The sequence below is a fragment of the Lutra lutra genome, chromosome 9, assembly GCF_902655055.1.
Source record: "Lutra lutra chromosome 9, mLutLut1.2, whole genome shotgun sequence".
In the NCBI taxonomy this organism is placed as follows: Eukaryota; Metazoa; Chordata; class Mammalia; order Carnivora; family Mustelidae; genus Lutra; species Lutra lutra.
The window spans coordinates 132,876,953-133,017,979 of NC_062286.1; the positions used below are offsets into that span (position 1 = coordinate 132,876,953).

Below are 141,027 nucleotides of genomic sequence, written 5' to 3' on the forward strand. Positions count from 1 at the left end.
TGGGCCTCTTGCTGTGCCGAACAAACCAGAAGTTCAAAATCTAGGCTTTCAACCCACATGCTCCTAGATCCCCTGCGAGGTGTGGCCAAGAGCCCAGTGGATTTTGGGGTGTAGGGATGGTGGGGGGCAGGGTTGTGGGGGGCGTTTGCAGCCTCTTACTGGGACCTCTCTCAGGGGTCACTGTGACCACACCTGGCGAGGGGGTGCTCTTCTCCCTGACCCTACATTCCCACTGTGGGGTTTTCAGGAACTTGGGCCAGCAGGTGCCGCATGGAACCAAGTGCTCAGTCAGCAGAGCCCGTTGTGTGATTTACCTGAGCAGAACTTTGGCTGGGGGTGCAGAGACCCCTTCCCCCCGACAGCCCACAAGATTTGTCCCAGCTGGAGGCTGGGGTCGGACTCTCTTTTTTGTCAGCCGGAGTGTCAGGGGCCTCAGGCCAGTGGATCTGGTCCTGGGCTGGGGGTGACCAGGGGCTTGGCGTTTCTCTCCTAGGGCTGAACTCCCAGGGGTGACGGGGGCCACTCAGAGCTCCCAGTCACAGTCTGCGGCCAGGCTGGGGCACCAAGGCTCAGGGATGAGCAAACTGCTCAAGGTCACCCAGCATGCTGTCCTCTCTCAGCACCTTGGGGCCCCGGGGGAGGCTGGGGTCCAAGGGGCACCAGGAGCAGCAGGAGCCAGCGGACTTTCTCTGACAATCATGAAGGTCTCAATTTCTCCTTCCATAAAATGGGTTTGGTAAACAGTCCCTGCCTTATGGCTGGGGGAAGAGAGTTTTGTGATGTGCCCAGCACACAGAAGATGCTTGTCAGGATCTGACTGTTATCCTTAGTCCCTGGGTCACCTGAGCACCGCCCCAGACTCTGTCCCCTCAGGTGCCCAGAGGGAAAAGCTCTGGATGAAGCCAGTTTGGGTTCAGATCCCAGGCCTGGGGGGCCGCCCCATACTAGCAACTTCACTTCTCTGTCTCAAGGTCCTCATCTGTAAGATGGGGACACCAACAACATCACAGCACAATGGAAAAGAAAAGGGATACTGAGGGCTGGGGGTGGGATGTATTCAGTCCGTGCTGAATAAACGGACCTCGCCAGCCTGGCCGAGCGGCGACAAGCATCCTGGTGGGGTGGGGGTTAGGCAGTTAAGACCGTGGGACAGGTTGGAGGTCAACCTGGTCAGAGTGACTCTCACTTTGTGGCTCAGAGCTGTGTGATCTTGGGCTAGTCACTCAGCCACTGGGGCCTTGGTTTCATCCTGTTAACATCAGAAGACCCCAGGGCCATGCAGCAGAGGGCCGAGTGGGGCCTGGTCTAGTCCCAGCTATGCTGTGCCTGGTGCTGGGCTGTACCCATAAGGAGAGGTGCGGGATGCCAATGGCTCTGGGCCCCCCACCCTGGAAGGCTTATGCCTGCAGGAAGGGGACCTGTGCCTAGTTTGAAAGCACGAACAACTTTCCATCCAAGCTGCTCCTGGGAAGCTCACACTTGGGCCGTAAACTCCATTTCTATGCTGCCCACTGTGGCATCTGTCCCCCGCCCCAGCATCTGTCCCTACCCCAGGTCTTCACTCAGCTTTGGACACACCAGCCTCCTTGATCCCTCTGTCTGGAGTCGCAGGCCCTGTAGCGTACCCAGTGCTGAATGGCCTCCCCCTGCGTCCCCAGACTGACTCCTCCGAGTGCCGCCCCCCCCGCCCCCACGCCCCGGGACAGAAAAAGGCAACTCCGGCTTCCTGGGCTGGGGTCTCTGCTCCTCTCCCCTCCCCTCTGCACCCACGCCGTGGGCTCACTATCTGATCACTCTGCTTTCCTTGAGTCTAAAAGGCCATGGAAAAAGACTGGAGAGATGAACAATGTGAAAAGATGTGCGCCCTTGAGTCAGTGACGTGTGGTGTCCAGCATCCAAGCACTCCTCACCCAGTCCCCTGGGACTGCCTGTGGCAGCCCCATGCTCTCCTCCCACCTTCCCTACCCTGGTCCATCTCTGTCACCTCCCTGTCCCCTGCTTTCCAAGCTCACCCTCCACGGTCCATCCTCCGCATGCAGCTAGAGGGACTCCGTGAAAACCCAAGTTACATCCTATTCCTCCTTTGCAGTTTCTGGCTCCCTCAGAGAAAAAGACAAATCTTGACAAGGTCCTGCATGACGTGTCTCTTGTCACCAGACCTCATCCTCTCCCTGATCCCCTCCCTCCCTCTGCTCCAGCCACACCAGCCTCCTGGCTGTTTCTCTAACAAATCAGGCATGCTCCTGCCTCAGGGCCCTTGCACTGGCTGCTTCCTCTTCCCAGGATTTCTTCCCCCAGGTATCCACATAACTCACTCTCTCGTCTTCTTCAGGTTTTTGTTCAAATGCCACCTTCTCAAATAGCAGATCTTTCCTGCCCCAGCCAATCACCCCCATCCACCTACCCTGCTTAATGTTCCTCCACAGCACTTATCACCAACCAATATTCTACATAATTGAATTTTTACTTATTTGTTTCTTCCTACCCGGTTCCATGGTCCCCACCCCCAGAATGTCAGTTTCACGAAGACAAGTGTGTCCGGCCTGTTTTGTTCTCTGCTACATTCCCTGGGCCAGGGCAGAGCCTGGCACACTGTAGGTTTTCATTAAATACTTGTTGAATGAATAAATTTGGAGGACACGTCCCTGGGTTATCTGGGAAGCTTTAGGGAGATCTGCGATTGGGAATCCCCCTGTAAACTGTGGAGGGCAATATTCCCAAGACACTACGGCTGGGTCAGCATGTTCTCAGCTGGGGTTTGTGGGAAGGGGGCAGCTCAGGGTCCTGGTGTTTACAGTCAGATTCCCAGAGATGGGCCCCGATCAGAGGCCAAGGCAAGAAAGGGAGACAAGGGGACTCCTGGGTCTGGCTTTAGGCCTCTGACCACAGTGTCAAGTTTGTGGAGAGAAAGATCAGGAAGGCAGTGGGTTCAGTGTGGCAGGAAGTGGCCGGCCCAGTCTTCTGGCCTGAATTATCTGGGAAGAAAAATAATCACATTCCAAGGAACCCATGGCTTGGGCGCCGGAGCCACTTGTGGGGGTGGGGTGAGGAGGTGAGGGGTAGGGCTGGCCTGGGTAGGTGGTGGCCCTGCCTGAGGCTCAGAGAGGTCAAAGAGTCAGGTCAGGGTGACCCCAGATGGCTAGGATTTGGACTAGGCCACGGGAGGTGCCCCCAGATTGTGAATGGCTGGGACATGGCAGCCAGGGGGAGGGGAGACCAACTGCTGTAGGCTGGGGTGCAGCTGGGGGACCCTGCAGCAGGCTAAGCTGCCACTCCACACCAGGCAGTGTCCACTCCCATCCCCCGGATCCTGGTGGGAGCAACCGGGCCCATAGAGGGGGCTACTGCCCTTATAAGCCACCAATAGGGCCTGAAAAACCTGATGGCCCTTCCTAGGATGGTCCCAAGGTCTGGACCCAGGGAGAATGCCTGAAGTTGGTAATAATAGTAATGATAAGAGCTTGTATTGTGTTCCAGACACTTTCCTGTACTGTCTCATTTTACCCTCTCATCACCTCATGAGGAAGTCACCCCGTTGCCACTGCAAGTCCGTAAGGACCTGTGGGGTCTGCCTCCATCTCAGTCCTACCGCCCAGATCCTCACACACTCTCTTCCAGCCACTCTGGCTTCCTTGCTGTTCTGTCATCCCATCAAACTCATGCCAGCCTCAGGATCTTTGCACCTGCTGTTCCCTCTGCCAGTTCTTTCTCTAATCAGCACTCAGCTCAGGTGTCACCTCCTTAGAGGTCTTCTCTGACCACACATCTAAAGCAGTTCCCTGTCCTTCCTCCTATCACATGAGCTCACTGTACTATTTTTATTGACCCAGTTCAGTTGTTAAATTATCTTATATATTCATTATTTCCTTACTCTGTGTCTCCCATTTCCAGTATGACAGCAGTGTGAGGGCAAAGGACTTTTCCGGCCTCTCCTCTTCTGCATACCCAGTGTCTGGTGGAGAAGCAGCCCTGCCAGTATGCGCTGAACGAACAAGTGGACAGACATGGCTGCTCTCTGTGCGTCACTCATGACCGGCGTGCCAATGAGCCTACCTTTTTAGGAAAGGTCCCATTTCACCCAGGCTGGATTCCAACGAGGATGGGTGGGGAGTGCTTCTGTGGCCCCCAAATCACCGCCTTTCTCTGAGGACAGGGCGATGTTCCTGGAGCCTCCTGCCCACTCTGGCCCAGGGAAGTCCTATGTCAACTCAGCTGCTCCTCCCTACCTCGTGCCCCTTGACAAGTCCACATGGACTCTGAGCCAGTCTGTAGAGCATAGAAAAAGGGGCTCAGGCTATTGATGGGAGGATGTCTGGGGCTGTGGAGGGAGCCTGACAGCCAGAGGGAGAACTGGAATATCATTCCCAGCTGGGCCAGGGCATGTGTGGGAGAGGCCTAGGATCGAGCTGATGAAACCAGAGCAGGAGCCGCTGAACTGGGTCTGTTCATTCATTCCTTCATTCTTCATCGGGCATTGCCTCCCTATGCCCAGCACAGGGCCTACCATGGCAAATCCATGTCTACTTCTCCATCCGTTCAGGCACTGTGGACTTTTAAGGTGATGATGTGACATACATCTTCCTACCCCAGGGCCTTTGCTTTTGCTGTTTTCACCTGGAACTGTCTGCCCTTCCAGATTCTGGGCATGCCAGGCCCTTCACATACTTGGGAGTCATTTCCTCAGAGAGGCCCTTTCTGCCCAGTGCTGCTGCCCTTCTGTCCCCTCCATTTACTTGGATATGTACTTAATGCTTCGAAAATGACATTGTCTGTTGTCCGTCTCCCCCAATCAAACATCAGCTCCAGGAAGGCGGGGGATCTTTGTTTTGCTCCCTGCTGTGTCCCCAGTGGAGTGGTCAGCACAGACAAAGCACTTAGTAAATGCTTGTTGGATGAATGAATGAATGAACCAGTGAATGAAAGCTCTTCTGGAAAAGCTCAGGGATGGGGGTAGTGCCTAACCCAGAGGACTGGGGTGACCTGCAAACTGGGGCCTGGAGGGAGCCTGGGGGGGCAGGTGCAGAAACAGAGGGACATGGTGTTATCTCAAAATACCTTCCTCCAAGGCAGCATTAAAAGTTAGCTCAGAGGTGGCAACTGGTGATTAAAAGTACAAAGTGGGGGGGCACCTGGGTGGCTCCGTGGGTTAAAGCCTCTGCCTTCGGCTCAGGTCATGGTCCCAGGGTCCTGGGATCGAGCCCCACATCGGGCTCTCTGCTCCACAGAGAGCCTGCTTCCTCCTCTCTTTCTCTCTCTCTGCCTGCCTCTCTGCCTACTTGTGATCTCTGTCTGTCAAATAAATAATAAATAAATAAATAAATAAATAAATAAATAAATAAATAAATCTTATTTAAAAAAAAAGTAAAAAGGGGGGAATAAAGCCTTTAATCCATTGCCATCACAGAAATTGAGATATTTTACTAAATCTGGATGTCTGGGTTCTCTCTTGAAAAATCAAAAGATGTGGCCATCCTGAGCCCACACTCCGGGGTCGAGTAGGTCAGGTTTCCAGCTCACAGCAGCCCCTGACGGGCCCTTGAGGCTTTTGGGTTTGTGACCCCTGCAGCCAGAGGCTACAGGAGTGTAGCTGGCGAGCACTAGGGGTAGAGCTCCTCCAGGTACAGCGGAGGAGGTTGCACACCCTCTCCCCGGGTTTCCCGCAGAGCCCCTTCTGCCAAATGCGCAGAGCCCAGCTCAGAAGTGGTTCCTCCCTGCCACATCTGTCCCTGGGGCTGGACGGGGACCCGAGGTGTGGCCCGCAGAGCTCGGGGCGGCGGTCCGCGGCGCACGGGCGCCCTCTGCTGGCCACACCAGGAGTACAGGTCTGAGCCAGGACGGGGCACCAAGGGCCTGGAGACCTGGGAAATTTCTGTTCAGTAGCTAACTCACGTTTCCTGGGGGGGTTGCTGTGTGCTGAGGACTGTGAGAATCTCACTACACATAAAACTTCTGGTAAGCCTGTGGGGCGGATACAGAGAGGTTAAGGAGCCAGCCGAGGGCCACACAGCGGGCCGACAGATGAGCTGGGGCTGGCCCACCTGACTCCTGGCCCGGGACCTGCACTGGGGTCCAGTGAAGTAGATATCATGAAAATCTCACCTCTACCCTCTCATTTCCACCTGTTCACCATTTACAAGCTTCATCTGAAGCTGCCAAACTCAGCCGAGCCCTCCACCCACTCAGCCGCCCACCCTGCTGCCCAAATGTCATTTAGTGAGTTCATGGCAGAGGCGGCTGAGGCGTCACAGGCCACGAGACACACAACCCCCCCGCCCCGACCCATTGTCAGTGGCCTGGAGAGGAAGGCCCAGCTCTGGGGAGTCATTCACATGCTTACTTAATGCGCTCTAACTTCAGTGAGGGAAAGAGGAATAACCATCAAATCAGATGGTTAGAGATTAGTGACTGCCAGGCACAAAACACAGTGGGGTGATGTGGACAGAGAGGGATAGGGTCTGGGAAGGCCTCTCTGGAGAGGACACACAGGAGCTGCTGGCCCGGGCTGGGGAGCCAGCCACATGGAGAAGGGGGAGGGCACGCTAGGCTGGGTTTCTGTGTGGAGATGGGGGCACAGCTGAGAGCCCAGGACGCTGGCAGTGGCTTGGGCTGGGAAGGTAGTGGTGCATGTGAGAACTGGCTTCTGGAAGGAAGTTTCTTAGGGCACCCACTCCCTGGCTTGGGGTCTGTGCTTCTCCGAGCACCGCCAGGGGGCAGGGCACATCAGAACCCCGCCCCCGCCCGGCCCACACAGCCAGCCCCGGGTGGGGTCAGGAAGCTGGGCCGCTGGCCATGTGCCTGTCTTCATCCCTATTCACTTACAGGATGGGTGGACAGGCCTTGAGCAGGGACTGAAAAGGTCCCCAGCTGACCACAAGGGAAGGGTTTCCAATTTGACCTCCTCATACCACAGGGCCCTTGATGGCTGGTGAAGGGGGCCACCCATCAGCCAACCTGCCAAGTACACCAGACCCATTGGCTCATGCTTCAGATGACTGTCTCGGACAGTGAGAACTCCTTTATGTAAGACACTCTCAGAAATCAGTCGGAAAAAGGAACAAAGAGGACACGGGGTCCGGGGAGGAAAAAACAGGACTTTCCAGCTTGAGAAGACACAGCCTCACACATGCGAACATGCACATGAAACTACGGGACAGCCGCTCGGTTCCGAGATGGGAGGTGGGCGAGAACTGGCCCGTGCCAGGGAGCAGCCGGGGACCTCACGGTATGATCGGAGAGGCCCATATCGTTGATGGAAGGCGGGGTGAGTTGATACGTCGTTGGGAGACAGCTTGAAAATGACAGAAAGTGCCCCTGTCCGTGGATGGAGAATCCCACTCCCAGCACTGGGCTCCACAGATGCGCACCTGCACACACACACGTCTGTGTGCGCACGCAAACACACACACACACACACACACACACACACACCCATGCGTGTGCTAAAAACATCAGAGACACCCTTGTGTCCACCAGGGCCATGTCACCCGGGTGAGGGCACGCCGTGGATTGGGAGTTCAGAACTACACGGCTGTTTTCCCCGCTGCCGCCCCGTGGGGATCTTGAGAGGACCTGTTTGGAAGGAAACATCCAGGGGGAGAGCACGGGGGGAGAGCACGGGGGGGGGGGAGAGCACGGGGGGGGGGGGGGAGAGCGTAACCCAGTTACGCGAAACACAATGGTGGGGAGGAGCTACGGGGAGAGGACAAGGGAGCACGGGTCTGCACACGCGAACTGGACCTCAGAGGGACCCACAGACCAGGTGCTGGCCTGGAGAGGATGGGGTCAGACGCGGGAGAGAACCTCACTTCCTTTCTAGTCCCTGTTTGAAGTTCATTCTAGGCCCAGGTACTCTCTTTCGTTGAGATGGAAGTGGGAGTCTCCAGCTCAGGTGTGCGGAGTGTCCTTCACAGGGGATGCCATGTGCTGTCTGTCCTTTGCCACCAGCGCGGCCGCCTCCTCTGTCCTTATCACAACGGACAGTACACCGCTTTGCACCAACCGAACGCTTTCACACCTTAACACTTCTGGATTGGGACATTCCTTAGAAGCAGTAGGGTCTTCCAGAAAAAAAATAATTATTTGACAGAGAGCGACAGAAAGAGCGCGCGTGCGCGTGCACAAGGAGGATGAGCAGAGAGAGGGAGAAGCAGGCGCCCCACTGAGCAGGGAGCCGGATGTGGGACTTGATCCCAGGACCCTGGGACCATGACCTGAGCCAAAGGCCAACACTTAACGACTATGCCACCCAGGCACCCCAATCAGTGGGGTCTTACACTTATACCTGACAGCACTTTTTCTTGGTGGGACATAAAATAATGGTACATCTCAGTGGACTGCATTTGACACAGTGAAACCTGGGTCTGTTTCCTGTGGGTCCTGCAGCAACTCTGATTTCTTAGAACCTTTCACCTGTACCACAGGTGGTGCTGCCCCTGTTCCAAGGACCCATGGTATGTCTGGGGGGGGCGGGCAAAGGTCACCATGATCTCGGGAGGGCCAAGGTGGAGCTGGTGACAGAGCCGTAGGTATGCAGAGCTCCCCCGTGGCCTGCCAGCTGTCTCGGAATTTTGTACTAAACACGGAATAAAAAGGTCAGTCAACACACTAGTGCTGGGAGATTCCACATAAAAGTCTGAATTCACAGTTTGTCTTGCCAATCAAGGAGCTGCCATTCACGGAGCCCACATCCCTGGCACGTGTACCTGTCCCCACCCTCCTGCGAGCCATCAGGCACATACGTCAACTCCACCGTGTGGCCTGTGCCTTCTTGTTCACAGTGAGACATCTGGTGGCCGCAGTGAGGTTGGCTCTAGCACTAAGACCTTTCTCCTCCAAGGTCACCTCTAGCCAATGCGAGGAGGCTTGGACTACAAGCATAAGCAGGTCACCTCGTCATCCCAAGAAAGCCTTCAAGGTCCGTCCAGTGATGGTGTGCACAGCTCGGAACCGCGCAGTCCGCATAGCCCCGCCCGGCACAGGATGACCCGCAGGCTGGAAGACCCGCTTTCACAAGCTCCCGTCCTTAGGTTTCCTCCTCTGCTGAGTAAGGAAGGGGCAACCCCTAATGCTCTGTCCCAAGGGCTTCTGATGATGCAGTAACACAGAGCAGGCACGAGACAGGGAGGGAACGAGGCTGAGTGTCCCCTAGCTCCCTGGGGACCGGAAGGCAGCACAAAGGGCCAGAGGCCGAGCAGGGAGCCCGGATGACTGGGGTGGATGGAGCAGCAGCACTCGGAGTCCGCGCCATTTACTCGACACCATCACAACTAAAGGCACCAGGGCCCCAGCGCTGCCCCCAACCAGAAGGCTCCAGGAACTTTCCCAGCCTGGCCGAGTGGAAGCTCGAGCCCTGCCCTCATCCCACGATCGAGGTCCAAGGTCACAGGTAGTAGAGACCCACCACAGTCTGCTGCTGGTGTTATCAGGGGCGTGCTTCCTCTCAGATCACTCTGAAGACCTCCATGCACCCCCACACCCTGCAGGTCTACACGGTGAAGAACACAAGGGTCTTCCCTCAAGAGCAAAGACCTGGCAGGCGCTGGGGCCTGGAGGCGTGTGAGCGGAGGCCACCCGGAGAAGCAGCGTGCTCAGCCCCCCGGATAAGTGCTGCTTCTCTGCCCTAAGTTCAGGCCCAAAGTGCAGACCACCTATAAACCCACCAGCAACAGTGAGGGGCAAATCACATAGCTGGGGGGCATAACCACAGATCAGACTCTGTTATCACAAGACGGTTCTGGGCAAATTTCCACAAGCTCGGAGGTCAGTTCTCTGTCGCACACCAAGAAGCTGAGAAGTGCACACTCCAGCATTTCAGATGGCTCGTTCGTCTCTCTGGAGGTCACATGCACAAGAGGGCTGCCACCTTTAGATTCAGCCCTGAATTTGCCTTGGGGGTTTTCCAGCAGCATTTTGAAATAATTCTAGAACCTCCCCTTTCCTTTCCCTCCCTCAGGGAAGCTAGGACTGAGTGCGCGGAGAAGCCACAGCTGGAGGGCAGGAATTCACTCCGGAGGCCTCCTAGGGACCCACCTGACAGAATTTTGGACAGTGCCTTCTCCGAGTGGCCTGGTAGAAGTAATCTGGCTGTACCCGGGCACCAGGTTCTGACATCTGAGCTGGCCCCAACAGCCACAAAAGAATGGCCTGGCTCCTGCCACAGGACACCAAGGTCATGCCTGCTGGCCGTTGGGACCACAGCAGAAGTTCAAATCCTGGATAAAAACAGCCACAGACACACGTCCACCCCGTACACAGGAGGCAGTAGATAAACTGTCCACTGTCAGGCAAAAATTTTGTCTCAAACACCAAAATCCAAGGGAAAGTCCTATTTTTCCCTTCCCAATAGACTCCTAAATCCAGCTCTAAGTAGGCACTAGAGGGGACTTAGTAGCTGGAGTCTACAAAGCTACTTAAAGCAAAGACACCCCCCCACCCCGCCCCGCTTTGCGCCATCACCTCGCCGGATGGGGGTTGGCAAACTGTGGTGCACGGGCCAAACCTGGCCCACTGACTGTCTGTGCACAGCCCCTTGGTGAAGAACTATTTTTACAGAGGAACATTTACAGCAGATTTGATAAACCAGGAATACTAACTTTGAATTCCAGTAAGCAAAATGTTATCCTCTAAAGAAAGAATTCCATTCTTCTCAATGGTTGAGCTGTAACGTTAGAAAAGAACTATACTCAGTTACTAGATTTTTGAATTCCATCAATAAACAATTTTGTGGAAATCCATTTTCTCACTATATAAATATTTACACAGTACCTTCAGTTTTGCCTCTTGGCCCACAAAGCCCAAGTACTTACTGACTTAGGCCCTTGGAGGAAGGAGGTTTGCTGACCCCTGGTTTAGGACATCAATTTGAACCCCAGAGCATCGAAGACATCAAATTCTGTTCCTTAATTATATGCCAAGAGGAAGAAGGGCACAGCTTCTTAAATATTAACGCACACTTTTTTTTTTTTTATTATATTAAAATCAGGCAATGGTCTGACAATAAAAAGGCTGCGTATGGAATACTGTTATGTTCAACTTTACTTACAGGATGTTAAATCCTTAGAACTAAGGTATCCCCCAGAAAAAGATTAATGGAAACATCGATTGCTTTTCAGACTTGATAGTTGCTGCTTCAAAAGGTGGTTTTATATAAACACTAAATTTAAAAAAAAAAAAAAAAAACCTTTAGAACACAATGAATCGCTTTTATTTCGGTATGCATCCACATCTCAGCATTTAGTGGTCCTGAACAGAAAAGTGGAAAAATGCAGCAATTTGCCAGGAAGTCAAGCCCGCCAATTTTGGGGATCTGCTGTGCACACCGAGTTCTTTCTTAATCCCTGCTGAGGACCGTGAGAAGCAGCAGCACCAAAACCAAAGTATGCACCGAATTCAAGGTTCTTTTTTGTTCCAGTTGTCAGATTCCAAACTAGACCCCAGTGGATGGTAAGATGACCACATGAGAACCCTGTTTAAAACTTCTTCAATTTTTAAAAGCAAAAGCAATTACAGGAAAAGAAAACAATTCATTCAGAGGGATCGTGTGTGCTTACAAGTGTCTTCTGTGGCCTTTCTCCAAGTTTAACCACCAAGCACTTCGAGAGCTGGCAGGTCTGAGTACCCCTGGTGACTATTCTTTTCACTTTATCAAAACCTGAGCTAAAAAACCACATCAGCTGACGATGGCAGCAGAGGGTGGCAGGGCTGAGGACCCAGTATTCATTCCCAGGCTGGTGGAGAGTGAGTACATATGGTTCCAAAACTAAACGAGGGAAGTCAGAGACTCTTTTCCAACCTTACCTGATGGCTTCTGGCCAAAGCAAGGAAGTGTCGTGTCAAGTGTTGGGTGGTGATGGTGCAAAAAAGGTCTTGAGGAGGAGGAAGGAAAAAAGCAGCACCCCTCGATTAAGGTGGGGGAGAAGATATGGGGGAAGCCCTGAATTCCTCACCAAAGGCCAATTTCAGAGGGGAGCAGAGGGGGTTACAATCTATGCTTCGGCCAAGGGTGGTCACGGGAAGTGGAGAAAGGATGATGGCTTGGAGGGGGAGGGAATCATTTAAGACTTAAAAAAAAGAAACCAGGGGTGCAGCTGGAGCAGCCCCGCACACCTAGCAGTAGTCCCACAGGCTTGACGTCTACTCTAGCAAGCCGCCCCAGGCTGGAGGGGCTATTGCCGGGAGGGAGGGAGGGAGGGAGGCAGGGGGAGGAAAAGAGGAGAAGGCAGAGACCCCAGGCCATGAAATCAGCAGCAAGGTGATTGTGTGATGTGTCTTTTCACAGTTGAGTTAGATGTGCCCCACCGGTTAGGATGGGAATCAATTTAAATATACTTTCTTGATCCCAGAAGTTCAACTATGTGGACAGTGGTTACACTCGACAGGATGATTTGTTATAGCACAACTTATATATTTCAAATGGACAAAAAATTAGTATCGTTTACAGTATCTTAAGATAAATTGCCTTTGAATGGGAGCTTCCTTTCCAGTACTTTGAGGTCTACAAGACGTATCTAGAAAACGTACTACTGTGGAAAATGACTGCTTAAATCGAATGGGGGAGGGGGGAGGGCCTGTGGTTTCTCTTTTTGATTAATTGCTGTAACACTGTCCTTCAGGCGGCTGAGGGAGTTTCATGTTTTCTTTAGACATCATTAGGCGCCGGAGCTCTTGCAGGACAACTTTGATGCTATATGAATTCTGCCATTTTGCTAGCACTGATATGGCTCTTGGGTCCACCTACAAAAAGGCAAACAAAAAACTGTCAGGCTCTCAAACAAACGAATCACTATAGGCTGGAGTAAAGCGGCAGATAGGATTCAATGCATTTTTCAAGTTGAACACGTCCATCACCTAATGGTATCTGACGGGCAGAATGAGCTGCGCGATGCCCTCCCCCCAGGTCAGTTTGTGTTTCCCTGTTTGTGTCCCAAACCCTCACTGTTTGGGAGAAGGAAAACAATGGTTAAGTAAAGCCACCCTCAGAGAAAAGGGCCCTGACACTCGGCAAGAGTCCAACTGGTTCTAAACAGTGACCTGCTCTCCTGGACCGGCTGCTGCCACTGCTCAGGGCTGGCCCCTTCTCGACTCCACACCCAGGTGGTGGATACTACCGATGCACAGGGCAGTAAGGAGCAAAGGCAAGCGGTGGCCCAGATCCACACTCTCGTGACAAGGATCTGCCTCCGAGTCACACTCTCTCAAGTTAGTGCAGCAATTCCCAAAAGAAGTCTCCCAAAGCATGGGTCGAGTTCTGGGTTTAGGACTTTCGGTGGAACTCAGATGCAAGAAACAGTGAACACACAGCAACAAGGTTCATCTCTTTTTTCTTTCAAGTCTTCTCAATATCTCACAACAAAGGCTTAGCTCACGTGATGCTAATGTGTAAAACCCTTCAATGCTTGCTGATCCCCCCTCTGAATAAGACAGCAGGTCTCAAAGGCTCAAAGCCTTTGGCAAGAAACCTGTGGGGGAAAACTGACTAACATCACTCTTGATTTTGTAGTATTTACTGTTGCCATTACTGCCTTCTTCGGACAACTGAGACAGCTTTTCCATTTATGGTAGTCAAAATAAATTTAAAAAGCAAGGCCATTAAAGGGGAAAAACCAGCCTGTACCATAAATAAGGCTCAGGAAGTCCAAGTATGACCCTGGGCAGGACTCCGCACCTCTGTCCCTCAGGCCTCTCCTCCCCACCTCAGGAGGGCCCATCCTGAAGACAGAATGAGATCCTATCTCAAGCAAGCAGCAGGGGGTTGGCCGGGAGTGAGTGTGGCATAAAAGGATAATTTAAATACAGTTGGGGGACAGGCCCTCACCCCGAGTCTGCCTCTGTTCATACTGCAGTACATTTCAGTATCAAACAACCACAAAATACACAGGCTCAGGGCCACAGCGCCCCTGATGCTTAAGCACAAAGCATTTCTCAACCAGAAGGAACAAGCGTGGGCAGGAAAAACAACTTACCACTCCATTAGAACTATTAACTCCATTCATATTAATTTTTGTTACAAATCTTACAAAGGGGGGTGCTTCTGGGTATTTAGGTCCACATTCTATTTTAAGGCTGTATATTCGGTTTTCATAAATTGTCTGGAAAAAAAAGGTACAGAGACGTCAGGCAATTACAAACCATGAATTCAAAAAGGCAGATCTTTTGAAACCCCATTTCTCCCTGTCTGCAGAACTGGTGCATCTGCTTCCTTTGTACAGAGTCTACCCATTCGTTACCTGTGAAGTTAGCAGGAACTAGTTCCCACACTAGTGTCTATAAACTTGGGGGATACAAAGACGATTTAAAACTGTATCACTGAAGTTTCAAGTTTAAGTCCAATCAGGTGGACTTGTTTTTGCATTAATTTCTCTACTTTGCAGACCTGTCTTGTGCTCTGGGCAATGGTGTGTAAGGGGCCCTCCTTACTCTGGGAAGCCACACCAAACGTTTACTCACGCCAAGGTCATCCGCCAATGCATTAACTAGCGCCAAGTGCAAAGCACAGGCCAGGTGGCTCTTTAGAAGCACTTCAATGTGAAACACAGGCAGGGGGTGCGGGTGCACATGCGGGAGCCGCTTTCCCACCTCCTCATCACTCTGGGGCCGTGTGCTGCACCATCTCCCCCCGCAGGCTTTACATCCACCTGCGAGGCCACAGGCATGTCGTGGGTGAGGTGGGGAGCCACGGATGCCAGGCCCGCAGAGGAAAAGACCGTCCTTCAAACGCCAACCGTGGCTCTGTCGAGAAACACCAGGAAGTCCAAGCCCCCACGGCAATGAACCTTCTCCCTGTAACTTCCACCTGATGAGCAGCAAAATGCACTGTCACTAGCAGTGACTAGTTGTTCCGTCTGCCTAGAGCACCCTGCCCCCACCTGAACTACCACACATCCATTAAGACGCAGTTCAAACATCACGTGCTCACATGTCACCCAGTTCAGCCATCATACGGGACAGGTGAGTCCACTGCTTTCTGTCCTATACGAAGCGGCTATGTTATTAGTTACATGTCTAAGGACCACCCTGAAAGGTGAGGTGTCTGATTAGTTTGGCCCCCTCGAAGGCAGAGGCCGCGCACCCTCCAGTGGGTCCCGTTCTTGGGCACCAGTACTCCCACTTTCCTCAGTGCCTCCTGCACAAGTAAAGGCTCCCACGTAAACAGCGCCATCTAGCTGTCTTTGGGGGAATAAATTACAGAAGATGAGACTGAAATCCTAGAAAACATTACGTCTAAACGGTGGTCTATGGCTAAGAAAAAGACAGGAACATATTTTAAGATTCAGAAGGCATTCATCCTTCACATCCACAAACCTTTCACATCCACTTAACAGGGACTCCAAACTGTGACAAATCTAAACGCAGTTTGGATTTCCACCCACCCTCAACCTGCTCTTCCTCTCTTCTTCCTTTATAAATGGCACCACCACCTAGCAGTTAGTTAAAGCAAAACACAGGAGCCAGTCACAACCCCCTCTTCTCTTACCCCCCACCTTCTAATCAAAAGAAGGTCTCAGCTTCCACCTCCAAGAGCGATCCCACACCCACCCATGTCTCTCCACCACGCCCCTCCCCTCAGTCACCCCAGGTCGCTGCTCTCGCTGCCCCCCTACATCTGTCCTCCACTACAGCAGCCTGACTGATCTCTCAATACCAAGAACTTGGGCGCCTGGGTGGCTCAGTGGGTTAAGCCATTGCCTTCGGCTCGGGTCGTGATCTCAGGGTCCTGGGATCGAGTCCCACATTGGGCTCTCTGCTCAGCAGGGAGCCTGCTCCCCACCCCCCCCCGCCTGCCTCTCTGCCTACTTGTGATCTCTGTCAAATAAATAAATAAAATCTTTAAAAAAAAAAATACCAAGAACTTAACCCCTCCGATGGTGGCTAGTGACCCGAGAAGGAAGCCCACATCCTTGGATCAGACCCTGCGCAGCCCTGCCTTCCTCTCTTTTCATTCTTCCTCCTCTCCATCTAGCCCCCAACTTCTCTCTACCGTGGGGCCCTGACACCAGTTGCCGTTCTGTGTTCACCTCGCAGCTCTCTGGCTCAAGGACACCTTCTTCTCAGATGTCCTCCTGATCACCCACCTGAAGTCTCCTGTCAGACCTCCCCCGACAAACTGAGAACAAGGAGGGCAGAAGCCTCAACAGAATTGATTCTCAAATGTTCCTTGACTCACATATGGCTCTTCACTAGTTTATAAAATGAACAGTCTGTTGCGACTAAGGTGCTCCCTCAGAAGACCAAAATTCACTCAGTTAATACAAGAAGGAAGCGACAGGGATTTATGGAAAATATGATTAAAAAGTCTATCCTCAGCATCTAGCACAGTCTCCATCAGCAACTCTGCACTTGGCCATATCTGCTGACTGCATGAATCCCAAGTTCATCCCTGGACATCCATCTTACATTCATGCTCAATGGTTTTGTCACATAATTCAGACAGAACTTCTTATATAAAATAGTCCCTGGGGGTATGGGCTTGTGGTAAATATCAAAATCAGTAAGTCTTTTTAAAAATATTCGATATCACATTTTGGAGGTTCTGATGCAGCAATGAATTCACCTGCCGGGATGTTCTGTGGCTTATCGGTCTCGAAAAAATTTCACTCATCATTCTAAGTTACAAAACCATCAAAATGGTTAAGCATTAAGGTGAGCAGCTTGGTGACAGGATTCTGATTAGTACATATATTAAATCTTATTACTTTTGACACTATGAAGTCTAATTTTAAAATGTGCCTCTATGACTAAGTTCTTAGAAAGCAAAAAGGAAATACTAAATTTCTGACCACTGATGTTCAATTGACAAATTCACAGGAACATAGTAAGAAATGCCTCAAGTCAAGCAAACATAAAGATACCTTAAGGATCATTAAAAAGGACAAAGCAGGACTTTTGTAGAAAGTGGGAAAATGGTTCTGGTTTTTTGTTTTGTTTCGTTTACTAGTGTTCCAGAGACCTGCTAAAAAGGTTTCCCCGAAGAAAGGAATTGTGCCTGGAGAAGAACGGCCAGAACATTCTGTGGATGAGGGACACTGCTCAAGATTCATTATTTGATCATGAAACACTGTCCACTTTGTTGACACGGCTAGAGCTTCATGGGGCAGTCTGGCAGCGCCTATCAAAATGTGAAACAGGCATGCTTAAATCAGAAAGGCTATTTCGAGGAACTTCCTACAGCAGACTTGTACTTCTGCATAAAAATGTGAAGCATTAAAAAAAAAAAGCGTTGTTTGCAATAGCAAAAATAACTATAAACAATTTAAATGTCCACCTGCAAGGGACTGACTGAGCAAACATGGCACATTCATAAAACTGGATACTTCGTAGCCTTTTCAAAGGCTGAGGCCCAGATACACACAGGGAAAGACCGACAAAGACCGACAAGACATGGGTCTTGGTACAACCAGCCAGTTGCAGAATATGTACAACCTATAAGAGCAGAGAGACACCCCCTTCTAACTATGCGAGGCTATGTGAATGTGCACACACGATGTTTCATCCGCTGGACACTACAGGCCCGGAGCCTAACGATGACAAACACTTCCTGGGCCTAAAATATATACATGAGAGAATCCCAGCTGAATCATGATGAAAAACGTCAGATAAATTCTAATACAGACACTCTACAAAATACCTGACCAGTGTGCTTCAAAACTGTCAAAGGCAAGAAAAACCTGAAATTGTCACAGCCACAAAAAGCCCAGGATACGACAACAAAATATAATGTAGTATCCTGGATAGGATTCTGGAACAGAAAATAGACACAAGGTAAAAACTGAGAACATCTAAATCAGATACGGACTTTAGTTAATAGTAAGGCATTGATATGGGGCCACTGGTGACAAAGGTACTATCCCAATAGAAGATGCTAACAACACGGGAAACTGGGGGAGAGGTACACATGGAACTTTCCAGACTACCTTTCCATCTTTTCTAGAAATCTAAAAGTATTATGAAATAAACGTAGTTTTAAAATGTAGTATATGAGCAAAGGAAAAAAGGTACTGGTTGCAAAAACGAGAAAATCACAAACGCTCAGTATATAAAAAAGGTGACTCAGGTCAACCAGATGACCGCTCCTCAAGCGACATCTTCCACAGGGTGCGTAACTTAGGTGTGCTGTCCAAGGTTGGCACGTGCTGTGTGAGAAGGAGGGATGAGCCCCTTAAAAAGTGAGAAAGTCTATATGGCTCTGGATGAAGACGGAAGAAAATGCACGGGAAGAGCCATCCAGGAGGTGGACCCGATGCGGCTCACAGTCCACCTGGAGAGCGGGCATATGGCAGGCAGGGATAAGCCAGGACACGAGACACAGCACTAGGCATTTTAACAGCGAATTTAACATAGGGAATTGGTTAAACAGGTGTCACTGGGCTGAAAACACCCACTGCTGATGCCAGGGTGAAGGACCATTGCCAGAGTAGTGGGGAAAGAACAGGCAAACAAGCAGAAGCCAGTCCCTTCTCCTTGCTGCTCGGGCCCTCTGCTGTGTCCCTGACTGGAGGAACCTAATAGGGCACCAGCTGGCAAAGGAAAAATGTCGTTCACAGAGTCCTAGCCCTAGCACCCAACAGCAGAGCTGAGGAAGTTGGGTGTGGAGCTTAAGTGGGCTTCTGCAAAGCCCCCTCCGGTGACAAGACACAATTTTCCTCTGTACCGAGCCTCTCCCTCTTGCCACAGTCAGGGCATCCTGCTGAATGAGCTACCAGACCGGTCTTCAGGCAACATTAACTATTCATTTCTCCAAGTCAATGCTTGTGCCACTCAGAATGTTCTAGAACCTGACAACTAAATTGTCCAGTTAACCACCCAATCCTCATATAAAATTCAAAGGAGAAAGGAAGTACTTACTCCTTTCCATTTGCTTTCTGTTCCTGTCACGTCAGCCTGCATACGCCCCCTCATCTAGGCCATGAGAGCTGCTCTGGTTTCCAGCGTCTTTCAGTGTCCCCGACATTGTCACTGCCTCCTGGGACAGCTCCTCCCGGTGCTCGGCTCTGATGGCTGTGCCCCCCATGTCCTCCCAGCGCCAGGGCTAAGTCACTCTTTCCTGCAGTGTTATCTGTGGCCCCACAGTGCGCCTGCCTGCTTTTTTAGTCCAACACTAATTTGATCAACTTCCTATATTAAATTCTCTCTGTTGAAATACCTAGCATCGTTTCTCTTTTCCTAACACAAAGAGTTAAGGGGAACAGAGGGAACTTCTTACTTTACATACTCTATATTGTTTGAGACTTTTTATGAGGATATATTCAGGTACCAGACCTGCCACATAAAGCTGTTTAAAAAGAAAGATCAAGATGCACTGACATGGAAAGACATCCACCACCTGTGAAGTGAAAAAAATGAAGGTGCAAAACATTGTGTACGGCAAGGTCTCATTTTTATTGCAAAGGCTATGTGCTTATGTTTATGTCCCCAAAGCAAAAGCCAGGAGAAACACACTCATTCTGTGGGGAGTATAATGAAATGGGGGAAGGATCACTTTCCTTTTACCTCACACATTCCTGTAATTATGTTTTGTTCTTAAGCATGCGTACAGTATTTTTAGATAAGTATGTGTAAAAACACACCCAGGCTCTAACTCACACCTAAAAACATTATCTTGGACAACCCAGAGACACAAACAGTGTTTCTCAACCAAGGCAATTTCTGCCTCGGTTTCTCCCTTGAGGGGTGTGGGAATTAGGAAACATCTGGAGACATTAATGACTGTCACAGCTTGGGGAGGGAGGTGCTACTGGCATCTGGTGAGCAGGGACCAGGGGTCTTGCAAATCCCACAACGCACAGGATGGCCCCACAACAAAGAATGATCCAGCTCAAGATGTCAGTGGTGCCGAAGCGGAGAAACTGGTCTGTAACCTGGCTCTTCTTAGTACCTCTGTGGTCAGAGCAGAAATAATCCACGCTAAATGCTGCAGACAGCTGGATTTGCCTGGATTTTGCAAAGGGCACTTGGATGAGAAACTTACTTTTAGGTTTGGAGAACCTGCCTTCTTAAAAAAAAATTTTTTTTTCAAAAACTAACACACATATGGTAAAAAATAAGTTTCCTTTCCACCCTCGTCCCAGCCAGCTAGATCCCTTCTGAAGAAGGCAACTGTCGTCCCCAACTTCTTTCCTGTTGCCCCAAAAGTACTGTAAACACAAAGAAGCACGGGTGTATGTATGACCCTCTTCTGCCCCACCCCCCAAACTCCGGGGGCAGCATTTCCTACACTGCTTTGTACCTTTTTTCACTTAAATATCATGGAAATCATTCCATTTCAGCACACATTAAGCTGTCTCTTTTCAGCAGCAAAACAGTACACAGGATGGTCTCCTGAAAGACACTGACGTGGTTTCCGGTATTCCAAATGCACCAACAGGCATTTGGGCAACACATTAAAAAAAGCTGAGTAAATTCCGAGAATTGCTGGGTCACTTTTGGGATGGAGGATTTTCTTTTGAGTTATAGTTATACAAAAATCCAATAGGCAGATGAGTTACTAAGTCTTCTATTAGATATTTTAATAATTATGTTGCTATTCCAGAGGCCCAGCATATGCCTTGTAGGCTAGTCGTTAAGCGGACTGGTCACAGGAAGCACCTAGAAGCAGACAGTTCTTTTTACGACTTTGTTTTTAACCTTGGGGAGCCAGAGCAAGCGTAACCACAAGGGTGAAAAGCCAGTCAGCGGCAAGCACTGGTGAGGGTGTGGAGAAGCAGACACCCCCATGGACTGCTGGTGGAAATGGAAATGGTACAGGCGCTTGGGAAAACAGCCTGGCAGTTATTGAAAATGTTAAACATAAAGTTACCATATGATCCAGACGGTTCCACTCCTAGGTATACACCCAAGAGAAATGAAACCTTATGTCCACACAAAATCCTGCATACATATATTCACAGCAGCATTATTCATAATAGGCAAAAAAAAAAAAAAAAAAAAAAAAAAAGGAAAACAAATCCAAATGTCTATCAGCTAGTTTATGGATGAAGAAAATACGGTCCGTCTAATCAATGGAATACTATTCAGCCGTAGAAAGGAATGAACAACTGGTAAATGCTAAGACATGTATGAACCCTGAAAACAGTAAAAACTACCACAAAAGACCACATGTTGTGTGATTCCATTTATAGGAAATATCCAGAACAGACAGATTCATAGGGACAGAGAGTAAATGAGAGGTTGTCAAAGGTGAGGGAGTGGGATGAGGGACAGATTGGGAGTAACTGCCAATGGGGAAGGAGGTTTCTCTCTGAGGTAGTGAAAATGTTCTGAAATTAGTGACAGTTGCACAATTCTGAATATAATAAAATCCACTGAACGGTACACTTCACAAGTGCAATCTACAGTAAGTAAATTCTACAATACGTGAATTCCATCTCGGTGAAGCTACTACACACACACACACACACACACACACACACACACACAAAATACAACACATACATGTATGTGTGTGTATATATGCACATACATGTAAATATACAGAGTGTATAGAGAGCCCCTTGCATACTGTGGCCACTCACTAAAAGGGAGAGCCCTGAGGAAAGAGTTAAAATGAAACTCAGGGTAATCCAAGGTGTTGTAGGTAGAACAGAGTATTTTCAATGGAGTTTGGTGGTTCATTTGTCTAAGCGTATGGTTCAGTGGTATTTAGTATTCACAGCGTTGTACACTGCTTCGTTCTTAATTTGTTAGAACCTGAACATCGATCTGCTAATGAACACATCTACTGAACAACTACCCCATGCTGTGTCATTTCCAGGTGCGAGGGAGAGTCAAGGGAAGAGGGTTCTCATCCTCAAGCCACCTAACCCGTTCTTAGGCAGAGAAGAAAGGCAGTGAAGGAGGCCATCAGCAAACAGCGGGCTTTCAGGGACGGCAAGAAACGATCTCCATGAAGAAACACGCTTTCTAGATCGAGTTTTCCCCAGTATTTAATAGATCCAGAAATCCTGGTTTTCAGAGATTTTTTTTTTAAAGATAAAGAAATGAATAAAAATAGTAAATTGGATTTTTTTTAAAACCCAGAAAGTAAAACCACAGGGTCAAAGATGACTCAAGAAGTAACATTAAACAGCAAAGCCAGTCATTCACCGTGAGTGTTTATGACGGTCCACGATGAACAGTAGATTTTCCTAACAGTTAATGAGCATGACCTTCCTCCTTGTTTCAGACGGCGCCACATCCCTCTTGTCTACAGCCCGCGGAGCTGGTGCAGGGCCTGTGCACGCAGTGAAAAGAGTGCATGGCCGCCATCATCTTTAAGCACAAGCACACACAGGAGAGGTCCTGCTGCATTCAGGCAGAATCTCCCGTAGTCTGAAACAAGTGTCATATTATGGGAATCCATTTCCTTACTCCTACCTCATGTTACTACTTAACATTCTGGGTAATTCTATAATGGGAACAAATGAAAACTCAACGTCTAAACAGAAAAGAGATAATGCAGCATAAGGTTAAGAGCACAGGGTATGGAGTCTGAACCCCTTTGGGAATTACCAGGTACGTGACTTTGGGCAAGTGACTTGACTTCTCTGAGTCTGTCTCCTCACCTGTAAAATGTGATGTGACAACACAATAGTAATACTAATGCTACTAACAACAGGTTCTCGAACAATAGGTTCTTGTGACAATCAGTGACTTTTCTTGGGGGTTTTACTATGTACACTAAAAAGTTAGCTAGCACTATGAAGTCTGGGAACCCTCAGAGATCACGAAGCTCTAAAAGAGAGGTCCATCTTCTCCTCCCCGTTGTCTCTGTCTTCCATGCAAAGGCCTCTGGGTCTCATGGTGCCTGTAGGAGGCCCGGGCCAACCAGGCAGGCAGCAAAAGCCTTTGCTGAACAGCTGATGAGTTAGGATGCGGGCGCGCGGCAGACCGGGAAACTGTGAATGAAAACCACAGCCATGAAGGCTTTCCGAAGTTCATTTGGACACGGTCTTCAGAACGCTGGCTGTATCTGAAACCTGTTATTTGATAAGCCCACGAATTTGTTCTGAAGTGCACGTGAGGGTACGATGACCTCACAGCTCCCTGCCTCCACTGCCATGGAAATTCTCACTAGGAGTCTAAACAGGTTTTTGCTTACCATGTAGAGGGATTAAACAGCATCAGAGGAGGTTCAAATATATAAACTGAAACTGGTCAAAACAGAATAGCCACATTTCAGAAAATATACCATTGGTGAGTTTTTCCCGTGATAAGGCTAATATTTCTTAAAAGGAGGCACAGTGAATTTAAGACATTGACATTTATAGCCGTAGCTCGACGCTTACTCTTGGAGGCCCAATTATCATCCCTGTCCATCTTGTAAGTGTCATGTCTTCGTCATCTTCTAGACCCCAGCTAACTGTGCCATCTCCTACTCCTTTCTGGCCTTCTTCCAGTTCTTCCAACAGTCGAAAATTGCGAGGGACTTTTACTCCTAAAATAAATGGAAAGAAATTCAAGATACTAGCAACTCCAGGGGAACCTGTAAGCCTAGATCTAGCTGCTCGTTATTACTATGTGGAAATAAAGATACTGACATGCAAAAAAAACCTGGCTCAAAGCTGTCGTCCCGTAAACTTGCTTACAGAGCTTCCGGGACCGAGCAGCGCGCCCACGAGGAAGGGTTGTGGTTTTGTTTAAGGTGAAGTGACCACTAAGCCAAGCCTAGAAAGACCACGCCCCCTCCCCACCAGGTCCCGCAGCTTCGATAAACTTGACATCAAGAGCTTGTGTCAATATGTTGATCAATTTGGGTCCACAACAGATGGAAACCACCAACACCGGTATCATGAGTAGCAACCGCCTCAGAAGAGAAAAGGCTCCTGCTTTTGTTTCATTCTTATTACACGTTTTTGAGGCTAAGGGTGTGTGCATTTGTTGGAATGACGCTCAGACTACCTCAGGAGGAACAACCAGCCGCGACAGCCACATGAAATAAACACAGTATTCTCTTGATCAGCTACGAGTCAACTGAAGGCGCCAAGGGTAACATTTTCAATTATTCAAGCCGTGGTTTCTCTCTTATGAAAAAGCCCAAAGAGAGGAGTTGGTTCTCTGATTTACTTGTTTCTAAAAATTCCAAAGCCTGCCAAGTAGCTCGTGGAAGAAATCACACAAACACATCTCACAGGTTCAAGCTACTATACCTGAGTTCAGATTAAGGCTTGAGCCATTTCTGGGTGTTTTCCAGAACAGAACCGAGGCACTGGGGACAGAGAGGGGACAAAGCTGTGGAAGGGCAGGGAGAGCAACTCTCTTCTTGTGCTTGGGCTCCGAGCAACCCTCCCAGGAACGTTCTCCCAGCCAGTCCTGCGGGCCTCTCTCTCCCCTCTTCCACCTGCCTCCCTGGCATTTGAACTATAACCTCTGGGGGGAAAAAAACTCAAATTCAGACAAATTATACGCTCTCTTTTGCCTTGAATGCTGAGCCTCCGTCTGGCCAGACTCCCTGAGGTGAGCAGCACTTACCACGTAGCCGTGGAGAAAAACTCACTGGAGGGACTGCAGACTGGGAGGTGGTTCCCAGGATCTATCAGTGCTTCTCAAGGTGGGGCTCCTGCTATTATTCGTTCAACTGGAGTAAATACCAGAGCACCTGCTCTGTGTCGGGCACTTTTCTAGGCAACGGGGACTGACTAAGCAGTGAAAAAACAAAAATGCCTGCCCCCAATGGAGCTTACATGCTAGTGGGGACATATAATCACAGAACAGAAATACAGATCAGAGAGGATGACAGCTGGTGGAGTTCTGGAGCAGAGAGCAGTAGGGGGAGGAGCTCCATCTTTAAACGGGGAGATCAAGGAAAGCCTTACTGTGACCAGGTGTCCTGAGGTCCTGTCCCTAAACTGCGTGAAGGCGCATGACCTACGCAGAGCTGAGGGGAGAGGCTTCCAATGAAGAAACAGCAAGCGCTCAGACCCGCAGGTAAGACCTTGACTGGAATGTCACAGAACAGCAAGATCCCAATTCAGCTAGCAGCGGGTCAGTGAGAGGGAGGAGCAGGGGATGGGCAAGGACTCCAATTACTGATCTGAGAAGACAGTGGGGTTCCGAACAGAGGAGTGGTGGGATCTGACTTGCTTTTTAAAAATAGGATCTCTCTGACTGCTGTGTGCAGAGTGAGGTGAAGGGAGCTTCGGCCTACTGTAAAAATCCTGGCAAGAGAACATACTGGCTTGGGCTGGTGAAGGTGGTGAGAAGTAGTACAATTCCAGATATTCGAGAGGTACACACCGTTAAGACTTGCGGCCGGACTGCCTGAGAAGCACGAAAGCAGAGCAGTCAACTACTCTGGCTTCCCGGCTTTTGTCTGAGCAAGTGGAAGGGTAGAGTTGCCAGTGGTAGTTACATGAGAGGATTTTAGGTGGCGATAACTGAACACTTCACTTGACAGTTCTGTATTCATTTTTTTTTTAAAGATTTTAATTATTTGACAAAGAGAGACACAGTGACAGAGGGAACACAAGCAGGGGGAGTGGGAGACACAGAAGTAGGTTTCCTGCTGAGCAGGGAGCCCAATGTGGGGCTCGATCCCAGGACCCTGGGATCATGACCTGAACCGAAGGCAGAGGCTTTTTTTTTTTTTTAAGATTTTATTTATTTATTTGACAGACACAGACAAGTAGGCAGAGAGGCAGGAACAGAGAGAAAGGAAGGGAAGCAGAATCCCTGCTGAGCAGAGAGAGCCCTATGCGGGTCTTGATCCCAGGACCCTGATCATGACCTGAGCTGAAGGCAGAGGCTTTAACTCACTGAGCCACCCAGGTGCCCCTCTGTATTCATTTTTAAGAATAATTTAAGGTATCTACGGCCATACCACGCTGAACGCGCCCGATCTTATCTGATCTCAGAAGCTAAGCAAGGTCGGGCCTGGTTAGTACTTGGATGGGAAAATAATTTAAGGCCAAGTAATATTATACTAACTTCCCATGTACAATGATGGTATGGTAAAAAAAATTTCCTTTTAGCATAAATGTAAGCAAACGAGTCGGCTGACTGAAGGTAAGAGTAAATGACACGGACAGTACTTTAAAGGAAACAGAATAAACGGGAAAGCATACTTGAATGGCTCATTTGTAAAGCACTGGCATTTTTAATCTAAATAGTTAACTGGATTATTTGGCTATACTGGCTTGCGTTCCTCAGCAAACCCGAAACTAAAGGATGTTTGTGACGTTATAAGCAAAACACCAGACAATACAATGTCTTTTGTCCAGAGAGAGTTAACTCTGAATCTTTACTAATCCTAAGTAATTTGCCTGGGCAGCGGAGCAGGGAGGGGCATCACTGTGAGAGCTGTGGCTATTACCACTGTTTCATGTATAAGCCTGCACTAACGGAAATGAGTACCGAAGGAACATGATCATATGGAGAGGAAGATTGATAAATGTCAGATGGTGTAACATGTGAATTGTGTCCCTGAAGCCCTAACCGCTATTACCTCAGAATGTGACAGTATTTGGAAATAAGGCCTTTAAAGATGTGATTAAGTTAAAATGAGACCACTGGAGCACCTGGTTGGCTCAGAAGGTAGAGCATGTGACTCTTGATCTTGGGGTTGTGATTTCGAGCTCCATGTAGGAGGCGGAGTTTACTTAAACACACACACACACACACACACACACACATATGTATTTTTAAAATCTCTTAAAAATATATAAACAAAAGGGGCTCCTGAGTGGCTCAGTTGGTTGACTGTCTGACTCTTAATTTTGGCTTGGGTCATCTTGGGGTCCGGGGATCTAGCGCTATGTCGGGCTCCTCGCTGGGTAAGGAGCGTGTTTGGGATTCTCTCTCCCTCTGACCATCCCCCCCAAACCCAACCCCGTGCGTATACTTTCTAAAACAAAACAAAACAATACACACACATAAATGAAAACTAAAATGAGTCCATTAGGATGAGCCCTAATCCAATCTGAATGGTGTCCTTATAAGAGGAAATTTAGACAAAGAAACAACGGATGCAAGAGTGCACGGAGACAGAGTGTGTGAGGACACAGGAGGAGGGCAGTCCTCTGCAAGCGAAGGGAAGAAATAAACCTGCTGACACCTTGAGCTTGGACTTCTAGCCTCCAGAGCCATGAGCACATAAATTCCTGTTGTGTAAGCCACCAAGTGTGTGGTACTGTTACGGCAGCCCTAGGAAACTAATGCAGATGCTAGGTGACATTTTAAGCAGCTTAACAAAGTTGAAAAGGTTAGAGACCGAGAAGGTAACAGTGGTTATCTCTAGGTGCAAGAATTATGGGTGATTCCAACCCCTTTTCTATATTTTCTTTTTAAAATCATTTTATTTTTTTCAGCATGATAAGTGTACTCTTTAATCCCCATCCCCTATCTTTTCTGTATTTTCTGATTTCTTTTACCATGATCTCATTATGTGCAAAACAAAACACTCAGGAAATATGCCAACTATACTCTAGACAAGGTCCTATGTCTGGGCTTTCACATTGACTGTTCCCTCTGCCTGGGACACGCTTCCCCCAGATACCTATGAAGCTCCCTTACCTTCTCAGGCCCTCATTCATATGAATAGGAATCTGACTTAAAGGTTTTTTTTTTTTTTTTAAAGATTTTATTTATTTACTTGACAGAGAAAGAGAGATCACAAGTAGGCAGAGAGGCAGGCAGAGAGAGAGGAGGAAGCAGGCTCCCCGCTGAGCAGAGAGCTCAATGCGGAGCTCGATCCCAGGACCCCGAGATCACGACCTGAGCCGAAGGCAGAGGCTTAATCCACCGAGCCACCCAGGCGCCCCGACTTAATGGTTTTTTAAGTGACTAGTTTTAAGTAAGTGGTCCATATTTTTTAATATTATTAAAACCTGTTCAAGACAAATGCACAATGGCAAAGTACAACAGTTACCATAGCTGAGCCCTTTGAACAGAGGCTGTGTGTGCGACCTCTATTGCAAGCTGCTCTTTCTGGAAAGATGAAAAATGTGCCTTCTTGCGTCGGTTCTTTAAATCAGGCTGGACGAGCTCCTGCCGATAAGACTACGTCTCTCGTAAACTTAAGCAAAATGTTGAGGCTGGAAATATTACCTCTTCATTAACAAGCAGATCTGATACAGGAATCCTAATCCAAAGATCACAAGCTCATTGTATTAGTTTCAAATAGTAAATTCAAGTTATATTCTTCTGATGTTTGATTTCTACTTGTGAAATAGGGAAAAAATATTCTCTTATTTAATTCTGTACTTCCAACAGTCATTTCTACCGGATTAGACATTCAGTTAAAGCCCATGTACACAACTGAACCAAAGAAATAAAGGGTTCCACTTATCTTAGGTTCGCATTTGGAACAATTGCAGAGCACCACACAGGACAAAACAATGCACAGTTCTCGCAGTACTGACATTATAGGATCATTAAATTTGATTCAAGTTATAAAACAGGATTCAGAAACAGTTTAAGGGGTGCACGGGTGGTTCAGTTGGTTAAGCATCCAACTCGATCTCAGCTCAGGTCTGATCTCAGGGTCATGAGCTCAAGCCCAGTGTTGGCCCCCATGCTGGGCATGGAGCCTATTTAAAGAAAAAAAAAAAAGTTAAAAAAAATCAAAAACTTTGGAATGGCTAATTATCTATTAGGTTGTCAAAAAACATTCCAAGTGGGAGTTGGAACATACATATAAATATTACAATAATTGTACCATATACTGATGAATTACAATAAGCATTCACTCCATTTGAACAGCAGTTCTCAAGTTTTTCTGGTCTCAAGACCCCTTTATACTCTCTTAAAAATTACTGAAGACTTCAAAGAGCCTTTGTCTATGTGGGTTATAGCTATTGATACTTGCGAAATCAGAAGTCAAAACTGAACAAATCTTAAAAATATTTAATTCATTTAAAACTAACTACAACAGGGGCACCTGGGTGGCTCAGTGGGTTAAGCCTCTGCCTTCAGCTCAGGTCATGGTCTCAGGGTCCTGGGATCGAGCCCCAAATCGGGCTCTCTGCTCAGCAGGGAGCCTGTTTCCTTCCCTCTCTGTCTGCCTCTCTGCCTACTTATGATCTTTCTCTCTGTGTCAAATAAATAAATAAAATCTTAAAAAAAATAAAAACAAATAAATGTTTTAAAAAAATAAAACACGGGGCGCCTGGCTGGCTCAGTGGGTTAAAGCCTCTGCCTTCAGTTCAGGTCATGATCCCAGGGTCCTGGGATCGAGCTCCGCATCAGGCTCTCTGCTCAGCAGGGAGCCTGCTTCCCTTCCTCTCTCTCTGCCTGCCTCTCTGCCTACCTGTGATCTCTGTCAATTAAATAAATAAAAATATTAAAAATATATATATATAACACTACAACAAATCATCATGTATTCAGATAAATAACCTATCTTATGAGATAACTAGTTTCCAAAGAACAAAAGAAAATTAGTGAGAAGAGTAGGATAGCTTTACAAATTTTCTTTAATGTCTGGCTTAAAATAGGGAGTGTTAAGAACCGAGGTAAACTGGAGAATATATGTCCTATTCAAAGGGGACAGTCAGGGGTACCTGGGTGGCTCAGTGGGTTAAGCCTCTGCCTTCGGCTCAGGTCATGATCTCGGGGTCCTGGGATCGAGCCCCGCATCAGGCTCTCTGTTTGGCGAGAGAGCCTGCTTTCCCCTCTCTCTTTCTGCCTGCTTGTGATCTCTCTCTCTGTCAAATAAACAAAATCTTAAAAAATAAATAAATAATTAAATAAAGGCGACAGTCACTCCTTTGGTCTGACCAAGTATCTGTGGGTCAAGTTCTGCTTATGAACCATCACTATGTGTGGGGACACCTAATTGTTCTCAAGAATCTCTTTGATCCCTAACATCCTAGATTTAGTTCAGAGAGTTCTTAAAAACTTTTTTGTCAGAAGGGTAAGATTGATAACCACTATGCTAATCTGGCATGGGGTGGTTAAGTACTTTGTTAACCTTTATTTATCTAAATACTGAAGAATTTAAGTCCACAAACTCAACAGCTGGGAACTGTCACTCTGAATTCATTTTTACTAAGACATAAACTTTTTTTTTAAAGATTTTATTTATTTGAGAGAGAGAGAGAGAATGAGAGAGAGAGTGAGCATGAGAAGGGGGAGGGTCAGAGGGAGAAGCAGACTCCCTGCCAAGCAGGGAGCCTGATGCGGGACTCGATCCTAGGACTCCAGGATCATGACCTAAGCCAAAGGCAGTCGCTTAACCAACTGAGCCACCCAGGCGCCCCTAAGACATAAACTTTTATTTTCACTCAAAAACTGACTAAAAGCAGAGTTTGGAGAGTAAGAACAGCTAGCAGAAATCAGGAATTATAAAATTATGGAGTGGTGGGGCGCCTGGGTGGCTCAGTGGGTTAAGCCGCTGCCTTCGGCTCAGGTCGTGATCTCAGAGTCCTGGGATCGAGCCCCGCATCGGGCTCTCTGCTCAGCAGGGAGCCTGCTTCCTCCTCTCTCTCTGCCTGCCTCTCTGCCTGCTTGTGACCTCTCTGTCAAATAAATAAATAAAATCTTTAAAAAAAAAAATTATGGAGTGGTTCATTCAGTTTTTTTCTGATATTTACACAGGAGTGGCTAATGAGCACCTAGTTAAGTCGTTTACTGAACTCTATTTGGTAAGGCACTATTCTGGGGTTAACCATGTTTAATGTGTGTAAAACTGAGCTCACTCCACACTTCTGAGCAAAAAAATCCACACGTTTCAGGCCTGCAAATAAAGTTTGCTAGGAGGGGTGACTGCCTGGGCGACTAGTCAGTTAAGCGTCTGCCCTTGGCTCAGGTTGTGATCCCAAGATCCTGGGACTGAGCCCTAATTCAGGCTTCCTGCTCAGTGGGGAGCTGACTTCTCCCTCTCCCCTCCACTGTTCTCTCTCTCTCTCTCTCTCTCTCAAATAAATAGATAAGATCTTTAAAAGAAAAAAAAGTTTGCTAGGCTTTTTACCTGCTTGTCAACATTTTCCTATAAATTTGTCAGTAGCATAAATGTTTACAACTTCTTTCTGTGCAAAAATACCCAACGCTTATCCAATACCATGCTAGACCTTCGAGGGGCTGGGAAAGAAATAAAAACAGAAGTCTCACAGCTGAAGTATAAAGTCTCACTATGAAAACAAAATACACATGCAAAAAGGTATACCATACAACGCTCAGTAAAACAGAACAGTCTCAGAACTGGATGACAGAAATACAGCCTATCACAAGGCAATGAAAGGGTCCAGGACCCCTCTGAATTTGATGAAAGCTGGAGGTGGGGCCTTGCTACCAAGAGGGACCAGACTTTATCCCCAGGGTCACTATGCTCCAAGTAGGCCAAGAGATGAGGTGAATGTCCTGCATAATGCTCAGGGTGGGCAGGGACTGAGGAGAAGCCAGGTTAGGAGTATGCAACCAGCGACGTCTCAGGATGCAAAGCCAGAAGCATCTGCTTAGAGCAAATATTATGGCAGAACATCTTATCAAGGCGCCAGGCGGTGGGAAACTGAAGGAACGTTAAGAGGGGTGCCTGGCTTAGTTGGTTAAGTGTCTGCCTTCGGCTCAGGTCATGATCCCAGGATCCTGGGACTGAGCCCCACGTCAGGGTCCCTGCTCTGTGGGGAGCCTGCTTCTCCCTCTCCCCCTGCCTGAGGTTCCCTCGGCTTGTGTGCACTCCTGCTCTCTCTCTTTCAAAAAAAAAAAAAAAAAAAAAAAAAGGAATGAATGTTAAGAGACTTAAGGCAGCACATATCAATTTGCATGACTGTGGCAGTGGTTCCCATTCTTAGGATGTGAGAAAAAAACTGGGGTCTGTACACAGCAGGCTTAATATAAGTATTTGTTGAAAAACCCCAAATTGGAGGTAGGGGGAGAGGATAAAAAGGTATGCAAACTCCATTTTATAAAAAACATAAGCACAGGGGTGCCTGAGTGGCTCAATCAGTTAAGTGCCTGACTCGTGGAGCCTAAGATTCCCTCTCTCTCTCTTAATCTCTCTCTCTCACTCTGCCCTTCCCCCCCCCCAAAAAAACAGCACAAGGTCACCCATGCTTCTTTGTATGGAATAATGATCTTTACATGTCACAAACACACAGTCATGAGGACACCCACCTGGTCTACCATTCCATTATTTAAAGATTCTATTTTTAAATAATCTCTATACCCAACGTTAAGGCTTGAACTTGCAAACCCAAGATCAAGAGTTGCTCGCTGTACTGGCTGAGCCAGCCAGGTGCCCCATTATCATTCCAATTTTCAAATGCTCAGTCAGAGCAATGGCTAAGTTATCTCCCACATAAAACAATCAGAGTGCATGCTAGAGAAAATTCTATAATCTCTCCACAAAGGATTAAGAGCAAGACCTGGGAATCAAGTCCCAGCTCCACAGTCTCCTAGCAATCTAGCTGTGTGCCTCTACCAGCTACCTCGAGGCTCAGGGAAACAGGGATGCCATCACTCCCTGGCGCTACGGGTGTCAAGAAGAACTGGCGAGATGAAACCTAGAAAGCGCTGTGTGTAATTCCTGGCAGAGTAACTTTTCTATCGCATCACTTTCATTAGCACATTGTATCATCCATCATAAAATAAAACCCCCAACCCCTCGCCTGATCCCATAATCTCCCCAGCTACCATCTCATTTCTTTGTTCCTTCTTAGCAAAAAACCTCAAAGGGTTTTTTCTTGTCTGCCATTCTGCACCTTACCTGCACCTTTCTGTCTAGTCACTCACCAAAACTGCTCTGGTCAGGGGCACGAGCGGACCCTCTAGCAAAATCCTGGGGCAGATTTTCAGCCCCAATTCCCACTTCCTAGCGCTCCAGTGGCAATTTCAGGGGCTTCTCTGAGCCTCAGATTCTCTATCTCACTGACTCTTTCGTCTCACCTCTCTAACCTCCAAATACTGACTGCCTGGCCTCAGGGCATAGCCCCCAGACCTTCCCCTTTCTGTCTCTTCCATTCCCCCACCCCCAGGCTATTTTACCAAAACCAAGGAGGCCGGTAGTGACTTTACAATTTACATTTCTAATTAACTGCCTCCCTGACCTCTCAGTTTAGATGCCTACAACCTAAAACACTTCCAAACAGAACCCTGTATTCCTCAAAAAAAAAAAAACAAACCCAACAAAACAAAACAAAACAAAACAAAAACTCCCAAAACCACCCACTCCTCTATCTCAGTATATATGGCACAAACATTTACTGGATTGCTCTGGTCAAGTACCTTGGGGTCAAGATGAGAAATCTTTCCCTTACCCCCCCCATACTCAGTCCATTTCCAAATACATTCCAAATATGGTCATTTTTGCCATGTCCACTGTGATCCCTGTAGGCCGTGCCCCCCTCAGCGTCCTAACTGGTTGCCCAGCCTATTGGCCTATACCTACAGTCTCGTCTCCGCGGTGAGCTTTTTAAAGTAAGTTTGCTCCTGTCACTCACCCAACCCTCCACTGGCCCACCCAGCACACACTGGAGCAACACCCGCATCTCCAGCCTTTCCTGTCACCCACTCCCTTGCTCCTTGTCCTCCCTCGGCCATCCCCCCTTCTTTCAGTTCCCACATGAACTGGCAACCTCACTTTCTGCCTCCCCTGGGAATCTCTGGATGGCCGGTGGGGCGGTTCTCTTACTCCTCACTAAGGCTGGACTTCCCATTCCCTTATCTTGCTTTGCTTTTCTTCACCGCATTGCCTACCACCTGACATTTTTAATACGTTCATTTCTAATTATTAGTTGTCTATTGTCTCTCCCATCTGAACATAAATAAGCTCCATGAGAGGGAAACTCCGTTTCTTCTGTTCACTGCCAAAGCTTCAACCCCACGAGGAGTGCTTTGCCAGCCTCTGTGCTCAAGTGCTTGCCGACTGAATGAATGGGTGGCTGGGTGTCAGCGAGGGATCTTATTTCGGAATGAATAACACTCCATGTCACAGAATTCTAACTCTGGTTTATTTCTGAAAATACAGCATGGAAACATTCATAGCACTATTAAAAGAAAGCCATAGTGTTAGAAAGATTATGGAAGTATGGATTAAGTAGCTGAAGGAAAGTTATAAACTGAATTCTGAATGATCTTGGGAAGAAGCAGAAATCTTAATTTAGAAGCCAGGCAAAGTTCTTCTTGGAGCGCTCCTCCCCCACATCCCTTTACCCTCACGCAAATGTCTGTGCTGGACCTTTTCTTTTTTCTTTACATTTTATTTTCTTTCGTTTTTATTGTCTGACTCACTCTCAGAGCTTCTCGAGCTAGAGCTGTGACTCATTCAATCCTGCCTCCCCAGAATCTGGTGTGTTACCTGGCATACAATGGTGCTCAATAAATGTTTCCTGACAGGAGACACAGCACTAGCTCTTCCTTTCCTACTGTAAACTCTAACATGGTCTACTGTGGCCAAAACACTGAACACTGATACCACGTAACTGAGAAACCTCATGTCTTTTATTTTGAGATCATTAAAAACTGAAAACTAATTTTATTTTTTAGTCAAGTATGATAGAGACTTATAGGGAAATCTACATTTTTTTAAATGACAGAAAACTGTTTTTGTTTTTTTTATCCAAATCACACAAGCCAAAGGATTCTTCACTACAAGATGACCTTTGTTTCATGAACTATATATGAAAGCATGTTACTGATATTCTACACCGTTTAGAAACTATATACAAAGTTAATACATCAATATTTTCTACAAAGCAAGTGCATTTAACTCCACATGGTCTGACTACACCCTAGTGCTAGAACTTCAAGGGCTATCCAGGGACACAAATCCAAATACTGGTGGAGTTCCGGGGCACCTGGGGCTGGCTCAGTAGGAGGACTGTGTGACTCTTGACCTTGGGGTTACAAATATGAGCCTGACACCGGGTGCAGCGATTACTTAAAAATAAAATCTCTTAAAAAATATGTATTATTGGAGTTCAGAGATCCTATAGACCTCGTATCAGTTACAAGTTAGGACTTCATCCCATCCTGAATGGAAAGTATAAGCTTAAAATGATGATACATTAATTTTAACAAAAGATCTCCGTGAATATACTTAAAAATTAAATCCACACATGTCAAAGAACAGAAGCGTAATAGGTCAGAAAAACTTAAGAATACTCCTTGTATGTTTAGTTCCTATGGCACTTAAATCCACTGAATCAACCTCAATATTTGTGTGTGAATCTTACACCAAAGGCAGCTAGAGAAGCAGCTTCAAGGGACAATACAGAGGATGGAGAAACGAACTCTTGTTAATCTTGGTAAACTATTAAAAATTTAACGATGGAAATGTTAAGATAACTTCACCAAAGTGCTAAGATATCACAGTAGTCCAATATTTTTTAAAAGAAAATATTCGTCCTGTGTAATTTCAGAATTCTTTCCAGAAAGATTTTTCCTGGATCTGTGTCAGCATCAAGAGTCAGCCAGTTACTCTCCTGGCTAAGTATAAGCTGAAAAGTCAGCAGCTGCAGGATATTACAAAGAAAATATGACAACCAGGTTGAAAAAGCATGAATATTTGATAGGGTTTTACACCATGTCATAGTAAAACACTTAATGCAGTAATTGGAGACACAGCAACACAGTAAAGTATTTGTGGTACAAAATGGATGTGAAGCCCTTTAAAACACCTTTTGGGAAAGTCATAGCCACAAAGCAGCAGCTCCTATAGCACCCCATCCTGGAAAACCCTGGCCTGGCTGAGCCTCACAGGTTTTCTCCTGAAAAGAAAGTTGCAGTTAAAACTGGTCTGGTTGCCCATTTAAGGAAGACTGTGAACTAGGAGTCTGGTGCTACTCCTGTTTTGGAAAATAAGGAGGCCTGGACCGTGATGCACCAGCTTCAATGTTTCTGAAAAGTAGCTATAAAGTCAGGGGCAGGTAACTTTTATTCCTGAGCAACTGCCAAGGGCAGTCTGGCTGCATAGTTAGTGCCTGCCCAGAGAAGCAGAATTGTTCTCTCCTCTACACCAATCATCCTCCAAGTATGGTCCCCACACTTGCAGCCTACACATCCCCTGAGAACTTCCTAGAAATGTAAATTCGCATGCCCCATCCCAGAACACCACAACATACTACACAACTACAGATCCTGGAACCCTAAGGTTGAAACCCAGCGACTGAGCAAGCAATCCTAGAGATTCAGACACTAGTTTAAGAGCTGCTGATCTAGGGGAAGAGTGGCAATCTGTCTTTATAGCCCAGACAATGGGACAACAAAGAGCTGGTGACAAAATGTGAGATGCTGGGTTTCTCTGACACTAGGGTGACCAAGGACAAGGACCAGACTTTCTCTGACAGGGGCAGAGACAAAGAATAAGATGTGGGAACTGATATCAGGACAGTTAGGGAAGGAGAGGACAGAGTTAAGTCTAGCTAAAGTCCCTCTAGAAATACCAACTAGTCAGGACAAGAGCTTTCCTTATTGAAAGGCTGAAGAGTCACTCTTGCTTCTGCCTTATCAGATACATTGTTTCTCCAAATATGTCAAATTTATATATTTGGCTACATCAAGGTGAGACCTTGGATTAATTCACTGCAAAAGTCAACAGATATTTACAGAGCAGGTCAGGGACTGTGCTGGGTGCTACCACATAGTAGTGGAGAACAGGAAAAAATCCCGCCCTTGTGGAAAAGCACAGAAAATACGCAAGAGAGCAAATAAGAAAGCTTCAGATAAGGCGAGTGCTTTAGAAGAGAACAGAAAAGAGATGTGATAATGACTGAGAAGACTATATTGAATGGGGTGGTCAGGGATGTCCCTTCCGCAGTGCAGAGACCTGAAGAACAGGAGGCAGATCATTCCCAAAGGGGTTAGAGCAGGAGCAGAGGTGTGCGAGATACCACGTGAGGTCAGGGGGCAGGCCCCAGAGAAGAGAATGATCTGATTCAAAGTGCAAGGAGATTTGATTCTAAGGGCTTTCTGCAGTGGAGGGGCAGTTTCTGTTTTCAGTCTGCAAAACATCATTGTGCTTCCTCTAGAGAATGAACTGGAAGCTGGCTTCTGCAGTCTTTCAGAGCGATGGTTCTGGTCCGGCAGGAATGACACTAGTGGAGATGCAAAGGAGGATTTAGCATCTTTTGTTGGGTTTTACCTACCAGACTTGTGATGGTTGGATGTGAGGATGAGGAAAGGACCCTATCTAAGCACCTCGACTATCCACCTGTGAAAGAACTAATTGGCCAAGTCGGAAATGTCGACAGACCTGCCAGAGGCTGAAGGAAGGTGAGATGCCTGTCTGGAGAGAAGGCAGTGGTGGCTAGAAGAATGATAATGTGGCCAAGAGCACAAGCCCAGGGCAGAACTGTGCTGCACCCTAGCTCCACAAGTCACCGGGTCTGTGCCTCAGTTTCTCACCTTCACGGCAGGTACCTGTCTCCAAGCACTGCTGTGAGGGGCGGGATCACTGAATTTAGTTGAATACACTGACTAGCGCATAGTAGGCCCTAGAAGTACACTTTAAAAACAAGTCTGGGGGTGCCTGGGTGGCTCAGTCAGCTGGGTTTCCAACTCCTGATTTCAGCTCAGATAGTGATCTCTGGGATGTGAGATCAGGCCCACATCAGGCTCTGTGCTGGGCGTGGAAGCTGCTTAGGATTCTTTCTCTCCCTGTGCCCTTCTCCACCCTCTTAAAAAAAAAAAAAAAAAAAAAAAAAGTCTGACGAGCTGGCACGTAAATGAAGATAAGGCCCTACTCCGTAAATGACAGGAGGGGCCCCAAGCCTAGCGAGTACTGACTTCCTTACAAATGGACTTCACTATCACTAGACAGCAGGTTACCCAGAATGAGACAAACAGTGGCCAGGGCTGCTATAAAAAGGGTCCCTGTGACAGCTGGCAGACTCCTCTCATTAAAGCCCTTTGTCTCACCAAGATTAAACACTGCAATACCTACGAAGGACCGATCCCAAAAATCCATGCCTTTCCAGTTCTTTCCTAAGGCGCTGGAGCAGGCTGGAGAGGGAGCTGGAGCCAGACCCCCTGGGCTCTAGTCCGAGTGCCGCCACTCAACCACCCATCTCCCTCAGTGATACTGAGGGGACAAAATTGACTCTGGTTAGCTCACTGGGTTGTGGGGAGTTGGATGAGATGACGTAACAGGTCAGTCAAATTACCGGGAAACTTCACAGTGTTTACTTCACCAAATATACTGCTCTGTACTTCACTGGGGCCTTTCAGAATCAAACAGAGGATTCCTGACTTTACATTTTGTATTCCATTTTTATCAAAGTACTGTGGCTACAATTCAGGTGAGAGAGAAGGGGTGGGAGAAAGAGAATGCGGTGGAGTGAAAAGCATGGTTTGAAAGCTACCACGAAGGGGAAAATCAAAATCATCAAAATGAACCTTAGGAATCCCTGAAGAGGGCAACAGGTGGTACGAACCGACCCCCGTCCCCGGAGCTGGCGGCTCTAGCGGAGCACTGAACAGGAGGCAGCTCTCCGGCACAGAGGCCCACGTTGTACAAAAGGCAGCTGGCTACAATCAGCACAAGACACTCACATGGTGAGACACACAAGAACAAGACCAACTTCCCAGACTATAGGTTCTCATCACTGGTCTCCAGCTCTCTGGAACACCCTTGAATGGAATGGAAAACTGCTGAAACTCCACTGCAGCAGGTTCAATTTGCACGTGCAGAATGTGGACACGAGGCCACTCCAGTGAATGCAAATTTAAAGTCAGGCCCAGTCAGGGCGGCTTCTTATGGCACTCAGGTCTCTGGTTAACTGTCAGGGAAGCCTGTGGGGTGCTGGGAGAGGGGAGGGGCCTGGCAACCAAGGGCTTGAGGTCCTGCAATCCTGGCCAAGGCGGGAGGAAGTTACCCATCACAGCACCAGCATCCTGATGGATTCTCGTGGGCTTCTCCCAGTCCACTCTCTAGGGATCTAGTGCAGAGTTCATGCACTGCAGAACCAAGGGAGGTGGCAAGGTGTTGTACCCAAGTGTTGAAAGTAGTGACCATTTAAAAACAACAACAACAAAAAACCCCAACAACAACGAAGGCCAACCCTTTACAGGAATTCAGACTTCAGAGCTGTTTCCTGGCAACTAGTGGCACAGGTTAAGAAAGTGGTTTGCTCTAAACCTGACTAAGAAAGGCTTCAGGGTCCCTGACCAACCTGAAAAGACTTCTCAGGGTTAGAAAGCAGAGGCTTGAATATTCGTTTCGATTTAACCCAATTAAGGCCCTTCTGCTTCCATTCTAGGCACTCTGCACTCCTTTACTACACAGGGGCACAGGTCAGATCCACTCACGCCCCTCTTTTTCTCTCTTTCTTTTTTTTTAAGTAGCTTCATGCCCAACACGGGGCTCGCACTCACAACCCTGAGTTTGAGTGTGGCAGGCTCTACCAACTGAGCCAGCCAGGCACCCTGTCATTCCCCTGTCATTTTCAGACTCATTCATTCAGTAAATATTTAGAATGCCTACTTCATACCAGCGAACTTGATGGCTTCCCTTCACACTTAATAAAATCCAAAGCCGTATCTCCCCACCTCATCTCCTTAACAAGCCTCTCGTGCACAGTAAGGACTTTAATCTGTTCTTTCAACACAGTGAGCTTGGTCCTGCCACAGGCCTTTGCACTCACTGTCCCTACCTCCCCTGCCTATGATACACACTGCAAGTTTGGCTCCTTCCATCATTTACACCAGTTCAAATGCCATCTTCTCAGAGAAGCCTTCCCTGATCACCACTCCACACACTCTTTATCACATTACACAAATTTCTTCATAGCACTAATTTCTATCTGAAATTGGCTTAATGATTTACTCCTTTAATGGCTTTCTTACTGACTAGAATGTAAGCTCCTCAAGGACAGGGGCTATGTCCATCTTGTCCACTATTTGCCATGGGACAAAACAGGCCCTCAATAAATATCTGTTGAATAAACAAAGGACTTTCTGGAAACCCACTATTTAGAGAGCACCTTAAAGCCGGTTCTATGTTATCTAAACCATGCCAAGTGCTCTTGACACTAGACAGCAGCTGATGGTGTTTTATCTGACCACATTAGCATTTATGAAGCACTCATCCGTTGGCAGGGCTTCAAGAAGTTAGAATTAAGTAGCTGTTACAACAGATTGTAGGCAGCCAATCTCAAGTGACTGCAAATAGGGCTGAGTTGCAGTATGACCATAATGCTGGCTGCCACAGGCACACTGTACCCTCAGTTCACAGCAACCTGGCAGAGGTGCGATTATGGTGAGAAGTTTCCCACAGCAGTCTGGCCTGACTCAGCCTCTCTCCTCTGGGTATCTTAAAACATGAATTGACTCAGCACTATTCCGGCTAAAACCAAAATCTAGGAAAAGGATATGTGGTTTCCTCTATCCCTCATGGGGGACCCCACTGCTTGTGACAGGTCACTTTAGTCTGATCCCCTACAGCCAATTCTACTGCCACTCTAACAGACACGGCTGGCTCCCTGGGATATGGCAGGAGCAACATCCTGGAAAGATGGGACTCCCTTCACTCTGTTCCCTTTAGGTCACCAAGCCTCTCCCAACAGTGCTGATGGTGTGGCCTTAACCAGCCAGAGGATTTCAGCACCTAGGCTGGTGGCCCTGTTTGCTTCCTTCATCAGCGGTCACCCATCGTCACCCTATCTGTGAGGACCTCCTTGGCCAACATCACTGCAAGGCACCTCACGGTTCAGCCTCCTCGCCATAAGGAGGACACTCAGTCTTCCCCCAAAACTTGCACTTCCAGAATCTCTCTTGCCTTATTGGCCCCTCCGGGGGATCTCCCCCAGCCCATCTTTACCCCAGCCCCCTCAAGAAGGCCATCTAAGTTCATCCCCTGATGCCCATTTGTGGAATATTAACCCTTGAAACAGACCCTTCAGGATTTGATCCTCTGGCCCATCTTAGGAGTGCAGTAAGGAAATCAAGTTTCAAAAAAAAATATGCTGCTTCCCTTAACCTACGAGGAACTGGAAGAACTTCCCTCTCCCAAAGTATAGCTCCCTTATTCCCTCTTCCGCATCCTGGAGATGGGGGTTTGCTCAGCTTTCCTGCCCCAAAGTCATCCAGAGTTCTCATTTCATTTGTTCCTCTCCCCATGCCCATCCACTGGAGGGGGATCTTCTGAGCTGAACCCACACATCTTTTACCAATATCCGAAGGAATGCTAGGGAGTGACAATCTCCTTAAAACAGACACTTCTAGGCTATGCTTCCTTCATCCAACAGTGGAGATTTTTCTCCTCTAAAAGAAAAATCTCTGAAACAGGACTTTTTCCCCACTCTCACTTCTTAGAGCTTCTATCAGTTGACCCTACCGCTCCAGACACACACCGTCAGGGCTCCTAGCTCACCTGTTCTTCACCTAATATCGAAAGCTTCCACTACTACTCCACTCAGAGCTTGCCTCCTAAAACCCAACATGTTTATTCAAATAAAAGCCTGATAATGACGAGGTCATTTCCTCTTGGAATCTAAGAGATCGTTTTCTCCCTTCTCACTTATCCTGCAGAGATGCCCTTAATCCCTCTTCCCCAAAAAACAGCCACCCAAGACGCCCCCTTTCCAATCAGCATAGAGATTTCTTCAGCTAACCCCATCCCCCAAACTAACGCTGAAGCCGTCCCCTTAACCAATGGAGGATCCTCGGTCACCCCTTGAGATCCTGTTTTCTTCTCCCATCCATCCTAAGGGGTTCTCTGAAGTCCCCGCCAAACGGACATCCTGAGGCTCCCCCCTGGCTCGGACCTCTAGCATCCAGTAAAGGACTCTCATCCGTTTTGGGGACCCTTCTCATCCCCCTAAGAGACCACCTGAACTCCCCCGAGCAGCCAGCCTCGGTATCCCCAGGAGTGCCTCCAGACTCGCCTCTCGCTAGCTCCGGCCCCTCAGTAGTGCCTTGGGGCCCAGTCCTTCCTCACAACCCGGCCCTCACGCCGCCCGGGGGAGCCTGTGGGCCCCGCCGCGCCGCCCACAGGACCCTCCGGCCCCCGCCCGTGCTTCCGGCCACCGCCTGCTCCTCCTCCCCACTCAGGCCGCCCGGCTCGCCACCGCGGAGCCAAGCGGACAGAGGCAGCGCAGAGGCCCTGGTCCCGCTGCAAGGACCTTTGCGGGTCCTTGGTCCCTGGCCCAGGCCCGCGCCCCCTTGGCCAGCCGGGCCCGGCTCCCCAGCTCACCCGAGCCCGTGGTGGCTGCCATCTTGCGTCGCTGTCGCTCGAAGGCCGGCCCCTTCTTCACCCCCCCAACCCGTTCCCCTGGCCCTTCTGCGCAAGCGCGCGCGCGTGCGCACTTGCCGCCGCTGACGCCCGCTCTGCGGACCCCGCGACCCGTTGCCGGGAAGGTTTTTTTTCCTGCTTTTTCAGAGGAAGGAAACATGATTTGCGTGCGGGAGGGCCCAGCAATCTTCATGTCCCTCCAGGCTGGGATGCGAAGGAGATACTGAGGTGCTTGATGAGAAAGGCAGGGGTGATCAGACTTGGAAGGATGCTGTTGTGAAAGACACAGAAGAAAAGAAACATTAAAAAAATATCTCCTGTTTCGCTTCGGCCATTTTCCTATCTAGTTGGATCCTCCCAGTATCTCTACCAGGTAGGGATTAATGTGAAAAATGAAACTGAGATGGGGGGGGCGAGGTTCAGCGATTTATCTAAACTTAGCTGTTAAATGGCTGAGTCAGAATTTGAACCCACTCCAGATGCTTCCGAGCCAGAGAAGGTTTGTTCTGGGGCATTAAGATGCCAGGGAAAGCATTCACTCATTCATTCATTCATTCACTCATCAATCCATTTATTCATCCAAAGAAATACTAAGACCTACTGTATGCCACATGCTGTGCTAGGTCCTGGGAATGGATATATATACATCAATGAAGTCTGCTCTTACAGGCTTACATTATAGTTGGAGATAGAGAGCTAGTTAACAAAGAAGTAGGAAAGAATATGACTGTGATAGGATAGAGAGTAAACCAGGGAAGGGGCAACGTGGTGGTCAGGGAGGGCCTCCTAAAGTGGTCCCATTTCAAGAGAGACTGCATGATTAGGAGGTAGACGGAACAGCATGTGCAGAGGTCTTACAGACACATATTTGCAAATATATGTTAAATCCAAGAAGGGACTGCTCCTTTATCATAAATGGTCTAAGAAGCCCTGATACGGATGTAGAATCAAGCTGAGAGAGGTGAAGGGACTACCTCCAGGTCACATAGCTGAACACTGGCAGAGGAAGGATGGGGACTTTGAGTACAGAGGAAAAAGGAAATGGGAAGCCCTCATCCAGCACACCCAGTGCATCACCTTGTCTGACAGTAGCGCCTCCTAAGCATTTCTCAGCTCAATCTATTTCTCCCACTTAGGGTAGGCTGCTCTTGTCTCCTACTTGGGTGATCCCAGCAGCCTTTATTCTTGGCCCCATAGTCCATTCTCTCTATGGCAGCCAAAATTTGCTCAAAACAGCCTTCAGTCAAATCTTTCAGTGGCTCCCCATTTCCTTTCGATAAAATACAGACTCTCCAAGTTGCATGGCCATAGAATTAACATCCAACAAAGACAATGATCAGATTGAAAGGAGACCTTGTATAATCTTGCCAGAACAATGGGACTCTTCAGGGGAAACCACGGTGGACAGCCACCCTAACCAAAGGCCATGGACCTAGGGCCATGACCAGTGAGGCCACTGAGATATCTAGGGCTTTCCCTTAAGCCTCATTTAAGGAAACTTATTCTTAGGTCTCAGCTCTGCACCTGTATGATCCTGCAAGTGAATACTTTCCTAAAATTTGCACCCTGGGTGCCTCTTTCCCCTGTCCTTGGCATAGCCTGTACCTCTGGGACTTGCCTGTACCTCTCCTTTGCTGACCCTTTTCAAGTCCTCTGCAGTACATGCCCTCTCCCTCCTCAGGGCTTTTGCCTGCTATTCCCACTCTTCAGTTCTCAGATCCAGCATCACCCCCTCTGGGAAGCTTTCCCTGATTTCTCCAGATCCAATTTAGTTATAATTGACTCTCCAAGTGCCACATGTGTCTCCTTCCCAGCACTGGCACTAGGGAATCATCGGTAATCTGTGTATCACATGATTCAAGTTTTTCTTTGAAAAACACAGAAAATATTTGCCCTGGAATTTGGATCATTGTAAAGCATAGGGTGACAACTGGGAAGCATTTGGACTCCTAAAGTAAGACTCACCTCTGGAGTGAAATTTTCTGGATTCCAGGGCTCTTTCACCCTTCCCTTTGCTGTGTGACTTCAAGCAAGAGATTTGAATCTCTCTTGGCATCTGTACCCCCTCCTGAAAAGATGAGTGATAGTAGCCACCTCAAAGGGTTGCTGGAGAGATAAAACGCTTTGGTAAAACCCTTTAGCACAGAGGGAGGAGGGACACTAGAAACAGCTGATATTTACCAAACCCTCATATCCAGTTTTTAATCCTCACAACTGGATGCGGCAAATTCTAGGGATATCCCCATTGTAGAGATGAGTAAACAGACTCGGAGCTAACAGGAGGAGTAAGGATGAAAATGCAAGCCACTTATCCACGATGCTCGTAAACGTTTACTCGGATAGATTCCTTGGTTCTCGTAGGGAATTTCTGGAAAGCAAAATTGACAGTAGAGCGAATTCCGTGCGCAGGACCTGGCAGAAGGAACAGGGTAAGCCCGACGGCCGGGGGCATGCTGGGTATTGTAGTTCGGCTGCGTCGCGGAGCCTACCGGGAGTTGTGGTCCTCCGCGCCAACGCTCCCTCGGAGAGGCTCCACTCCTCTCTCGGAAGTCACAGCCGGTCCCCAGAGCCAGATTCCTCCGGTGTCTGCGCCCCATCTCCACCTTGCGCTGGAGCCGGTAGCTTCAGCTGCTGCGGCCAAGAGTCCGATTTATTGGATTGTTGGGAAGATTGAAATGTTAATGGAACTAAAGAATTTGCAAAAGGCCTTGACAGAGTGAGCGCTAAGTATTAGCTACTATTTTTCTTATTATTTATTTCTTATGATTTAATCCTCGGTGACCCCTGCAAAGTTAGCTTTTGTCATCTCTGTTTGTCAGATGAGGAAACTGAGGCTCGGAAACGTGAGAATGCTTTTCCAGGGTCACATAACAAGGAAGGAGTAAAAGGTTTGGAATTCAGTTCTCTTAACCCTGGGGCACCTGCCGTTTCCTCTGTGGAGCCTGGGAGGTTTGGAGCAAAGCGTGGGTGGGTTTGCATTTTTACAAAGTGCCTCCCGGCTGCCTGGAGAAGAGTGATTGGGCAGCAGCAAGATTGGAGGCGGGGAGTCCGGAGAGGGGGTGAGTTGCACGCTGTTGACGGCGTGCGCACGGCAGCTGGTTTTGTCGAGGAGGCCCAAGGGCCAGTTCCAGGTGTGAATCCGAGCCAGTCCCTGGCACGGCCATTTCTTTTTGCCAGGGATTGGTCCAAGGGTGTGCCTGTCACCTAGTTCTTTCTAGTCAATGAGTTGAAGAGGGGCCGTGTTTGGAAAGTTTCCCTCCCTTGAGAATAGCTGAGAAGAAAGCTTTTTTGGTCCCCATTCTTCTTTCCTAAGGAGGCTGTGATGGTTGGAGCTGTGGCAGTCCTGAGCCAGAAAACCTATACTTAGACTATAGGTGTCCACAGAAAGATGTCAGGGGGTAGGACCACCCATGATGTGGTTGAGCTGCTGAAGGAATCCTGCAGCTGTTTCCCTACAGTTTCTTCCTTCCTTTCTTCCTTTCTTTTCTTTTTTCTCTTCCTTTCCCTTTCTTCCCTCCCTTCCCTTCTCTTCCCTTTCTCCCTTCCCTTCCCTTCCCTCCCTTTCCCCCCAACATGAGGCTCAAACTCAAAACCACAAGACCAAAAGAGTCAATTGCTCTTCTATTGACCCAGCTAGGCACCCCAACTTACAGGTTTCTTAAGACATGAGATAAGTCTTTATTGCTTCAGCTGCTCTTAAAGGTGGGTTTTTGTTACCTACAGTCAAAAGCATACCTAGTAGCTGGCACAGTGCTCAGTGAAGAGCCACAGACACAGAATGTCCACAGTGTTCATTCAAAGACTCTTCTCAACAAGGTGGGAAAACATCTGGGCAGTTTGGGAATCTCTGTGATGTGCAACGCATAAGTAGTACATTCAAAATGTAAAAAAAAAAAAAAAAGCAATACGTTTTTTTATAAAACCAACAGTATTATTTTTTTTTTAGAGCAATACTCCTCAAACTTGACTGTGCACACAAATCACTAGGAATCTTGTTAAAATGCAGATTCTGATTGTGTGTTTGGGGATGAGGTTTGTGCTGAGATTTCTAACATGTACTTAGGGAATGCACAGATCACACTTTGAGTAGCAAGCTTGTCAGTAACATTGTATACATTTTATGTTTATATTTCCAATTTATAGGTAAGAACCCGCCCCCAACCTCCTGGTATAGCATTTATAATACAAAACTGGAGAAAGTAAAGGGGACAAATTGACAGAGGAAGAAAGGTCATGGGCATCCGGAAGACGGAGAGTCAAATGCCTGGGGAGGGGGTCTGTGGTTGATGGGATGTGGGAGACACGTTTGCTAATGGCATTTCGTGGCACATATATGGAATTATGTCCCTCTGGACTGTGTCTGAAGTGTAGCATTAAGATGTTTTATCTAACATTTGATGGAGTTGCTGAAGTCTACAGCCCAAAAGGGATGGGAGTGGGTAGGGTAGGGGGTCATGGTGCAACCCATTTATTCCTATCTTGATGGACATCTGAATTGTTTCTATTGACTTTCTTCCTATACACTTTATTTTGTACTGTCTGAATTTTGTATCATCTGTTACTTTTGTGGTCAGGGAAAAAATAAAGAAGAACCAGAGGTCTGAGGCGGCAGGGTGGGTGGAACTAAAGGCTGAGTTTCCCTAAATTATCAAGAGCCCTTGCAACTCATGGTGAGAAAAAACATAAACACTCCAAAAGAAAGATGTTAATTGGGGTGCCTGGATGGCTCATTGGGTTAAGCCTCTGCCTTCGGCTCAGGTCATGGTCTCAGGGTCCTGGGATCGAGTCCCACATTGGGCTCTCTGCTTGGCAGGGAGCCTGCTTCCCCCTCTCTCTGTGCCTGCCTCTTTGCCTACTTTGTGATCTCTCTCTCTCTCTCTGTCAAATATATAAATAAATAAAATCTTTTAAAAAAGATGTTAATCATAGCAAACACATAATATGTTCCAGGAACATAGGGTTTTGCATATATTAATTAATTTAATCTTCATAACTATCCTATATATTCAGTACCATCATTACTCCTTCTTGTAGATGAGGAAACAGAGACACAGAGAGGTTTAGTAACTTGGCCAAAGTCACAATCTTGTAAGTGGCAGAGCCGGGGTTTGAACCCCAAGCTCTTAACCACTACTACCCCGCTTCCCAAGCAAAAGAGGAAAAGGACATGTACAGAGTAAGGATATGAGATACTCGATCTCACTCAACCCATTGCATTTCAGTGATTCTAAGATGCACGTTTTTGCATTCAAACATCTCTGGAATCAGGATGCATCTTACAATCAATGATATCTTAGATTCAGTGAAATAGAGTAGGAGAAATGCAAATTAAAACCACCTATCTGATTGGCAAAGGACAAAACACTTGATAACACACTGTGCTGGCAGGGGTGTGGGGAACCTGGCACTCTCCAAAGTTGTGAGTTGGAAGGTAGTTTGGCCTTTGAGCTATCCAAACGGAACACAGACATCCTGGGCCCAACAGTTTGGTTCCTAGGACCTGACCCCTCAGGTCTACTGGCCCTCGTGAGCAAAGACTTAGGTTCTCCTGTGCAGTTCTTATTATCCAAGATTGAAAACAACTTCAGTGTCCAACAGAAGATGAGTTAAAACAGGAAAGTCCATTCTGAAGTTGGAATGCTACACAGCTGTCAAAAAGAGGAAGGAAGCAATCCATAGAACACTGTCTCCACAACACAGTAGAAAAAGGCAAGTGTGGAGCTGTGTGTGTAATATTCTACCTATCACGTGAAAGCAGGGGCGGGCGTGCCTCTCTGCCTGTCCGAGGGGTCCGAGGGGTCCAAGGGACTCCCAAGGGTCTTGTTGCAATAATGGCCTCTGGGGAGGGAAACTGAGGGCGTGGAGAACTCGAGTGGGAGCAATTTACTCTTCACTCTAGATGATGATGATGATGATGATGATTTGTAAAGGGCCAGATAGTATTTTAGGCTTTGACAGCCATTTGTCTCTCAACGTTGCCTCTGTATTAGATAATATGCAAATGAATGGGTGTAGCTATATTCCGGGAAAACTTGACCACACACTGAAGTTTTTAAACTATGTGTTAGGGGATACTCTTTTTCTTTTTTTTTTTAACCCCCTTTCCCCTCCAACCACTTAGAAAAAATGCTTACGGGGCCATAGAATGACAGGTGGAGCAGCTCTGGGTCCCTGGAGCTATCAGCCGACCCCTGCTCTAGATCCTTCTGTACTGATTCTTACTCTTTACCTTATGCAGGCATTACCTATTAAAAAATATTTGGGGGGCACCTGGGTGGCTCAGTGGGTTAAAGCCTCTGCCTTCAGCTCAGGTCATGATCCCAGGATCCTGGGATCGAGCCCCGCATCAGACTCTCTGTTCAGCAGGAAGCCTGATTCCTCCTCTCTCTCTCTGCCTGCCTCTCTGCCTACTTGTAATCTCTGTCTGTCAAATAAAATAAATAAAATCTTAAAAAAAAAAGTATTTGGGGCGCCTGGGCGGCTTAGTCGGTTTAGCATCCAACTCTTTTTTTTTTTTTTTTTTGGCTCAGGTCATGATTTCAGAGTCATGAGATCGAGCCCCATTGTTGGGCTCCGCGCTCAGTGCAGAATCTGCTTGAGATTCTCTCTCCCTCTGCCCCTCCACCTGCTCACCCTTTCTCTCAAATAAATAAAATCTTAAAAAAAAGTTTAGAGGGTAGAGATTTTTAGGTTTATCAAGGGGGTGGAGTTAAAGTTGGAGATAGGAGCCCTGCCCAGACCCCCTCTAGCAAGAAGCCAGCGCAGAGGGGAGTTGCATGACATTCCCAGGCCAGCTGGAAATACATGTTTGCCCCGCACTGCTTGCTACCTGCCTCGCTCCACCACCAGATAGCAGCACAAATCCACCGAAAAGCGGGCCCTCCCCGCACCGGCTGGGAAGCTGAGGGCAGAAGTCGGCCCATACACCTGTTTTATTTTGCCTACCATCTGTTTAAAAAATGGAGCCAGCCTTTTAAAAAAAAATCTGGATTTCTGGTTCCTCTTTAATCAGCTGATGTGAGCAGCAGCTGCTCTCTGGGCCGCAGGTCCCCAGGGCACCCAGTCCTCAGTGTCAGCTGCACTTTCCTGTCCTGCCTGTAGCTATTTTCTCGCCGGGGACACATTTCTCACTCGCCACCTGCCGCCTCACCTCCATCCCTCCGCTGGTGCTACAGGCCGGTGTTAAAGTAGAAGGGCTCCAGGGCAAATTAAGGCTCTGGTCCCAACCCTGCCACCTATCAGCTGTGCGACCTTGGCCTGTTCCGTGACCCCAGTGTCTCAGTGTCCACCTGTGCAAATGGAGTTCACCTCTCAGGTTCAATGCACAGAGCTCCGTGGAGTCTGGCATGTGGTAAGCGTTCAGTGGATAATATTTTCCCCTGCCCAGCCCTCATGCGCATTTGTCTGCAGTGCCCACCCCATTCTCACAAATGACCCCCGGGTCTTGCCAAACCTTAAGACACAACCACCTCCTCTCAGCTTTTCAGTTATAGGAGTTAATCAAATTTCTTTAGCTATTTTTACTTATTTTCTGTTACTTATGATTGAACTCTGATTCCCCTTCCTTTTGTGATCCCCTCGGACAGTAGCAAATTAAGTCTAGCGGTGGGCAAACTTTAAGGAAAATTAAGTTATGGGTCACATTTTAATAAAAGCTTTATGATCACTCTAAAGAGTATTTTATCATCTCTGTCCCCCGCCCCCGACTTTTTTGGCTAGTATTGCAGAAACTAGCCCAGACTAGATACTGATTGTAATGTCTTTATGTTCACTACTGAATCTCAGTGCCTAGCACACGGGAGGTGGCTTATAATGTCTTTTCAGTGGATAAATGAACAAGATACTCATTTGTCTAAAATGTCTAGTGTCTCCCAACTTCCTCAGCCTTGAGGCTCCACGTAATAAGTCCCTAATTTTCCAACCATATCTTCCACTTTCCCAGTATTCACTCCAGTCCGGCCCACTGTCTTTTAAAAACCTCAAACTTGTTCTTGCCTCAGGGCCTTTGCACTTGCCATCCAGTCTGCCGGCCTCTTCCCCCAGCTGGCTCCATCTTCTCCCACAGGTTTCAGGTTAAATGTCCCTCCTTGGAGAGACCCTCCTTGACCACCCTGCCAAAGCTACCCTACCCTGCTTTTCCAATATGATACATTATTTTTTATTTTCTTCACAAATCACCATCTGAATGTACATGTGCATTTATTTATGTTTATTGTCTCCTCGGGAGGTCAACTCCACCAGGGTTAAGTCCTTGCCTGTCTGTTGACTGCTGTGTGCCCCAGTGTCCAGGTCAGAGCCTGGCACATGCCAAGAACATCTGCTGAAGGAATTCACTAATAGGGATCTGCCTTCATCACTCTACCCTCATGATCTCCTGCAGGAAGAACATTCCTCATCCAGCCGTGGGTCCCCTCCAAAAGTGGAGCAGATGGCAACATTGATTCACTGTCTCAGGTGACAAAGCTCCCATTCTGAGCCCAAGATGGGAAGCGGGGAGCTAGGAATGGGATAGGGGTGGGGCCTTACCTTCTAGGATCCTTAACCACCCCCCTTCCCCACCAGCCAACCAGGAAACACGAGGCAGCCGAGGATAAGTAGACTCTTGCTGCTTTGTTATAAATATATTATGTACATCCAAAACATGACATTAAAATATTACTCCGTGTTACAGAAAAGATATTAAGGCTTTCTATTATTTACATTAAACAAGCAAGCACCTTTAAAAAAAAAAAAAAAACCAACCAAAACAAAAAAGCCCCTTACTTCCTTCTCGGACATCCCCCTAGCCAAAGGGGACTCTCTAGTCCCTTCCCAAAGACCAGGACCCTTCGCAGGGGCTGCGCTCTGTGAACACATCCTTTGATTAGAAATATCAGCTCTGGCTGGAATCCCATGGGCAGCTGGGGAGGGGACAGGGGGAGGAGGTCCAGGCTTGGGCAGGGGATTCCTGCCTCTACTGGCTGGCTGCCCTCAGACTCTTGCTGCACTTGGGCCATCCTTGGGTGGACAGGCCAGGCCGAAGGTGGTGCCTGGGGCAGCTCCTAGACCGCTGGGGCAAACAAGACAGAGAAGACAGTTCCATGGCCCCAGTGCCAGCCACGCTGAAGGGCCGCCCAGTGAGGCGGGGGGCCTGGAGGAGGGCAGGGAGTGGGTGAGCTTCCCCTCTACCCAAGGAAAGGCTGGCAGGGTGGAGCTCCTTTTTCTGCAGAGTCAGGCTTGGAGACAGAGCAGCTCAGGTGGCTGGGGAGGGGCCCAGGAAAGAAAATGAAAAAAAAAAAAAAAAAAAGGAAAAGAAAAATCAGTGGCTCAAGTATTCTGTGTCACAAGGGGTGGGCTGGGGGGTGCCCGGGCCCAGCCCAGGAGGCGTCCTCTCCATCTGGAGGGGTCAGCACGACGAGGCTGGAATTTGGCAGATGGCTTCGGTTTGGGGGGCTGGGGAAGGTTGGCAATTAAGGTGGCAGGCTCGGAGGAGCTATTTGATCTTCTGGGCCCATTTCATGTCGTCTGCCCGAGGCTTCTCACCGGTCAGGCCCTGGATGAGGTCCTCCAGGCGTCGCCAGAAGCCCATCTTTTCCAGAGGGTAGTTGAGCCAACCTGCAGTGGAAAGAGGGCACCGGGGGGTTGAATGGGAGAGCGGCAGTCGAGGAGAGGGAAGGAAAGGGCTGGCTTTGCTTGGGGCAGGAACACTGAGGAGTAGTCTGTATAGGGCAGGGGACAAGGGCTGACCAAGGAGTCTGGGGAAGGGGACCTCCCACTAATGGGCTTCGGGGCTGCTCAGACATGCCACTGTCCTCTCATTCACTTTCTTACCCTGTGCTTAGTATGTGCCAGGCACAGTGGCAGTGTTTCTTATCACTGGGCTCACCTGCCACCTCTTCCAGGAAGCCTTCCTTGACACATCACCCTCTTTTGTTTTATTATAGCTTTTATGATAACCTATAACCATTCTCCACCTTCTAATTCACCACCTTCCCGTGTTGTGTTGGTTTTTCTCTGCAACTCCCAACTAGAATGTCCTGCTCCACACGGCAGAACCCCCAGGTTTTCCCACTGGGGATCCCACTGGCGCAGAGTAGATGCTCCAGAAATACTGCTTACAATCCTACTTTCTATTACAGCACCCCCGCCGCCCCCAATCATGAGGTAGGTACTATTCATCCCATTTTCCAGATGTGAAGACTGGCTTGGAGTGGAGTCTCCTGAGTGGGTGGCCAAACCAGGAGGGATCCTAGGCCTGGCTGAGCAGTGACCTGATCTCCTCAACAGCCTAAATTCTAACCCCTCCCCCTGCCCTTAAAGAACATGACCTTCAGACATGCAAAAAAATATTTCTTGTGGTTCTCCACTCTGCCTCCAGAAAGGCAACACCCCCTACTCCCTGTGCAAACCAGGAGCTGTGCCTGATCCGGGCCCTCTGACGGACCAAGCACCTGGCGCCTGCCACAGTGCCATTCACAGCCCAGCGGGGGAAGGTGGCACATAAGGAGGGGGCTGTGGGCCCCATCCTGTGGGGGAGAAAAAGGACACCCAGTGAGGTCTGTGAGACTCATAAGAGCCAATGCCAGCCTGACTTGCTGTCAGATGCCGAGAGCAGCTCTGCCACACCTAAGTTGGACGCCAGCTGGCCCCGGCAAACTGGCTTCGTTTACCTTTGGTACCAGTCTGTGAACAACCAATGGCATGTGGGTCTCCTGACTGTTCCTCAGCCACACCAGGCATGCTCCTGCCTCAGGGCCTTTGCACGTGTTGTTCCCTTTGTCTGAACTGGTCTGTCCTGACTTGGCTGCCAGGTCCCTCTCACACTTGTTTTCGGATTCCTCACCTCCTTCTACGAACAGCTACTTCTGCTTCCTCACTCCATGACTCTCTGCCCTTCACCTTGCTCTGCCCCCCATGGGGGGGGGGCATTTCTCTTATCTAGACTCAGTCATCTCCCCTCTCCTCTGCCCCCGATGCCCTTCGCTCCAGCCACACGAACCACCTTGCCATTCCTCAAACCAACCAGGCATGTGCGTTCCTCCTTCAGGCACTTTGCACCTGCTGCTCCCTGTGGCTTGGCACGCTCTTCCTTCAGATCTGCACTGTTTTGTCCCCCAGCTCAAATGTCACCTTCTCAGGGAGGCCCTCACCGCCTTCTCTCAAGGGTGAAGGCCCCCATTTCCTTCTCCTACCCTTTGCTTTGTTCTGCTCCAGAGCAGTTGGCATGGTTAAATGTACTACTTACGTATGGTCTGGCATGTCCCCTACGAGAACGGGAACGCCACCAAGGCAGGGGTTTGTGCCCGTGTCTGTTTAGTGCTGTGTTCTAAGCCCAGGACAGTGTGGGGCACACGGTGGGTGCTCAGCAAGTATTTGCCGGCTGGCTGGCTGGAATCCCAGCCCACGAGGTGGGAGGGGGGAGTGGGGAAGGTTGGCTCCCTTGCACTGCCGTGTCCTCTGCACCTGGACTGCTTGGCACATAGTAGGTCTGTGGTGTTGTAAGAGCAAGTTCCTGCTGGACAAGGATTCCAGCACCTCACCTCCTCCTGTGACCTCTGCCCTAGTGACCCCGAGGATGGAGCCACAGCAGGGGTGGGGTGGGGATGGCCTATTCCAGGTCACCCCGCAGCCGCACCTGTGGTGATGCAGAAGTAGGTCTCGTGGGGGGAGACGTGGTGGATGCGGTGGTGTTTGCGTGGCAGGATGATGTGCCAGTCCTGCAGGAGGGTGACCCAGCGTGGCAGCCCAAAGTACGTGTGGGACCACTTGTGGATCTGGTTGGTGAAGGTGCCAAAGATGATCAGGCAGAAGACGAAGCACTCCCAGGGGTACTGCGGCTCCAGGGCTTCTGCAGGTTGGGGAGAAGGGGGTGCACACAGGGCCACAGGGTGGTCACAGGGCGGGGCCACCACCAGCCTGGCCCTCACCGCTTGCCCTGGGGCAGCCCCCTGGCCTCTCCCTGCCCCCCTGCCCCTGCAAATGGTCTCAGGCAAGTTCAGACTCCCCTCTGGGCCTCAGTCTTCTCTTCTGTTCAGTGGGCAGATAATGGAGTCAGTGGATGAAAAAATTACAGATGTGGGCTCTGGAGTCAGGCAGAGCCGGCTTCAGGTCTGTGCTCTGACATTTCTTGGCTATATGAGCTTGGGTCAGTGCCTCTGCCTCTTTGAGTCTCAACCTTGTCATCAGTAAAATGGGAGTAAGTCTTTGTCCAGGTTCCCTAGAAGCAGAGCCTGAGACAAGGGTTCACGTGCTCAGAATTTATATGAGGAGGAATGGGAGAGGCGTCCTCTGTTCAGAAAAACATCTGAGGGGGTAAGGGAAGCAGGGGGAGAGCTAAGCAGCGATGGGGTTAGGGGAGTCTTGTCTCCGCCTGATCCTGGGGGGCAGCTCTGGAGGGTTAATGGCTTCGTAGAGGTGGTCCCACCCGAGGTGAGAGGGCTGGTCTTCTGTAGGTTTTTCCTGTCACTTTAGGCTTAGGCTTTATTTATTTTTTATTTTTATTTTTTAAAGATTTTTGTTTTATTTTATTTTATTTTATTTGACAGAGGGAGAGATCACAAGTAGGCAGAGAGGCAGGCAGAGAGAGAGGAGGGGAAGCAGGCTCCCCACTGAGCAGAGAGCCCGATGCGGGGCTCAATTCCAGGACCCCGGGATCATGACCTGAGCTGAAGGCAGAGGCTTTAACTCACTGAGCCACCCAGGCGCCCCATAGGCTTAGGCTTTAGACTTATCCCAAGGGGAGAGGTGGGACCTGCTCTGGCAGTTCTCAGAAGGGACAGCTGGGAGCAGCCACCACTCATGGCAACTGGGGGATGGGCGCCTGCCTGTGTAAGAGGATATGGGCGAGCACTGCAGCGGCCACTGTACCACAAGAACTCCTCACATCTACCCACAGAGGGAGGGGCTGCTCCAAGGATCCACAAGGGGTCAAGTTGTTAGAATAAGACCTGGCACAGGGAAAGTACTTACCAACCCCCCCCCCCAGCCCACCTGACAGGTAACTGCCGCTCACTGAGGTGAAAATGACTTTCTTTCTTCCCCCAAACAGGCAGGGAGAGATCAGAACTCAGAACTTCCTGAGTTCACAGCCTGTATTCTCATGACTAAGCCAGGGCAGCCAAGCCAGTGGCCCTCAGGGCCTGGCAGGCCACGCCCAGGAGCAAGGTGGGCCAGGCGTCGGGCAGCAGGGGTCCATGGGGACCGTCTAAAGATGGCGGCCACGGCTCCTGCCCCATGAAGCCAAATGGGAACAAGGACCCAGGATGGCCAGAGCAGATTGTCCAAGAGAAGCTGAGAACACAGATTTTTATATACTCCAATTTTACAGGACGGTAACTAAAAGTGTTTTCTAAGGTTGCAAGGGGACTCTGGCCCCTCCGCTGGTTGGTGCACTCACCGGGGCTCTGGGTGCGGAACTTGTAGGCCATGTTCAGCAGGGGCAGCAGGGTCACCAGGCAGTTGTCGCCGTTTGTCTCGATGAAGTCGTGTCGGGTGATGGCTGTGGGGTCGATGTGATGCTCTCGGAAGGGTCGAATGAAAGCCTGGGATGAGGGTGGGGGCCAGAGACGGGACAGATGGGACCAGTTGGCCTGTGGCAGCCAGCCCCTCTCTACCACCTCCTGTGCACACCAGACTCAGGCTCGCCTCCTGGCCTTTGGGATGCCAGAACATTCCACTATGCTGCCGACGCGGAGCCCACCCGGCCTTCAGGGTCCAGGCCTCAACAGCTTTGGCAGAAGACAGTCCTAATGACTTGGCCGGGACCTCAGGATGGTACTGCCCCCTGAGGGCCTCAGTCTCCCCCTCAGGGGTGGGAGGGGTCGCAGACGATCTCCACCCTTCTTCCCCACTCTGATACAGTTGAGGACGCCTCTCACAGTGGCAGGCAGGCCTCCCTCTTTTTCTCCCCCACAGCCACACTCCTCATGGTAACCATCTCCCCATCTTCCTCTTGTATCGGTACATGCTGTTCCGATGGGGCTGACCAACCAACTAACCCCCTAGTTAAAAGTGAGCACGCGATCCTGGCCTGGCCAATCAGAGCATTTCTCTGCCACAGTGCAGGACAGGGATGGGCATGTGACCTCCGCTAGGCCAGTGGGAGGGAGCCATGGGACTTTGGCTCTAACTGTGGGAAAGGAGAGTTCTCCTTCCACCGACAGGGCCAAGCTGGTAGGATGAAGGAAAAGCCTAGGTGACAATGAAGCCAACAGAGAGTAAAGCGGAGGGAGCTGTGGAGAGAGAAAGAATCATGAGAACATGGTATGACTGGACTTCTGGGTCTGTCCTACTGGACCCAGCAACGCTTTACCTTGGTTCCACTCTACTGTTCAGCCAGCTTGTACTGGACTTTGTCACAACCAAAGGAACCTGACAGAAGGTTAAGTTCAATTAAACGAACAGTTAGGGACACCAGGGCTGGCAAAAGAGAACAAGACGTGGCCCCCAAATTCAGGGGGTTCAAAGCTTTCTGACTATCCCAGGCTTCATGCTTTTGCTTCCAGAAAATCCCAGGGGGTTTTCTAGTCTGTTCTCGTCCCAGAGGAGGGGCATGGGGTCAGACTAGAACGATGGTTTCTGTCTTTCAAACAGGGAAATGGGAGGCTCTGAGAGAGAGAGGCCTCACCCAAGGTCAGACAGCCCAACCCCCTGCTAGGTGGCAGGGCTGGGTCAACAGTACATACCTTCCCCACGATGGGCAGCTCCACAGAGCCCCAAGTGTCAGCTCCCCAGTGCACCAGGCCAGACAAGAAGTCAGCAATGAGAGCTCCTGCAACTGTGGACAAGAGGAGGGTGAGGTAGGGGTGGGGGACCCCAAGGGACAGTCCTGCCCTCCACCCCACAGTAAGGAGCCTCTTGTTCACTCGCCTGCTTGCTCACTCACTCATTTGTAATGGGGGGTGATGTCCCTTCACTACTTGGGTTGCTTTTTCCCTTCTGAATGGAGCCTTAGGTGTAATACTCTTGTCCCTTTACTTGCTCTGCCCAGGGGATATGTGGGGACTCAATCGCTTGGTGAGTCTGGAGGACATAAACTGGGCATGAGCAGATCAACTCAACTTTTGCCTGTTAGGAGCTGACTGCGCGCTTCTCTCTGGCCCACAGGCACTAGAGGGAAGCCTGCTCTGTTCCAGTGCTGCCAGTGACTAGACGGAAGTATCCTTCTGGGGTCTGCTGTCAGCAAACACCTCACGTGTAGACGGGAGCCACGCCTTCCTCCCCAACCTGGCTTTTATCACAATAAATGTCACGATTTGGTCTCTGGCAGCCTTTTCCTTGACTTTGTTCTCAATGTGTTCGGAACTGGACTGGGGTTCCCTCAAAGACCCCAAGACTGTTCACTCACTTGAGGGCTCAGTATAATACAGAGGTTAAGAGCTGTCAGATCTGGACTTAAATCCTAGCTGTCTCTCACTAGCTGTGTGACGTTGGGCATGATACTGAACCTCTCTGTGTCCTAGTTTCCTCTACGTGGATGGGAATGGTCATCACACAAAAAAAGCAGCTGTCATTTATTGAGCACTTTTGGTACCAGACACAAGCTCTTTGCATGCTTGATCTCAGTGGGTCCCCACAGTCTGTTCCAAGTTGGTACCATCCTCACGCTCTCCTTACAGAGGCGGAAACAGGAGGCCTGGAGAACAGAAGGGACTAGGCAGAGGCCACAAAGATGGCAAGTGGCACAGTGGGGCTCTTAACCTGCCTTGAGGTCCAAATCTACTTCCCCTGCACACGGGGGGAAACTGAGGCAGGTTGGCCCACTGCCTGTACAAGGGAGCACCCCAGTGCCGCCCCCCATTACTCTCCCTGCTCACTGCCATCTCAGCCCTCCTGGCTTATTCCCTCTCCCCCTGCACACCCTCACATGCCTCTGCATCTCTCTCTCTCTTTGCATTTGCTGTTCCCTCTGCTGGGAATGTTCCTTCCCCAGGTGTGGCGTGGCACACTCCTTCACTTCCTCCAGGGCTTTGTCAAACATCTGCTGGAGACACCTGATCTAAAATTATCACCACCCCCAGCTTCCAGCATCTCCTGTCTCCTTTCTTTCTCTCCAAGCACCTATCCTCTATTTGCTCATGGTCTCCCTCGCTCAAGAATGTCAACTCCACAAAGGCAGGGGTTTTAGACTTTAATTGTTTATGGCTTCGTCCGAGTTCCTGGCCCTTAGTAGGGGGTTCAGTAAACATTCCTGGAATGAATCAGTGCAAACCACTAACTACAGTGGTTGGCACACAGCAGCAGATCAATCATTCTTCAATCATTTTGTCTATCAAGCACCATTTGGTGAGGACCTACTGTGTGCTAAGCTCTAGAGCCAGGGACGCAGCAGACACTGAGCTCACTGTCCCCTGGAGCAGGGTGATAGGAGGGGGTGGGGGCAAGCTGTGAACCACGCAGGCCACGAATGCAGTTTCGAGTGGCAGTACAAACCCTTCCCCTCCTCCTCCCCAGGCTGGTTCTTCCTGTGAAATCTTCTGAGACACACCAGGAACCTTTTAGGGGTTCTCTGAGTTCTTCTGGGGTCCTTACCTCCTTGGTGACAGGGGACCAGGGCCTTGGGACACTGTGGAGGCTGCAGAAAAACCCCTAGGTGCCGTCTAGACTGGGCAGTCCTGCTCCTTGGTGACACCTGGGCTAGGGGAGTGGGGAAGGCTGGGGAGACTAAAGCCAAGGGCTTTTTTTTTTTTTCCTTTAAAATTTTATTTAGGGCTAGGGGCGCCTGGGTGGCTCAATTGTTAAGTGTCTGCCTTTGGCTCAGGTCATGATCCCAGAATCCTGGGATGGAGCCCTGCATCGGGCTCCCTGCTCAGCAGGAAGCCTGTTTCTCCCTCTCCCTCTCTCACTCCCCGTGCTTGTGTTCCCTCTCTTGCTGTCTCTCTCTGTCAAATAAATAAATAAAATCTTAAAAAAAAAAAAAAAAAGACTTTATTTAGGGCTGCCTGGGTAGCTCAGGCAGTTAAGTGACTGCCTTCAGCTCAGGTCATGATCCGAGGGTCTTGCTCCTTGCTCGGCGGGGAGTCTGCCTCCCCCTCTTCCTCTGTCTCTCCCACCCCCCCCCACTTGTGCTCTTTCTCTCTCTCAAATAAATAAAATCTTTATTTATTTTTTAATTTCATTCATTTATTTGAGAGTGAGCAGAGAGAGGACAAGTGGTGGCGGCGGGGGGAGGAGGAAGCAGGAGGAGAAGGAGAAGCAGACTCCCTGCTGAGCACAGAGCAGGACTCGTGGCTTGATTCTAGGACTCCGGGATCATGGTCTGAGCTAAAGGCAGTTGCTTCACCCACTGAGCCACCCAGGTGGCCCCAAGCAAAGGGCTTCTGCCTTTGCTGCTCCCCTATGTCATATTCCATCTCTCCCTGAAGATCCCCAGCGGGGGGAGGGGGGCTAGTCCTCCTTGGCTCGGGGCAAACATCACCCCAGACCCCTGGCTAAAGCCACCCTCCCAGGCAGGTGCTGGGTCACATCGCCCTGCTTTATCTGTCACGGCACATCCTTTTTTCCTGCTGAGCCGTATTCCGTAGTTGGGATGCGCCATGGGGCATTTTTAGCTACTGGACGTCTGGGTGGTTTCCAGGTGCAGCTGCTAGGAGTCGAGGCTGTGAACGTTCACACGCAAGCCTGTGGGCAGACATGTGCCTGCACTGCCTCGGGGGCCAAGATGCCAGCTACCTATTTGTTCTCACTCAACATTTATGGAGCACTTACAGGTGCCAGGCCCTGTGCCAGCACCTTAAATGCTTTATCTCTCTTAATCCCTAAACTGGACCAAGGCTAGTCCTAAGCCGGTTACACATCTTATCTCCTTAATCGTTGTAAGCATTTAATCCTTACAGATGACAAGAATGATAATAATGAAAATAAGAGAAAAACAATATTTATGATAGTGGCTACCACTTACAGAGCTCTCCCTGTGTGCCAGGCCCTGCGTCAAAGATGTTAAAAATGGGGGTGCCCGGGTGGCTCAGTGGGTCAATAAGCATCTGCCTTCGGCTCAGATCATGATCTCAGGGTCCTGGGATCGAGCCCCGCATCGGGCTCTCTGATTCTCCCTCTCCCTCTCCTCCTCCCCACTGCGTATATGCGCACTCTCTCATTCCCATAGAGGGACATCCTATGAGATCAGGGCTCCTCAAAACTGTCAAGGTCACCAAAAACGAGGAAAGCCTGAGAAACTGTCACAACCAAGAGGAACCTAAAGGAACATGAGAAATAAATGTGAGTGGGATCCTAGATGGGATCCTGGAACAGAAAAAGGCCACACTGGGTCGAAACTAAGGAAATCGGAATAAACGATGGACTTTAATTCATAATAAATGTATCCGTATTGGTATCTTAACTGTAACAAATGTACAGACACTAATGTAAAATATAAAATGTTAACAGTAAGGGCAACTGGGGGCAGGGTCTGTGTGGGAACTCTACGTACTCCCTGCTGATTTTCTGTAAATCTAAAACTTTTAGTAAATAAACTCTGTTTTTCAAAAACTGCATCGTCTTAGTTCACGTCCACAGCGATGGGGCCCAACCCATCCTGACTTTTCCAGACTCGGAGGGAAAGGGTGGTTGGGGCTGCAGGTGAGTAGCCAGGGACAATCGTGAGGGCAGTTCCCAATGATGCTGAGCCTTCACATCCCGGTCTGAGAAATGGGGACGTTAATAGCACTTACTTTCCTTAAGCATGATCAGTTGATGAACTGGGCTGATGCTGGTAAAGTCAGTCGCTGGGATATGGTTAACGCTCCCAGGAGTGGCCCTAGTTAGTAGCTTAGGTGTTACCCCCCTCCCCAGGCCTCAGTCTTGTCATCTGTCAAATGACCAGCACCTGGCCTTTGCAGGCCCAAGCAGGGAGGGATGTGTGCTTTGGACAGATGTCAGGAATTATTTTATTTTATTTTTAAAGATTAGTTATTTATTTATTTGACAGATAGAGATCACAGGTAGGCAGCGAGGCAGGCAGAGAGAGAGAGGAGGAAGCGGGTTCCCCGCCGAGCAGAGAGCCCGATGTGGGGCTCGATCCCAGGACCCTGGGACCATGACCTGAGCCGAAGGCAGAGGCTTTAACCCACTGAGCCACCCAGGTGCCCCAGATGTCAGGAATTATTTTTGGAGAGAAGCACACCCCATCTTGAGGCTCTGTGAGCCCCGGACCTGTGCAAGAGGCTGTTTCGAGAGCAGTGACTCCAGGACTCCTGGCCTGCTGCCTGAAGAGGCTGTGATGGGGGGCAGGGGTGGCTGAGGCAAACACACAGGGCGTCTTTGTCCCAGTGTAGGAGGCAGTAGCTGGAGCTGGCTCATTCTGGAGGCAGCTTGGGGCTGGTCAGCACCCCATGTGCAGGACACTGAATAGGGTACAGGACTCATTCTAGGCTACCCTGACCCACCAGGTGGGGCCTTCATGTGGCCACAGGTCGGCCAGCTGTGCCTTGTTAGTCCCCCCCAATTTCAAGGCCTGGCATGGAGACAGGGAGAGATGTGGTCACAATTGGTTAAGTGTCTGCCTTTGGCTCAGGTCATGATCCCCGCATCCGGGGATCCAGCCTGCATCAGCCTCCTTGCTCAGCAGGGAGCCTGCTTCTCCCTCTGCCTGCCACTCCCCTGCCCGCTCTCTCTCCTGCTGACAAATAAATAAAATCTTAAAAAAAAAGAAAAAAGGGGCGCCTGGGTGGCTCAGTAGGTTGGGCCTCTGCCTTCGGCTCGGGTCATGATCTCGGGGTCCTGGGATTGAGCCCCGCGTCGGGCTCTCTGCTCAGCGGGGAGCCTGCTTCCCTTCCCCTCTCTCTGTCTGCCTCTCTGCCTACTTGTGATCTCTGTCTGTCAAATAAATAAATAAAAATTAAAAAAAAAAAAAAAAGGAAAAAGCCATCAGCTGAAGGCAAGCTCCTCCATAGGGGCCTGGGCCAAATCCCGGCTTCACAAATCCCGGCTTCATCACCTTCATCACCTTTTCCCAGGTTTCAGCTTGACTCCTCACCTGACCTGAGGCCAGGTAAGCTCAGACTTCAACACCAGTCTTTGCATTCACTGTGTTCCCTTGCCTAGAACGCCCTCCCCTCTACTAGTCCGCCAGAAACTCCTACTCAGTCCTCAAGGGCCAGCTCTCTAGCGCCCACGCTCAGCAAACAGCTCAAGGCTCCCAGGGACGTTCATTTGTTCACGCTTCTGGGGAGAACAATACTGTCCTTGTCAAGGTCACCGATGGCCTCCATGTGGCCACATCCGGTGGTCCCCTCGCTGCCCGATCCTGCTGGTTTGCTCCGCGGCCGCTCCTAGTGGACCCCCAAGTCTTCTGGAGACGCACTCTCCTCCTGCCTTCTGTAACCCCGCCCACCCCCTTGGCTGGCTCTTCTTCCTCCCCACCAGCCTGGAGCCACCAGGGCCTTGGGCCTCTTCTCGGCCTGTACCAGCCCCTGCGGGCACTCCGCCAGCATCTGAGCTTCAGACACCTCTTCTACTGCGAGGACCCCCCAGATTTCTATCCCTGGCCACCTTCCTGGACTCCAGACTCAGATTTCCAGCTTTGTGCTCGGCACCTTGCCCAGGCTCTCAGGCGGGCAGCTCAAGCATCCCCCACCCCCCAGCTGCCTCTTCCCACCTTTGTTAATGGCCACCTCGTCCCTTCCATCCAAGCCTGAGAATTGCCATGGACAGGCCCTCCTCACCTCCACCACCGAGCTGACGGGGCACTCTGGCTGCTCGCCTCGCATAGCTTGCCGGAAATCTGATGGCTTTTCACCACCTCCACTGCCCTACCCAGTCTGGGCCACCATGCTCGCCTTCCTCCAGTCCTCCCGCCCCCATCCATCCTCCCTGCAGCTCATCAGTGGCCCCTCGTGGCTCACAGAACAAAACTCTGAGTCTAGACCACAGTCCTGCTGTCTACACCCCCCTCCTCCCACCTCTCTGAGCAGCCACCAACTACTTTTCCTCCGATCAGCCTTCTTCAGCCACATTGGCTTCCTGTCGGTTCCCTGGACACACACCAGCCTCTGGGCCTTTGCACCTGCTGTTCCCTGTGACCCCTCCCCCAGATATCTGTCTAATCTCTTCCCTCACCTCCTTCAGGTGTCCTAGCAAATGCCACTTTTCCAGAAAGGCCTTCCCTGCCTGTTCTCTTATCTTCGTTTTGCTTCCCAGCATTGCATCATTGGTCTGTGTTTATTAACTGGGCACCTTTACATGCTTCCGCCTCTCCTGGTTTCCGGGACCTGCCAGGGGCACTGGAGCCTCTGGGGAGATAGTGCTGGGCCAGAGGTAGGCTTTGCAGACTGGCATGGTGCCTGGCCTCCTGCGTGTTAACACACAAATCAGGGTGGCTACTTAAATCGATTAGGGACTGTGCAAACATCACTATCAGGAGATTGTCTGCTCTTATCACCCAGAGGCAAAGGTGTGGGATGGGGAAACTGGTGTCACCTGTGGTGACTGGACAGCCAGAGAGCTCCTGAGCCAGGGACTGGAAGCTCTGATCCCAACCAGGGAAAGGAGGTGGTGACCTGCCTGGGACACACACCAGGGCTCTGACATGTTCTCCTCCAGGTGCTAACCGCAGGCTGGACGGCCCCGCTGGGAGAGGCTGTGGCTTGAGAGCCAGGCATGTCTGGGCAAATGACCCCAGACTCCGCAGCTGCTCTGGGGAGGGCCAACTGGCAAGTCACCCAGCCTCTCAGAGAATTGAGTTGAAAGCGCCCAGTGTGCGGCTCGGTGCACAGTAGGCCCTTGGGAAATAGCCACTGCCCAGCACAGTGGTGCGTCGGGGCTACCTCCCCACCTCTGCTTTGTCACTGGTCCCTGGGCAGCTACACGCAGCTGCACTTCGGCCTCGGGACGGCCCGAGGAGGCAGGTACCCCGAGCAGCCCCAGTAGAGAAATGTTGAAAACAAGGCCCAGAGATGCAAGCACACCTGCCCAAAGCCCCACAGCCACGGGGCAGGAGAGCTGGGGCTGGAACCCGGGGCCTGCTCGTAACCACCCCCAGATGGGGCAACAGGGCTCACACCAGCCACATTCCCGTCCCTGAATGCAGTGCTTGGAGGCAGACAGGCTGCAGGGGAGGTCCCTCTCACCCCGGGGCAAAGGGGACACGTGTAGCTCCCGAGAGGGGCCCAGGCTCCCCGGCACCAGATGGGTTAACTCATCTCTCCCCCAGCTGGCCCAGCCCCCAGCACAGGCCCACCCTACCGCACACCCAGATGGCTCCGTTAGCCAGCCTGAGCACTATTGGCTTAGGCGGCCAGAGTGTTTTTAATGAGATTGCAGGAGCTGAACACTTGGGGTGGGCCAGGAGGACGGACCAAGGGCACAGCTGCCCCCTCTGCCTGGGCGCCTGGGGCAGGGCAGGGGAGGAGAGCCTGAGTTTGAGGGCAGAGGGGAGGCCAGTGCGCAGACAGGAAGGAAAGGAGTCCCCCCAGGACCTGGGAGTGGAGACAGTGAGTGAAGAACGAGGTTGTGCTTCTGGCTTGGGGTGTGACGCCGGCTGGGCCTTCTCTGGGCCTCAGTTTGCTCGTCTGGAAAATGACAAGTATGGCATCTGACTCCCCAACTGTGGACAGGGGAGGCCTGACCAGTGGGAAACACGGGCAGGTTCTGTAAGTTGCGGCTTGCTCATTCCTTTGTTCCCTGATTCAGTAAGTATTTATCGAGTACCTACTGTGTGCCGGGCCTCCTGCTTGGGGCTGAGCCTGCAGCAGGGAACACACAAGAACGTCCGCTCTCAGGGATCTGAGATTTGAGTGGAGGGAGACAGGTACTAAGCAAATAAATACACTGTATAATGGAGTATGTCGAGGGGATGGTGTATGGTAGGGCTTCTATTTTTGAAGGGTAATCAGGGAGAGCTTCCCTGAGGAGGTGACCTCTGAGTAGAGATCTGGATGAGGAAGTGAACCAGGTAGGTGTCTGTGGGAAAAGAGTTCCACACATAGGAACAGCATGTGCAAAGGCCCTGAGATATGAGTATGTCCAAAAGTGCATGGTGGAGACACAATGAGGCGGCCTGTGTGGAGGGAGCAGGATGCCCCAGAGAAGAGCAGAGGGAGATGGTGTCTGAGGAGGAACTGGGGCCAGGCAGTACTGAGGAGTCAGTGTTTTATTCTATGTATACAGAGAACGGGGGGTGTAGCATGACTTTACCGATGATCTAATGGGATCCTTCTGGCTACCAGTGAGGTATGAACAGTGGGGGCAAAGGGGAAGGCTGGGGACCAGGGAAGAGGCTCCCACAAAAGTCTGGGCAGGAGAGGCCAGTGGCTGGACCAGAGCGAGGAGAGTGGAGGTGGAAGGTAATGTTTGGATTCTGGGTACATTTTGAAAATAGGGCCAAGGGGCACCTGGGTGGCTCAGTCAGTGAAGCGTCTTCCTTCAGCTTAGGTTGTGATCTTGGGGTCCTGGAATCAAGACTTGTATTGGGCTCCCTGCTCAGTGGGGAGCCTGCTTCCCCCCTCCTGCTTCCCACTCGTGCTCTCTTTCACTCTCTCGCTCTCAAATAAATAAAATCATTAAAAGAAAGGAAGGAAGGAAGGAAGGAAGGAGAGCCAAGGGCATTTGCTGAGGGTCTCAATGTGGAACGGAAGACAAAGAGAGGAACTGAGGCCGATGCCAAGGGTTCTGGCCCAAGTCAGAGGAGGAATGGAGGTGTCACCGAGACAGAGGTGGGGTTCCCATGGCATGTCCTTGGTTCACATGTGCACATGGGCATGCGCACAGCAGGTGGGTCCCTGACCCCTGGGGAACCCAAGGCGGGCAGAGAGAGGGACCCCAGGCACTCACCAACACCCAGCATGACGAGAGGCGTGTGCTCCCAGCGGGCCAGCAGCAGCAGGTGGACCAAGTTGTGGGTGATGAGGCTGAAGCACAGGACCACGCAGCACCACTCCTGGAAGCGCTTGCCTGCGGGGACAGGAGGCCGGGGGTGAGTGCAGGCTGGGCGGCAAAGGCCATGGGGCTGTGGACCGAAGCCAGGCAGAGCCGGACCTGTATGAGCTCTCCTGCCATGGTCACAGAGCCTGACGCGCCAAGCACAGGCTGAACGTAGGCGCTGCTGTGAAGAAAAGATTTCACAGACGAAGTCACAGAGGCCCAGAGAAGGGGAAAAGTCTGCCCAAGGCACCGGCCCACGAAGCTGGCCTTGCACAGGCCAATTCTTTGGCGGACGGGACCAGAACTTGTCTCCTGGGCCCTTGTGGGCTCTCCGTGGACACACTCCAGGGAACTTTAATGAGCTTCTTCTGACATCGTGGCATCACTTGTCCCCTTTTGTACATAATTACTGGGAGGTGGAGGCCACGAACACCTTTTAACCTCAGAGGATCAGATCCTGCCCAACGTCCACCAAGCAGGGGTCTAACAAGTCACCCCTCTTGGGTTTAGGAGAAATGGGCCTGGTCATCACTTCTACGGCTCCTGCTGGGAGCAGGGGGGTCTGGGAGCATGACACAAGAGAGGAGGGGCCAGGCACGGGACATGGAGTAAGGTGGGCTGTGCGGGGGTCGTGGAGTGCGGCCCCTATGCCCTTTGTGAAGGAGGGTCACTAACGGGCAGCCTCCTGCCAGGTGGGAGTATGGGCCCAGAGTGCCTGAGCTCCTAATTCCCAAGAGAGCCAGAAATGAGGACACAGGTGTGAAATCTTTTTAAATTTCCTACCACATATTTTTTTTTTAAAGATTTTATTTATTTGACAGACAGAGATCACAAGTAGGCAGAGAGGCAAGCAGAGAGAGAGAGAGAGAGAGGAGGAAGCAGGCTCCCTGCCTAGCAGAGAGCCTGATGCGGGGCTCGATCCCAGGACCCTGAGATCATGACCTGAGCTGAAGGCAGAGGCTTAACCCACTGAGCCACCCAGGCAGCCCTCTGCCACATATTTTTAAAAAGCATGTGAGCTCAGACAAGTGATTCACTCACTGAAGCCCCATCTGTGGTGTCTTTTGGGGGCGGTCCCAACACTGCAAGTGGCCAAAGCCCGGGGGATCAGCCAAATTAATTTGGTCCGCGGCATCCTTGCAGCCAGCAAAAATGCCTGGGTGGCTGTCTATATGTGGACACAGAGGATGTCAGGACATACTGTTGAATGCAAGAAAGCCAAGGGCAAACCAGCAGCCTTTTATGCAAGAAAAGAAAAAGCTACCTCATCAAGACTGGCTTTCACTTACTCCCCTTGGGATTTTGTGTTTGTGAATGCACTCCCCTATCAAAAATCTTTCATAATTGCAAATTAAAATTAAAAAAAAAAAAGCGGGGGGAAGGAAAACATTGTGTGGGCGGTGCAGACTGTGCTCTAGGACCCCTGGGGATATTGTTTTCCCAGGCGGCTGGTCCCAAGGGCATGGAAGACCCTTAATGATAATAATTTTCTTATCATCAGTGTTTAACATCTACTAAGCAGTTGCTCTGTGTCAGGTACCTGCTGAGGTGATGCCATTTTGCAGGTGAGAGATCAGAGGGTCAGAGTGGTCCCAAGGAAGGAATGTAAGGCTGTCCAGCTAGTCAGCTATCGACTAGGACCCTACGGCCGGGCAGGTCCTTGTGAGTGATTAACAACTGCAGGTCCTTGTGAGTGATTAACAACTGAAGGGGACACGGCAGAGAGAGAGGGTTCCTCCTGTGTCTGTCCTCTCTTAATGCTTGCTATTCCCCTCACTCCCTTCTGACCCGGAGAGACTCTGGCCATGCCCCTGCAGACCTCGGCCTGGAGCCTCCACCTCCAGGAGGCTATCCATGACTCTTGGACTCTCCTGGCATAGGGCTGCCCCTATGACATCCACCCTCCCCGACCCGAATGTGAACTCAGGAGGTCCAGGACCATGTCTGGCTTGCTCACTAGGGCCCTGGCACAGAGCTGATACTAACTAAATGCCTGTGGAATGAAGTATCTAACAGAATCTTAGAGGACAACTGCCAGGCTTTGTCTCTGGGTGCCCCTCACCGAAGCACCTTAGAAGAGAATATCAGGCATTCCACTGCTCCTGAGAGGGAAAAAGGCTCAGAGAGAGAGAAGGGCCTTGGCCAGGCCATACAAAAGCAGGCTGAGCCCCGGGCCAGAATCAAAACAGCAGCCCTCCCCTCACCCTGTGAAAAGACCGAGGGTCAGAGAGGAGAAGGAACATGCCCAGGGTGGTATCCCCTTGGCCCCCCTCATACAGATGAGGACACCGAGGCCCAGCGAGGGCGAGGACCCGACAGCAGTCCCACAGCAGCAGAAGTAGCCTGGAACCTCTCGAGTCCCACTTCTTAGTGGCCATTTCCCTTGGGCTACGTGACCCTGTTGCTCCAGTGGCCCCTACCTGGGGTCACTGTAATCTGGCCCAGCACGGCCTTCCCCTTTCTGGTTCCTGTTTGTGGCCCAGGCCTGGGACTCGGAAGCAGAAGCCCGCAGGGGGCAGGTGGAAGGGGTAAGGAAAAGGGGATTCGTCCACGCCAGCCTGCCTGCCCGCCCCCCGGACTGCAGGGACAGCAACACAATGGAGTAGCCAGTAACAATGGCCGACACACGCCGAGGCCTAGCACAGCCGGGGTGCCGGGGCAGCCCACGTTAGAGATGCCGCAGACCAGTGCCCTCCAGCATATTCTGCTCTCGGCTTAAAAGAAAGAAAAAAAAAAAAGCTACATTAAGAAAAAAAAAATCAGCTACAATTTCTGATTTCCTGCTTCCCTTGAGAACACAAGGCTCTGGGCACCCCAGGCCTGAGCAGCAGAGGCTGGCCACCCCCATCGGATGGGGGCAAGAGCCCCTGGTTCGGCCAGTCTCTTTCCTGTGGCCTCCTACTGGGTGGCTTCCTTTGGGGGCCTTTTTGACCCGGAGACCAGGTCACTCCCTCAAGTCTCAGTGCTTCCAGGGATGAGCTATGTAATCTCACTTCCCAGGTGAGGAAACTGAGGGTAAAAATTTTCAGTGGGTAAAAATTTTTGGAGGGTAAAAAATCTTCATTTTCAGCGGGTGAAAATGAAGAGCTGGGTTTGGATCCTGGGCTTGTCAATGGGACACACATTAGCCTGGATGTTCGGAGTTCTCCTAGTTCTAAAGAGTGCTCAGCTCTCTCCCTGTGTCTTGGAGAATGTCCCTGAAATCTGATTAGTCCCCAGCTAAATGGCATCCATCTCTGGCCTCTAGAATCCGGAGCCTCCCCAGCCTAAGGGCTTCCACTTTGATCCATACAGAATACATCTGTGGGGGTGCCTGGGTGGCTCAGTGGGTTAAAGCCTCTGCCTTCGGCTCAGGTCATGATCCCAGGGTCCTGGGATCGAGCCCCGCTTCGGCTCTCTGCTCAGTGGGGAGCCTGCTTCTCTCTCTCTCTGCCTGCCTCTCTGCCTACTTGTGTTCTCTGCAAATAAATACATAAAAAAAAAAAAAAAAAAAAGAATACATCTATAACACTAAGTGGCCTTCACTGAGCACCATGACTGTGACAGTGGCTCGGATGAGCTCGGCCAGCCCTCGCCATACCCTTTGGGTTGGGGACCATCTGCCCTGTCTTACAGAGGGAGAAATGAGGCCTGAGAGGTGAAAGGACTGGTCCAAAGTCACAGCACGGACAGCCAGCCTGGCAGGGCCTGTGAGGCGAGGGGGTGTAAGCAGCGTCACTATATAGATGGGCAGACTGAGGTCCAGGGGGAGAGAAGGGCTTTGGTTAGGACACAAGTGCTCGGGCCACCTCTGGCAGAGTGCTGGGCCCTGTTTTCCTGAGCCAGCCCCTGGCCTGGCCAGGGTCCATGATCTGGGCTCCAAGTTATGGCAGTGAATGCCTGTTGGCCCGTTGCGTGTGGTGGCTGTGGACGGCTGGGAGGAGCAGGGAGGCCAGGCGCCAGGCCTCGGCCATCTTTGCTTTCCTGGGGGCAGGCCTCAGCGGCCAAGGGCTTGGCATCAGGCCCGACTCTCCTCATTTCAGTCAGACAAGCCCTGAATAACCTGCGCTTCTGATGGCCCTTGGCGTCGGGGAGGTGCGGGGACAGAAGGTAGAGAAAAGGCAGGAACCGGAGAGAGACAGAGGAAAAGACAGAGGCCAATAGATGCAAGAGAACAGGAATCAGAGACACAGAGAAATAAGAAACGGGGAGAAAGGAAGAGAGGAAAAACAGAGACGTGGAGAGATTATAGGGAGACAAGGAGAAAAAAGACAAAGAGTGTAGCCAGAGAGGAGAGACAAAGAAATGGAAAAAGAACGAGACTGAGGGAGAGAGAGAGAAAACTCAGCCCAGAGGGGCAGGGACCAGGCCTGGCTTGGGAAGGGGCCCCGGGTCTCTGGCTTCAGTCAGGCCCATTTGGGGGGACTGAATCTCTGCCCTGACCCCAAGCTAAGAGATCCTGTATCCCCCAGGGCCAGAGGTATGTGTAGTTAGCCAGGGTGGTGTGACCCCTGAGGGCCCACCCCTGGAGCCTGGAGCCCCTGAGATGTGGCACACACACAACCAGGTTTCAGTGGGTACCTGCTAGGAAGCTGTGCGAAGCCTTACCCCCAGGCTTGCCCACGAGGCCTGCCAAGCCTGCCAGGGCCTTCGCAAATCCTGGCACAGGGCAGGCTGCTGCGTGAACCCCGAGCCTGGAGTGCAGTGGGCTAGGGAACCCTCCATGACTCCCAGGACTCGCAGGACCAGGCCCCCACTTCTTGGCCAGACACTCGGGGCCCACAGGATAGGGCCGTCCCACCACCCCGTGCCGCCCCAATCAGACTACTCACAGTTCCCCGCAGACACCAGGCCCACTCGCTCTCCTGCTGGCCCTGCACACATGCTGCTCCACTGACCTGGAACGCTGGGCCTCTCCTGCACACCCACCCTGGGCTGGCTCCCTTCCACAGTGAAGATTAAGAACACGGAACCTAGAACATCCCCCCTCCTTCCATCAGTGTTCTGGTTCTAGCCCCGCCGCTGACTGGCTGTGTGACTATGGGCAAGGCTCTCCTCTTTGCTAAGCCTCAGGAAACATCTTCAGGATGGACAGGGGGCCCATGAAGTGCCAGGCAAATCAAACACAAGCAGTCCTGGCCTTGCTGACCCTGCCCTCTGGGAGGGGCAGAGGCAGGCTTGATCCCACACGGGACAAGCATTAGGAAGAACACATGTAGGGGCTGGGCCATGAGGAGGCTACAGGAGGTGGTGGTGGGGGGGAAGCCTCGGTTTCCTCCCCTAAAAAATGCAGTTAGCACTGAGGGCACACCTGAGACAGTTGGAGTGAGGATGAAACGAAATCACATGAAGGAAACGTCCCGCACAAAGAGTGCTAAAGAAATCTCCATTATGTTAACTGCCTTATTATTGCTGCCAACTGTCACGTTGCCGGTCCATCTCTGGCCCCAAGAATATAAAGAATTCAGTCCTGGAACCCAGACACTTCTCCTACTCTCTCCTTGCTCATTTTTCCCCAGCCCATGGGACTCCTTGGCATTCTACAAACACTCTGGGCATGCTCCCACCTCAGGGCCTTTGCACTTGCTGGGTCCTTGGTCTGGACCAATCCCTCCTCAAATATCTTCAGGCCTCCCTCCCTTCACGTCTGTGTTCAAATATGACTCATTCAGTGAAGCCTTAACTGGCCCCTCTCAAAAATGTTACTGCCCCCAACAACATTTCACTTCCCCCTTTCCTGCTATATAATTGCTCCATAATGCTTGCCACCACTGGGCAAGGGATCTCTTCTCCGTATTTACTGGGCTTAGTAAAATGCCAGTTCTATTTTTCCTGTCTTATTCACTGCTTTGCCCTTGGGGCCTAGAATGGAGATGAGGACAAAGATGCTCCAGACGTATTGAGCCTGGTCCCTCTTTTTTTTTTTTTTTTTTTAAGATTTTATTTATTCATTTGACAGAGAGAGAGAGAGAGAGAGATAACAAGTGGGCAGAGAGGCAGGCAGAGAGAGAGGGGGAAGCAGGCTCCTGGCTGAGCAGAGAGTCCGATGCGGAGCTCGATTTCAGGATCCTGAGATCATGACCTGAGCTGAAGGCAGAGGCTTAACCCACTGAGCCCCCCAGGTGCCCCAAGCCTGGTTCCTCATTTTGTAAGTCAGGTCCAGAGAAGGTCAAGGTACTTCTGCAAGGCCACACAGGAAAGGAACAGAGACAGAGGGAGGGAGATCTATGAAATTTGGAGAAACCAGTCTGACCAGTCTCCTGCTTCTCTACTCCTCACTCTTCACCACCTGGCCTCCTTCCAGCTCTGAGTCAAGAGGAGAAAAGGCCTTTACTGAAGATTTGGGGGCATCTGGAGGCTTGTCTGTACTCTCAGAGCCCTGCATGGCTGTTCTTCAGAGGGTGAAGGGCATTTGGGGGAAATCAGAACCAGACAAAGATGAAATCATCAGGGGAATGGAGAAAGGATCAGTCTCTTGGGGGAGCTCAGAATCCCTGAGTATGATCTGGCTGAAAGTGGGTAGGGTTTACTCAGGTGGGCAGAGCTGGACACCAAAGGAAGAGGCCTTTGAATCCTCACCCTGAGTCTCAATTGGTGAGTCTGAGGACGAGAGAGGTGCAACCCCTTACTTGAAGACTCACAGGAAACACCAGCCTATTGGGGGAGCAATAGGGAGCACCTACTGCATGCCAGGCACTGCATCAAAGTGGACGATCTCATTTCCTCTTCCCCCAAACACTACCTGAGGAACAGGTAAACTTTACTTTATGTTCATTTTGGAGATGAGAAAACTGAGGCTCAGAGAGGGAAAGTGGCTTGGCCTGGGTCACAGAGTAAGAAGCAGTCAGGATGCCAAGCCCAGACTGTCCCAGGGAGTGCAGGAGGTTTTAGGTCCATAGGCTAGGTGCTTTGGGAACAAGCTAAAGAAACTACAGTATCATGTGCCAGGTACCCAAGTCACTAAAACAAACAAACAAAAACACAACCACATCCAGAGCACGAAATTGCAAGTCCATAAAGGGCCTCTGGTGACCTAGGACTCAACAAGAAAGCAAATGCCCCAAGGTCACACAGCCAGCAATGGCAGAGATGGTATGCAAACCCCAGCCAGTCACGGTAGAAAGCCAAAGGTGGTAGTGGAACCATGCCCACCCCAGGCAAGGGCTGTGCATGGTGGCTGTCCCCTGGCAAAAGATGTCAGAATGTTTGACAAACAAAGCTTGGTGTGATGGCGACATCGGGGTGGAGGGGCCTCCTGCGGCTCCCAGTCACCTGACTCTGGAGTTCTCCATGGCACTTCCTTAACCCCTAGGGGCAGGCCACCTCCCCCCCCCCCCCGCCCCCCCCCCGCAGTGAGATTCCCTGGGCTCTATTGTAAGTCAGAGAAGGGTGGTAGAGCCGGTGCTTGCTGGAGCATAAATGGTAGGCACAGCGGGAAGGAGCCAGGGCAGAACAGGCGGCAAAGGTCTCTAAACTGTTGTGGGGTTTGGAGAATGGAGGGGGCTGATACCTGCAATGGGAAAGGGGCAAGGGCTGGACTTGCGGCTTGCAGATGGGAGGAGCTTAAGCTAGAAGACTTACAGTGCCCTCACCACTCGGGATACCGGAATAGAGTGAGAGCGGAGGCTCCTCTCTGCTGGGGGAGGGGGTGGTCTGTGGCCACTGAAGCTCTAACCAGAATAGGGCTTGGGGGAAGGGCGGCGTCTGGGGCGCTAGGTAGCGGGGAGTCCCTAAGTTGCGGTTCCTAGAGCAGAGAGGCTGACGTGCCCAGATTTGGTAGGTGAGGTCACTGTTTGCTGCCCAGGCCCTGGCTGGGGCACAGATGGGGCCCTAGGATGTGAATTCCGGATCTGAGGAACCTGGGATGGGATGTGACTTATAAGAGGCCGGGGGGGGGGGGGGGGGGGAGGGCGGGTAGAGGGAGTGGCAGTGCAGGCAGCAGACGGGCTGCCTAGGATGGGGGTCCCCAAGTCTAGGGGCGCTCTTTGCAGCCGCGGATGCTTTGAGGCTAGAATCCGGATCTGGGGGTCCGATGGGAGCTCTGTATGTGGCCCGGGGAGCTGATATGGCAGTTCCTTGATACAGGGATTGTCTGTGCATCTAGAAAGCCCCGTGCCTGGAGCTCTGCCTGGAGCTTGGAAGGGGCCCTGGGGTGGGGTCCCGGACTTGGGGACACTATGTGCAAGTTTAGGAGCCAAGGCTGGAGTTCTACATCAGGGCCCGAGACTGGGGTTCCGATCTGGGGAGCCCAGGGTCTCTGTCCGCAGCCCGGGCTGGTGACTGCAGGCCCAGAGCGGGGGCCCGGAGGTCTTACCTGGAGAATAGAGCGCGGCCAGTTCGCGGGCCCCGGCGTGCTGCGCGCCCCAGCGCCGGCAATACGCCGCCTCATCCTCGTCGAGCTCCGGCTGCTGACCCGGCCCGTCCTCGGCGCCCGCCATGGCCACTCGCCCGGCCCGCCCGGAGCGCTCTGCTAGCAGCAGCGGCGGCGGCGGCGGCGGCGGCGGCAGGGCCGCGGAACCGCGGCGAGATCACGCCGCCCAATGACCGCTCAGCGCCGGGCGCGGCGGAGGCGCCGGCGGGGGCCTCGCCCGGCCGCGCGTCACAGCCAATTGGGGACCGCGCCGGGGCCGCGGTGGCCAATCAGCGGCCTCCGAGCCGCAGCCAACCGCGGCTCTCGGGAGGCAGGAGAGCAGCTGGGCGCAGCTGGGCACGGAAGCGTGGGGCGGCGGCGAGTCCCTCCCTGCGGCGATCCGCCCCCGCCCGGAGCCCCTAGCCTGTCCCGCGGAAACCGCGGGCGCTGCAGCACCCCCGTCGCGCTCGGTTTACCGGCCTGTGTAATGGGCCGAGGTCGTGCACCGCCGGACCCAGAAACAGGCGTTTCTTCAACATGCACTGTCAAGCGGCTACTGTGTGCAAGGAGCGCGAGTGGGGGGCGCTGGGCCGGGGTCAGGGAGCCCGCACTTGGTGGACACTTCGAGCAGGGCTCCCTAGCTGGGGCCCTCTCCGCCTGCGCTAGCTTCTAGAGCCCTACCGCGTGCAGAGGTGACAAGGACCGTGCGTACACCTACTGTCTGCCAGCAGGTGTTGAGCGCCTGGGGAGGAGAGCCGTCGTCGAGCCTGACCCCCAGGACCTGCTGTTCTCCCGAGGGAGAGCGCAGTAAACGGATGAGAATGACCTTAAGCGTCCCTATAAGATTTGGTGAGCGCTTAGTATCTGTTAGACGCCGGGCCAAGAGTTCGTCCACAGCCTTTCATTGGCTCCTAATAACCAGTGATGTTGCCTCCTCAGAGTCCCCTCCTGACTTCCCTGCTCAAAGTTGCTCCCTCCTCCAGTCACTGTGACATCATCAAGTTTTGTCTTCACAGCGCTTGTCATGGGTAATGAACTTCCAGTTCATGTACCACCCACCAGAAAACCAGTTCCTCAGGGCCAGGGCTTGCTTTGTTCACAGCCGAATCCCCATGTCTGGATCGGCATAGGGCACGTGGTGGAAGCTCAGTAAATGCTTGCTGAGTGAATTAAGGCTCAGCCCAATGCTTTCATTCAAATCCTTTGCCCATTGAAGAATTGGATTATTTGCCTTTTTATTGTTGAATTGTAAGAGTTCTTTATGTGTTCTGGACACTGGACTCTTATCAGATACACAATTTGCAAGTATTGTTTCTCATTTTGTTTGTTGTGTTTTCACTGCTTGCATAATGTCTTTTGATGCACAAAAATGTTTTTACTTTTAAAAAGATGTTTTTACTTTCGATAAAGTCCAGTTTCTGTGTTTTTTCTTTCTGTGTGCCCTAGGTGTTATAGTTCCATATTCTTTTTTTTTTTTTTTACAACATCATCATATTCCATTGTGTGGCTGGACATAATTCATTTGAATAGTTGCCTGTTGAATGGACAATGGAATGGAATGCCTATTGTTTCTGTTTTTAGATGTCAACTATTTATGCAACGTCACTGTTGCATGTGCAGGTAGATCAAGATGACACACTCTTGAACTGGGATCACTGTGATAAAGTTAAATGTCTTTGTCATTTTAGCAGATATAGAACAACCATCATTAGGTAGGTGGATCCTGGGATTAAAATCACATGCTAGGGGCACCTGGGTGGCTCAGTGGTTAAGCCTCTGCCTTCAGCTCAGGTCATGATCTCAGGGTCCTGGGATCGAGCCCTGTGTCGGGCTCCCTGCCCAGCGGGGAGTCTGCTTCCCGCCTCTCTGCCTACTTGTGATCCCTCTCTCTGTCAAATAAATAAATATATTTAAAAGAAAAAAGAATCACATGCTAATTTACACTCCCACAGCTGTGATCAAGAGAACTTGTTTCCCACAGCCTTGCCAACAGAGTGGGGCTTTTTTTTTTTTTTAAAGATTTTATTTATTTATTTGTCAGAGAGAGAGAGGGAGAGAGAGCGAGCACAGGCAGACAGAGTGGCAGGCAGAGGCAGAGGGAGAAGCAGGCTCCCTGCTGAGCAAGGAGCCCGATGTGGGACTCGATCCCAGGACGCTGGGATCATGACCCGAGCCGAAGGCAGCTGCTCAACCAACTGAGCCACCCAGGCGTCCCCAGAGTGGGGCTTTTTATGTCAGGTTAAAGATTCAGCCCTTCAATTACACTAAGCACATTTCAATAGTCACCTGTGGCAGGTGACAAGCAAATTGTACAGTACAGATGTAGAACATGTCCATCATCACAGAAAGTTCTGTTGGGCACTTCTAGTAAAGAGTTGTGCAGTTACCCTGATTGTGCATTTTAATAGGGTCTCTCTGGCTGCCTGCAAGGAATGGACTCCGGGACGGTGCAGAGGCAGGACACCAGGAAGAGGTGACCACGACAGCTCAGGTAGGAGTGGATGGAGGGTCAGACCAGCGTGACTGTGGACGTGGGGGAAGTGGTTGATTCTGGATGTGTTTTTGAAGGTGGAGTGGCCAGCATTTGCTGGTCAATGAGATGGAGTGGGGTGAGGGAAATAGAAGTTTCAGGTTCCTGGTGCCTGAGCCACTGGGAGGATGGAGGTGCTGTTGACTGAGCTGGGCGAGAACACGGTGGGAGCACGTTGGGGGAGCGGGAGAGAACAGCAGTTCTGTTTTGGGCATATTGTGTGTGAGGTGCATGCTGGATGTTCTGAGCAGAGATATCAAGTGGGCATCAAGTTGTTTTTCTGGCCTTGAGAATGACATGAGCTTTTGATCACCAAGTTAGAGCAAAGTCAGTAAGGAGGAAAGAGGCAGAATCACGTGCCTAAGGTGGGACTGGGCGGACAGTGTAAAGGTCAAAGGCAGTGCTGGGCAATGGAAGGAGCTCAGCCTTTGAAACTTGGAGTCTCACAGCTCTGTTTCTGAGCCTATGTAGGTCTGTTTTCCTTTGTTAAAAGGAAAGAGAGTGTGTCATAGGCTTTCATAAGGTTCACAATGAACACAATGAGAGGTAGGGAGGAGACATTGCAGAAAAATGTTCATCACTTCCCTTGTGTGTTATACTTGACTATGAAGGTGTTGGGACGAGATCCACACCCTCACCTAACATTCAAGGCCCTGCTGGTCTGGGCCCTGCTGACTCTCCAGCCATGTCTCTTCACATCTCTCAGTGTCATCCTGCCGCTGGGCCTTAGCACTTGCTGTACCTGCTTCCTGGTGAACTGTCTCCCTGGAGAGGTATGTGGCTGGCTCCTTCTCCCCCTTGCAGTCTCTCTTCTCTAGTTCCTCCTAGCTCTGAGACTCAAGCTGCAAAGCTGTCCAAAATGGACACCCCCACAAGATGTCACAGTGTTGGGGGATGGAGCCCCTGCTGGCTTGCCTCAAGTCACGTTGATCTGGATGGCTCCATTCACTTATTCATCAGATCTTTACCGAGAATTGCTGTGGGCCAGATACTATGCAAAATGCTGATGGTGCAGCAGCAAACAAGACATGTGGGGCCCCTGTTCTTAGATTTGCAAGCGGGACAGACAAGAAACAGGTAAAAAGATAATCTAATTTCAGGTAGGGACCAGTGATGTGGAAAAGTGAAGCAGGCTGTGGAGATGGGTGGAGAATGACAGGGAGGGCTTCATCAGATGGGGAGCAGAAGGTGTCAGGAAGGCCTCTCGGAGGAGGTGGCAGTTGAGCAGAGACCTTGAGGAAGGGAAGGAGCTGCCAAGAAGATACCCAGAGAGGAAGTGCAGAGGCCCTGAGGCAGGAGCTTGCTTGGTGTGCTCAAGGGACAGCAAGGAGGCTTATGAGGCTGGAGCAGAGGGTGAGTGGAGAAAAAGGGGGAAGGTAGGATAAGAGGGGTACAAAGGAGCCAGACTGGTAGGCACCATTTAGGCCAAATAAGTGTTGAATTAATGCATGAGTGAAAGAGGCAGACAGAGAGCTGTGGGAATGCATATGTAATGGCTATCAACCTCAGGATGAGAAATCAGAGATGGCTTCCTGGAGGAGGGGATGCCTGAGCTAACATCTGATGTTAAGTAAGAACTGGCTGGGGGAAAGGGAGTCAGGTGAGGTATGAGGGTCTTCCAGACACAGGGACTAGCCTGTGCACAGACCCAGGGGTGAGAGATTGTTTTACTCACTGAATGGAAGAAAAGACAGTAAGCCAGGCTGGGGTATAGCATGAGAGGAGAGTTGCAGAGAAATGGAAGATCCATGGGGGCCTGGGCCTGCTTGGTGCCCTACAGAGAAATCTTGACCTTTCCAAGGGCAGCACCAGGGTGCTCCGCAGAGCAGAAGATCCAATTTGTGCTTTGAGAAGCTCCCTCTAGCTGCCCAGAGGAGGTGGATTAGATGAGGGGAGGGAGATGAATAAGAAGGGTCCACAGGGATGATGGCTGACGGGGCTGGAGGTCAGGGGTGATGGGTGAGGAGGCTGTGATGCGGGCTTGTGCCAGCAGACTTCCTTCTCCCCCCTCTTTATGCCTCCTCTTCAACCTTCTAGGAGTGCTTGTGCTGGGTGAATGTTTTCAGCATCTGCCCCGAGCCAGCCCCATGCTGCGGGCTGAGGGACCTGGGGAAATGGAGTCTCATTCCTGAGAGACGTTTCTAGTGACACACAGCACCCTATGTTAAGGGGAAATGTTTAAGCTCCTGCCTCATGCCTATTTATGTAGGCTCCACACCACACAAACTGACTGCAAAAATGAGCTTCACTCAAATTTTCATTTTTACCTTCATTTATTCACCCAGCAAATATTTATTGAGCAGGTATTACAAGGCGGGGCCTGCTCTAGGTGACAGGAAAGAAAGAAGACAAAAATCTCTGCCTCCTGGAGTTGACAGCTGGGGGTGGGGGATAGAAGGGGAAGATGGACAATAATCACTCGTACTAAACTATGCTGACATGACTGCTTTGGGGGGAAAAAACACAACAAAGCAGGGTAAGGAGGATTGGAAGGTGGGAGGATGGAGGGCAGATTGACTAGCTAACTACGGAAGCCAAGGAATGCCTCATGGAGAAGGTGATAGACTAAAGATAGAAGGTGAGCAGATTAAAGGAGGGGATGGAGGGAGCCATGTGGGACTGTAGGGGAATAGTGTTCCTGACAGAGCAAAAAGCCAGTGCAAGAGCCCTGAGGTGGGAAGGAGGCTTACTAGCTTTCGTGATTGACTGAATGTGTGGGCTGTTAAGAAAAAGTGGGATTAGGATCCACAGGGATCTAGGAAGGTCCAGGTCTTAGCCTGGTGGAAGGACCAAGGGCGTCAGAGTTTCCTGGCCTTGAGAAGAGTCTCAGAGATGGGGGGCTGCTGTGCAGTCAGCATGCCAGCTATCCCACTACCCCTAGATGCCCTGTGTGCCCAGCTGGGCTGCTTGCTCCCTCTGTCAGACTATGGGAACATCTTCTTTCCATCTCCCCTGTTCCTAGCAGGGCCTCCTACCCGGAAGGAAGTGTCCCATGCTGTGCTCTGGCCTGCTGCAGGCTGTTTGCCAACGGCCTGCCTCCTGGCCCTGCTAGCACCACAGGGAGTGGCTATAGACAGGAAGGCCTCCTTCCCTGGAGGTCATGGCCAGACTATACCGACCAGACGGTGCGTGCCTGGGCTATGGCACAGCCATCCTCAAATTAAGCCTTCCTTCCCCACCCCCCCCCCCCGCCACATTTTAAAGTGTTTTATGTATGTGTGGGTCATGGGGATGGAGACATCTGCTTCTGGGTGCCCACGCCCATTCCCCTTCCTTCATGGAAATAATACTCTGAATTTTTGGAGGACTCTCTCTTGCCTGCTTTCTCAGCCTGTGGTTTGTATGGGATGGACTCCACATCTCCACATCTTTAATATAAGCCAAGAGATGTCCAGCCACCTGAAACGTGGTGATTGGTTCAGAGATGGGTGTGTGACTTCAGGTGGCCCAGTCAGAGTGAATTTCAGGATCCTGCCGTGGAATTTCATGGATCCAGGAATCTGAAAATTTTGGGAAATAGATGCTTTTACCCCATTGGATGTGAACGAGAAAGAAAGTCTCTTCAGAATCTGCTGGCAGCCATGAGGGGGTAATCTTTAAGGTGAGTTCCCTGGAGAAGGGAAAGAGGAAAGACCAAGAGAAACCAGGTCCTTGGTGAGATCTTTGAGTGGCTGGATCAAACCTTACCTGAAAGCGGTATCCCCTTTCCAGTCAGCCAGACTTTGTTTTAAGTCTCAGCCCCACCACTTGTATGCTGTGTGACCATGGGCAAATTATTTATTCTCTTAGGATGTCAGTTTCCTAATATGGAAAATGGGGATAACAAGAGTATGCCTAGCTTGTGGGGTTGTTGTGAAGATAAGCTAATAAAAACATTGTGGTTAAAAGAGTGCCTGGCAATAAATTATAGCTATTATTGTTAGCATTAAATAAATACCCAGAGCAAACCTTACCTGAACTGTGTGTGATCTTCTTCTGGACTTCACAGTTATAGGAAACCAATACATCTGTTTTTGTTTTACATTTTCTTTCTTACTGGCAGAGCATAAGGCTCAAGATCAGTGTGGGATTGGGGAGAAAGGTGTGGGAGACTGGTGTTTGAAGGTAGCTGTTTCTGTGTGCTGGATATTTTATGTACACTTGCTCTTTGGCCTCATTTTATAGGAAAAAAGATTGAGGCTATGAAAAGTTAACTTGCCCAAAGATGAGTAAGATTTCATCAGGGAGAAAAGGGAGGGAGGGTATGTTCGGCAGTAGGTGTGGTGAGATCAAGGATGATGAAGTATGAATGTACTCTGTGTACTATTCAGGGAACAGGAGTAATTTGGAGTCCAGGGAATAACAGATTAAAACCATGTTTTAAAAACTAGAATAAAACATAGGTGAGTATGACAAGATCCTTTTAAAATCATAATTTCTAAGATAATTTTATTTTAACAGAGAAGTTGCAAAAATAGTGCAGTAAGCTTCCATATCTCCTTCACTCGGATTCCCCAATCATCAACACTTTGCTACACTTGATTTATCATTTTCTCTGTGTGTTTATAATTTTTCTGAACCATTTGAGAGTCAGTTACAGGTGCAACGTTCTTTTACTCCTAAATACTTCAGTGTGCATTTCCTAAGAACAAGGACATTCTCATACATGGCCACGGGTTTGAAACAGGTTTCAAAATCAGGAAATTTAAGATTCACAGAAGATTCTAATATAATTTCTATTATCCATATTCAAATACCACTAATTGTAGCCATAATGACTTGAAATCTTTAGTGACTACCAAGGTCATTGTACCCCTTCCATGGAGAAAAAAATCGCACCTGCCCAAAGAGAAGAAAATTCTTCACATCCATAAATCTGCTTAAAGATTCTATGCTTAGAATTCCTACTTGCAGGCTCTGTAGATCTCAAGCAGTAGTTTCCATCCTGGGGCCGCGTTTGACCCCTTTTTGACAATGTCTTGAGACACTTGTGGTTGTCACAGCGGGGGGTGGTGATATGCTATGTCGTCTCATGGGTAGAGAAACCAGGGGTGCTGCTATATGTCCTACCATACACAGGATAGAGAATTCTCTGGCCCACAATGTCACCAGTGCTGAGGCTGAGAAGCTGATCTGCAAGTAAGCTGGGGAGAGACACCCCCCTTTGCTGCAACCGGAACACACTCTGGGCTTCTGGTTCACCCCAGCAATTCTGTTTCTCCCCAGCGACCCCAGAAAACCCCCACTCCTATAGGCGCGGGGAGGCCCAGCAAGGCTGTTGATGATCGCTCCAAACTGGAACTAACCCACGTGTCCTATTAGGACAAGACTGATAAAATAAAACCGTGGAGTCATGCTGTGGTCACGGCTCATCCCTCAGCTCTGTTTGCTCGTCTTTAAGACAGGGCTGGGGTGGGGGGTGGGGTTGGAAGGATGCCAGTTATCTTGGGTCCAGCTGCTACTTTATGACTTGAGGGCATAACTGCTTCTGACTCACGCACAGTTGACGCATTGGGATTATACACTGACTGGTCTCTCGGCTTTTTTTTTTAACCGGAGGCTGCCCGGGAATGTCTCCCCATTGGAATTGAGGGCAGGGCCTCTGCTGAGTCACCTCTGGCCCCCGGGAGCCCAGCTCAGGGTCTAGCTCATTGGAAAGCAGGTGTCGTTCCTTTGGTGCCAGCTGTATGCCAGGCTCAGTGCTCAGCCGTATGCTCTCACATGGCATGAGCACACTTACCCTCTTATCTCTGGGTTATAAATGAGGACAATAAGGCCCAGAGCCCCACAGTGGGGAAAGGCAGAATTGCGACTGAACACAAGATGGATCAAATTCCAAAGTATGAGCTATTTCTAGTCTGCTGCAACTTCTCTCACAGGTGGTTGGTGCTCAGAAAAAGTGTGGGTGGCAGGGGGTGGACGACATATTCATTGGTTATAAACTTCGAGTTTTAGCAGCGTGGCAAACTGCCCAGCTATGTTAGCATGCTGTTCGAGTCTCCCTTGCAGCAGTATAGGACATGTGACTAATTCTGGTGGAATTAGAATGATAGCAGAAGTGGCACAAAGTGTTCTGGGTTGTGCCCTTAAAGAGGCTGACTCCTGCTTCCTTTTCTCCACTTCGCACTGGCAGGAATGTAGATGTAATAGCAGTGTTAGGGCAGCCACGTTGGGCCATGAGATGGAAGATGCCAGTTGAAGATGGGTGAGTTATAAGATAGAAAGAGTCTGGATCCCGGGGTACCTGTGGGGGGCTCAGTCACTTGAGCATCTGAATCCTGATTTTGGCTCAAGTTGTGATCTCCGGGTCATGAAATGGAGCCCATCTTGGGCTCTGTGCTCAGTGTGGAGTCTGCTTGAGATCCTCCCTCTTCCTCTGCCTCTCCCCCGACTTGTGCTCTCTAAAGAAACAAATAAGTAAAATCTTAAAAAAAAAAAAAAAAAGGAAGAGTCTGGGTCCCTGATACCATTAATACTTCAGATTAATGTAAGAAAGGAAGATGAATTATTTTCTTATCTAGGAAACACTTGTTATTGGAGCCATTCTTGAACAGCATGGATCTGGTATCTCACCAGTGTAGTTGTTAGGTGAGTGGACAGATGATTGAATGACAGAAGGAACGGTCAGACACAGGTCCGTACACACATAAAAGTGCACAGACCGCCCTTGTGCCGAGGTGGGAGCCTCCGACAGACTGCGGTGGGAAAAGTCTGTGGCCAGAGGAGCCGGTTTCAGAACTGGCCTTGTACTTGCACACGATCCTGGGTGACCCACGTCTATGGCTCCCATCCTCTGTGGGCCCCATCCTCCTCAGCTGTAAATCAGGCTTAGCAAGCTCCTGGGATTTGAGCAATTCAAAGATGTTCACTCCTCTTCCAACACCATTTCTAAGAATCCATTCCCAGAGAGATTCTCACCTTGGAGCTGGTGAGCACAGGTGCTAGGATAGAGCTGCACCTTGGTTTGTGGAGGACAGACTTGGAAATATCCTTAAAGGTCATGAGATAAATGATGGCACCTTTATGCTCTGGGGTGCTGACCCTGGGCTGTGGCCACTAGGAACTCTCTGGCGACACCTCCTGGCATAAAGCGAAACTGTAGCCCAGCTTGGCAAGGCACTGGACATTTCCAGGAGTGGTACAGGAGGGCTGCGAGGGCAGTGTGGGAAGCCTCGGAGCAAGGAGATTTGGAAGGAAGGTACCAAGGTGAGGAGGTGGCCTGGGTTTGAATTCCAGCTTCCCTACTTACTAGCTAGGTAAGGGAGGGCACATTGGGACTTTCTCTGAGCCTCCATTTCTTCTTCTATAACATATGGACCCATGTGCCCATATGGATGTCTAGTGAGGATGTGATGAGAGAATTCATTCATTAGATTAGTTTTTTTTAGAGATTTATTTATTTGAGACAGAGAGCACACGTGAGCATGTTGGGGGAGGAGCAGAGGGAGAGAATTTCAAGCAGACACCCCACAGCGTGTAGGGCTCAAATGACTGAGCCACTCAGGCACCCCCAAATCTCACTCCTTTTTATGGCTGAGCGGTATTCCACCACATGTCTGTAACTTGACTAATTTTATGGTGTTCCCCTTCTGTGTTAAGACATTAATCCATGTGAAGAGTCTGCCTTTGTTCACAGTTTTTTGGGGGGCCAGTTTCCCAACACCCTCTCCTAAAGCATCTTTTCTTTCCCGGGCAGGCTGTGGTCGGCTCCCACCCCACTGTGTTCCCTCATTGGCCCGTGTCTCTGGGCACCAGGACCCCACTGTTTTATACTGGCATGTGCCTTTTTCAGGTGATAGGGGAAGTCTCCTCTTTACTATTTTTCTTACGGTTGTGGCTGTCCATGCCACACCCCATCAAATCCTCAGAACACCCTGTACCAATGAGTATAGTCCTTTTCCCCACAGGACAGGTGAGAAAGCAGGCTTCAGGGAGGGAACCTGGCTTGATGAAGTTTGCAGAGCTGACACCTGGCAGAGCTAGGACTAAACCAGGCCTGGCCCCAGCCCCCAGCCCCCAGCTGCCTCTCCTGCCTATAGGCCACCAGGGAAGAAGGGGGAAGGGGCTGTGAAAGCCTGCTACGCTGTTCAACTGCCAGTTTGCTCTCAGATCCCTTCCTTGCCGCAGGGCAGGAAACCACTGTGCATTTAAGCAGAGAGATTTTCCCATAAGGAATTGGTGACGGGGGTGGTGGAGGAGCCCAAAAGTAAAAAAGAGGGTGTGAAAAAGCTCGGAGTTTCTCAGCAGAAGTCACTGCCGCCTCTAAGCTGGAGGGAGCAAGGGAGGAGGAAATGTGACGGTAGCCCAGGGCCTGTGCCGCTCAGCAAACCCGGAAACACAACGGTAGGATAGAGCTGTGAGCTACTGTTAGTTGAGCATTTACTATGTGTCAGGATCTTCCGCTGGGATTTTACATGCAGTCTGTATACACCAGATGCGGCTCTTCCTGGCCTCTGCTCGGACCTCCTCAGACATGCCGTCTAAGAATGCTGCCACTGACACAGATCGAGCTCCCGCTTTATTTTCCTTTATCGTATTATCAGTACCTGAAATGATCCCATACGCGTGTTTGTTGTCTCCCCCGACCTGCCCTGACACTAGACTGTAAGCCCCATGAGGGCAGGACTCAGGGCTTGGTGTATCTCAGAGCCTGGATGAGATTCTCCATCTCCCACATCATAGCTACTTGATGTTTCTCCAGTAATTAATCTAGGGGAGTCTGAGTGACTCAGTTGGTTAGGCATCTGACTCATGGTTTTGGCTCAGGTCGTGATCTCATGGGTCATGTCAGGCTCTGTGCTTAGCGTGGAGTTGGGTTGAAATTTTCTCTCTCCCTCTCCCCCTGCACGCACGCGCGCGCACACACACACACACACACACACACACTCTCTCTCTCTCTCTCTCTCTCTAAATAAAATCTTTAAAAAAAGGAAAGAGATTTTGACACATGCTACGACATGGAGAGATCCTGCAAGTGTTATGCTAAGGGAAATGAGCCAGACACGGAAGAACAATAACAGGCAGATTCATAGAGACAGAAAGTAGAGCAGTGACTGCTAGAAGGGAGTATGGGGAGGTATTGTTTAGTAGGGACAGAGTGTGTGTTGGGGATGATGGAAAGGTTTTGGGTATTGATAGTGGTGATTACGTACAAAATACTGTGAATGTAATTAACGCCATTACATCGTACTCTTACAAATTGTTAAAATGATAAATATTATATATACTTTACTCCAAAAAAGCACTCTCGCATTAGTAGAGTAGAATAGAAAGTGACTTAATGCCAGAGGTGAGAAAGGACTTTTATTTTTTTTAAAGATTTTATTTATCTATTCGACAGACAGAGATCACAAGTAGGCAGAGCAGCAGGCAGAGAGGGAGAGAGGAGGAAGCAGGCTCCCTGTGGAGCAGAGAGCCCGATGTGGGGCTCCATCCCAGGACCCTGGGACCATGACCTGAGCTGAAGGCAGAGGCTTTAAACCACTGAGCCACCCAGGCGCCCTGAGAAAGGACTTTTTAAATTAAGCAAAGTTCAAAAGCACAAGCATAAAGAACCTGATTCAGAAATGGCCAAGGAACTTGAATAGATCCCTCTCCCCTGGAAAAAATATTTTCATACAAAAGGAGGCTAGCGGGGTGCATTCTTTTGTGTCTGGTATCTTTCTCTTGGTGCAAGATTTTGTAGGTGGGTCCCCCTTGTTTGCTGGTACGTCTTAAAGCCCGCTTGCTTGAGGGGGAGGCAAGTTTTGAAGTTGAGCAGGGGCATGGACAATTGGGATGGGTAATTTATCCTCAAAGCTGGGTTTGGGACTCCTTACCCTGGCCTTCGGTGACCTCTCAGCTTTCTTTTCTTCTTCTTTTTTTTTAAATTTGTTTGACAGAGAGAGAGGGAGAGCGATCACAAGTAGGCAGAGAGGCAGGCAGAGAGAGGGGGGAAGCAGGCTCCCTGCTGAGCATAGAGTCCAATGTGGGGCTCGATTCCAAGACCCTGAGACCATGAACTGAGCGAAAGGCAGAGGTTTAACCCACAGAGCCACGCCCTCTCAGCTTTCCAACCTGCGGGGGCTTTCTCGGTTCAGAAAGACGCTGGGGAGGTTGGAGGCTGGGCTCGACTGCCATCTGGTGGTGATTCTGGACAGTGCACCCACAGATGCGGGCAAAGGCACAGTGGGGTGGGGAGATGGTGGGTCAGGCAGTGTTTGGGCCCGGAATTCACCGAGCACCTACTCAGTGTGTGTGTATGTGTGTACAGACATGACCTAGATTGGGTTGACCTGAAGGGGCTGCCGGGAGAGGCAGATTACCCAAAACTAACTCCAGGAGGGGCAGAATGAGATCCTAGAGGCATAAAGGTGGGGAGTGCCGAGCCAACAGGGAGTCATTTGACTTGGGCATTCGGGGAATGTTTCTCCAGGCATCGTCTCAGCTGCAGGTGGAAAGGAAGGGTGTTGAGGCAGAGGGAACAGCACAGGCCAAGTTGTGGAGGCAGGACCATGCAACGTATGGCTTTCTAAACTCAAAACAAGTAATACGGTAACACATATCCGTTGTGAACATTTTAAAGTTAGAAAGAAAAGGGGCGCCTGGGTGGCTCAGTGGGTTAAAGTTAGAAAGAAAAAAATGTAGGGCTTCCTCCCACCTCCCACATCAGCCCCCAGCCCTCTTCCTGCAGAAGACTGACTTTAGTGGCTCCCACCAATAGGATGAATGGTGAGGCCGGTTTGGGACTTAAGCCTAAAGAAGGCCTGGCATCTTTCATTTTTGCTCTGGGGGAAGCCAGCTACTGTATAAGATGTGTGGCTACTGTGCCGGGAGGACCACGGTGGGAGGGAGAGACTACATGATGCAGAACAGAGGGACTGAGGACTAAGCTGGCAGATATATGCCCCAGCTGGCCATCAGCCACCGGGGCCATCCTAGCCGAGGTGTCACACACAGGGGTCAGGGAGTCACCTTGAACATTCCAGCCAGCAGCCAGCCCTGGATCAGAGAGAAGTTGCCCAGATTTCTGACCCACAGGATGGGGAGCAAACCAAATGGCGATTGTGTTAAGCCACTAAGTTCTGGGGTGTATTATCACACAAGAGTATTCAGAGCACCCCGTGCCCTAGGCTGCCCCTGGTTGCCAGTTTCTGGTGGCCCTTCCATTGGGAGAAGCCTCCTCAAACACACACACGAGTGAATTCCTGCATCTCCTCTTAATTCTGTGGGGTTTGCACACCACACCTCCTGGCCCACCCTTGGCCTTTTCCTCTTAATGATCTCCTCCTAGCTCTTGGTTCTAGATGTGTGTTGTTCAGTGCAGTACCCACTAAACACAGAGGCTATTTAAATGTAATTAAAATGGAATAAAATAAAAAATTCATTTCCTGCATCACATACTAGCCTCAAGGGCTCACTGGCCACAGGTGGCTTGTAGCTCCCATATGACACAGCACAGATGTAGGACATTGCCATCGTCCCAGAAAGTTCTATGGGACATTGTGGGTCCAGATCTTCTCCCTAGGTCCTCTCCCTCATCACTCAGCCCCAGCAGCAGCATAGTGTTCCCCAGTGATGGGCGCCCCCGATGCTGTCCACAAGCTCCTGCTATGACTATGTCCATTTTTCTCAGTGCAGCTGTGAGTATCTCTGTAGTATAAATGCCCAGCCTTTCTGGGCTCAGTGACGTTTCTGGGCCAAATTACAACTAGAGGTTCGGCCATTTAACACGGCCACTAGACGTTTTTAAGAGTGTTTGTTTTCCCGCACCATCAACACTACGTATAATGAAAAACATTTTTTCTTTAACTAACGGCCAATATTTTCAAGACAAACATAACTCGACCAGGATCCTGCTTCGTCACATCCTTCTTTTACTTCATTGGGCCCTTGGGTACGTTCCCATGTTGACATCTGAAGATCTGCCCTGTCCTTTTTATTAATTTATTTTTTAAATTGTGGTAAAATTCAGATAACATGAAATTGACCATTTTAATTATTTTTAAATGCACAGTTCAGTGCCATTAAGTACATTCTCACCGTAGTGCAGCCTTCACCAACATCCGTCTCCAGAAGCTTCTCATCATCCCAAATGGAAACTCTTTCCCCGTTAAACAACCCCCCACCCCTCTGGCCCCTGGCCCCTGGCATCCACCATGCTACTTTCCATCTTTATGAGTGTGACTGCTCTCAGGAACTCATCTAAGTGGACTCATACGGTATTTGTCCTTTTGTGCCTGGTATATTTCACTTAGCGTCGCATCCTCAAGGCTCATCCATGTTGTAGTATCTCTGAATTTCCCTTTAAAGGCTGAATAATTGTCGTATGTAGAGGCCATATTTTGCTTATCCATTTATATATTGATGGACACTTGGGTTGCTTCGACCTTTTTGGCTGTTGTGAATAACGCTGTCATGAGCATGGGTGTGCGTGTGTGTCCTCAAAACCCTGCTTCCAGTTCTTTTGGGACCTACAGCTAGAAGTGGAATTATTGGATCCTATGGTAGTTCTATTTTTAATTTTTTTGAGGAACCGCCATACTGTTTCCAACAGTGGCTACAGCAGTTTGCATTCACACTGACATTTTCTCCGTATCTTCACCAACACTTGTTATTTCCTGTTTTTCTGGAGAGTAATCCCAGTGGGTGTGGGGTGGTCTTTCGTGGTGGCTTGGATTTGTGTCTCCCTAATGATCCGTGAAGTTGAGCATCTTTTCATGTGCTTATTAGCCATTCACATATCTTCTTTGGAGAAGTGGAAATGTCAATTTCAAGTCCTCCCCCCATTTTTAATTGGGTTGTTCCTCTATTGTTGAGTTGTAGGAAGTTTCTTACATATTCTGGATATTAACCTATCAGATACATGATTTGCAAATATTTTCTCCCATTCCTCAGGGCTGACTTACGACTCTGTCGATTTTTCCCTCTGCTGCACAGAAGTTTTTAATTTTGACATCATCTGATTTATCTACTTCTTTCTTGTGGGGGTCTGTGCTTCGGGTAGTCAAATACTGTATCCTTTTAAATGGCCATGGAGCGGTGCATGCGGAGTGTGGCTGTCTCATAATTGGATCTATCAGCAAATCCTGAAGGTTCTACTTTCAAAAAAAGATTCAGAACCTGACCCCTTCTCTCACCACCTCCACGGCCACCCTGCTGGGGGAGTGTCCCATCAGCTGCTTGCATGGACTGTGGTTACTTCCTCCTTGGGCTCCCCGCTTCGGCCTTGACTGCTAGTAGCGTCCACGCCCTACCCCCCACTTGCAGCCAGAGGGATTCTGTTAGAACCCAAGTCAGATCCTGTTCCTCTTCTGTTCAGAACTCTCCATGGCTCCCAGCTAACCTGGAGTAAAAGCCGAAGTCTGTTTAGTGCCCCACAAAACCCTGCATGATATGGCCCCCACTATTTCTTTCTTCCTTTAAAAAATTATTTATTTATTTGAGAGAGAGGGAGAGATTACAAGCAGGGGGAGGGGCAGAGAGAGAGGGACAAGCAGACTCCCTGCTGAGTGGGGAACCCGATGCTGGACTTCACCCCAGGATCCAAGATGACCTGAGCTGAAGTCAGACGCTTAATGGACTGAGCCACCCAGGCACCCCTGGCCCCCACTATTTCTGAAATAATTTCTTCCTACTGTTCATCTACTTCACCTACAGCAACTACATGGGCCAGGCATGCTCCTACATTAGGGCCTTTGCACGTGCTGTTCCCCCTGCGGGGCCCACCCTCCCCACAGCTATCTGTGTTCATGTTTTTGCTCCAATGTCACCTCAGGGGGGCCTCCCCCGACTTCCCTAATGTAAAATTAAAATCCACCCCCCCATTCCCTTCCTTTGCTGTATTTTTCTCCAGGGTGTTTACCATGATCTAACACAATGTATATGTTACTCATTGACCTTGTTTCTTGTTTGTCTTCTCCAAGGGGAATGTCAACACCATGAAAATAGGAATCGCTCTGTCTTGTTCTAGGGCACAAGCCACTGTAGGTGCCAAAAAATATCTGATGAATGACTAAGTGAAAATGAGCACTTTTTGTCTGTAGACATTGGTCCATTGGACATTTTAATTTCTTTCAGTAGCCTGCTCCTGTCCTGTGGGTATCTGTCCTAGCCAAAACGCCAACTTTGGTATCCCAAAGCAACAAGATTTACTTAAATCACTCCTGCATTCCCAGAGCCCGCCACATGGTGGCAGCATATGCACAGACAAGTTTCACCAGCTGGCCCTGCCGGTCTCCCAGGACTCCAAAATCCTGGGTCCCAGGATATTTGGTTTGACAGCCCTCAGGGATCTAATTTCAGCCCCAATTGGTAAATGGGGAAAGTGAACTTTAAAGAGGAGGTGTCGTGGGGAAAGTCTGGGAATCAGGGGTCTGGCTTTTCAGTCTGGCTCTTTTACTGGTTCCCTGTGATCTCGGGGAAGGTCTGAACCCTTTCTGGACCTGTTTCCCATCAGCCTACTTTGTGAGGCTTCCATGACCGACCAGGGTCAGGCCCTCTGGGGGGCTGAGGAGATGCACTCCCATGTGTCATGGTGGGCCAGTGGGAGGGGCAACTGCTGGCTCAGAAGGCCCAAGACAGAGGGATATTATCACCCCACTCTACAGACCGGGGACTGAGGTCAAGAGGACACACTGGAGTGTCCCCAGCCAGGAGGGTGCAGAACAGGAACCAAGCCCCCCATTCCAGATCCACTAGAGACCATCTCTGATGGTTCCTTTTTCAGACTTATGTTTCTACCCTCGGGCTGATTTCTACCCCCTGCGAACACCTTTAACCGTTCTCCATCAAGGGAGCGACACTGGGACTCCCTTTGGGCAAGTTGCCTTGGTTTTCTCCTCCTGAAAATGGGGCCGAGGAGAAGCTGCAGAGGCTGGGAGAAGGGATTTTGAAAGCAGTTTGGGGGCAGAGGAGGGTGTATCCGGGTAGGAAAGATCCTGTTCCTCCACAGCCCCCGCCTAGTTCCTGCCCACACTTGCAGCCGCATAGGCCCAGCCCACGGGTTCTGGTTTTAAAAGAGACGCTGAAAATTGGAATTTTGATGTGAAGTCTCCTGATTTTTAAATGTTAGCAATAAATTCATTAGAAAAAAAAAAAAAACCCACACAATAAAGCAAAACACCAGAGAGTCACGCTGAACATATTTCTAGGTTGGATTTGACTCCTGGCTCCCCATTTGAGACCTTCTCCCACCCCAGGCTCCTACAGACACTTAGGTGGGATGGTAGCTGGGAGAGGGCATTGCGGGTGGTGTCAGGTGGAACCTGGCTTCTGGCCTGTCCCTGGCACAGGGCCAAAGGGCGTGCTGGTGGCCCCCTGAGCCCTAGTGGTGCCGTGCCCATCAGACCCTCCTTGGAGGGGAGGCTGAGTGTTCACAGTGCGGCAGCGGGCAGGGCCTGTTGAGCAACGAGGCTTGTAAACACAGGCCTTACGTCACCTGAGCACACAGCTTCTGTGCCCGCACCGGGGGTGGCACTGCGGTGGCCGTGGACTTCTCCGTCATGCCAGAGTGGGGAATCTGGAGCAGGGAAGGGCGGGCAGCAAAAGGCTCAGTGTCTGGTGGGTGAAGTCCATCCTGGATGCCAGCCAAACAAGACCCTGGTGGGGAGAGTCTGGTTCTTGGGGGCTGGTCACCAGGATTGGGTTGCTCCTCCACTCACTGTGTGACCCCGGGGAAGCCTCCTCTGGGTCTCAGTTCTTCCACTCAGAAAATGGGGTTCACATCCCCCAGACCCATTATGATTTATTATAAATCCAAAGGGGGAAGGTGAGCCTGGAAAGGCTTTAGTCCTTTCCCCCCCTTAAATGTGACGTTGGCCTCAGTTTCCTCATTTGTAAAGTGGAGGTAACAGGATCTGCTTTCTGTAAGTTATCAAGAGGGTTAAATGAGTTAATACAAGCAGAGAGCTTAAAATGTGGATCAGAGAGGGTGGAAGACGCTTGAGGACACACAGCAAATCCTCTAATGAGCTTCAGAACTCCGGATCTCACTGCAGTCTCCCCAGAACCCTGATAGGTGTGTGTGTATTGGGTGGGGGGCTGCTGAGGCCCAGAGAGGGAAACCATCTTGCCCAAGGTTACACAGCCCAGCACATGGACTTTCTCCGCTTCCTCATACATTGAGTATTTTTCCTGTGTCAGGCACTGTTCTAGGCATGGGGCACAGCAATGAACTAAACAAAAATCCCTAATGGGGATGGTATGGGGAGGGGACAGTGGGGACAGAAAGCCACGTGCATAAGGGAGACAATTTTGATTGTAAAGAGAATACAGGAACGTGAAAGAAGCCACTGAGGGTCTGTGACTTTCGGTGGGAAGGGCTTCTTGGAGGTAACCTTTGGGCTGAACCCTGAGGAGTTGTCTTGGGCAGAGCTAGGGGAACAGAGTTCTTGGTCCAGAGGGAACAGCAGATGCATTCACCACTGGTAAATTTTGGTCATGCCCAGGCAAGGAGGTCCAGTATTCACAGGCTAGCCCTCATGGAATGGGCAGGCTTTTGCGGGGGTGGAGACTGAGGTAGACTGGACAAGTAGGATAATGGTAGCTGGTGACAGGTTGGGAAGGAAATTCACTTGCAGGTGGGGCCAGGAGGGCCTCTTGGAGGTGGTGTGAGTGTCCCACTTTGCTGAGCTCTGAGCGTCCCACTTTGCCGCTTGGAAGGCCTGGCTGAGTAGCCCAGGGGCCTCAGACCCCTCCCTGCCCCAGAGGCTGCTGGGAAGGCCCCGAAAGCCAGTGGGCACGGTCAGTGTTTCATCCTGTTCTTCCCTGCTCCCGCCACCCCCCAAGGGCGCTTGGAGATGTCATTTCTCCAGCTCTCTGGGGCGGAGGTCACCCCAGCTCAGCAGATAACACTGAAGGTTGAGCAATGCCTGCCTGCCCGCCAGGGCCAGGGCTGGGGTCAGTGGGCCGGGGGTTATCCCCAGGCAGGCTGGGAGCTCCTGCCTGGGCGGCCTGGGCTGGGAGTGGCAGAGGGGTGGGCCCAGGGAGCTGCCCAAATGGCCTAGGAATGGGGTTGGAGAGGGCAAAGCCCACGCAGTCCACTGTTCCAATCCAAGATGGGCCACCGCCTGTCTTCCCATCTGTGTACCAGGAGTAGCAGAAGCATCCTCCCGCCAGGGTGGAAAAGTGAACCCTGGGGCCAGGCCCACCCTCAGTACAAAGTGGGGACTTGGTAACAATGGGGGAAATCCCTTCTCTCTCCTGCATGGCTCTCGGTGGGGTCTGGCTTGACACCCCCACCCCAGCCTCAGAAATAGGTTTTTTGGTCTCAGGTTGGCAAATAGGTCCTTAGGGTGCCCTGACAAGAGCTCTGGAGACTGGAGGGTGGGGGGCAACGAGGCCCTGTGACCCTGAGTGTCTTAGTAGCCCCCCCACCGGGGCTGCTTCTTACCCCGTGTGTGTGGGGGGCGGTGGCTTCTTTCTGATGTGCCTCCCAGAGTGGACTTACAAATGAAGCCTTATGTTTGGGAATCTGTGGCGTAGACAGTAACACAGTTAATAACCGTAACGGCACCTTCATGGATGGAGCTTGGAGAAGCGAAGTGACTCGCCCAAGGTCACATCGTGTGGCAGATTCTAGCAGCCCCGCCCCCTTCCACCTCCTGGGCCGGGGTCTGGGTCGGGTGGGGCCAGAGAAGACCCAGGTGTCGTCTAACGGAGAGGGCGGGTCCGATGGGCGGGGCTAGGGGAGGGGCGTAGTCGCGGCCGCAGAGACCCGGGTGGAGTGCTCCCTTGAACAGCGGGTCCTGCCCCCCGACCAGGGTCCCTGTATTGGACGTGGCTTTAGGAGGGGAGTCTCCATCCACGTGGAATCCCCTCCTTCCGAGAGCTGGGGATGGGGGCAAGTTTGGGGGCGGGGCCGCGCCCGGGGTCACCTCTCAGGAGCCAGAGCGGGGGTGCGGGTCTGGGGTCTCCGCGGTCCGGCATGCGAGCGTCTTCTCCGTGGGGCGTCCCGACTGGGCGCCGCGGATCCTGAAGCCACGGCCTCCTCCAGCAGGGGGCGGGCGGCGGCCGTGTTTTGGGTGGGGGAAGGCGATCACGTTGCCCCCTCCCCGGATTCCCCCCCCCGCTTCCAGTACAGCCTCCAGCCCAGAGGGGGCGGTCCGGGGGCGGGGTCGCGCCTCCCCCTTTCGCTCCCAATCCCGCGGCGGCCGGGTGGGGGTGGGCAGGGGGCGTAAGGCCGCCCCCTGGGGCCCACCGACCCCCGAAGGCGCACTCCTGCTCTCGGGTCTGGCCGCCGTGCCCAGCCGACGCCCTCCCGGGGGTCTCGGGCTGCCACACCGCGTCCCGGCGGCGGCGGGAGGGGCCGGGGAGGCTGCCAGCGTGACGCAGCCGTTGCCATGGGCCGCCTTTATAAATAACCGGGCTCAGGAGAAACTTTAGCGAGTCAGAGCCGCGCACGGGACCGGGAAGAGGACCCACGCGAGGGTCCAGCCGTCAGCCCCCGCACTAGTAGCGGCCACCCCGGCGGCAGCAGCAGCAAGCAGCGACACAGCGGCAACAGTTCGGAGCCAGGAGGCCGCGCCACCTGCGGGCCGGCCGGAGCGGGCAGCCCCAGGCCCCCTCCCCGGGCACCCGCGTTCATGCAACGCCTGGTGGCCTGGGACCCAGCATGTCTGCCCCTGCCGCCGCCGCCTGCCTTTAAATCCATGGAAGTGGCCAACTTCTACTACGAGGCGGACTGCTTGGCTGCTGCGTACGCCGGCAAGGCGGCCCCCGCGGCGCCCCCCGCGGCCAGACCCGGGCCGCGCCCCCCCGCCGGCGAGCTGGGTAGCATCGGCGACCACGAGCGCGCCATCGACTTCAGCCCGTACCTGGAGCCGCTGGGCGCGCCGCAGGCCCCGGCGCCGGCCACAGCCACGGACACCTTCGAGGCGGCTCCGCCCGCGCCCGCCCCCGCGCCCGCCTCCTCCGGGCAGCACCACGACTTCCTCTCCGACCTCTTCTCCGACGACTACGGGGGCAAGAACTGCAAGAAGGCATCCGAGTACGGCTACGTGAGCCTGGGGCGCCTGGGGGCCGCCAAGGGCGCACTGCATCCCGGCTGCTTCGCGCCCCTGCACCCGCCGCCCCCGCCGCCGCCGCCGCAGCCCGCCGAGCTCAAGGCGGAGCCGGGCTTCGAGCCCGCGGACTGCAAGCGGAAGGAGGAGGCCGGAGCGCCGGGCGGCGGTGCCGCAGGCATGGCGGCTGGCTTCCCGTACGCGCTGCGCGCCTACCTCGGCTACCAGGCGGTGCCGAGCGGCAGCAGCGGGAGCCTGTCCACGTCCTCGTCGTCCAGCCCGCCCGGCACGCCGAGCCCCGCCGACGCCAAGGCGCCCCCGGCCGCCTGCTATGCGGGGGCGGCGCCGGCGCCCTCGCAGGTCAAGAGCAAGGCCAAGAAGACAGTGGACAAGCACAGCGACGAGTACAAGATCCGGCGCGAGCGCAACAACATCGCGGTGCGCAAGAGCCGCGACAAGGCCAAGATGCGCAACCTGGAGACGCAGCACAAGGTCCTGGAGCTCACGGCCGAGAACGAGCGGCTCCAGAAGAAGGTGGAGCAGCTGTCGCGCGAGCTCAGCACCCTGCGGAACTTGTTCAAGCAGCTGCCCGAGCCCCTGCTCGCCTCCTCCGGCCACTGCTAGCGCGGCCCCCGCGCGCGTCCCCCTGCCGGCCGGCCTCCGCGCTGCCGGGCGCGCCGCGGCCGCGGAGACTCCGGGAAGCGCCCGCGCTCCCGCCCCCGCCCCCGCCCCTGGTGGCGCCGGCAAAACTTTGGCACTGGGGCACTTGGCAGCGCGGGGAGCTCGTCGGTAATTTTAATATTTTATTATATATATATCTATATTTTTGTCCAAACCAACCGCACATGCAGATGGGGCGCCCGCCCGTGGTGTTATTTAAAGAAGAAATGTCTATGTGTACAGATGAATGATAAACTCTGCCTCTCCCCCTGCCTCCTCTCCAGGCGCCGGCGGGCGGGCCGGTTTCGAAGTTGATGCAATCGGTTTAAACATGGCTGAACGCGTGTGTACACGGGACTGACGCAACCCACGTGTAACTGTCAGCCGGGCCCTGAGTAATCGCTCAAAGATGTTCCTACGGGGTTGTTGATGTTGTTGTTGTTGTTGTTGTTGTTGTTTTTTGGTCTTTTTTTTGTATTATAAAAAATAATCTATTTCTATGAGAAAAGAGGCGTCTGTATATTTGGGAATCTTTTCCGTTTCAAGCATTAAGAACACTTTAATAAACTTTTTTTTTTTTTTTTTTTTTTTTTAGAATGGTTAAAGGCCTTTTGGGGGCAGTAGTTGGCTTTTGATTTTTTTTTTCTTTATTTTTGGTTTCTATGATTTTATATTTGCTTTCCTGGAGTCGGGGGGGGGGGTTCTTGTGTGTTGGGGGGGTCCTGTTAATTTTGGCATTTTTGGTGGTTGGGTGGGGGTGTTACAGCTGTTTCTTTTTCCTCCCCTCCTCTGCTACTCCCTCCACGGTCTGTGCTTGGAGATGGGGGTGCTAGGCTTGTGGGGGGGAGGCAGAGGAGTGCTGGGTCAGCCTCTCAGAGTGACTCAGCGCCCTTGGGTGCTGAGGAGGAGTGACTGGGAACCCTGCTTGGGGAGAGGTCTAGGGCCGCCGGCTGGTCCCGAGTGCCAGGCTTGGGTTCAGGGGGGTCTCTGTGACCTCTGTACAGTGTTTGGGGATCGGGCCAGTAGGCCACATTATGTAGGAGAAGAGGGTACAGGTCTTGGTCCCGTTGAGCCCAAGTTGGGGCAGATTCTTTTTGGTGAGTGTAGTTGGGCGGGCTGTTTAAAAAATACTTTGTGTGTATATATTTATTTTAAGAGGAGCCTGGGTGTGTGGGCGAGCTTGTGTTTGTGTGTCCCTGGCCTGCCGGAGGGGAGAAGCTGGGCCAGGTGGAGGGAGGTGGGGGAAGGGTTCCTACATTTCCTTTCCCCTTCCTTGGGGCGGGAGGTTTACCAGCTTGCCTTCTTTGCCCAGGTGTGGACACCAAGTTCCAGCCTTACGTGCTTGCTTATGGTGGCTGAGCCCGGTTTGAACCTGGGACCACTGTCTCTGATTCCCTGGGACAGAAGGGACCTCTGGCAAGTCTTCTGCTTCTCTGCCCCCTGATACCCTCCTACCCCTCTGCACTGCACCCCCATGGCCCTTCCAGCTCTGGACAGCACTCCTGAGAGCTGAGGATGGACACGGAGGGCTTAGTGTGGGTACACGTTCGGCATCCCGCCGGGCCTGGCACACAGGAGGTATTATATAAGCGTTTGCTCTCGTTATTATTTTTTGCTGGGAGGTTCCTGGCATTTGGCAACCAGTCTTCAGTGCAGCGAGAGTGTGGCGAGTGCCTACCAGGGGTCGGGTGTCCAGTAAGTCCTGGACCTAATGCATTGCATGTAAGCCTCCCAACAACCTTGCCACAGGTGGGTACGATAGGCCAGTTTTTAGAGCCATGGAACAGACTTTTGTTACATCCCTAAGGGTACGAAGATGGTTTGGGGTTCCCCTGTCCTAGGAATTCACGGGTGAGGTCAGATGGGCGCTTCAGAGAGTGGTTTGCCAAGGGCCTGGGACAGCCTGGGGTCAGGAGACAGCTGCTGGTATGGTGGTTTTAGAAGAGGACATGCTTTTCCCCTCCTTTTCCCTCTGGGGGCCTGGATGTGCTTTTGCTGTGGGAGCCTCGGATAAGGGGGGCAGATATAACAGCTCCTACAGTCAAGGAGCTGAGGGGCCAGGCAGACTCCACCCCTCTAACCCCAACCTTTTGTTTGTGGCACGGGGGATGGATGGGCACTGAGCACAGAAAATCTCACTTTGGTCCTGGGCCTCCATTGTCCCTCCCACTCCCCAGCAGGTCTCCTCTCTGTCCTGGCTGGGCCGGTGACTGGTTGGATCCCTGGGCCCGCCAAGTCAGTCAAGTACCAGCAGCAGCACCTGGGCTCAAGGGCAAAGGCTGGGAGCCCGATGCCAGGGAAGGGGGGAGCTCAGTCTTGCAGGGGGTGGGGAGGTCATGATTCAGAAATGCATCTTCCCCATCCCACTCTCCTCTTTATCACTGAAAGTTGGCTGGTGGCTGCTGCTCCAAGGTGAGAGGGGAGCCGCCCAGCCACATGGTGACCCCAGGCATCCTTTTCCTGAGCACTGTCTTGGAGCCCTTTCCACGCTCACATCTGGATATAATCTCCAGAAACACTCCAGGGAAGGTGTAATACCCATTTTATAAAAGCAAACTGTGGCCCACAAGAAGTGGGGTTAGCGCTCAAGGAATGGGGTGAAGCCAGTTTCAGAGTTGGGTCTGACCCCTAGGTCTCTGGGGAAAGCTTGGCTTCGAGAGCCTCTTGTGATCCTAGCCTCTTTCCCCAGTCCTGGGCCCTGCCTGATGACTCCTTGCCTGGCCCCAAGTTCAGGTACCCCCAATGCCAGAGTTAAGTGACTTGCACACAGTTTCACAATTTGGAAGCAAAAGAAAGGGGACTTGACCCTGAGCCCATCTGAAGAAGGTTGGGAAAAAGTTAGTAGGTTGAGGGCTCTGCTGGTGGTCTGGGTGGCCTGGTGTAGGAGTGCTGTGGACAGAGCTGTGCCCAAAGGACTCTGGGAGATGTCATAGGTGAGGAACAGCCACCTCATGGATCACAAGGCTAGGAGGACTAAAGGCTTGCAGGGAGGAGGGAGGAAGCCATTCACAAGTCAGAAAACAAGGGAGTAGGCTGGGGGAAGTGGAGGCAGGAGGCCAGAGACGAGCCTCGAGGAATAGTAACAACAGCGTGTGTGAGTTCGGTGCTTATGATGGGGAAAGTGCCACTCCAAGGCCTTGGCTCAGATGGACTTGCTGGATCCTTCTGTCTGCCCAAGAAGGCTGATCATGTTAACCACAGACCCATTTAGTGGGGTTGACCATTGAGGCTAGCTGGGAGCCCCAACCAGTGTTTGCTTAGGACAGGAGAGTTGATGAAACACATTCATACCTCCCAATCTTAGGCAGTTGTCCTGCAGCCTGGTGATTTCACCAAGGAAAAAAGTGTGTGTCCAGAGTGAAAGTTGGAGACACTGGGGGCTGCTTGCCAGTTGAATTACCCCGGCTGCCTCTTGGAGGCTGTGGCTTTGGTGATGGGCATTTTCCTGCCAAGCAGACAAGCTCAGAGAGGGGAAGGGACCTGTCCAAGGTGGCACACCTGAGAATGTGTGAGTTGGGGTAGGAAAGAGAAGGGAGTCTCCCCCGTGGAAACACTTAAAGGTGTCCTCCTCCCCCAGAGTCCCTGGGACCATTTTGTCTTTGTTTCTGAGATAATTATCTGTCCAGTTACTTTTCCCATTTATTTGGCAAGCATTTGCTCAGCACCTTTTGGGTGCCAGGCCCAATGCTTGGGGCTGGGGACATGGTGACCAAGACAGAGGTGATGGTTTATGGGGAGAGGCAGACACTAAGTGTCCACTAACTAGAACAAAGTAATGACAGGTGGGGACAAGGGCTCTGAAGGAAGGAAAGTGGGGCAGGGAGTGGCTGGGAGGTCCAGGAAGGCCTCATAGGAGGCGGCATTCAGGCAGACATCTGGGCCAGGTGAGGTATGAGGGGGACGGGCCTTGGTTTATTGGGCATGCGCATGCTGTGCTGGGTGTTATGGTGTTTTATATGGCTTTTAGTCCTACAGTAACCCAATGACTTAAGAGCTGTTTATCATTCCTCTTCCTCAGTTGGGGAAACCAAGGCACAGAGTGACGAAGTCACTGTCCCAACAGCTGATGAGTGACTTGTGTGACAATTGAATTCATGTCTTACCTTTGAACCTGAGAATCTTTCTCTTCCTGTCTCTGCCTATGGCCCCAGATTTGTCATTTGCTCTGTTTTCCTGTCCTGTCCTGTTTCCCAATCCCCATCCTTTCCTGGCCTTCTAGGTGACCCCTGAGGGAGTCCCAGCAGTTCCAGCTGTCCATTTGGCTGTCCCTCCTTGAGGGTGTCCAACCTTGTGTTGGCTGTGGCCATGTGCACGGGAGTGATGGAGGCTGGGGGTGCTGGGGAGACTGGAGCTTCTGGGGTCCCCACCTGTCAGGGTTCGAGCCCCTCCTGGGTATCCTCGAGGCCAAGGTGGGAGGGGACCTGAGGCCCTGAGAGGGGACATTACCTGCCCAGAAAACAGAATGGATATTAGAATCTGTACCTGTGTGAGCCCCAAGCTTAGCCATCACTGCACTCTGGGGGGACAGATGGACAAACCTCAATTTTACAGCCTTTGAGGGTTAAGATGCTTGGGCAAAAAAAAAAAAAAAAAAAAAAAAAAAAGTTCTGAGCTTTGTCCCTTACTTGCTGGATGACTCTGGGCAAGATGCTTGACCTCCTTGGGCCTGGGTATATAGTCACATACTTAGTCAGTCAAACAAGCACCTACTGTGGGCTGGGACAATCTCTGGGCTTCCGGAGTTGACACTCTGGTGTGGGAGAAAGAAGAAAATGAAGGCGCAAGGGAGTGGTAGATGGGGACAAGGGGTGGGTGTTTAGAGAGCATTCCAGGCAGAAGGAGGAGCAAATGCAAAGGCCCTGAGATAGGACGGAGCTCAGTGTGCTGGGAAAGAGCAAGGAGCTGGCCTAGGGTTTGAGGGAGCCAGGGGCAACATGGAGAGAGGAGAACCGAGGGGTGGTGGGGTCCCTCACACAGAGCCGTGGAGGCCAGCATGAGGCTGACGGAGGTTGTTTGGAGGAGGAATGAGTGGGTGTCCCTGGCAGGGGCTGGCACCTGAAAAGCCCTTGACAAGTTTGTCAATGGGACGGAACAGGCCCGTCAGCCTCAGAAGGAGGCAAAGTGCAGTGGGTGAAGGGCGTAGGAGGCCTCCTGCCCGGAGCCCAGGAGATCTCATGGGTGAGCAGCCTCTGACCCAGGGCCTGGAGCCACAGTGAGCTGTTCACCAGGCAGGAATGAGGGGAAGGGCATGCCAGGAAGGGGTATCGGAGGAGCAAAGGCGGGGAGCCAAGAGGGGGAGAGTTCCTTGGATAGCTCTGACTGCAGAGGAGAGAGCACAGGGAGGGGGGCGTGGGCCAGAGGGGAAGAAGGCCAGGCTGGAGAGGGAAGTGGGGCCTGGTCTCCCTGAGGCCTCTGGGATGGGAGTCTTGTGGGGGTATGCAGGAGGCTGGACCCCAGGAGAGGTATTTTCCTTTTTCTCTGATTTCCCAAGCAATGCACGATCCTGGTGGGAGGGTTGGAGAAGGCAGGGCATCAATAAAAGAAGGAGATGGAAAACGCCCATCATTCCGCTACCGGGAAATAAACCCCATTAACACTCGCTATGTGGCCTTGGACAAGTCACTTTACCTCTCTGGCCTCGGTTTCCATGTTCGTAAAATGGAACGGTAGCACCTGTCTCGTAAGGTCATTGTGAGGAATTCACACGTGAATCCATCAACGTGTTCAGAGCAATGTGAGCGCGCAGTGAGCGTCAGCCGTTATCGTCATTATTAACAATCTCATGACCGTTTTGGTGGGTTAAGAGCTCTGGCACTGGAATTGGGCTCCCTGTATTCTAGTTCTGAAACCCCCACTTCGTGGCTGTGTGATTCGGGGCAAGTGACGGCATCTTGGTGTCCCTCTGTTCTCCCTCTCTGTGCTAAGAAGATAATGAAGTTCCTCATGATGTTCTGGAAAGATCTGACAGGTAAATCCATGCAGGGCAATGGTAGCGTGAGTTCTGTTTGCAGGTCTTTCTTCCCAGAATTTTCACTTCATGTGTATTTTTTTCTTCATTGTCGCTAACACTGCCTATTTGATAGTCGCTCCCTCCTTCTTCCTTAGCAGTGGGACCATTTAGTGTTGGGGGCAGGTAAGAGACTACATTTCCCAGATTGTCTTGCAGCAAGGGATGACTAATGAGTATAAACAGAAGTTGTAGGTGAGGTTTCCAGGAAAGCTCTGGGGGTGGGGGGGTTGCTGATTCAGCTAGGAGGTACAGTTCCTTTTGCCTCCTTCCTCTGCACCCTTTCCACCCCCCCACCCCCCACTTCTTCGTACTTTCTGCCTGGAGCTCAGATACGATGGCTGGAGCTTCAGGGGCCACCTTGAACCATGTGGCAAACATGGAAGCATGGAAGCCACCTACTGGGGGTGATGAATCTAGAAGATAAACGTCACTTGGGTTCCTGATGGTAGTGCAGCAGCCACACCGGTCTTTGCCTGCCTTGCCCTGGACTTACTTATATGATATAAAAAATAAAAATAAAAACAATCTTACAGAGGTCTCTGTCATTTTGGCTCCGTGTCACTGGCAGCTGAAGCTATTTCTAACTGACACATTTGCCCGAGTGGAATCAACCTGTGTGGAACGGACAGACCCTCTTTTGCTAAGCCCAGCAAGGTTGAATCCTGGCCCCGTACCCTCTACATGCAAACCACCAAGGAGGTCCTCAGTTTGGAAGCAGAGAGGGTCAGTCCCTGCTGCACAGCTCACAGAGCTCGGGGAGGCGGCACCAGCATCCGACACCCCACACCACCCTGAATAACCCCTCCGCCTCGTCCTGCCACTGCTACCACCTGCTCCAGAGAGCCCGTAGCCTGCCAGGCCTAGGAGGCACCTTTGCTAGCCTGTCTGGGGCCAGCACAGCTGGGATCTCTGTGGGGTGAGTCTGGAGGCCAGGGAGCCAGGCTGGGGGAGCTTTTATTTTTATAGCTGTCACCAGATCCCTGCCTCACAGGCCCTAGCCCTGGAGCCCTGGCAAGGACGGAGGAGGTCAGGGAGGAGGAAGGCTCCTCAGGGAAACTGGTGGGTGTGGATCAGTAGGCCCTGGAAGAGAGAACACTGGGGCAGGAGTCGGGACTGCCCAGACTGCCCGACTCAAGCCAGATCTCAGTCCTCATGCTGAAACAGGGCTGGTCATCGAGCGCACCTTGCTCATGCTCCTGGGGGCTGGTGAGGGACATACAGATAATGGGGACCCTTTCCTTTCTTTAGTATTGAAAGTCAAGTGCAGAGCATTAGCTAACCCCTCCTTTTGGTTCTGAAGATGCTACCAGTCCTTGCAAAGCCCACATTGCACTTTTGTTTTATCTCCCCCCTTCATTTCAGCTCCCCACATCCATCCCCCCCACTTTTCACGGCCCCCACCCCACTGGGGTTGATATCTGTCCTTATATACGTGCGTCTTACTGTTTCACGTCTCTTTGCTGAAATATGCACACACAGGAAAGAGCACACGACATAGGCAGATAGCTCAGTGGTTTTTCCCTGCGTAGACCCTCTGGTGGAACCAGCATGCAGATCAAGAGACAGGCCATTCCAGCAGCACAAAAACCCCTTCTAGTACCTGTACCCCTTCTAGTTACAGCCACTCCCATTACCACCTAAGTGGAGAAAGGAGAAATCATTATCCTGATTTCTAACAGCAAACATTAGTCTTGCCTGTTTGTTTTTTAGAGAGGAAGAGAGAGAGGGGTAGAGGGAGGGGCAGAGAGAGAATCTTAAGCAGGCTCCACACCCAGCACAGAGCCAGACACGAGGCTCCATCCCACAACCCTGAGATCATGACCTGAGCCAAAATCAAGTCAGACACTTAACTGACTAAGGCACCCAGGCATCCCCAGTTTTCTGTTTCTACACTTTATATAGATGGATACACAGGGTATGCATTCATTTGTGTCTGATTTTTTTAAAAGATTTTATTTATTTATTTGACAGAGATCACAAGTAGACAGAGAGGCAGGCAGAGAGGGAGAGAGGGGGAAGCAGGCTCCCCGCTGAGCAGAGAGCCCAATGTTGGGGCTCAATCCCAGGACCCTGAGATCATGACCTGAGCCGAAGGCAGAGGCTTTAACCCACTGAGCCACTCAGGCACCCTGTATCTGATTTCTTTTACTCAGTATTGTAACTGTAACATTAATCCAAATTGCATGTATCAAGGTTTGTTCCTTTTCGTTACTGCCTAGAACCCTACTGCATGATGTACCACAACTTGTTTACCCATTTTATTACTGAGAGACATTTAGGTTGTTTCTAGCTTTTGACTCTTTGGAATTGGGCTGTGATGAACATTATAGAATACATGTCCTTTGGTGAACGTAGATACACATAGTACACATAGGAAATGCTGTGAGGATGTGAATTCCTATTAATGGTATTTAACCCTAGATCTTTTTTTAAAATTAATTAAAAAAATGTTTTTGTTAACATATAATGTATTATTAGCCCCAGGGGTGCAGGTCTACACACTTCACAGCACTCACCATAGCACATACCCTCCCCAATGTCCATAATCCCACCACCCTCTCTCTACCCTCCTCTCCCTGGGAACCCTCAGTTTGTTTTGTGAGATTAAGAGTCTCTTATGGTTTGTTTCCCTCCCGATCCCATCTTGTTTCATTTATTTCTTACCTACCTTGCCTCTCGACTTCCTCATATCAGGGAGATCATATGATAATTGTCTTTCTCTGATTGACTTATTTCGCTCAGCTTAATACCCTCTAGTTCCATCCATGTCGTTACAAATGGCAAGATTTCATTTCTTTTGACGGCTGCGTAGTATTCCATTGTGTGTGTGTGTGTGTGTGTGTGTGTGTGTGTGTGTGTATCACATCTTCTTTATCCATTCATCTGTTGATGGACATCTAGGTTCTTTCCATGGTTTGGCTATTGTGGACATTGCTGCTATAAACACTCGTAACCCTAGATCTTATTCTTACTTTTTTTCAATTTAAACTTTTTTTCTTAGTCTGTTTGGGTGCTAAAAGTTTTGAGTGCTGTAAGCTGAGTGGCTTGGAAACAACAGAATTTTATCTCTCACACTCTGAATGCTGAGAAGTCCAGGATCAGTTGGTGGCAGATACGGTGTCTGGTGAGGACCTGCTTTCTGATTCTTAGATGCTGGGTCCTCACATGGTGGAAGGAGTGAGAGAGGTCTCTGGGGTCCCTTTTATCAGGGTACTAAACCCACTCATGAAATAACCCTCACATTGGGTTATTTCAACGTATGAATTTGGAGGACACAAACATTCAATCTCTAGCCCTTTTCGTTTTGAAAAAGATGTCACATATATAGAAATGTTATAAAAACAGTATAAGGAACACCTTTTCCCCTGAATTATTTAAGAAAGAATAGGAGCACCTGGGTGGCTCAGTCAGTTAAGCATCGGACTCTTGATTTTGCCTCAGGTTGTGATCTCAAGGGTGGTGAAATGGAGCCCTGCTCCGGGCTCCACGCTCAGTGGGGAGTCTGCTTGGGATTCTTGATTTCTCCCTCTCCCTCTGCCCCTCCTCCTACCTCTCCCTCTCCTAAATAAATAAGTAAATAAATAGTTAACCTGTTGCCTTATCACCCCCTAATACTTTGATATATATATATCCTATAAACAGGGCCAATTTCTGTATAACCACAGTATAACCATCAGAATCAGGAAATTAACACAGCTCATTACCGCCATCTCCTTGAACCCATTTAGCTTTCATCAGCTGCCCTAACTATGTGTGCTAAAAGGGTCCAGTTCAGAATCACGTGTTGCATTTCGTTGCCGTGTCTCTTTAGTCTCCTTTGTTCTAGAACAGCTCCTCAGTCTTTCCTTGACGTTAGTGACCTTGACATTTTTGAGAATGATAGGCCAGCTTGTCTGTGGCATGTTTATCTGTTGTTTCCATACAGGTTATGCCCGAGTCTTCTGCAGGTAAATCACACACTTGATGCTGTGTTCTTCTCTTCAGCCCGTTATCCGTGCTGTTCACTTTCCCTGCCCCCTCCCCCAGTTTTATTGAAATATAATTGACATATAACATCATATAAGTTTAAGGAGTTCAACATCATGACTTGGTAGATGTATATATTAGGAAATGATCACCACAGTAAGTCTGGTGAACATCTATCACCTCATGTGGTTACAGTTTTTCCCCTTGTGATGACATTGATGATGTTCACTTCGATTATTTGACTGAAAGCGCTCTGCCAGTCTTCACAGCTGTAAAATTACTACCCCCCTTTGCAATAGTAAGGGTTTGAGGGGAGGTTAGGAGCCCCTTCTAGCTGGCTTCTGTGCCCTTCTGACATGTCCCCCTCATTCTCTGAGTACTTCCTTATTTTCTGGCACGAGGACCTCTAGGTGCTCCAGCTCATCTCCTGTCCTCCCTGCCCCAGCCCTGGAATTGGCCATTTCTCCAAGGACACCTGGCTCCTTCCAGTGGGGAACGGTCTCAGCACAAAGTGTGCTCATTGCTGCCGGAGTGTCACCGCTCCCTCTCTAGGACCGTGTGTGTATATGCACATGGACCTACACTTACATCTGTAGCATTTCTATATCTGATTATCTGTCTTCTATCTTCTGTCTTCTGTGTACCATCTATTTAGATAATTATGAGTTGACACGGATAATTCTGCTTCTCACCCAGTGCCCCAGAGTTTACTCTAATTTTCTCTTTCCGTGTTTGGAACTATCTTTCCCATCAGTGAGAAGAATGTTACCTTTCATTACTCTTAATTTTTATTTATGTATTTATTTTTGAGAGGCAGCGGGAGAGAGACTGAGCATGAGCACAAGCAGAGGTGGGGGGGAGAGGCAGGGGGAGAAGCAGACTCTCCGCTGGGCAGGGAGCCTGATGCAGGACTCGATCCCAGGACCCTGGGATCATGACCTGAGCTGAAGGTAGACGCTTAACTGACTCAGCCACCCAGGCATCCCAGCTTTCATTATTCTTAATGTATATGCTTATCTAGTTAATCCCCATATGTTACCAGTTTCCTGTTTTGGCATCACACTCCCTGCTCTGCCCACTCCCACCTGGCCTGGTGGGATGCCCTCCTCACTCTGCTCTGGCCCCCAAACTGTGCCACGTTTCTTCTGGATGTTGTCAGTTCAACTACCCCATGGAATTTACACATTTTTATTTTAATGTTTTATTTAATTTGAATATATACTCCCTGCTCATTGTCCAAAATTCAGATGGTATGAAAGGGTTTACAGTGAAAAAGCTGGTCTTCTGCCCCTGTGGCCCCCACATTTCCCTTCCCTTCCTGAGGGTTTTTCTTGTTGTGGGTGGTTTGTGCTAGCATGCAGGCACGGGCCCACACGTGATGGCCACACATGTCCCACGTTGCAGCACTGTCCACTGGTCTCCACTTTGCCTTTTTTTTTTTTTTTTAAGATTTTATTTATTTGACAGAGAGAGAGAAAGATCACAAGTAGTCAGAGAGGCAGGCAAAGAGAGAAGGGGAAGCAGGCTCCCTGCTGAGCAGAGAGCCCGATGCGGGGCTGGATCCCAGGACCCTGAGATCATGACCTGAGCCGAAGGCAGAGGCTTAACCCACTGAGCCATCCAGGCGCCCCTCCACTTTGCCTTCTTCATTCAACAACGTATCCTGGAGGTTGCTCATGTTGGCACTGCAGAGCTGCCTCACTCTTTTTTGTTTTTATTAAAAAAATTTTTTTTTGCCTTGTTTTAATTTTGTTGGAAGACTTGTTTATTTGAGAGAGAGAGAGAGAGAGAGCGGGGCAGGGGAAGGGAGGAGGGAGAGGGAGAGAGAACCTCAAGCAGACTCCCCGCTGAGCACAGAGCCCAACGTGGGGCTCCCTGTCATGGCCCTGAGATCATGACCTGAGCCAAAACCAAGAGTCAGCCACTTAGCTGACTGCATCGCCCAGTTGACCCTCAACTCATCCCTTTTCACGATCACACAATATTCCATTGCATGGAGGCCCCAGAATTATTTTCCTTTCGATGGCCATTGAGGTTGTTGCCAGCCCTTTTCCAGCTTGCACAACGCTCCACTAGACAATGATTATCAAACAGGTCACATTTGGCGTGAAGGCGACATAGATTCCTGGGACACCGTATTAGAGACGTCTTTTAGAGATGTCTCCACATGCTCTGTGACCGTCCGAATGACTCCTTTTTGCTCTGATCCCAGTGTGCCTCTGTGTGTAGCTGTCGCACGGTCACGATCGGTTCCCATGAATTCCCAACATTCCCACGAATGTTGCCACAGCCACAACCACCACAATGACAGACACCATCGAATGTGCCTCTGTCGCCATTAGCTGGTCTGGACACTGAGAGGGAATTTGGGGAGAGTGTTACTGATGAATGAACTGAGGTTGACTCTCCACAGTCCCCCTGCCAGTGCCCCACAGTTTCCCTTACTGCTCTTTGTTCCTTCACCATCTTCCTGTCAGTCTCACGAGTCCAATGGGCAAGTGTTCACATCTCAGCTTTGTCACTTAGATATTTGATCTAAGTGGCCTCTCCCTCCTGGGCCTGTTTCCTCATCTGTGTGTTGTGTCTTGTCCCATCCCTGACTACCGTGCTGTGTGGAGCTTGGTGGAAAGAAAGCCCTTGGTGGAAAGAAAACCAAAGTGTCCCATTCTGTTAGGGTCCCCAGGCTTTTGTGGCATAAGTTTCTACCTCAGGTTTAGGTTTAGGGACATAGTCACACTTAGTGAGAGGGAGCGGACTAGCCTGGAGAGGACCAGGGGGTCAGGAGGCTTCAGCTGGGATTCTTAGGTCCCAAGAAGAGTTGTAACCAGGTTTTTGATTTTGTAATATTTGAAGGGAAAATGCTAATGTAGATGGGAACTGGTTTCCATTCCTTCATTATTCATTCATTCATTCATTCATTCATTCCTTCTTTCATGTTTGTCTTCATAGCTTGGGACTTTAGGTAGGCAAGTAACTTCACTTTTCTGTGCCTATGTTCCCTCTTCTGCAACATGGGGATAGATGAAATAAGATGACGCATACACAGTGCTTGAATGGTGCTTGGCATAGCAAATGCTCAATAATATCAATTATCCTCACAATTCGTTCTTTTTTAAAAAAGATTTTTATTTATTTATTTGATGGAAAAAGACACAGCAAGAGAGGGAACACAAGCAGGGGGAGTGGGAGAAGCAGGCTCCCTGCTCTTCAGGGAGTTCTATGTGGGACTCAATCCCAGGACCCTGGGATTGTGACCTGAGCTGAAGGCAGATGCTTAATGACTGAGCCACCCAGGCACCCCACGATTCATTCTTTTTTTCAACAAATCATTTATTGGGAATCTGCTACACCCTAGACTTTGTTGTCTGTCTCTTTACCTGGAACTAGAAGCATGTGGAACCTCAGATTCTGTAAAATCAGAGCCCAGAAAAGATGCAGGATCTCAGGCCATAACCACCCCCCACCCAGCCATCTGGCTGCAGGGGGCGGGAAGATGGTCCAAGATACCCCATTCCGGCCAGGGATCCTGACACCCCTGTAAGCCCCGCCCCTTGGCTCCCCAGACCTTGGGACAGCCGTAGACCTCCAGCCGTGCTGATTGGAACCCTTGCGGACTCAGAACCAAAACAGACTTGGGTAGCAAAACCCTTTTTGTTAAAGGAGGATTCTCCTTAAGGTCCAGATGCTGCTGAAGGCCCAAGCGGCCTTTCCTTTGCAGCCAGCTGAGCTCTGGGAGAAAGCTGGCATTGGGACGCCTGGGTGGCTCAGTTGGTGAAGCGTCTGCCTTCTGCTCAGGTCATGATCTCAGGGTCCTGGGATCAAGTCTCGAGCCAGGCTCCCTGCTCAGAGGGAAGCCTGCTTCTCCCTCTGCCTCTGCCTCCTCTGGCTTGCTCAGGCTCTCTCTCTTTCTTCTTGCTCTCTCTTTCTTTCCAATAAATAAATAAATAAGTAAAATCTATGAAAGTGGGCAGGGTGAGTTGGCCAGGGCCTCACCCCTGCTGTTGTTAGTTTAGTGTAAACCAGGGCTTCTCGACCTTGGCACCACTGGCATTTAGGACAGGATCATTCCTTTTTGGGGGGCGTATTTATTTGGGGGAGGGTGTAGGGGAAGAAGGAGAGAGAGTCTCAAGCAGACTCTGCAGTCAGCAGGGCTCGATCTCATGATCCCGAGATCATGACCTGAGCTGAAACCAAGAGTCGGGTGCCTGACTGACTGCACCACCCAGGTGCCCCAGGATGGGATCAGTCTTTGTTGTGGGACACGGTCTTGTGCCTTTGCAGGTTCCCTGCCTTTATGCACTAGATGTCAGCAGCACCCCCTCATCCAACCCCTAGTTGTGACAACAACAAATATGTCTCCAGACATTGTCAAGGGTCCCCTGGGGGTACAAAGTCACCCTTAGTTGGAAATCCCTGGTGTGGAGGATCCAACAGCTGGGCAGAGCTGGGTGGCTTGCCCTGTGGCATTGGGGAAGCCCTCTGCACTCTTAGGGCCTCAGGTCCCCACTGCTTAGTTAGGGGATCAGGCGGAGCCAGCATTAGGGGGCCTCCAGCCTGGTCTGCCAAGAATTTTTGCTCTTCTGCATCCTTGTCTCTCTTTGCATCCTAGTTGCAAGTTCTAGGAGGCAGGGCAAGGATTGGGGCCCCGGGGCTAGGTCTGGATGGGGCCAGCCCCGTGTTTGTTCTTTATCCCAAGCCTGGCCCTCCCTCCAAATGCAGGAGAGGTAATAAATACAAATCTGGGCCTTGGGCTCTGTCTCCTTGAATCCTTGTAACAGCTCTGGGAGGTGGGAGCTTTTATTCTCCCCATTTTCCAGCAGCAGGACACAGCGCAACTGCGTGCCACCCTACTCAGCCCACCAGAACACACCATCACTTTTGTGAGGTCCGTGCAGAGAGGCGTGACCTGAAGCTAGCCATGAGGAAGCCTCAGGCAAATCCAAAGTAAAGGGCAAGCTACAAAGAGGCTGGCCTGTCATCCTCAAAATTGCCAAGGACAAGAGAAAGGCCACGGAAGACTGAGGAGCTGTTGAGAGAGCCCGATACAACCGAAGGAAGTGAGGTGTGGTCCTGGACCGGAAAGAAATCATAAAGACCTTCTTGGGGACCATTATGGAATGTCGAATATGACATGTGGGTTTGAGGGTGGTGTTGTATCGATGGTAAGTGTCACGAGTTTGTGTATTGTGTGTGTGTAGTGGGGGTCGGGGGCCGGGAGATCCATGCCGGAGGGTTTGCGGAATCAAAGGACATCACATCCACAACTGACTCTTCATCATTCAGGACAAGAGAGAAACATAAATAGAGAGGAAATGATGAAGTGGGACAGAACATAAATAATCTGGGCAAAGGAGATCCTGGAGTTCCTTATAACTCCCATAATTTTTCTGTAAGTTCAGAAGTTGTGCGACAGTCCGTTGAAAAGCAAATCAAAACATTTGACCTCCAAGAAACCCAAGAGAAATGAAAATATATGTCCACCAAAGAGACCTGCAAGCATGTTCATGGGAGTTTTATTTATAATAGCCCCAAGCTGGACACAGCCCAGATGTCTTTCAGCACGTGAGAAGATCAACAAATTGTGGGTCATCTATAAATGGACTACTACGCCGTGGTGCTGGGGGGCGAGCTATGGAGTCCTGCACACGATGGCTGAATGGAGAGCACATTGGCCAAGGGACCGAAGCCAGACACAAAAGACCACGTACCCTGTGATCGCTCTGATAGAAAGTTCTGGGCCAGGTCTGATGAATCCAGAAGTCACCACAGTGGTTCTTTCTGTGGCTGGAGGAGTTTCACTGCTCGGGAAGGGGCCTTCGGGAACCTTCTGGGCTGCTGCTAAGTTTCTGTCTTGACCTGGGTGGTAGTGATATGGATTTATACACACGTGAGTAAATACTCATTGAGATAAAAACTCAGCAAGACAGATTCCCTCTCGGTATTTACATATGTTAAACTCAAAATCAGAGTAAAAAAAGAAAAAAAATTTAAGATGCACATCAGACACAGGGGAATGAGGTGGGGTTGAAGGGACTAAATAAAACCGGTGTGGGGAGGGGGGCCCTGCATGACAATGCAGACAGCATGTCAGGAACTGGGAAGTTGGAGGGGCGCCTGGGGTGCTCAGTCCTTAAGCGTCTGCCTTGGGCTCAGGTCGTGATCCCAGGGTCCTGGGATTGAGCCCCGCTTTGGGCTCCCTGCTCAGCAGGAGGTCTGCTTCTCCCTCTCCCTCTTCCCCTCCCTATCTCTCTCTCTCCACTCTCTCAAATAAATAAAATCTTAGAAAAAGGAATTGAGAAGTTGGATAACTCAGCCCTTCGTACCTGAGTTCAAAAGGAAAAACCGAAAAGGACAAAAGTGCTCAGAGAGGGGGATTACCCTGCCTAAGGTCACACAGCTGGTGGGTCGCAGAGGCAGGATTTGAACTTGGGGCTGGATGACCCTGGGGTGTGCTCCTTACCCAGTGCTCTGGCCTGGACTCACTGGCTGGACAGCCCTGTTTGGCTCCCAGAGGCTTCCCCGGGGCCTGGCATGGATGGCGAAACCACTGTCTGGTGAAGGCCATTCCATCCCAGCATTCAAGACTCCAAGTGGGGCGAGCAAGCAGTAGGACGGAGGTCGGCCCGGGCAGCAGCTTGAATCACCAGAGACTCGCAGCCCTGCCAGCCTTGCCCGCCTCCTATTGTCCTTTGCCTTCCTTCCTGGGCCAGTGTGTGGGCTCTGGAGCTCCACAGCCTTCGGTGTGAATCTCCACTCTTCCTCCATCTGGCTGTGTGACCTGTGGTGAGTGGCTTTCCACTGTGTGCCTCAGTTTCCACTTCCAGAGCCTGCCCATGAGAGCAGATACCTAATGGTGTTGGTGGGCAGTGTGCTCAAAACTTGACTTATGCCTTCACACACTGACTACTCAGAGAGGGTACCTGCTATTGTTTATTTCTACATGTGGGAAGGGGGGAGCCTCTGTTGCCCTCAGGCTTCACAAACACCTACATGTTAAGACAGCTAGCATGGGATGGAAAGTTCTAGAGAAAGGAGCTTTCAGACTGGCTGGAGGTTACTTAGAAAACACTCCTAATTTCCATTCTGGGTTTTGAAGAAGTACTTGGTGAGCTAAGGCGGGGCTGGGGTGGGCTTCCCGGACAGTCACGCACACAGTGCTCCGTGCTCAGGAGGGGCCCCGCACGTGGTTTAATGGTCTGCCGCTGCGTCTGGAAATTCTTCATGATCTCAGGATGAGGGCCTTGGCATTTCTTGTGGCTGGTCCTGGGCAGGACTGTGGCATCTGGCGAGGTCACTCAGCACGTTCACCTTGATTGTGTCCTTGGACATTCAGGAACATTCTTTAACCTAGTGGGCCTCAGTCCTTTCATCTGGGAAGTGGGAAGAAGTGCTTTGTGCCAGGCCATAGGGAGATGAGAAGAAGCCAGGTCTCCTGGTACCCAGCTGCCATTGGTGGCTGAGCAAAGATGAAACTTGGGGAAATAGGGACTTGCCAGGCCTTATTAGCATGTGCCCCTAGAGCACATAGTAGGTGCTTGGTAGGTGCTAGCTGCTCTTTGATCCTTAGGCTGGCCTGTCTTTTCGCCTTGTGGGTGATTCAATTTTGATTTAAAACAGTGCTACTGGGGCACCCAGATGGCTCAGTCAGTTAAGTGTCTTCCTTTAGCTCAGGTCATGATCCCAGGATCCTGGGATTGAGCCCCGCATTGGGCTCCTTGCTCAGTGGAGAGCCTGCTTCTCCCTCTCCCTCTGCCCCTATGCACCCACCGCCACGCCCTGCTCATGGTCTCTCTCTATCTCAAATAAATAAATAAAAATCTTTTTAAAAAACCCCAAACAATGCTAGTAATACACACATCCATTTTCTTAAAATGTGAAAACATTTCCAATCAGGCTAGAGTCAGCCTTGGACCACCCACCCTGGGGCCAGCCCCTTCCTCGTGGTTCTATGATTTGAAGGTACAAACTTGCAGTAATCGCCTATACCTTAATGCTGTCCTTCTTTTTTCTTTTTTCTATTAATACTTTTTTATATTTTATTATTATTATTTTTAAAGATTATGTTTTATTTTTTAAGTAATCTCTGTGCCCGACGTGGGGTTTGAATTCACAACCTCTGTTATACTTTTTAAGATGTAAACTTTCCATGGAACCTAACCTGGGCCCAGAGGAGCTGGTACATTTTCAGCAATGCAGCCCACCCCATGCCCACTCACGGAGCACATCTTCTCGTGGCCTCCCACCACTCCCTGTTTTCTGGCCCATCTCTGGTCTCTGGTTCCTGAGTCTCTGCAAGTCAGGCCCATCTGGAAGCAGGCATCCATGATACCCCAGGATGGCCACACGCTTCGTGCCTAGGAAGGAAGCGGTTGGCAAAGATGCTGATGGAAACAAGAGGGAAAAAATGGCAAATGACACTGTTTGCCACAACAGCACCCAGGTCTGCATAATCGAGGAGTCTGTTGTCAAGGTGGGCTTGGGGTGATGGGAGTTTCTCGTAAAGCTTGTAAAGGCACAGACTGGTATCAGTGGGAACTGAGCCCCGCATTTTCCGGAAAGGAATAGTGACACTGTGGCTGTCCCAGGGCCCTCAGGAGGGGCCAGTGGACTTGGCGCTGGGGGAGCGCCCACCAAGAGAAGGTGATATTGAAGCAAAAACCTGAAAGAGGGAGGGGAGAGAGCCATGGGGGTGTCTGGAGAACGAGGGACTGGCAAGTGTAAGGCCCTGAGGTGGGACGAGGCTTCTCTGTTCCTGGAGCCGCAGGGAGGCCGGTGTAAGTGAGGGCAGGGCGGGACAGGGGGCTGGAGGGCATTGTGTGGATGTGGGTAGTGGGCAGGGGGGCTTCTGAGCAGAGGTGGGATACGATGTGACTTCCTTTCAGGGTTGGGAGGTGGTGGCAGCCCGGGAGAGGAGGGAGCACAAGGACAGAGCTGGTGGCGAGTGCTGAGCCCAAGGTCTGGCTCACAGCACGGACTGTAAACATCGTAAACATGTAAACATCGTGTTACTGTAGAGAGTGGTGCAGGCTGTAGATGGAGTGACCCGCTGAGCTTTAATGGGTGATGCCTGAGGGGTCCCTGTCTACCACACCCTCCCACCCTCCCACCGTGAGGGCTTGGTGCCCCTGGATGAGGTTGGGGTAGGGAAGGAAGGCCCCCACCACCCCTGCAATGGGACAGGATGGGCAGGTGAGTGGGAGGGGGAGGCCAGGCCAGGGCTGGCAGGGAGCTGGGAGCTGGCAGGAAGCCAGGGAGACAGTGTTCAGACTGGGAAGACAGGCTGGGGCTGGTCCTCCTGGGGAGATGGGCAGGAGGCAGGACCCGGCCCAGAGTGGAGCTTCCTTGCTTCCCAGCCCCTCTCCTGTATGGACTTACCGGAAACCCAGTTCCTGCCTTAATGTTTCTGCTCTGGGGCTTCCATCCTGGCCTCCCTGATCCTCTCACTGCCTCCCTACCCAACTCTCCCACCCCCCGCCCCAGCTGGGGCTCCAGTGGGACATCCTCACCATGCCCAGGGTGCCCCTGCTCACACCTACATCCCAGCCGCTACTTAGCTCACACCTGTACCTTTTCTTGGCCTTCCCCATCCCTCCACCTGACTGTGCTCCTTCTACTCCTTCCTTTCCCTTCTTACCGGGTTCATGCTTACCCATTGCTTAATTCTCAGAAGAGAGGGTCCTCAGGGAGGCCTTCCCTCATCCCCCCACCTCTCCCTTCCATTCCCATGCACAGACAGAACCCCTGTCTGGGGTCTCTATGTGTGTGATTATCTATCTCTGGTCAGTTTCTCCCAGGGGCGCCAGGCTCCTGGGGTGGGAACCGATCTGTCATATTGCTGCTGTGTTCCCAGCATGGAACAGCACTGGCTCATAGTAGGATGGAGGATAGGTGGTTGGTGGTGTGGACAGAGAGACGGATGGACAGATGGGTGGATGGACTTGGACAGGTAGGCATGGGCTGGGTGACAGTGTGGGCAGCGAACAGGTGGAGGAGGGATGAGTGGACGGGTACACGGGTAAGCACTGACCAGGTAACAGGAGACTGGACCCGGGTGGGTGGAATGCAACAGAAAACTCCTGGTCCAAGAGTCAGGAGACCTGTGTTCAAGTTCAGCCTTGCTGCCTATTAATACCAAGGCCTGTGCAGTTGTGGGCATGCCCTGTTGCCTCTCTTTGCCTCTGTTTCCATCTTTCGGCTCTTCTGCTTCGTTGTTGCTTTTAGTTCACTGCATAGAATCCTTTCCATCCTCCCATCCCCCAGTTTTTCTGGAGGCACCACATGAACAGAACCAGAGGGAGCAGCTGAGCAAGAGGGCAGGGCATCCCTTCAGGAGCCCAGGGACCAGGAACAGAGCATGAAAACTCAGCCGGACAGTCCATGCCCCTGGCTCTGGGGGTACCTCTGCTCCAGGGTTGTTTGGCTCCACTTAAGGTGCTGTGGAGCAGAGCCAGAAATCTGCAGTTTTCACAAGCCCCTCTCCAGGATTTTGAGCTCATCTCTGGGTAAGGCTCACTGCCGCCTTCCAGGATGACTGGACCCTACAGGTCAGCAGCCCCGTGTGCTCATGCGTGTGCCTGTGCTGCGGGGGATGGGGTGGCCGTGACGTTTTCTTTAAAAAAACAAAACAAAACAGGTTGGAAACAACCAGGATGTCCATTGGTGGAGCTGGTTATGCAGGCTGCCCACTCCCTGGAGGACCCAGCGGGCGCTGGAAATAAGGAAGAAGGTCCTGATAGGCCGAGATCTCCTAGACACGGCTGGGTGGAAAAAGCAGTGCAGATTCCTGCTGGTGGTTTCAGCATTTGTGTTAAAACATTCTTAAAAGCAGAGCAATGTGGATATGCGTGGACAGTTCTAGAAGGACACCCAAGAAATAGGCCACGGGTGGCCTCTGGGGAAGGACCTGGGGGACCAGGAGTAGGAAGAATACCCCTGGTTGTGTGTGAATTCCTCCTGAGTCCGGGGTTGGAATTTGGACCCTAACAGGCTGTGAGACCCGAAGCCCCTCTCTGAGCCTCAGTTTCCCCTTGTGTAAAAGGGCTGTAAAGCTTCTAGCCTGGGCCTAGCCAGCATGGAGGGCCCGGGCAACTTGATCCTGCTTCGGCTTTCATTTCCTGGGACACTCCTGGTTGGGCCTCACCTTCTACCAGCCCCACTGGGCCCAGGGAGGGTGGGTCCCCCGGGGAGGGGGCGGCTCAGTCCAGGGTGGGGCTGAGCTGGAAAAACCGGCAAGGTTGGAGCGGGTGTGCAGGCACCATCTTCACTCCTCTGCCTGGAGGCTGCCCAGGGCCACTCACTCCCATCTGGTGCCCCTGAGGGGCTGGGACCAGAAGAGCAGCCCCCCACCCCTTTCACCAAGCTTCAGGCTGGAGAAGAGGGGAAAGGGGAGCATGACTGGCATTGGGCCAGGGTTGGGGGACAAGGAGACAGAGAAACAGGGAGACACGTGGCGGGGGTGGGGAGACAGAGAGAGAGAGACAGCTAGGAAGTGAAAAAGACAGAGAGAGACAGGAAAGAGAGAAGGAGAGAAAAGAAGGAAAGACAGGAAGACAAGGAGAGAAAGAGGGCAGGAGAGAGACGGTGAAAGAGAAAGACACACGCACATACATGCGCGCACACGCACATACGCACATGCATGCATGGAGCCAGATTCAGGTGAGAGAAGCAAAGAAATCAGTGAGAAGGAAGGAGACAGTGGAGCTCTCTGGATCTGGATCTGGGTGGGAGTGGGGGCTGGGCGCCCTGGCAGGGTGCCTGGGGCTGGCCAAGGGTGCGGAGTGCCAGGGAGGGAGGGTGTGGGCCAGGGGCCCAGGGTGCTGAAGCCACGTCCCCAGCATGGCATTTTCCACACCTCTGGGTTGTAGCTGGGGGCCTGACTTGTCCTAGGAAGCAGCTCAGGGCCCCTAGCTTCTTGGCTTTCCAGTCCTCCCTTGGGACCTTGTACCTGGAGGCTGCCTCCCCAGGGGGCCCTCTCAGATCAGCCCTGGGAAGGCCTGAGGTGAAACTGAGCTAATTAGTGCTTAGAATTGAGATAATCGCTGTCTGGAATGTTCTCTAGGAGGTCCAGATGGGGGCAGAGAGCCAGGGGCCACAGGGTGCCTGGGATTGGCCCAGCCGGCCCTCTACCTGCTGGCTGTTAGAGCCCTGTATGTTGGAAGTGAGGAGACCCAGGAGGCCTGGATCCTCAACTTTTAGCACTTGTAGTTGCTCAGGTCTCTCTATGCTATCCTGTACAGCAGATCCAGTGAACTCCAGTCTCATCACCTCTGCCACAACTCCTGCCTGAAGCCTTTTATGACTCCCATGGCGTAAGCTATAATCCGAACACCTCACCTTGGCCTCACCTCCTCATCACCCACTTGCCCATCTGTTCATGCTCCTGCCTCATCACTGTGGCCCTCCCTTTCCACTCTCTTACCCTCAACATTCCATACTGGGCTGCCTCAGGACCTTTGCATATGCTATATCCCCTTCTAGCCTCCTCTTCCTCCACCTCTTCTCAGAGCTCTTCCTACACATCCTTCAGGCCTTAGCTCAAAGTCACCTCGTTGGGGGGGAGGCACAGTCCCCACATCTCTCCTTCCAACGCTCAGCACTACCCATTGTCTTAATGGTATTCCTTATTTGATGCCTGTTTCCTCCATGCAAGTGAGGCTCCCTGAGGACAGGTGCGGGGTGTGCTTGGTCACCATTGTGTTCCATAGGACCTGACACAGAGCAGGTATTCCACAAGCAAGCCGCTGACCACCAAGAAGCAGCCTGGACATTTTTGTTGTTGTTGTTGTGTGGATTCCTCCTGGAAAGGGACCCTGCTGACCCCTGGATCTCCCTTCTCCATCCCCATCCCTCTTCCAGCCCCAGCCCCAGGAAATCCTGCCTCTGAGTCTTGAGACGCCCTGGCGTGGGGAGGGGGAGCTGGCCATGGTGTTGTAATGAATCACTGGCCAGAATCTGGTCTTGATTATCTCTAGGCTGGCGTGGCTTGCCTGTCCTCCCGGGGGCTGGGACCACAGGCCACTGTATCAGGCGCCCCAGGTATCCCACTGGGCCTCTTGCCTCTGGCTGCAGATAACAGCACAGGGCCTGATGGCCAAACCAGTGCTACAGGCCTCTGCACCAGGGACCTGCTCAGTGGCCTCGGGGAAGCCCCTGCCTCTCTCTGGGTTGCGGGGTCACACAGGGTGGTGTCTTTCCCCGTAGGAAAGAGTGAGGAACTTGGTAGAAATGGGGTCTGTGGCTGGTAGTCCATGGATGTAATAATCACACTGAGTTCTCAAGGACGCTGAAATGAGAACGTGATTGGTGACATAGGGCAAAATTCCCATGTGTTCCCAGCTGGGGGGTCGTGTGGTTCCCAGCTGGGGGTTGTGGGCAGGATCCCTCCTGCCCCAAGGTCCCCAGATGCCTGAGATTTACAAGTGTCCTGGGCCCATCAAGGTGGAACAGAAAGTACTGGCAAGAGTTCACGCTTCAGAGGGATGTGCTTAAGTGAGAGCCTCTCTGTGAAGTGCTTGAAACAACACCTGACTCGTAGGAAGTGATCAATAACTAGCATTACTGTCACCTCCTACAGTCTTGCCTCACCCTGTCCCCACCTCTCTGTGCTCTCTACCCCCACCACCATTCAAGCTTGGGTGATTCACCTGAGTGTAATATTACAATAGCCTCCAAATGATCTCTGCTCCCAGTCTCAGCCCCAGATCTGTTCTTTGCATGCTGCCAGACAGAGCCTTAAAAAACGTAAGCTTCATCACCTCCTCCCTTGCTCAACAGTCACCCATGACTCCTGCTGCCCTCAGAATAAGGATTAACTTCCTAATCACCACCTGCACTTGCTGCATGATGGTCGACCCGTGTCTCCTAATCTCCTATTACTCTCACTCTCATTCACTCTGCTAGAGAGCTACCTTGGTTTCCTTTTAGTAAATCTGGCTACTGTCTGCCTCAGGGCCTTTGGACATGCTGCACTCACTACTGAAGTGCTTTCCTCGCTGCTCCTTACCTAGGTAGTGCCCAAATCTCACATCAGGGGGACCTCCTGAAGTGGGCACTGTGCTGACCCACCCAGATACCCTTACACTGGACCCTGCACTCATCTCTCAGCTGCCATGCAACATTGGCCCCTACGGGCACCTAGCTAGAGCTGCTTTCTGGAGCTCTCACCGAACAGGAGCTGCCCCACTTATGTGGCCCTCTCACCCCCAAAGAGGTGGACAGACACAACCAATGACTGATTAAATCAGAGAAATAAAGCTCAGCCTACTTAGTTCAGGGGGGCGGGAATCCTCTCTGTAGACTGTTCAAGCTCCAGAGCTGCCCATGAGATTAGGTCAAAGTTAGACTTCAGCTGAGACCACATCCTAGCTTCGCTCTACCCACGTGTCCTGTTTCATTCTTTCCTTTTCTCCCCAAAGCACTCTTTAATGAATCACATGAATTCCACTCTCTGTTTCAGGCTCTGCTTCTGGGCATTCAGACCTAAGACATCTCCTCAGGGAAGCCTTTCTTGATCCCCCTTTCTGGTTTCATCTCCATGGATCTCTCTTGGCAGCCCTCATTATGGCCATATTTTTACACCTTCTCAGATGTTTATTTGATTGAGGTCTGTCCCCTACTCCAGAATGCAAAGTGGAGATCACGTTGACCCTGTCCTCTGCTGCAGCCCCTGCCCATTACAGGGTCTGCCACACAGTAGGTACTCAACCAATATTTGCTGAATGACTGAATGCACAATGGGTGGGCGAGCTGGAGATTAGGGGGGCTGGGCATCATCGAGGCCCCAGGTTCTTTCCATCTCCTCGCAGCCCAGCTCCTCACAGCTCCATGATGGTGCCAAAGCTCCTGCCATCTCTCTGTCGCAGAGCCAGGGCCCAGGCAGGAAAAGGCCCTCAAGTGTCCTCTTAAGAATGAAGAAACTAGGGGCGCCTGGGTGGCTCAGTGGGTTAAGCCGCTGCCTTCGGCTCAGGTCATGATCTCAGGGTCCTGGGATCGAGTCCCGCATCCGGCTCTCTGCTCAGCAGGGAGCCTGCTTCCCTTCCCCTCTCTCTGCCTGCCTCTCTGTCTACTTGTGATCTCTCTCTCTGTCAAATAAATAAATAAAATCTTAAAAAAAAAAAAAAAGAATGAAGAAACTATTCCCAGAAGTCTCTTGGCAGACTTCCCCATCTCACTGGCCACAGAGTATTCCAGATCTCGCCTCAGCCAATCACTGCAAGGGGAGAGAGGGGGTCATGTTTGATTTGAGCCAATCAGAATTCACTCTGAGGGTGGTGGGCGGGGTTTGCCCTTGACTGGGAGAAGCCTGAATCCATCTGGGGCCAGGTCTGCTCATGAGCTATGGACCCTTGAACGGAGGACCTTTTTCATGTGGATCCCTCCCTGGGGAGCCCTTGGGTGGTGGTGTGAGAAGGGAAGTGGGGTTGGGTGAGTGTTTCAGGCATGTTAGGTGGCCAGACACCTTCCCTCAGTAACTGTTTATGGCCAGTAATGGAGAGGAGGTGGGTGGGCCCAGAGGGTGAGTGTGTAGGGGAGAGACCCAGAGACATGATGGAGAGATGGAGAGACACTGAGGGAGAGACAGAGACAAAGTGGAGAGACAAAGGGAGCCACGCTTTGAGGGTTGGTCTGAGAGACACAAGGAAGAAGAGAGACAGGGAGGTAAATTAGGGAGAAGAAGGAGAGAGAGAGACTTTGCCAGGAAATCTTTTGCCATCGGCACCTTGAGTGGTTGGAGGGCCCGTTGTGGTGGAAGCAACATCCCTGTTCCCTTTTCTTTGGCGTCCGGGGCGAGTCATGGGTCCAGCCTGAGCCTTGGTGTCCTCCTCTGCTGGATGGGGTAAATGACGCTCTTTCACAAGACTGTCCTGAGATGCCCAACACCCTGGGATTACTGTTGGCCAGTGGCCTTCTTTGGCCTGTAAATGGCTTGGAGTGGTAGGAATTGTCACCCTAGTGATGGGTTCAGGATCATGGCAGGAAGGCAGGAGGGATCCGGGCCATGGTGTGATTCTAAAGCCCCCGTCCTGTCTGTGCCCCATGTAGCCGGCTTGGGCAGTGAGGGGAAGGAGGGGGTATCCTGGCTGCCTGGCACCCCCAGGGGTAGTGCTGGCCAGTAACTACGATGGCTGCCATGTTCTAAGTGCTTCCTGGGTGCCAGACACCAACCCCATGGGAGAAGCACTGCTTAATTCCATCTCGCTTGTAATTCCCATTTTACAGGCGAGGGAACAGGCTCAGAGAGCCGCAGTAACTTCCTAACAACAGAACCGGGCTTCGCAGTCGGGCAGGCCAGGGTCCGAGTCCCTGCTCCACACCTGATAGGCTGGGTGACCTGGAGCAGTCACTCCCTCTCTCTGAGCCTCACTTTTCACATTGTAAAATAGAAAAATAACAATTTAAAGGTGGATACAATGATTTTTTTTTTTAAAGATTTTATTTGTTTATTTGACAGAGAGAGATCACAAGTAGACAGAGAGGCAGGCAGAGAGAGAGAGAGGGAAGCAGGCTCCCTGCTGAGCAGAGAGCCCGATGCGGGACTCGATCCCAGGACCCTGAGATCATGACCTGAGCTGAAGGCAGCGGCTTAACCCACTGAGCCACCCAGGTGCCCCGATACAATGATTTTTTAAAAAAGATTTATTCATTTACTTGAGAGAGAAAGAGAACAAGCAGGAGAAGGGGCAGACAGGGAGGGAGAGAGAATCCTTCAGGCAGACCCTGTGCTGAGCACAGAGTCCTCACGGGACTCAATCTCACAACCCCATAGTCATGACCTGAGCTGAAACCAAGAGTCAGATGCTCAAACAATTTGAGTCCCCAGGTGCTCTGGTTGATACAAAGATTAAATGAGATGGTGAACGGAAAGTCCTCAACACAGGGCCAGGTACAGAGTAAGTGCTCAGAACTTGTTAAAAGGTATGTTGGATAACAGTATGAGAGTGATTTAAAAATAATTCATTTTTTTAAATTTTAAAATTTAAAATAAAATTTAAAAATAATTCATTTAATTGCTCTCCTTTTTTCAGAGGAAGAATTGAGGTTCAGAGGGGGAAGTGACTTGCCCAATGTCACCAGCTGAGTAGAGGAGACAGATTTTAACCTGGTGGGTCTGGGGCCAGTGCTCGCTCCCAGCCCTCCATGCCACCATGATGGCTCAGCCCTGGATGGCCTGTTTGGGACTCAATCCTTGTGGGTGAAGAAGAAGATGACTGTGGCCTGGCCTGATATCCCTGCAGCCCAGCACCAGCCATGATCACCCATTGGGGCGATTGCAAAACCCCACTCCCTTCACTAGCCGATAAAGGGTGCCCATTGCAAAACTCAGCGGAGAAATTATTAAGTGTTGTGTCATTCTGCGGCCAGGCTCTGGGTGCTCCTTTCCTGCCCAGAGGCCTGGGTGGGGCCGACGCCTCACTCTCTCCCTTTACAACCCTGACCCTGGGAGAAGCTGGGGTGGGGGTCAGCGTGGGGCTTTTGGAGAGTGGGCAGAGGACAGATCCAGCTACCGAGTCCACCCATAGCCCCCTGCTCTCAGGAAATGGCAGCTCCGTCCGTCCTTTCAGGTGTTCAGGCCCAAGCCTTGGGATGAGTTGCCATTTCTTGCCCCACATCCAATAACTGGTCAGGAAATCATGTCGGCTCTACCTTTGAAACTCACCCAGACTCCAGCCAGGATCCCCCCTTCCACTTGTACATGGGACTCAAAGCACTTCCCCTCTCATCTTGCTACTCCTACCTTGACTCAGTCCATTCTCCACACAGAGCCAAAGGGATTCTGTTCGAGCCAAGTGGATCATAAGTCAGATTTTGTCTCTGCTTAGAACTCTCCATGGTTCCCGTCTCAGAACACATGCTGAAATCCTTCCAAGGGCCACACGCCCTGTCCTCATCTGGCCCCACTGCCTTTCTGACCTCATGCCCACCATACTCTCTCCCTTACTTGCTGTGTTCCAGCCACAGTGGTCTCCTTGCTGTTCCTCTAACATACCAGGTCTGATCTCACCCCAGGGCCTTTGCACTTGCTGCTCCCTCTGCCTGGAATATTCTTCCCCATTTCTTTCACACTGCTGGACCTCTCACTTTATTCTGGTCCCATCTTGATGTCACCACCTAGGGGAGGCCTTTCGAGGCTACCCTGTTAAAGTGTCACCCTCCACTATCACCTTCATCCCCATAATCCTTCTTCCTGACTTGCCATCATTATACATTTGTTTATTTGTTTAATGTCTGTCTTCTTCCTTTGATTGTCCTCTTCCTCAGGGCAGGGATGGCTGTCTGTTTTGTTCACCGTGCTCCCTTGGCGCCCAGCCTGGGCCTGGCATCTCGTAAGTGCTCCCCAGAGAGTGACTGAATCTGTGGATGGGTGGGCAGGAGGGGCCATGGCAGCCCAGATCATGCCAGCCCATGGCTTGAGGCTGGTGCTCGGAGTGTGCTCCTCCCTCCTGCAGGTCGCAACTGGAGGGGGCTCCCCACTGGCCCAACTCCCCCCCCAAACCCTCTCCCCAGCTCTATGACATCACTCGCTGTGCGTGCTGCTTTGCTTCCGTAATTATCAGCCTTCCTCTGCCCAGACTCTGAGCTCTCTGAGGACAGGACCTCATCTGCCTCAGTGGCACTACTGTCCCCAGGGCCCAGCACTGGGCCTGGCACCCTGGGGGACAGGCCAGTGGCTGGCTGTTCCATGTTCGCCTCATAGGCTCCATTGACAGGGCCGGTCATGGCCAGGAGGGAGTTAAGAGGAGCCTAGGTGCCTGGACCTGCAAAGTCAGGGAGAGAAGGGGGCCCACTCAGGCCTTAATTATAACACATCCCATAATGACACGGTGTTATAATAGGCACACAAAGTGTACTAATCTGATATTATATCTGGGCTTTTTACAATAGATACAATCAACCGGCCGCAGTTTGCTAACTCATTCTCGACCTATCTCCACACTCCACCTAGATTATTATCGGCTTCCTTAATTAAGTGGAAGGCAAAGCTCTCCAGGCGATGCCCACAGCCCCAGCACCAACGAGTCCGGCCTGGCCCTCCCATAAGCTGGGATAATAGCTACTCCCACATGGGGTGAGGCTTGTGCTGCCTTCTCCATCCCAACCCCCTGTCCCAGGCTGGGGTGTGACAGGCCTGTTCAAGGTCTAGTGAGCCACAAATGTGAACCACCAAGGACTTGAACTGGTGGTCCGTGGGCTGGGTCAGCCTTGAGGTGCATTGAGTTTGGCCTGTGGGGTGCTTTTGTGAAAGTCAAATGAGTGGCCAACACTGAAAAATTAGGGCATTGTATACAAACATCCAGATCTCTGGCTTCTCTTGAGAGATGGGAAAATCCGGGAACTCTGGGCTCACATGAACTGTGCGCTGGAGTGGAGATGCTGTATCCATAGGCAGGAAATGGCCACAGTTGCCACCCCCCTCCCCACCTGCTTCCCTTTTATGTTCCTGCCTGACTCCTGTAGGCAGCTGAGTTTGCAACCCCTGCTCTTGGTTTAGAGGTCAGTTACCTATTTGCAAGATGGGAAACTGAGGCTTGGAAGAGGCAAATGACTGAACTGATATTGCACAGTGAGGCTGGAACTCAGGTGACCACTTGTTAAAAGACCTTTAACAAGTCTTTACTGAACACCCACTCTATACAGGCAGTGGGGACACAGAGAGACCACGATTGGCAGAGTCCTGTCCTCTGGGGGTGACAGTCTTCCATGTCACAGCCATATTGTCCCCTCTGTTGCTGGGAAACTGTTGCAAATGGGTCCTTTCTTATCCCCTTGGGGTAGCTGCTGGCCCCCATCCCAGGACAGGGACCAGAGGCAGCCATCTTGGAAGGAAGCCCTTGACAGGGGCTCCCACAACAGGTGGCCACTACTCCCTAACAGGGAGGGGTGGGGGGAGGGTGTGGGGAGGGTAGGAGTGGGTATGGGGGCAGGGAGTGAACAGAGTATGCACGGTATCAGCCAGACAGAGCATGAGCACTTTTCTGTCCTGCTTGAACCAAAGGTGAATCAAATGGGCTTCTCCCACTGCCCTTGTAAAGGCAGGAAGTGGAGGGACAATTTGAGGGAATCCCCAAGTCCCCCACTTGCTAGTCCAGAGAAAAGGCATTTGTTCAGCCCGGGTAGGACAAATTGCTTCCCACTCCTACAGCACCGCCTCTGGTTAGGAGGAGAAACTGCAGCCTGGAACCTGGCTCCCCAGTCCCTGGGCTTTGGACTCAGGTAGGGATCCACTGACTCCAGGGCCACAAGGGCTCTTCCAGACCTGCTGGCCTCGCAGGATCCACATCTGAAGAGCATTAAGCAGCCCGAGAGCTCTGTGGCTGGCTCCCCACTGACGCGGGGTAGGGGGTTGGGGGGGGATGAATAACAGTCCCAGCCATCATGTGCGTTGCTAAAAATAAACTTGACATACTTTTGCATTGGGAAACAATGTAGATTCCAAACATTCTCAAAGGGCAGAGAGGGGGGAAAAAAGGAAGAATGGAAATCAGGTTTTCGAGCTTAGTAATTAATTAGCCTGTAAACAAATGACTCACACTCCTTGGCTATTTTTCTTTCCGTTTTGCGTGGATTTTTGTGGGGACCAGGGGAAGGACGCCAAGTGAGCCGAGCTGATAGGCAAGACAGGGCCCACATGTGCCAGCCTGGGTGGAGGGTGTTGAGGAGTTGGCCCGTTAGAGAGTGAGAGGAAAAGCCAGGTGAAGGGAATGGCATGTGCGGTGGCCTTGAGAACCCAAAGAGCTTGTCATGTTAGAGGGACAGTGAGGAGACCCGTGTGGCTCATATAGAGCGGACAGAGGAGGGCTGAGGCCAGAAAGGTCTGTGGGGCCAGATCACGCAGAGCTGGGTAGGCTGTTTGAGGGCATCTAGACTTGATCCCGAAGATGGTGGGAGCCGTGGAGGGGTTTTGAGCTAAGAAGGAACATTATCTGATTTATATAATGATGTCATTTTCAAAACGGATGAAGAGAAAAATAAACTCTAAATGTTCCCTCTTGTTTGGGCGTTTCTGGTACTTAGATTTGCCAAGTAAATGATTATTTAGTGGTTACATTTCTTAGAGGTTTATATGTTTAGTGTCTGTCTCCTCTTTGAGAGTGTCAGCCCCATGATATCTGAGACTTTGTTGGTCTTACTTCTGTGTCCCCAGTGCTGAGACCACTGCTTGGCACACAGTGGGAGCACAATAAATGTCAAATGACTGTGCCCTCTTTGCAAGGTCAATGACCTCATTCCATTTTGTAGAGGAGGAGCGGAGGACAGGGAGTTCTCTATGGCCACCTTGGGATGGTCCCAGGAAAAGACAGGTTTTATTTAGTTCAAAATAAGGAGAAATTTTTTGGCTGAAAAATCTATTTTGCGAGGGACTGAGCTCCCCAGCAGTGGGGGCATTCAGCTATAGACCACACTAGCAGCCTTATAGTACCCCTCTCTGATTTGAGACAAACTCTGTGTTGGCTCATAGATGCCACCTGACAATTCATGAGGTTAGCATGTTGTTATAGCCATCGTGTATATGGAGAAAGGGAGGCCCAGAGAGGAGTCGTAACATGACCAAGGACACTTGATTACAAGTGGGGAAGCCCAGGCTGGGATCTGGGTCTGACTATAAAGACTGTACTTTATATCCTTTTCTGATCCGTAGACTTTGATTTAAATCTCTGCTCCACCACTTAGATGCTATATAACCTTGGGCAAGTCACTTTACTTTTTCTGATCTTCCGTGTTTGGTTACATGAAATGGGGATGTGGATACCTATACTAAATCGGTCTGAGTGGATAACAGTTGGCACATGGACGTTCAAAACAGGCGCACTCTCTGCTGGTATCCTTCGGCCTTTGGTCCCCCTCCTGGGCCACTGACCTCCTTTAGGCCAGCAACTCCATGGAGCCCACTGTCCCGCCTCTACCCGCCCACTGGGTGTTGATTCACCCATGAGCTTCTTGCCCTCTGCCTGTGTTTTCTTCTTCCTTTTCTTGGTAAACCCACTGTCTCCCGCGATTGCCAAAGCTTCTCTCAGGGAGCAGGCAGTGGGGGGGACCCTATCATCCCACAGAATGTCTCTGCTGCTTCCGCATCCCTCCCACCCTCACCACACCCAGCTGAGATCACCAGGCACGAGGCCGGGACCATGGACACAGGTCACAGTTGGGGGCTTAATTAATCATAATGGGGCAGGTCGGGCTCTGGCTGCTCCCGGGTCCGATACGGGGAGGGCCGTGATAGTGGGGAGATAGGGGAGGGGGTGTCAAAGGAAAAAGTTTAGGAAAGATGGCGTTCACAGCCAATGGTGGGCAAATACATGGAAGGACCCACCTGAGTGCTAAGGGGGCAGGCACTTACAGGGGCCCGGGTGCCAGAGGTGGGCGGGGGTTCTTGGAGAAGGCTTCATGGAGGAGGTGTGTCTGGAGCTAGGTAAGCAGAGGGGAGGTGGGGCATGGGCTCTGAGGCCAGCTCACTGGGGCTTGAATCTCAGCTTTGCCCCTTTCCCATTATGTGAACTGGTCAATTTCACATCTCCCTCTGCCTCTCGGTTTCCTCATTTGGAAAAAGACCTTATCGTGGCACCCCCTCACAGAATGTGCTTAGGACTAAGTGAGATGATGCATGAGCAGGGCTGGGAATACAGCTAGTGCTCAGTACAGGAGGTTATTATTTTTATTCTTCCTATCAGCATAATGGAAAGTACTGCAGTCTTAGCCTCAGACAGGCCTGGGTGCAAATCTCTTTTCCACATCTCCGTGTTTTGGAGGAGGCCTCCTCACCACAGCCTTGGTTTCCTCACACAGAGATGGAGATGCTTTGACTTCACAGGGTTCCTCATGAGGATGGAGCCTGTGAAGCAATACAGGTGCTTAGCTCAGTGGCTGGCATGGAGTAGGCGCTCAAAAAACAGTGATCGGCCTTCCCTAACCTTATGGACGTGTGGTTGAAATCAGGGTCGATTTCAACCAGGTCCGAGCCCTGGCTCTGCTGCCCCGGCTTGCTCTGGGGATTAGGACCGTTGCATAGTGTACCCATTCAGGTGCCTGCAGGCAGTAGATGTGGTTCTGCCACTTTCACAATAAGGAAAATGAGGCTCAGAGAGGTAAAGCCACTGGCCCATGATGGGCCTCCCAGTCTGCTTGACTCTAGAGCCTGTCTTTTTTTAAGGATGGGGGAGGTTTTTCAGCAGGTGCATTGCTGGGGACATGTCCCACCCAGGGCCTTTTAGGTCCACCACGGACGCTGACATAATAGCTTTTCAATGACTAAAGCAATCAGTGAAGGCAGTGACTCTTGGCACGAGCTTCCGGGTTCCAGCCATGTGTTTCCAGGGCCCCTGTCCCAGGCTGGGGACAGGGTGGGGGGGGGGGGTGGCTTTGCTCTTGGGGCAAGGGGCAGCCTCTGCAGCCTGGGTCTTTCTCCTTCGATCCAAGCAGCTCTGTAGCCCGCTGCCTATTTTTCTTTCTTTTCTTTTTTCTTTCTTTCTTTTTTTTGGTTACTCTTGGGTACTTTGGGCTATTCTTTCGTCTCGAATCGGAATCTCCCGATGTTTGGAGAATTCCCTGCTCTACCAGCATTTTGCATCTCCCACAAAGGATGCTGAAACGAGGAGACTCGGTTTCCAGCCTCTCTTGACACGTCACTCGGCTCAGCCAATCAGAGGTGCCGTCCTGTGGGGCGTCTACTCGGGCTCCATCCCGGAGGCATTAGTTCCCCGCAGGTCACGTTGCTGCTTCCTGCTCGGAATCCTCCATGTCTCCCCATTGCCCTCAGGATAAAACCCAAACTCCCCCTCATGTCCCATAAGGACCTCACCTCCCTCGGCCTGTCTCCTCCTCACTCCTCCAGCCACATGGGCCTCCCTCAGCTAAACTCAACACTCTGAGCTCATACCTGCTGCAGGGCCTGTGTGTTTGTTCTTCTGTTGTTCGACCTCCGTTGGGCAGGTGAGGAAATGGGGCTGAAGGGAACTGTGCAAGGTGCGAGGGGAATTGGAGCTCAGGCTGGCCTGGCCTGTGCCTCACTCAGCGTCACAGCAGCCTCCGCCCAGGCAGAGGCCCCTTCCTCCAGGAAGACCCCACATAGCTCCCCTGGGAGGAGGCGCACCTCTGCTCGCCTCAGCTCAGCTTAACTGCCGCATCCTCAGGACCACTGGAGTGGGCGTTGGGGGGCCATATTGCCCCAGAGGGTGGGAATTGATTCTTGTGGAGGGAAAAACACTTGTTTATGTGTAGAACGCACACACGTGCACACACACAAGCCATAAACAGATACACAGTGTGTCTGTGACATTAAAATTTCTTGGGGCCAGTTAGGAAACAGGTGTCTAAGAATGCTCCCCAAGGGGGCAACAGCATCCAGTTGAGAAACATTAGTTTAACTCAACCTAAACCCACCTGAACTTTGATTTGACTCAACTCCTCAAGTCGACTCAACTCAGCCAAACTCAGCTCACTCAGTTTGGCGTCCCTCAGCGCGGTGTAGCTCCCTCAGTTTACCACAGCTCTGTGCCCCTCAGTTCTGTATAGCGCAGTCCAGTAAAGAACGCAAACTGATTGAACTCAAGTCAACCTAACTCAACTTCACTCACCTTATCTCAACTAGTTGTTCACCTCAGTTCAGCTCAACCGAATTCACCTCGACTCACCTCAATCCCACCCACGTCAATTCAGCTTGAGTCAAGCCCACTCAGTTTCATGCTCAACCCAGCCTAACTCACCTCCTGTCCTCAGCCCACCCCAACTAAACTTGATTTAACTCCCCTCAGCTCGACCTGACTCCACTTTGCCACCTCACCCCACCTGAAACATTCATTCTGTTCATCACCTCCCCTCTCCAGACACCTCCCCAGGTCTTGCAGGAGAGGGATGACTCAGACCTTGTTCCTGCCCCCAGTGTGCTCCCAGTCTAGCTGGGGACCCTGACAGTGCCATCTCTTCAACAGGCACTGTCATGGGGGAAGAACAGGGCACTAGGTGAGCAGCATGGGGTAGCCCTAGGGAGCCCCAGATGACTTCCCACAGGACGAGGATCTAGCTTGGGCAGAAGAGTGGGAGGAAGGACATTCTGGGCAGAAGAACAGCGTGTGCAAAGGGCCTGAGGCAAGGTGGACAGAACATTCAGAGGACTGAAAGTGGCTCCAGCTAGAGGGCAGAGTGGGAGGATGAGGGTGGCTTGGGACAGGTGCAGCCCCCTCGTGGGGGTGCTGGCTTGGGGACAGTGGGCAGCCACTGCAGTATTGAGCAGAGGAGAGATGTGGTTGAAAGGAGGCTTTTGGTTGCTGAGAAGAAACAGAGGTGAGAGGTGGGAGTGAATGTACTGGGCAGTGCCCAAGGTGAGAAATCGGGCACTGGGTTTTGGTAGGGTACAAGCAAGCAGGGAGCTTAAAGAAAGAATTTAGGAAATGAATCATAAAAAAAAATGACCAGAGATCAAGCTTACTCTGGAGCAGGCCTTGTCTACTTGCCTTAAATATCTGGCTAACGTGGTGTCTGGGTGGCTCAGCCAGTTAAGCGTCTGCCTTCAACTGAGGTCATGATCCCAGGGTACTGGGATAGAGCCCTGTGTCGGGCTCCCTGCTTAGCGGGGAGCCTGCTACTCCCTCTCCCTCTGCCCCTCCCCCCATGTTCATGTGCACTCTCTGTCTCTCTCTCTCAAATAAATAAAATCTTTTAAAAGATAAATGAACTAATTTAATCCTCACAGCAATACATGAGGTGGGTATTACTAACCACCCTATTTTATAGATGAGGCAATAGGCTCAAAGAGGCCAAGACATTTGCCCACGGCACTCAGCTCAGGGGCAGAGCTGGGATCTGAACTCAGGCACTGATGCTCCACAGACCTCATGAGCAGCTGCATGTTCCCTTCCCATGGCAGGTGCGGCCTACAGGTCTCCACTCCACGTAACAGGTGCTCAGGAAACCCTTGTTCCAGGAGTTTATGGGGCATGTATCATTGCTGTCATTTGATTTGGGAATGCCCCACCCCCTTCTAAAGGAAGATTCTGTGATCCTTGTCATTTCACAGGAGAGGCAATTGAGGCCCAAGGTTGCAGAGCCAGGAAATGGTGAGGCCGGGATTTGAACCTCAAGTAGGAAAGTGTTCTACAAACAGGCAGTATGGTCTTCCTTAGGGTCTTCAGCCATTTGAAAAAAAATTTTTTTAAAGGTTTTATTTATTTATTTGACAGACAGAGATCACAAATAGGCAGAGAGGCAGGCAGAGAGAGAGAGGAGGAAGCAGGCTCCTTGGTGAGCAGAGAGCCCGATGCGGGGCTCGATCCCAGGACCCTGGGATCATGACCTGAGCCGAAGGCAGAGGCTTTAACCCACCGAGCCACCCAGGCGCCCCAGCCATTTGAATTTTTAATTCAACCTTCATGTATGCAGTGAGCAGGCCCTGCATGCTGTACTAGGGAGGGGATCCTGCCCTTGTCCTTTCTCTGCTCAGAATTCCCCCAGGGCTGCCACAGTCCTGAGAGTGAAACCCAGGCTTTTTGCTCCTCCAAGGCCATGCCTGATCTGCTCCCCACCCTGTCTGCCTCTCTGACCTCCCCTCCCACATTCTCCCCTTTTGCTCTCTGCTCTGGTCTCCTCCAACACATGTTTCCCACCCCAGGGTCTTTGCATATGCAGCTCCCCTGCCTGGAACTCTCTTTCTGTGGCGACTCCATCTTACCCTTTGGTTTTCAGCTCTAATGTCACCCCCTTAGAGAAGCCTTTCTTGATCATTTGAGCTCAAGTCTCCCCTCCCCACCCCCCCCCCCCCCCCCCGCCCCATGTTCTCTATCACATCACTTTTTCTTTTCTTTTCTTTCTTCTTTTCTTTTCTTTTAGTATCTTGCTCCCTCCCTGGAATTTTATCTATCATCTCCCTCCTCTAGTGGGCTGAGCTCTTGTAGGCAGGGACCGTGTTTGCCTTGTTCACTGCTGTACTGCTTGGCATATAGTATGTGCTCCATAAACATGTGTGGAATGAATGAATGAGTGGAGGATGGATGGAAACCATTGAAGAATCTGGGTGGGAGAGAAGGAGTAGAAGGCTCAGGGCCCGGGCTGGGGTATGAGACCTCTTTTCCCTGGGTCTCCCTGCCCTGGAGAGGGGCCCCTGCCAGGGAGGGAGGGTGGGAGTGGGGGCAGTGGGCAGGGCCGGGCGAGGCCTCCTTGCTCCTTACTGTTTTCATCCTCTCGGTAATTATGGGCTCAGACACTCCTCGATGCCTTCTCAGAATAATAGCTGGGCCTGTTATCAGCAGCATCTCCCGGACCTTTTCACAAACAGTCATTAATCAAGTCTCACTACCACCCTGCCCTCCCTCCCGGTGGAAACCGAGGCACAGAGAGGTGAGGCCACTTTCTCAGCATCACACAGCCAGTAGGAGGATGGGCTGTTTTGCCCTCAGCCCTCTGGTGTGGGATAGGGTCTCCTTCCCTATCCCATTTGGGGGGAGCCTCTGAGCCTGCCATGGCTGGGGGGCCCTGCCCCTAGTTCCCGGCCCCCAGCCTTGCTTGAAGCCCTGGGGGCCTTCCAAGGTGGCCTCTTAATCACTGCCGGTTAATTAAGGAGGTTAAACACCTCTGTGGGGCCCATGCGGGCCTGCCCCGGGGAAGGCGGCAGGGCTGCCTTGCAATGAGGCCCCTACTCCACGGGCCTGGCAGAGCGCTGTGCCGCCTCTGCCCTCCCCAGGGCCTGGGGGTCTCTGGGGAAGGTTCCTTAGGACTCCATTGTTGGCGTACGCCCCCTCCCCTTCTTTGGGTGGTGTGTGGGAGGTGCTGGCATCCCTTAATGAGGCCTCCACGCCTGCCAAGGAGAGCTGGAGGAGTTGAAACAGGTTCTGGGTGAGGTGAGTTTCGTGGGCTGGGCAGAATCTGTGGCTCTATGCCATGTGGGCGCTCCCTGGGGCAGTGGGGGGCAGACGTGGGACCCCTTCCTCCTCTCTGCCCTCCCTCTGTCCCTATAGGGTGGGAGCAGAGGAAGCTTGGGAGGGGAGAGGGAGGAGAACAGAGGATGGTGGTTGGGGACTCCCCTGCTCGCCAGCACAAGCCTGTGGGAACCGCACCAAGTAGAACCACAGCAACAGGGGCTGGGGGTCCTGAGCCATTGCTAAAATGCACTCTGATACAGAGTGGACCCTGGTCTTCCTGCCTGAGAAATTGACGGGGGAGGGGGGCTTGGATGTGACAGTCTCAGGCTCAAAGCTTTCATTTAGGAATGATCCTCCCAGACAGAGCTGTCTGACCTGCTGTGTGATTTTGAGCAAGTTGCTTTCCTCCTCTGGGGCCCTGTAGCTCTGGCCTTATTGGTGGTGATGGGTGAACAGAGTGATGAGAAATGGTCGTTCCTGCTGACCCTCTGTCTCTGCCGAGGCTGAGAACATCTCCTGAGGGGCACCCAGACCCCTTTCTCCAGGCCACACAAAGAGGTTATTCGGGATGTCTCTTTTGGCCCAGGGGAACCCGAGACCCTGGACTCAGGCCAAGGAGGTTTGGGAGGAAGCTCCCATGTGGTGCCCGGACACTCCCCGAGGCTGGGCTGTGGGTCCCAGGACCTAGAGGGCCAGGCCCTCTGCATTGCTGTGCATCCCCCAGGTTCCACTGTGGGACAGACTCAGGCAAGGCTGGCTCAAAGCAGGACCCACTGGCTCCCAGAGCCCATGGGGGTGTGGGCCCTTCTGGTTCCTTATGTCCCACCAGCTGTTATTATTATTATTTTTTTAAATCACCTTTTTGGAAGTATAATTTACATATAGTAAAATTCACCCTTTTTTTGGTGTACAGTTCTGTGAAGTTTTATAAACTTACACAGTTACATAACCACTACCACGAACAAGGTACAGAGTACTTCCCTCACTCCAGAAAGTTCCCCGTGCCCATTTGTAATCAATCCCTTTCCCTACCGCCAGCTGCTGACAATCACTGATCTCACCCAACTTTTTATATTAGAGATTTCCGAGCTTGGAGAACTGAGTGCGCAAACCCTACCACGAACCTTTACGGCTCTTTCATCCACATTCTCCAACTGTCAGCACTTGGCCCCAAGTGCATTCTCGGCCTCTCCCTCTCTCTCCCTCTCTCTGCATGATTTGTGCTGAACTGTTTCTAAGTTGCAGATGTCCTGCCACTTTACCCCAAACACTTCAGGGAGCATCTCTGAAGAGCAGGGCCTTCTCTGACACAGTGCACAGCCCCAATGCCATTATCATACCTGAGAGATTGAGTCTTGACCTGTGTCCAAGTTTACGGAGATTGCTCCAAAGTGTCCCCAAATGGTTAAGGGTTTCTTTTGGTTTTTGTGTTTTCCTGGTCCAGATTCCAATGAAGGATCAGGCTCTGCATTTGGTGGCATGTCTCTTTGGTATCCTCTTATCTGGAACATTCTCCCTGCTCTTGCTTGACATAAGGCACTCTTTCTTAAATCTGCCCTCATGATTCTCCATACCTAGAGCTCAAGGGGAAGTATCACGGGAACAGAGTGCTAACAAGGAGGGCTGCTGACTTGGGGACGTGAGGTATCCTAAGGGTCTTTTCTTAAAAACTCTTTTTAGAAGGAGGGGGTAGGAGGGAAAGAGAAGGAGAAAGAGACAGACAGACTTGGGTTCATTGTGTCAACTTCCAATGATGCTGAAGAATTCGAAGAAAAAGGATAAATCACTCCATTCGAGTTGAGAGGGCTCTGTAGTTCCATGGTTGTGGCTCACATCCCAGCTCTGCCCAGCCCTGCTCCCTGGACTGTGAGACCTTGGGCAGAAGACTTCCTTTTTTGGGCCTCAGTTTCCCTGTCTGTGAAATGAGGACGGTACCACTCTGCCCACCTCCCTTCCGCTGTCTTGAGAATTCAATGAATGAACTCACATAGCATATAAATAACAGCAACTCTGGTTATTAACAGTTTGGTGACGGTCTTCGCAGACATTTCTCTCTATACCTATCTACCTGGAAATGTGGGAATACTATAGTATATCAATTGGGTCACCTCCTTTTTCCCTGAATAGTTTATCATAAGCATTTTCCCCACGTTCAAAAGTGTAGCGCTCTTCCATCATTGAACAAATTTTAACTTTTATTAATGTTTGCCCACAGATTATACCTACATAGGGCACCAAATACATAGGTACCAGAAGCCTACAGTGAAAAGTCTGTCTTCTTCCTGCTCCCATCCCCTCAGTGCCTCCTGGGCGTTTCCAGAAGGGTTCTACGCATATACAAACAAAAACATGGATTTTCTTTCTTTTTCTATTCCTGCAGAAATTAGTTGACAGTACCCATGTTTCTGGGCCTTGTTTTTTCACTTAATAGTAGATCTTGGAGATGGTTCACATCAGTGCATAAGGAATGCCCTACCCCCCACCTTTTTTTTTTTTTTTTAAGTAGTCCCTTGTGGAAACAGACCAGGATTTAATGACCCAGTTCTTATTGATGGCCATTGAGGTGCTTGCAGGCTTTCGCCACCAGATATTGCAACAGATAGCCTTGTGCAAACATCTTTGTGTCCGTGTGCAAGTCTGTAGCATATATTCCTAGAAGTGGAACTGCCGGGTCAGGCATCATGTGTATTTTGAGCTTTGCTCTGCCATCCTTGGTAATGGCTACATGGATCCCGACGTATGTAACTGTCCCTCTTGATACACACTTAGGTGGCTCTAAGTTGTCTTTCCTATAAACAACGCCACAATGGACATCTTTGTGCCGCTCCCTTTGTGTGCGGGAGCAGCCGGCTTATGGGGAATTCCCAGGAGTCTGGGGACGGATCAACAGGAAGTGCTGAGAAAAGAAATTTGGACCAAAGGGGCCTGTGGGTATGGCTGCCGGTGGGATCCTCATGCTAACAGACTCCTCTAAACCCTGTTAGTGGAGTGTGGTTGAGGACCCTCTGCTTGGGGCCAGCCTGGGAGGCAGTTATAAATGCTGAGTCTCGGGCCCCACCCCAGCCCTGTTGAGACAGGACCTCCATTTGGCTGGTACAGACAGTTTGGAGAAATGCCCTAAAACAAACGCAGAGACCCCCAAGACCCATTCGTGGAGGAAATGATCTAGCCTTGGCTCTGGGGCAGATCTGAGGTCAAACCTGGCTTCCCTGCCCACTGACTGTGTGACTGGGTCTGAGCTGGGTGACCTCTCTGCCTCAATTTCCTCATCGTTAAATAGGAACAATAGTAGCCCTCACCTCCCGGGGTGCTTGTGGGGCTCATACGCTCCCTCCCAGAGAAGTGTTTAGCATAGTAAGTGCTCACTAAAAGCGGTCATTGTTGGGGAGGTGCATGTTAGGTAAGATGTGGGAGTTGGATCTCGCCGTCTCTGCCATCACCACTCCCTCTGTCTCTCTCTGTCCCCATCTGTCTCTCCTTTTGTTGTAGACTCTGACTCCCTGTCTCTTGCTGTCTCTGACTCTCTGTTTTTTTCTCTCTCTCTCTTGTGTGACCATATGAGCTTTAGAAGCATCTGTGAAAATGCTAAGAGTCCAGGAAAATGAAGCTAGAATACAAAGAGGAAAATGCAAGCTAAAAAGGAATAGTACCATGAGTGCAAAACTGTATCATCACACAAGCTCAGGAATATTAATGGCAAAAAATGCACCTTTCCAGCAGGATGTGGGGCCCTTTCAACCTGTGTGGTGGGCTGTGCTGGAGGCCTGCCTGGCTGCACAGCTGGGCCCGTGGTTGCCTCTGTCTCCTATTTCTTTGGACCCAGGGCAGCCTTGGGCCGGGGAGAGCTGAGTAATGAAGAGCAAAGATTCTGGCCCCGATGGCCACAGAGTGTCTTCTTCTCTGTTGTATGCTCGCTGCAGGACCCGGGGAAGGGGGGCATCCATTAGTGACTTGTGTTCTTCGAGCTCATTTACAGAGGACCTACCACCTACCATGTCAGGCCCTGGAATGCAACAGTGTACAAGATACTCAAAAGCCCTGCTTGGTGGCACGGAGAGCACAGGGGGATGCACATGGCAGCTAATGTAGACATGAGGGAACAAATATGCAGGACAGTTTAAGAGAGTGCTGTTATCTAACTAAAATAAACTATGGTTATATAATAGAGAAAGATAGGGATGGAGCTGCTTTGCCCTGGGGATAAGGGTCTGGGAAGGCTGCTCTGACCTTAATTCACAGAGCAGAATGATGAAAAGGATCTGGGCCTAGAAAGTTCTGGGAGAAGGGCATTCCAGAAGAGGGAACAGCAAGAGCAAAGGCCCTGAGGCAGGAGCAAGCTTGGGGGCCGGTCATGATTAGAAGCTTTCAGAGGAGGAAAAGATCTCAGGAGCAAGACTGTCTTTGCTAGGTGTTTCAAACAAGTCACTTGCCTTCTCTGAGCCTCTCTTCCGCCTGTGTAAAATGATTAAATCCAGTAGTGGGCCAGAATCTCTCTATATCAGGGGATGATTGGGGTTTGGGAGGATTTGTCTTGAAACTGGGCATAGCAGGACCGCTGTTCATACTTGGATTATGTGGGATGACTTTTTGGTGGGGGGTGACAATGGAGATTATTTGGGGCTGAAAGCAATGCCCCAGTCTCCCCACGGCTCAGCCCCTGATTTCAGGAGTTAATAGCCTGGAGCACTCGGCATAATGCCTGGCACAGAGCAAGTAGACAGGAATGGGGAGGGCATTCCAGGTGGGAGGAAAGGCGTGGAGATGGGAATGTTTAAGGCGTGTTAGGGAAGAGTGAGGAGACCAGCTTGGCTGGTGGGGAGGGGTGAGAGAGGAGGCTGGAAAGACAGGTTGAGGCCCAGGATGAGATCTTGAATGGCACGCAGAAGGAGGGTAGGCCTTAGCTTGTAGGCAGTGGGGAGCCATTTTTCATTCTAGAGCAGGAGAAGCCACAGAAATGATTTTTGGTTTTGGTTTGGTTTTCAGTGAAATATTTTAGACCTTCAAAAAAGATTGAAGGCTAATAAAATAAGTTTCTGCACTGCCATCATTCAGCTGAAGAAGAAAACACCCCAGTATAGTTGACAACCCCAGCAGCCTCTCCCAGTTCTCTCTCTCCCAAAAGTCGCTGCAAGCCCAGTTTCGGTGTTCAGGATCCCGTGCATGTCTTGGTCTTCCTGTTGTTTGTTTGCTGGAGGTGTAAAGTACACACAGCGAAATGCAAAAAATCGTACATAATTTGATAGCTCATGGGATCACCACCTGCTTCCAGTTATAAGACCAGCTCTAGCATTTGGTCTTGGCATTCTTGAACTTCAGGTGTGTGGAATCACTCCATGTGTACTGTCTGGTATCTGGCACTCTCACTCAGTGTTACGCCCATGAGCTCCCTCTGTTTTGTGCCCGTGGTTCATTTCCTTTTCCCTGCTATGTCGTAGTCCCCTGTTTGAACAGACCACAGTTCTCTTGACCCCCTGACTGTCTACGGAGATGGACATTCCTTCCCGTTTCCAGTATGTTGAGTAGTGCTGCTGTGAACATTCTCGTGCATATCTTTTGCTGGGCGTAAGAACACACTTCTTTTAGTCTCTGTTCGAGAAGGGAATGGCGAGGTGATGGGGTATGTGCGTGTTTAGTTTTTATAGCTGTGGCCGGTTTCCCAAAGTGGTTGTGCCACATCTTTATACTTTTACACACACACTCACACACACACACACACACACACACATGCACATCCATGAAGGTTCAGGGGCCCTGCTTTGGTTGTGGGTGTGATGGTACAGACAGTGTCTCTTGTACATTTGCTTCTGCAATTTGCTTTTTTTTCCCCCCCTCCAAGTCGTGTTCCGGAGCTCTGCGCCCGGTAGTGTGGCAGCTTGTATGCATCGATGAGGTGGAGGGGCTGCTGGTACAGATGGATTTGAGGGACATTTAGGGAACCTGGTTGTGGGGGGAGGAGGAAGGAAACAAGACCCAAGACCGGGTTGCGCAGGGCCAGAAAACCGGGGTTGAATCCCTCGTCCCACTTTCTGGCTGGGTGACCTTGGGCACTTGATTTTGTTGTCACAGCCTCGGTTTTCTGATCTGTACTTTGGGATTTCCCCCCACCCTGGGCCTGGCAGTGTGGTTGTGAGGGTTGAGCGAGTAGTCCTTCAGTGGACTGGGCAGGGTTTGAATCTATCTGTTAGCTGGCTGACTTTAGGGAGGTTGCCTCCTCTGAGCCTCATCTGTGAAATGGGGAGAATGCTACTGCCTGCCTCCTGGTGGATGTGTGACCACGAAAGGAGATCCGTACATAAAGCATTTATCACACGCTCGATAACGGAGAGCTACACGTTATCATTACTGTTGCCGCTGCCTTCGCTTTCCTTCCCGCAGAAGGTGGGTGCCAGGAGGGCACGGCCTGGCCGTTAGCCTCCCTCTTCCTCCCGAGGTCATTGGAGATCTATGGAGTCTTACTACACACCACAGCTGTGTCCCGGGTGGGTGACCTGGGTGAGCCGAGCCCCTGCCAGAGCCTTGGTTTTGTCCTGTAAAAGGGGGCTCGTGGCAGGGCCTGCCTGACCAGGAGGTTCCTGCTGGGCCTGTGATCTAGAAAAGGGAAAGAGCTCTAGAGTGGGTAGGTAAGGCCTTGTGAGGGGGTGATATTTTCCTAGCAAAGCTCTGGGTGCAATCTTGGGGGACCTCCTAGAGATCGGCGGTTGGGAGCGTTTCTGACTGAGCCCCTTTGGAAAGGGTGGGGTGGGGAGGAGAGAGAGGAAGGGCATTGTGGCTCTGCTGACCCCCTGAGGGAAGGTGTGAGCAACAGGGGTGTCCAAGCCCC

The 141,027-nt window shown here is 51.1% G+C and overlaps 3 protein-coding genes and 3 long non-coding RNA genes across 8 annotated transcripts; 4 read left to right on the forward strand and 2 right to left on the reverse strand.

Annotated features, from left to right (window-relative positions):
* Nucleotides 1-10,934: 10,934 nt before the first annotated feature.
* Nucleotides 10,935-42,140, reverse strand: UBE2V1 (ubiquitin conjugating enzyme E2 V1). Of its 3 annotated transcripts, none has more exons than XM_047746757.1 (4): nucleotides 42,035-42,140; nucleotides 23,259-23,407; nucleotides 13,962-14,087; nucleotides 10,935-12,732 (listed from the first exon to the last, which is right to left on the reverse strand). In XM_047746757.1, the coding sequence occupies exons 1-4, from the start codon at nucleotides 42,054-42,056 to the stop codon at nucleotides 12,586-12,588; spliced, it is 444 nt and encodes a 147-aa protein (XP_047602713.1). In that variant the 5' UTR covers nucleotides 42,057-42,140; the 3' UTR covers nucleotides 10,935-12,585. The 3 variants fall into 3 exon arrangements, with proteins under 3 accessions (XP_047602713.1, XP_047602714.1, XP_047602715.1); XM_047746758.1 differs by lacking the exon at nucleotides 42,035-42,140 and adding an exon at nucleotides 35,523-35,553; XM_047746759.1 differs by lacking the exons at nucleotides 23,259-23,407; nucleotides 42,035-42,140 and adding an exon at nucleotides 23,072-23,090.
* Nucleotides 27,611-33,954, forward strand: LOC125109643 (uncharacterized). Its single transcript, XR_007130320.1, has 3 exons — nucleotides 27,611-27,753; nucleotides 32,721-32,727; nucleotides 33,945-33,954. It is a non-coding gene; the product is annotated as an uncharacterized LOC125109643 (long non-coding RNA).
* Nucleotides 42,141-42,159: 19 nt separating the features above from the next.
* On the forward strand, nucleotides 42,160-57,316 carry LOC125109646 (uncharacterized). Its single transcript, XR_007130323.1, has 3 exons — nucleotides 42,160-42,446; nucleotides 44,435-44,789; nucleotides 57,158-57,316. It is a non-coding gene; the product is annotated as an uncharacterized LOC125109646 (long non-coding RNA).
* Nucleotides 50,262-74,433, reverse strand: PEDS1 (plasmanylethanolamine desaturase 1). The gene is made up of 6 exons (XM_047746756.1): nucleotides 74,202-74,433; nucleotides 65,819-65,938; nucleotides 56,737-56,828; nucleotides 55,449-55,593; nucleotides 53,688-53,900; nucleotides 50,262-51,667 (listed from the first exon to the last, which is right to left on the reverse strand). Exons 1-6 carry the CDS (start codon nucleotides 74,323-74,325, stop codon nucleotides 51,546-51,548), a joined length of 816 nt encoding a protein of 271 aa, XP_047602712.1. The 5' UTR covers nucleotides 74,326-74,433; the 3' UTR covers nucleotides 50,262-51,545.
* A 149-nt stretch (nucleotides 74,434-74,582) lies between these two features.
* On the forward strand, nucleotides 74,583-112,349 carry LOC125109645 (uncharacterized). Its single transcript, XR_007130322.1, has 3 exons — nucleotides 74,583-75,086; nucleotides 76,646-76,728; nucleotides 111,180-112,349. It is a non-coding gene; the product is annotated as an uncharacterized LOC125109645 (long non-coding RNA).
* On the forward strand, nucleotides 94,931-96,894 carry CEBPB (CCAAT enhancer binding protein beta). Its single transcript, XM_047746755.1, has one exon. It carries the CDS (start codon nucleotides 95,310-95,312, stop codon nucleotides 96,348-96,350), a length of 1,041 nt encoding a protein of 346 aa, XP_047602711.1. The 5' UTR covers nucleotides 94,931-95,309; the 3' UTR covers nucleotides 96,351-96,894.
* Nucleotides 112,350-141,027: the final 28,678 nt, after the last annotated feature.

Coding starts and splice junctions, on each gene's coding strand:
- PEDS1 (XM_047746756.1), bottom strand. CDS start 74,325: ATGGCGGGCGCCGAGGACGGGCCGGGTCAGCAGCCGGAGCTCGACGAG. Junction 65,939..74,201: donor GGCCGCGCTCTATTCTCCAG/GTAAGACCTCCG, acceptor CTGTCCCCGCAG/GCAAGCGCTTCCAGGAGTGG. Junction 56,829..65,818: donor TCTCGTCATGCTGGGTGTTG/GTGAGTGCCTGG, acceptor TCTTGTCCACAG/TTGCAGGAGCTCTCATTGCT.
- CEBPB (XM_047746755.1), top strand. CDS start 95,310: ATGCAACGCCTGGTGGCCTGGGACCCAGCATGTCTGCCCCTGCCGCCG.
- UBE2V1 (XM_047746757.1), bottom strand. CDS start 42,056: ATGGCAGCCACCACGGGCTCGG. Junction 14,088..23,258: donor TGATAATTGGGCCTCCAAGA/GTAAGCGTCGAG, acceptor TTTTTTTTCCAG/ACAATTTATGAAAACCGAAT. Junction 12,733..13,961: donor TTAATAGTTCTAATGGAGTG/GTAAGTTGTTTT, acceptor GCCTTTTTGTAG/GTGGACCCAAGAGCCATATC.